This window comes from Seriola dumerili, unplaced genomic scaffold (assembly GCF_002260705.1).
Source record: "Seriola dumerili isolate Sdu_G_001 unplaced genomic scaffold, Sdu_1.0 BDQW01000191.1, whole genome shotgun sequence".
NCBI lineage: Eukaryota > Metazoa > Chordata > Actinopteri > Carangiformes > Carangidae > Seriola > Seriola dumerili.
This window is the reverse complement of record NW_019174446.1, coordinates 8,655,081-8,799,259: the sequence shown is the minus strand read 5'-3', so window position 1 is coordinate 8,799,259 and position 144,179 is coordinate 8,655,081. Positions and strand designations below refer to the sequence as shown.

The window sequence follows — 144,179 nt, the reverse complement described above, 5'->3', positions numbered from 1 at the left end:
ATGGATTCTGTGACCAGTGCTGTCCAAGTACAGCTTCATGAAGGTGAGCATTATGAAACGATTATGTACGCACCACTTTAATTTAACTGCGTTGCCAAAGAGGTTTACTAAGAATTTAATAGATTAGTTTACTACAAATATTGTTTTAATCTTGTATTTGCTGTTTGGGGCACAAAATGCTTCAATAAAAATAATGAATAGTTAGATGCTGTCATTGCCTGATAAATTCTCACAAATATTTAAAAAATAAAAATATTAAAATATTAAAAATATATACAAACAACCAAAATGTATAAAACCAAAAACAGAGCTGTGATTGTATGAAGTCTCATAGCAGATAGCAGTTTAGATGTTTCTGTACACAGGAATACAGCAGTTAAGTCAGTTAAACTGAACTTCAGCGAACAAACAGGTCTGTTATGTGTCTCACACTTGATATTGTGCACACTATGCTAAAAACATGAGGTGTGTGTATGTGTCCGCGTGTATATTTTTCCATTTTAGTTCAACTGTGTTATCGCTTTATCTGTTGACACAACATAATGTGCATGTGTGAGTCACTGAGTTGAGTCAGTGATTTCAAGCTGGTTTTACCTGTTACACGAAACCTGCTTCTCACCATCTGGAAGAGAAGGCTGCACAAAACAATAACAAAGACGGGTTCATGTCTATAGAATATCAAAGTGACAGTTTTTATTATTTAGGGCACAGGGGCTCTTCAGTAAACATTCTGATGTGTCTGTGTGATATCAAAACACAATTTCATACACATCTGCTTCTGCATTAGTGGCATACAACTTTAAAATGTGTTAGATATTTTATTTGGAATAGCAACAATAACTTGAAGAAAAAAAAATCAATCAAGGAAGTGTGATGCTTTCAGTTGTTATGGAGCATCACTCATAATTGTTAAGAGTTGTTTTAACCCTGTCATGATATGTTCAATGTTTTTAATGTCTTACTGTTTTTATTTTTATTCTTGACTTTGTGTGCAGCAGAAGAAGGACAAAAACATAACTTACAAAATCAGCATGTTGTCAAATTATTTTTAATTGATTACATTTTTCCATAGATCTGGAGACACATATTTGATACAGATTGTCTCATTTATTCATCATAAATGTTACAAATTGATCAAATTAAATGACAAAGAGGAGATTCTGAATAGATATGCTTGGTCTTCTGCAAAACAGAGCAAACAGCCACTTACCTGGTACACTGTGATTCTTGCCTTGTTGGGATACATTGGCTGTTAAGTGAAGGCAAATTGTATTCAAATCTAAATGGCTAAATATGAAAACCTGTTAGATTAGTATCTTTGTATTTTATGCTCTGTTGCTCAGCATTGCTTCTTCAATGCTCAGTCATTGAAGAAATCAGAAAATGACAGAGGGAACAAACTAAAATTATTATTTCATTTCTATAATTAAAATGATTTTTTTCAAATCTTGTCTTTGTAACGTTAACACATTCTGACCTGTTTAATATGTCAGACGTCACTTTATAGCTGAGGACCAAAGTGACTACATCATGGTATTAATCCATCATATTTTAATACAGCAGTCCCTTCCTTTCACACAGCAGATGTTGCTCTTTCACAAGAATCAGAAGACAGCAGAAGGAGATCTGTGAAGAATTGATTGAGGAGATTTTTTTTTCCCACTTTGTCTTTATTCTAAATAGTTTAAATATACTTCCTCTCATTTAGTCCGAAGAGCCTTGCCACTGTCTAACATTTCACATAATAGGAAAATCTCCTGTCACAAATCTGAGTAGGAGGAATGAATTGGGGGGGGGGGTACATGGGGGGAGTACACGAGTGAGATGGAAAAGAATATGATGAGGATTTAATACAGCACTTGACCACCTACCGAGAATAGAACCGTATCAAACACAGGGAGGAAATGCAGCTTAATGTGAAAGACGTGACATATGAAAGGGAAGAAAATTGTTGCCCTATTAGTGTAATGTTCAACAGTCAATTCAGCATAGATTTGATTCAAGAACATCACTGTGCCAAAGTTAACTCCCTGGGGTGTCAGTTACTCCTATAAACTCAAAATGTGACATCATGAATAACGCATAAGAAAGACAAGACTCAAGTCACTGATGACAAAACTGAGATTCATTTAGCGACTGTGCAGACTTTGAGAACACTTGTTTGACCTTTTGTATCCAAGAATGAAAAAAAAAAAAAAGGTAAATGAAATGCAAATTTTACAATCTGTAATGATGACATGCTGCCTCTTAAAGGTCTATTGAAACAAAAATGTTACATATTGACTGCACAAGTGCAAAACAATCTTTGATAGTTTTTAAATCTGGTAAGTGGCCTGACATTGATGCGTTTAGGATTTATTCACATTAAATCTCAAGGGGAGTGGATAAAGCTACCAGTATATCTCTCATTGAATCTACCTTTTGAATGGCTGAGTGCTTTTAGCTTGATGGAGCCAACAAGGAGCCACACTGAAAAAGCAAACAGTTTGAGACTCCATGTATGCTTTTGAATGCCTCTACTACTTCTACTTATTTACTTATTTACTTATTTTCTAAGATTGCGTTTTAAAGAAAAATACTTTTGGACCTTGAACTATTACCTAAAAAGATACAGTGCTGTCCAAGATAAAGTAATCTGACACACTGTATGGATCATGTTTTAAGCAAATCACTACTGCAAAGTGAACATCCTATCAGCTGAAAATGTCAGCTTTTCAGAGATGGGGGAGAAAAAATAAAGCCCGAACACTGACAATCATGCATTTTTGAAATGATAGAGCAGATTCTCAAAAGGCTGGGAAGAGATCTGCTATTCACTGTCATACAGAAAATGACTTTGTAAGGAACCATCTAGAGCTATAAGGTGAGGACACCAAAAAAAAAAAAAAAAAATTAGAAAGAAAGCACCAGAGCACCCTACTCACACCATTTCACAAATAGATGCCATTTAGGCTACTTTTAGGAGCGCAAAGCATGAGAGCATTCGCCATCTTCTACAAAGTCCTGCAGAGAATTTTTGGGCTGTAATTGACAGCTGGTATTGTCAGCCATGCACTCCATACAATGGTGACAAGCCCAACCACTGATAATGCACTATATCATGTTGAAGTAAGTCCTGTCATGAAGGTTTTCTTCCAAGTTTGCCAGGATTTTAGCGACATTTCCAAACCAGGCCTCAACAGGACACAAGATAAAAGTGAGAAGAACAGAGCGAGAAATGTAATTACATACAATAGTGGGGAATTTTGACACACAGACAGACAGCAAACACCACACACGCAAATGAATGTGATTCACTATAAGAGGCTTAAAGCAAAGGATGCACTGTGTAGTTGCCATTTACAAATAATAGACCTGTCATATGATGTGGGAAGACGGCAGTAAGGGAAGTGGGGGAAGCTATTGGTTCATTGGATGCATGTTTATGTAAAGGTCAACCTTATTATGTTGATATAGAAAGAGCACAGTGGCCTAAACAAGCTTGTCAACCAAGGCAAAGCAAGTATCTGTCAGGGTTACAGCGAGTGGAGGCAGAGTTAGTGATGATTTAGGCTTCCTCAGTGCTACAAAAAGGGGAAATGGCACTCCATTTATAAATTCACTTCATTTCTTGTTGGAAGATGTGGAGGCAGGGCAAAGTGTGTGCTGTCTTGGCCACAGAGAGCAATAATGAATGCCAGTGAAACACAGTAAAAGCTGTGCGGATGAATATAAAATTTATGCACGTATCTTTAATAGCTTTTTATTCCCCCTTAAAATCAATTACAGTATTGGGACACTAGGAAATTTCAGGACGTGCTAATAACTATTACTACTAATGATAATTAATAACACCATGTTAGCTTCTGAAAATGTATATTAATATAAATGCACACGTGGATAAGTAAAGTGTGTGTTTAATGTGTTGTCTCCATAAAATACTTGTGTACGTTAATGTTAACGTGTTGGTTTTGCAGTTGTAGTAACAGTTGTGTTTGCACTGCACTGTGTTTGCTTGTGTGTTGGTGTCAGCCACTGTATTCATCTTCTACTATTACACATGCCTTATAATGACATCACCCATAATACACTCACGACGATGGGGCATGTTCTATTCACTTCCATTGCTTTCTGTCATTTCCAGTGAATGTTATTTAAACAGTAATATGAGTATAGGTGAAACCAACTCCAGAGGTGTGTGGATGTGTTGTGTAGTCAGTGCTGAATGACCAGAATCAGAGAGAGAGTGGAGAGAGCATAGTATAATGCTGGCATCGTGGTTGCTTGTATAGACATTCACTCTCATGTCACTTCAATCAAGTCTTTAAAAACATGAAAAACAGCAATAATATCTCGATGATTTTGAAACAGCATTTTCTCAAGAAAGCTCTTCGTCTGAATGCTGCTGAAAGTTGGAAATAAGTGGCGCCACAAAGACGGACCCCCGCCCCCCACACCCCCCTTTATTTTAAGACTTTAAGGAAATGTAGGATTCTGATCAAGCTTATTCAAGAAGGTGAAAGCAGTGTAATTCTGTCTCATGAATAATTCATTTCCTCCCCCTCTCCACCCTTGATTTTCCCTGACAGGTGCCTCTGTGTCCTCTTCCATTACCCATGTCATTTCCTCTCCTTCAACTGCAATCCCCTCTCATGTCCTTAACACTGATCCCCGAGGACTGACATGCAAGTGGAGGGAAGGGATGGAGTGGAAAGGAGGAGGCAAGGAGGGAGAAGGAAATTGTGAGAAAGTGGGGTGAAAACTAGAAAAAAAAAGAAAAGACGGAGGAGAAGGAAAGGTTACAGTGGGCAGATATATCTTCTATACATGGATACATCAGTAGACTGACAGACAAGGCAGGCGGGAAGATAAATAAGCCATGTCTGAGTCAGAAAGCAAGTATGAAATGTTGCACTGGGACACAGTATAAAACCAATACAGCCAGATGGACAAATGCTGAGCCAGGCAGGCAATCACACTTGACTTGACCACCTTGCCAACTATACATTCAGCTACAAAAAGCTGTGAGAGCCAGCTTGTAAGCCACCAGCTTTGAGACAGACAGCTTTCCATCCATGAGGCAATCTGATAGATATGAAGCCTAGTGTCACCAGCCAGGCTCACAGACAGATAGACAGATAGAGCTGCTGCTGGCTTCAGTACTGTTCTTCCCCTCCAGTGACGCTAGATAACAGCATGCAGCTAGACAAAGTAATCCACCATAAAAATACTGTTAGAGCTACCCAGAGATAGATAAATGCTGACAGAGGAGGAGGAGAGGAAGGAGGAGAAAGATAAATGTGTGTGGGGAGGGGTTAGAGAGGTTGGTAGGACATGGAGGAAAGAGGGTTAAAGAATGGGATGCAGAGAGATAAAGGGAGGGGAGGACAAGTGGATGAGAGTGGAAGCAGTGGGAGATGAAGAGACAAAGGAAACGGAGCTTGTAGGAGAGGATGAGGAGCACGGGCGGAAAACAACACAAGTGTGAAAAGTGACTATCTTAAATGATTGTTTCTCTGCTTGTTTGTGTGCCACAGACTGGGTTTACACCTAAGGCAGCTGCATTCCCCCAGACATCCCAGACAATGGTTGATTAATGGTAGGAGATGTAGAGAAAAGCAGCAGAACAGCAGGCAAAAGGAGGAAGGGGATATGGGGAAAAAGAGGGGAGGTGGGGGCTGGGGGCTCGGGGGTGGGGTGAGTGGAATAGGAAGGATGCACAGAGTAAGTAATAGATCTCGGCTGAGGATCAGCTTTCTTTTCTGACCGTACTCTCCTCTGTTTGTCTTTGTTTCTGTATCTCATTCTCTCCTTTTCATCTTTCTTTCCTGCCATCTCATCCTCTCACTTACTGTATGTGCTGGCTCTGTCTCTCTCTCTCTCTCCCTCTCACTCTGTTTTTGACTCCAGACAGTGTTGAATGTAGGTCATCCTGTCTGGAAGCTCCTCTCCCTCTCCCTCTCCCTCTCTCTCTCTCCCTCTCCCTCTCTCGCCATTCATTTATTCCACAGTTCTCTGCCTCTCCTTCTCCTCCACTGGGGCTTTCTCTGGGCTGGGTGCCGGTTGCTGGACAGCTCGCCTGGCTGGATACCGCTGTACTGGATATGATTTATATTGCATATGGAGAGTGCAGAATCTGCACAATCACAAGGCCCGGCTGCATCTATATCCTGGATTGAGAGCGGGAGATTTCCATCGCTTTATCAGCAGTAACACGCAGGTGGAGACGGGAGCATAGCCAGAGCCCAAGGGGTCAGCTGCTGCAAGAGTGTTTTTAAAGCAGACCAAGGAGAACCCTTTGGCATCGCTCCTGCCTCCTCACTGTCCTCCAAAAAAAAAAAGAAAAAAAAAAAGACCCTTGGAACACTGCATGTTCGCTCACTTCCAAAATCCACCACATAGGTCCAAATTTCCTTCTCCTTCTTCCCACTTTTGTGGTTGTCTCTTTTTCTTGGCTGGCAAGTCGAGTTGTGAATATTCCCTCTGCAATGATGATACTCCGCATCTCTTTGAAACAACTTTCAGCACGAGGCAAGAAATCCGAAATCCCCGAAAACCTTCTCTTCGTTTCACAGCAGCTCTCCAGTAAAAAAACACGAAAAATGCAGTGCTGTCTAGCTTTTGCTCGCTCCTCGTCTCTTCCCCTCCAAAAAATATGGGAGCGGAGGAGAGAAGAGTGTGTGTGTGTGTGTGAGTGTGTGTCTGCTTCCCCTGCCTGCCGCAGTGCAGAGCGACTGGCTTGGAGAAGTGAGGGAGGCAAAACGCAGACTGTTGCTAACTCTGTGGTGGCAGACTGGCAGAAAGTGTTTGTGTGTGTGTGTGTGTGTGTGTGTGTGTGTGTAGCTGGCTGGCTAAAGTGTTGTAGTACAGCAATCAGCTGAGGCCATCAATCAATTATCAATCACTGTCAGCCACAGTCTTTCGTCATAACAAATAGCTGTGGGTATTTGTGGGAGGGTGAGTGGGTGTTTAAGTGGCTGTACACATTGCTGTCATCACCTCACAGACTACATGGACACCCCCCCCCAACACACACACGCACAGACACACTATAGCCACGAACACTTATCCTAACTATTTCGCTTCTGCACATGTGACATCTGTGAATTTTTCAGCTGTTCCAATATATTTAACTCCTTATTACCTTACTGCGTCTTAACTGTTCCCATTCCAGACCTCAGTTATTACAGTAGTGCAACCTGGAGTGTTTATTCTGTAGACTAGACCACGTCCTCATAGTATACTTTGGCCTGTAGACCTGTGTTTACCCTGTTCAACAGTGTCTCAGGGACAGATGTTTATTTCAGCAGATGCTTCTTTATTCCTTTTCACTGATAATTAATGATATGTGTGGCCATAACATGACCTTATTTAAAGAGTTATGGAACACATAATGGTGATGCTCAGTATATCAGAACAGTTCAAGTACACAGAGCCTCTGGAGATCTCTCTCTCTCTCTCTCTCTCTAAGGAACAGCTTCAACCATCTCTGCCTGCTTGCCTGTGTGAAATTACAGGAAATCACTGTGCCCTTTATTCTGGAGTGTCCAGCATGGAAGGACAGAGGGAAAGAAAGAAAGAGGATGAAGTCGTACACCTGCCATAAATACAAAGCCTATCATTTTCCTCTCACCTCCTTCCTCGTCCTCTCTCCTCCTCCTCTACCACTCTGTTCCTCAGCCCTTCTGAGGGAAGAGTGCCGACATGTTCCCCTTGTCTTTCAGCTCAGCTCCTTAGGTGGTGGTATTAGTTGGAGCTGCAGCAGAGCAAGGCTCGGCCCCCTTTGAGATGGGATTTCATTTTTGTATTAGTGCTGGTTGGTGATTACAATACCATCCGGAGTGAGTAATTTTCTACCTCATTCAGTGATATTTACAGCCCTTATTACCAACTGTTCTTCAGGGCACTCCTCATAATTTAAGTCAGAGCACCTTGTTTTTCAAATGTGTATCTGTGAGTTCTTGGCTCAAATAATTTTTTGCAGTTATTTATGTTGTACTGTATTTAAAAAGCATTTAGCTGTACGTTCACCGTGGCATAAAATGAGCTGTCAACAGCTGAGGTTAACAGTCACAAGTTACTGGTATAACCGAGTGTTGCCGATAGCTATTCCCATCTCATGTGAATAAAATGACTCTCTGTGCGAATTACAAGTAAGTAGTTGAACTACACCAAATGCACCTTTACTCTAAACAGGATTTGTATTAAATCTTTACCAGAAAACAGCAAATATTGTAACCATCCAAAAGCCGAGAACATGATGTCTACTGAGCAGCAGAGCATCCTGAAGGCTAAAAAACAGTGAGCGGTTGTGGTTGGTGGTTGGTGTGCATCCTCACTGAGTGAAAGTGAAAAACCGAGACTGTGTGTCTTGTCATTGTATTTGTCAAAAAGATCCAGTCTAGGTCAGGAAGTCAGTTAGGAAGGATCATCTACTGCAGCCACGCCTCGACCCTAAAAGCAGCAGCTTCCTCCACCCGAATGTTGTTTTCACTCTTTTGTTTCTCCCTGTGAAAGATCCACAAGCCGGTTTTCTTCTTCTTTGCCTCCTTCTGCCCAGTCACACCTCCTCCATCTTACTGTTGCTGTCATAATTTTTATTCCTACAGCTGTTCCAAGACCAGAAGCCTTTCCTCTTGATCTTTTTCTTCTTTTTTTTTTTTTTTTTTTTTTAAATTTCACCTCCAAAGGCTCATTTTGAAGTAATTTAAAATATGCTGTTGCAAATCAGATGACGCAACATACCTGAAGCTGATTTTTCTTTACGATCTGTATGATCAGTCTCCTCCTCATCCTTGTTCGCCTTCTGAATCTATTCCTCCTGTTTCATGAGCCACATCTCCTCCAGCTTCCTCATTACTTTATCCAGCTCCTGGGTTCTCCTCTTTCCAGGTCTGCTTCCCAACAAGCTCCTTCCTGAAGCTCTCCCCCACACCGTCACATTTGTTTTTCCGACGCATCTCGCTCTGATTCAGGGCTCCCTCCTTTACATTCAGCAGGGCCAAGGTCCGCAAATGCGCCTTTGTCCAAGCTTTTTAATGACCTGGATGATCTCCATCTCCATTTCTTTCACTATCTGTTCAAGCTGGCGAACCTTATTTTGCCACCTGTCATCCTCTTCCTTTAGCTTGGTGGCCCAGTCAACCTTGAAATCTTTAAGGTCTTTTTCAATGGCCGCTCTCATCCTATTGCTGTCCTCCTTCCAGGCAGCACTGATCTTATCGTTTTCCTCCATCAAAATGTGGCTGTACATATTCTCTGTGTCCAAATCTTTCAAAGCAGCTTTAAGACTGTCATTCTCTACCATCTGCACAGTGTTTTTCATAAAAAGGCGATTTCTTCTTCTCTCTGTTTAACTTTCCTCCTGACCTCTATCAAATTGTTCGTGGTTGTTGTTTAAAGCCCAACCTGTGCGTGTCCTGTTTCCCTGTAAGCTCTTGTTTTCTTTAACCAGTCATTCTTTCCTGCTTAGATCCTATCTGGAAAGGTTGCGCCTTCAGGGTTGTATTTACTCAGGTTGTCTTCATTGAGGGCAGTCTCATTTCCAAATTTCAGGACCTTTGGCATCGCTTTTTAGCGCACTGGTTACGGCTTTAGTGTCATTTTTCGACAAACAGGTGTTCTCTGTCGTCTGCTGACATATATGTGGCATCACAGTGAACTTCTCTGTATCAAACTGTCACAATATTTCCCTAACATTAGTCAATGTGCTTTTGTTGCCTAAAAACTCACCACAGACAGGATGCAGTGGGATGCGAACCATTGGTCTCTGGTGTGACAGTTTGTAAGCACTTTGTACGCCCATCATCCACCCCAACCACGCTCCAGCCACCACGCTGCCGTTAATAAATTAGCCCTTCATTCATTCTAAAGGGGGTACGCAGTGCGTTAAAAAGTGATGAGTATGTGATGAGTTGGGAGTGAGAATGTGTTGCTTCTTCAGTCAAATGGAGGCCTTGTGTACATGTACACATCTGAGGTGGGAAACTGGCTGCTTCATGCGTCACCAAACTGCAACCAAATATATGCACATGTACATGCAGTTTTTAGCTAAAATTACAGCCCCATCCATCCATTTGTTACAAATACAAAACTCAAACTGATGAACACAGGTGCTCACCTGTGCTACAACTGAAATTGACCATAAGAGCACATGAAAACATTCCTGCGGAGAGTAATGTTTTCGTTTAATGAAGCATTCAGGTGATATGGGAAAGAAGGTGCCGGCTGTGCTCTGATGCGGAAAGTCATCTTGTTTATGTAGCAATTTACAATTTATGTGTATTTAATGTATTTGTATTGCAAGTATAGCGATCACTTTTTATTTATGTGTATGAGAATAAATGTGTATATTCCAGTGTTTTCTCAGGGCAGAAGATGGGCAGACAGATGAATGGTGCTACACTGGAGTAAACAGAGGATGGTTACTGAGCGCAGTCCACCAACTTTGGCCTTCACCTTTCAGACTAATACAGACGTGATTTTCCAGGATATTAGTTTTCAAGCACTTCAGGCTTTTAGACATAAAACTGTTATTATTATGTGGAGAGAACTTTTGTGATCGTGTTTTTGTCCTTGTGACAATAAATTACATTTGCAGATGTACAGAGAAGGGTTTTGGCTTGCTGCTTGTGTTGTGTTTTTGTGTTGAGTGTGAGACAGTCACTGACGTAATGTTTTGCATTGCATTTTGCATTATATTTACAATATTACAATACTGTATTTTTCCCTTCTATTATCTGTTGATGAAGGTTGAGTTTCTGAATATTGCGCTCTGAGCAGCCCAGTTCCACCTACGTTCAGTGTTTTTAATCCAACAAAACTGGTCTGACACTATGGGACATTACTGAATTTAAAACACATCACTTCCTTTGCACCAATGGATCGTTCAGAACAGCATATTTTAAAGCTTTATAAACTGCACAGATGTTGAATCACTAGTACTATACTGGAAAGCAAAGTGGACTTTTTTACATGGAAGCCAAAACGAAAATAATTTCAACTCAAATTTGACTGATTCTACCGTGGAGCAAATGGTTGTGGAGAATGAAAAACAGAACAACATGAGAACGGAGGGTTAGCCACAGCAGTGTGAAATCACAGAGCTGAAGATGTGTCATTCACCTGATGAAGACTGAGGAAATGTAAACACAAGTGACAACCTCTTTAAAACTTCTCTGCCTGACTTAATCTTTCTGTCTGGCTCTCACTGCCCATCCCCCCCCACCCCCACCCCACCCCCACCCCTTTGTCACACACACATACATGTTGTCAGCCACATCCAGTGCCTGCCAGGTGTGAAGAGAGAGATGGCAGTCAGTAATTGGTGAGAAAGCACTTTGTCACTTCGCTGGATGGAGGATAGATTACATCCAATATGTTTCTAATACGATGGATGACAGAGGATAGAAATCATATTCACCCTTGTTATAGAAACCCAGAGGCAAACTCCAAAAGTGAAAAATGAAATGCAATGCCCTGTCTGACTGGCATTTTTAATATAATGTACGTAATGTACTAATTTAACAAAACTGCCCATTTTGGGATAATGGAAAAGAACCAATATATTTGTTAGAATGCCAAGCAACCACTCCCTACAAATTATGAACGATACTAATTTAATATTTTCTTGAAATCTGCATGACTGCTAGAGAAATCGCTTTTTATATACACTGCATAATATTTACAAGATACACACAAGTTCAGGTAGCCTAGTGCTAATTAGTAAAAACACAACAATCAGAAACCCTGTCACACCTTGTACATACTGTACATCCAACCTTAGAGTCTCATCACACCATCAGGAGTCCTCCGAAATGGCACCAAAGATTCTAGCAAAATGTCTTCTAAAGAGCTAGTTACAAAGCAACAGTAACTGATGCATACAGAGAACTTTAAACACAAATGTTGAGGTTGACCCTGTTGCTATGAATAACATTATGTTTCTCATTGTGTATATAGTGATTGGCTCACAGGTGACCAGTCTGTGTCAGTATATGTGAAAAAAACAAAAAAACATCAATACATAGGAGGGTGAAAAGTAAAAAGTTGCATAAAAGTAGATTAAGTAAATTTAAATAAATTTTGTTCATTTAAATATCCTATTAAAAATTAAATAATAATGTAAGAATTAAGCAAGAAATTGATTTGAATGAAAAAAAAAAAACTTCAAAATTAGGACCCAGTTTTAATGCTAAAAATGTTGGAGTTCTAACGTTTGTACTGATGTGCCCCTGAGAGTTTCTCCTAACTCATCCAATTAGAAACTGCTTTTAGTCTTAAGATGTTTTGTGAATATAGTCCCTGCCTTATTATTGTATCTTTGGCCATGGTGCAGAGGTGTTCTTTTTCTTTCTTTCTTTCTTTCTTTCTTTCTTTCTTTCTTTCTTTCTTTCTTTCTTTCCTTCCTTCCTTCCTTTTATTTCTTTCATTCTTTCTTCTATTGACCCTGACCCTGATATTGACAGACTGCACCATCAAGCCCCTGAAAGAGCAGAGCTCAACTTCCGTTATGTCAAAACCATATGTGTGTGTGTGTGTATGTGTGTGTGTGTGTGTGTCATCCACGCTCTGAAAGAGGTAGGGAATCTCAAGAGATATGAACAACACACACATGCTGTCGCCTCATCACCTGAGGTTCACTCCTGGGACACTTCCATGTGTGTCATCCATGCAGTCTGCCTGGGGTAGAAAGCGTCTCAAGAGAGGCATGACACACCCACACACACCAACACACACACACACACACACACGCGGCCTCCCAGGAGTAAAGGTTGGAGGTGACAAGGTGACACCATGTCTCTCTGATACCTGGTTTCTGTCAGAGCTCAGTGACAATTGGTCACCTCTGACTGGACATGGACACACACACACACACACACACACACACACACACACACACACACACACACAAGCATGCACAGTCATGCAGACTTGGCACATCTGCCCACTCACACACATATGAACATCAAATGTGCAGATGAACGCAGATATATGCGCACAAACATACATGCAGAGATATGCACACAGAGGCAGATACATCCCACTGTTCACACTCTCACTTCTGATTTAAGTCACTCTACAGCATCGCATGTCAGAGCAGTCATCTACTGTAATTACAGAGGACATAGTGTCTCGCATTGTGGAACTTTCCACATGAAGGTCAGATGCCAAATGTCATACTTGAATATACTTATGTCACATGAATTGTTGTTTGCTGTTAACTCTCAGAATGACAGCGAGCCTGTTCATTATGTTCCAGTGTCACTCTATTAGGATCAAAATATATTACTGAAATCTTAGTTATACATTCATTAGATTACGTTTGAGGAAATGTTAATGCAATTAGTAATAGACACAATATCAGTAACACGTATAAAAACTAATGCAATGCAGATATGACAAATCTGCAATGAATTACAAACCATTATAAAGCAAATACTGTTTTTGTTTTTTTTTACTTAATGAATAAAAGTATGCCTGAGAAAGTTGAAGTAAATTGGGGTAATTTCATGTTTCATTTCTTCTGGAGCAGAATCTTAAATGTTCTTGTGTGCATGTACTGTACATAGCTGCTGATATGCTGCACTGAATTCATCACTTTGCCACCCAGGTTCAATCTCTTTATATAGAGACAGAAATATTGATTATGGCTAAGTTATGCATTTCTCTAAAGCCAACAGTGTTGCTATGCAACAAGTACACTTTTGGGCAAAAGAAATGATGCTGCAAGAAATGAAAACTAATGGGAAAAAAAACACTTGTACATAATGTACAGACCCCCTGATGCTGAAACTTTGTTTCAAGCTTTTCGTAAAATAACATTAAGTATTCTGCAGTGCCTTTGCACATAGATGTATTCTGTCAAAGTACCAGCTCAATTCAGATGACATCATGTGAGCTCATAACTTGAAAATAAAGTGATATGACATGTATTGGTTTGTCACACATTTACCTGCTGAATGTGTGTGTGCGCATGTGTGTGTGTGTGTGTGTGTGTGTGTGTGTGTGTGTGTATTCCACTTAATCACTACCTTTCTAGTTTAGCCCTGCCCGTATTTGCTCTCCCCTACAGAAACAACCTTGAAATGCGACAGATGTTCAAATTCACCTTGCTGAACTTCACAAATCAAAGCTGGACCACTAATAATGAGCTCTTGTCAGTTGAGAAAGAGGAGGGATTCTGAGGGTAAAAGAAGTGCACACACACGCACTCACACACACACACACACACACACACGCACTCACACACACACACACCGCCAATCATTAACAGCTAAGCAAGGGGTCATACATTGCAGCTGCTCTTTCTGGATAAGATAAGACTTTGACTGCTGAGAGTGTGTCTATGTGTGTTTGTGTGTGTGTGTGTATTTATGTCTGCATCTTTGTCTGTATCTGTGCCTGAAAACACCTGTTCAAACAAAGCTTTAGAAATACGACTGAATAAATACATTTCATATATACAGTAACTAGCCATCTGTCTGTTATGGGGTTGTAAAAGACTGTGTGGTGAACATTGACTTTGATGACAGTAAAAATATAATAAATCAAAGTCATCAAAGCTTAATTGTATGTACTGTAGTTTAGTGATACATGCCGTGGGCCCTATTATCATACAGGTGCATGTTTTAATGAGGTAAAGTGTTTATTTTTCCCTTCCTGTGTCTGCACAGTGGGAGAAAAGGAGCAGTGGGGGGTAAGCCAATGGTCCATTGCAATTTCGGTGTCAGGGTTTTGCACGGTCTACCGCCAGGGTCACCAGTGTAGTACACACAGTGCACCTGTGGGTTTTTTCTCCACCTTTCCAAATTCACGAGCCCCTTTTATTCTTGTTTTGTCCGTATGTTTCAATTTCATACTGTTGTCAACCTATAACTGCAAAGAAGCCATTTTTCAAAATTTCAATCACGGCAGTCATGCCATGATGAAAGGCAGAATAAAGATTTTGGATTCTCACCAGCATGTCTAATCCACCACAGCTTTCATATATGACGTCCTTCTCTTTCTGCTGATTAAATCCCTTTACAGCCTCTGAATGAAGCAGGTATGTGGTCCATCTGCAGCCTCTAATTTGAGTGGCATGCATTGACAAAGTGTAATTATACACATCAGATCCACTGCTTATCTTGATTGACTCTTGTGCAACCAGCACCATGCTGTTGCACAATAACCATGCAGAGTTCTGCATGTGTGTGCACATCAAACTGGAAAGTTACTGCGTATCTTGGTATTCTGCACAGCACTGTCATGCAGTGAAAATGAATGCAGTGAAAGTAATCAGCAGTGTTAGAGACGATGACATCCTTGGGATGCATGGGGACATGGAGTTCATTCCGCTCCGTGAAAAACCCTGAAACAATTAAAACTTCTCTCGCCTCTTTACATTGCTTACACCCCTCAGGATGGTGAAATCCCACCAATCCCCTCCATGTATCATCAGCACCTCAACATTGGGTTACAAGGGGCAGCAGCTGCATGCGGCTAAGGTAGTGCCTGAAGCATCGCAGGCTTAATTGCAACAGAGGTCGACCTGTGGATGTAATGAACAACATGATGTGGTAGAGCAGAATCATAATTGTTAATATATAACTGCATAGCTTTTTTGATTCTACTTAAGGCTGTTGATTACACTGCCAGACTCCCCATTTAATTGACAAAACATTTCTCATTATATCACAAAATCATCATATTCTAAAAGCATTTATTAAACAGTGTATGTTATTGTCAATCTTTCCAGCATTTTCTTTTATTTCTATATGTTACTCATGTCTGGATAACCCTTTGTTTTTAGCATTGTCCTTTAACAAGTTGACTTGCTGAGGTCAACATCTTTTGTAATGGATCAGTTACTGTAGTTATGATTCAAAGTTTGAGCAGGCTGAACTCTAAACAGGGTTTGTGACAGCCGGTCAATATACGGCTCCATCAATATTTAATATGGGAAGAATTTAAGTTTTCATGAAACTGACTGGATGTACTCTGAGTGGGTGGCTGACCATATGGTGTCAGTGTTCTGAATAACAGATGACCTCAGATCAGATTTATGTTGAGTGGGAGATGGGGAGAGAAAAGAGAAGGAGATGGGGGTGCTTTGGCAAACACTGTTCATCTAACATTCATGCCAATAAAACAAACTGAGCTAAACTGAGCAGAGAGGGGGAGAGGGTTGAGGGACGGAAAGTAGAGGCAGAGAGCAGAGACCAGAGGAGGGAATGAGAGACGAGTGAGAGGAGCCAGCACAGACAGAGAGAGGAGGGAAGATGGTGAGAGAGAACAGAGAGAGAGTGAGGCTTCCTGCTACACTGGAGCCTGTGTAAAGATGGGACCAAGTTCCTCACCAAAATAAAAACTCACATACCGAGAGTTTGACACGCTCTCAAACCGAAACAAAACTCAATGTTTACTTGAAGAAAAACTGAAATTGCCATGGAAGCAGTGGAGAATGTCAGAGCATGTGGCAGCCTGAGGGGAAATCGTGTGGAGCAACACATGAAACTGCTCCTTAAACATTTGCCTCCTCTTTTAGATAATGACTTTATCTCTTTCCTTTGATAGTTGTCACAATTACCATTACATTCATTTATTAATCTACGTCTCATCTCATCATTCGTATTGTGTTTTAGTCATTGGTTTGAACCGACTCTTCCATTTGTGGTAGTTAGTTTCATGAGTAGTTTTTCATGTAGTAACTTAGTTGTACAGTTTAGTATATCACGTGTGTTGTCCTATATTTTGATACTTAACGTGGTAAACCTTGTACAGCATGCTTTGACAGGAGTGAACTCAATTATGGTCATTCTAATATAGCTAAATTGAATTTGGCAGAGCGCGAGCGAGGGAGAGAGAGTGCAAGAAAAGTAGTTTGTGAAGTGAAGTAAATGGGGAGGAGAAAGTAGAAGAGGTAGAGCGAGAGACAGAGAGAGTGAGAAAGAGAGAGTGAGGACAGACAAAGAGAGGGAGAAGGGTGGGTGGGTTTGGGTGAACGGATGGTGGGAGGGAGGGGGTGGGAGGGGAGGGGGTGAGTGAGAGAGAGAGAGAGAGAGAGAGAGAGAGAGAGAGAGACACCCAAAAGAACACCTGTTGAGATTAGGGTTGGCACGCGACCCACTCCAACTCGCGTGGCAGCTGCACCTCACTGGAACAATGGCAGTAAAAGAGAGAGACAGAGAAAGCGAGAGGAAAGTTTGAATGCACTACTTATCCTTTCAGGTCATGTGTGTGTGTGTGTGTGTGTGTGTGTGTGTGTGTGTGTGTGTGTGTGTGTGTGTGTGTGCGTGCGTGCGTGTGCGTGTATGTGTGTGCGCAGCATACTAATGTGTACACTGTTAGAGAGAGGGAGAGGGAGGGAGAGACAGAGAGAAAGAAAGAGACAGAGAAGTGTGGGCAGCCAAGAAAAAGACGTGTATTCAAGTTAACTATAAGCCAAAGTAGGTGAAAGGTCTTATTTATCTTTGGGTTGTAGAAAATAGAATAGCACAGAATAGAACAGAATAGAATAGAACAGAATAGAACAGAATAGAATAGAATAGAATAGGGGACACCTGCTTTCGGTACTGAATAAGGTGTTAGCTTCCAAAGCCTGCCAGCTGTCACTCCAGGTGCACTGAGATTCTAAGAGTTTGCTGGAGAGAAAAAGATGTACGACACTTGAAAGTTTCAGAGTGACTACAGGAGGGATTTACCGTGGGCCTGTGGTCAATATTACACACGTTATACTGACCTTGACACATTTCCACTGGGATGTTTTTGCTTTACATTTCTACAGTATCTTTTTTAAACCTTGGTGTGTGATTTACACAACTCTCTCCTGAAGTCTTAAGTCCTGCTTCAAGGCATAGCCACCTCTCTAAGCTTTAACACCATCCTGCGGTTCCTTATTAAAATGGCATTGAGGAGCGGTGTGAGTTTATGAGTTAACATTCTTATTTCCATTGCAGTTCTGCTCCATGAACACACAAATTGGAGCCCAATTACCCATTGCTTTACTTGGATGCACTGCAGATATGAGGCCATATTGAATATAATTGTACCCAGTGAAATGCATCCAGTAACGTTGGTGACTGTACTTTCATACTAATTTCCCAGTGGTAATCCAAGTCACCTCTGACTCTCCTTTCATTGAGCTACAGAACATCTGACCATCTCGCTCTCACCCTCTCTCTCTCTCTCTCTGTCTGTTATACACACACAGGGACCCACTTTCAATTTCATTTGCAATTCATTTTATATTTCGGCATTTTCATGTGCAGAAACGTGTTCTCTTGGAGGCTGAGATCATTACAGTGGTGACTGATTTCCAACTGTGCTGTTTTTCCCCAACTCTAAAACGCTTTATTCATTCAGTCATGGCATTCATACTTTAACACACACACACACACACACACACACACACACAGCACAACAATCGCTTAAATACCTCCCTATCGCACAGAGACATTATGTAATTCACCCCTGGTAACTATTCTGGATGCTCGGTCTGATCTCTGTTACCCTCCCTAAATTCTCTGCAGCACAGCCAGAGCTGAGTCCTCTCCGGCTCTGCGACGCCATCTAGCGACACTCCAACACCGCAGTGTAGCCCTTACTTACAGTGTCTGCTTGTACCCCCTGTCATTCCTCCTTTCATTTTTTTGTTACTCGTTGCTGATTTAAAAGCGAAATAAACTGCTTATTATTTCACTGTGGACGCCGGACGTTAGCATATAAAGATGTGTCCTTATTCTCAAAAGGTAGTAACAAATTAGACATAAGAATTTGTATAATTATGATAAATAGATAAATAGGCTGTGGTGAGGCAGAGAAAAAAATTAAGCAAAGTTTCATTGATAATAGAGATAATCTTTGTGTTGTTAATTCTGACCATCATATATTTTTGGTAAACAACTTACACCTTGTTTTGTGATAAATTGGGTAGTCTCCTCCGTGCAGCACCGTGCGTTTTTCTGTCTTAATTGTGTTACTCTACAAATTGCACTTGCTGTCAGTTTTGAGGTGTGCGGATGTGTGCTCATACAGGCGGTTGGCACACACACAGCCGCCTGATTCTCTGCTTCCCTCTCTTCTCTCTGTCTGGTGTGCCTGAGAGGGGTTGGTTCGAAGTGTGTTATGTGACAAAAGACCGCCCAACCCCGCCTCAGAGAGGGAGAGAGAGAGAGAGAGAGAGAGAGAGAGAGAGAGAGAGAGAGAGAGAAAGAGGGAGAGGTGAAAGCATATACAGCTTGGCTTAGAGCCGTTTCTCACACCATCCTAACGATCATGATGTGTCCAAGAGACATTTCCCTGTTTGTGACGCGCTCTGTAAGAGAGGCTCAACTGTTAGACATGGTCTAGTTCAGCAACGTGTCGATGATACATGACCTCGGTCAGCAACCACCTGTAGCCAAACAAGCGCCAGTTAAAACAGTTATCAATTATATTAATTATTAAAAGTCTCCTCTTTTCCGCCAGCAGCCCTAAAATAATAATAATAAAAAATAAAAAATATATAAAATAAAATAATAATAAAAAAAAAAATATATATATATATATATATATCAGTACATAATATCAACATCATAGTGCGTCTGCCTTAAAAAGTGGACCTTCAAAGTGAAGTGGTTTTACTCTCCATCACATCTTAGATTCATTGTAAACATTAGGTAATGCATAACTACATCTGCGCTGGTAAGTGTTCTGGTTCCAGATTCTCCCTCGTCAATAATATAGATGAACACCATTCATAACACCAAGGAGGTTAATATCACAGGAGTATATTTCTTTTACTCAGTATCATCCTGACAACACAGTGTTACAAACTTAGTGTTAAAGTTTCCATATGGTAAAGTATACTTAGGTTCCATATAGCTATATGTTAATGGTCTACACATGGGCTGGTGGTAACGCAGTAGAAAGGGGGGGGTCCATAACATAAGCCAGTGTCTCTTTAAAAAAAAATTGAAGTTTCTTGTTGTATTCTGGAATGAGGTCAGACACGAGGCTCCTCATTGCACGCGCTGATTATTATTAGATTCCATTTTTGGCCAATCAGCGCTGAAGGGGGCGTGTGTTTGGCTCAGAGGCAGGGTAGTGACAGCGTGCCATTGGTGGATTTTTATCGCCGTTGTATCTCGGGAAGGGATAAATGCAAGCAAGGGGGGCCGGGTCTGGAGGGCTGCTTGAAACTCGACTGCAGGTCTGCAGATGGAAGGCGGACAGTGTAACTCGCTCTAGGTTTCTTTTTTTCCTCCCCACCATGCATGACTTTTGTTTCTAGGAGAGGGGACAGAGTTGATGCAGAGAAAAGCACTTACTTTACACACTGTACTTGGGAGCCATTTGTAAGTGCCCGAGCGCACAGTGTGGCACTCAGTCTGCGCTCTGCAGCTGCATAGACTATGTTCAGTCACCACACGGCTGAATTGATTTTATAACACAGAAGGAAGAGACTGAGAGAGACTGATAACAGGGTACACAGTGGAGAGTGGGCTATACTGTCCGTGCTGTTTCAACACCTACAGAACCTGGAAATTAAACTTTTCTTTTTTTTTTTTTCTTTTTTTTTTTTACACATCCAGCCTTTTAAGGCTACTCTGGACTGAACTGTTGCCGAGTTTACTGCACATCTCAGGAGTGAATTATTTCTTGCGCCTTTTTCTACTGAGCTCAAACTGTGAAGAGGGGGAGAAAATAGCTGAGTTTGCTTTAAAGTGAATTGGAGGACCAAGGAGAGAGGGAGAGAAGGAGCAAGTACACCGCTCTCCCTCTGTGTGTAACTGGGCAGCATGGTGCAGAAAATGAGCCACACAGAGAGCACCGCCGAGGCGCTGTCCTTTTTCGCTGGGGATTCGAGCTCCGACTCCGGGGCGTGCATGGATCTGGACCCGGCCGCCTCGCCTCTTTCCCCGGGCTCCACAGCTTCTTCGACCGGGGACAAGCTGGGAGACAACCCGGCATGGTGTAAAACTCCAAGCGGCCACATCAAGAGACCCATGAACGCATTTATGGTGTGGTCACAGATAGAGAGGAGAAAGATCATGGAACAGTCTCCGGACATGCACAACGCTGAGATCTCCAAGAGGCTGGGCAAGCGGTGGAAGCTGCTCAGAGACAGCGACAAGATCCCCTTCATCAGAGAGGCGGAGCGGCTCAGACTCAAGCACATGGCGGACTATCCCGACTACAAGTACCGGCCGAGGAAGAAGGTAAAATCAAGCGCCTCTAAGCCTGGCAGTAATGGAGACAAGGGAGAGAAACTCAACAGTAGCTCTAACAACACCAGCACTAAGACATCCTCATCTTCGAGGAAGAATGGATCCAAATCACCCAGCAGCAGCAAACCCCACAAATCACTTTTCGGGAGCAGCAGCAGTAGCACCAAAGCATCACCGTTTGCCTCTGAGCACCCATCAGAGCACCATCACAACTCTCTCTACAAGTCGAAATCTGTCTCCTCAGCAGCCAAGCAGATACCGGATGGCAAGAAGCCCAAGCGGGTGTACGTCTTCGGGAGCAGCGCGGCCAGCTTGAGCGTCAGCCCCACGTCCTCCGTCGTAGTCCCGGCCAGCCCGACGCTCAGCAGCTCGGCGGACTCCAGCGATCCGCTCAGCCTGTACGAGGACTCGGCCAGCGGCAGGGAGGAGGGAGCCGAGTCCCCCAGCAGCAGCAGCAGCAGCAGCAGCAGCAGCCTGGGCGGGTCTTCGGAGCGCCACGGCGGGCACACATACAGCAGTCGGCGGGCTTCCTCGCCGACTCCCTCCGGCTCTCACTCCTCCGCCTCGTCCCACTCGTCCTCCTCCTCTTCCTCGGAGGATGAAGAGTTTGAGGACGACCTGCTCGACATTAACCCGAGCCCCAGCTTCGATAGCATGTCGCTGGGGAGCTTTGGCTCCTCGGTGCTGGACAGAGACTTGGATTTGAACTTTGAGTCCGGCTCCGGGGGCTCCCACTTCGAGTTCCCCGACTACTGCACGCCCGAAGTCAGCGAGATGATCTCCGGGGACTGGCTGGAGTCCACCATCTCCAACCTGGTGTTCACTTACTGAGTGAGCAAAGTGCAGACGACGACAGGTAATGTCCTGCGCGTAGAAATATGACCACAAACAAACAGGGGTTCCTGGTACAGTGGGTGTACTAATAGTTTGTGTTATAACTACACCAGACTAGTAAAGCCCCACTGAAACTACCCCCGTCCCTTCTCGTCCATAAAGGCAAACGATGCAAGTCCTTGGAAAGCTAAACTTTAAAGCGAATAACTTGCTTTTTGTACTTTTCTTTGGATGCGTGGACTGTGGGACTTGGTACAACCACGAAAGTGGAGGGAGTGCAAAACAAGGGGAGAAACGAGGAGAGACAGACAGGGTTTCTTGTGAAACGCTTCGTCCTGGACTGTTTTGAACTGAACAACTTAACTGTGATTGATTTGCACGTAATGCGGTCCGCCGTTCACTTAATCAATGTTGTTGCTGACTTTAAAAAAAAGGGACATTTCACAACTTTTTACCAATCGCCAAGTGAACTTCACCACTAAAAAGGTACAGAAATAGGACTGTCGTGCGACATTTTTATTGTGGTGTGTCACCGAAAGGAATTTTTAATGAAACCGAGGTGGGTTGATGTTTTTTAAAAGTCGAATATTTTCTCAAAAGCAAAAAACATGTTAAGCATGATAGCCTACTTTGTTCCTATCTTGTGCTGAGATTTCCTGTAAGACTGTCGAGCAGTTAAAAAAAAAACTAGTATTAGGATTATTTAAATGGATAGGTGGCGCTCGCTTCGGTTCTTCTCTTTAAAAAAAAAAAAAAAAAAAAAAAAAAAAAATGGACATTGAAATAATCACCAGCTGTTGTAATTTTTCAGACTTCAGGATTCAAACGCAACTTCAAATCTGTGCTGAACTTTATACACGTGTTCTCTACGATTCAGGACCAAAATTCTTTAATGTTGATTTCAGATGATAGTTATAGAAATCCTCACCGATTTTTTTTCATCCTCTGAGCTTTGTTTTGTACATGTATTCAGATGCCATTTTATATGGGATGTTGTATTTATATACTGGGCCAAGCGTTTTTGACTTGATCATTTTTTTAATTTCTTGTATACATGATCTAATCCTGTTTTTGTTTTTTTCTTACACGGTTGTTTGTCTGTATGTCTGTGTCTGTCACATTTCCTTCTCAGGCGAAGGGCTAGAGTTTTAAAAACACACAACTTTTGATTTCTTTTTATATTTAAATGTACACACTTTTTGGACACTTAAAAGAGAGGAAACAGTTTGATTATTTTCTCAGTGTATTTTTGTACAAATCTATATAGAAGATGGGGGAGTCAACAATCGGTGTGTGTAGCCTACTAATACAGCTGTATTGGATTTCCTAATTTTTAATACCCCGGCAGGCTGGTTTTCATGCTGCCTTCAAGTGCTCAAGGCTCGTACGTATGCTTTTTTGTTGCCTGTTCAAATGCTTTTGTAAGGACAGCCAGCAAAACAGACCTTATATCACTATGTTGCCTAATGTTTGATTTTAAAAAGTAAAGGCACCAACCTACTTTTTACTTAAGTGACCGAGCAGAGGAGATAATATGAATCAGGTATGTAATTGGTGTTTCAATCCACTAATTTGGCAAAGTTTGTTTGACTCTTACCAGCAATTACTGACAAGACCTCTTTGATGTCCAATGCCTGCACATCATGTGTTGTCAGCAGGGGCACGAGATACTCAACGACGCAGTTATGAGGATGCAATTACGATTTTCCCGACAGCACTTGAAGGCAGCACCAGCCTTTGTATCAGCCTACCTTCTACGTTTACAGTGCTAGTCTACAGGCTCCTTAAAGACACAGGAACGCATTATTTATAGAGGCTGTTCCTGTGGACCCTGTGGGTTTAACAGCGTCACTATCTTCAGCAGCCACTTGTTTTTTGTTGTTTTTTGTTTGTTTGTTTTTTTTTTTTTAGCATTTCCAGTCAGATATCTTGCCTATGACAACAAATGAGGAGATTGTAGCTTTAAATTTGACTTATTTCTTGATGTTTTCATTAATTGATGTCAAATTTGCCAATCAACCACTGGATTGAACAGGCTATCAATATAGCAAGCAAGCAACAAGGATGACAACATCAAGCATATTCAAATTTCTGACTTGAGTTCCGCAACACCTACTTGTACTGCGTTTCTCATTGTATTTGAATATATAATCTTTTCTACTTGTCGGCTAACTATTAGCTAATAATTGTTTTAGTATCTTTATGGCATGGTGAATAGCATTTGTATTTCAGATTCAGGTTATTAGCTGTTGTGTTTTTCAGAAAAAATGAAAAAATGAGGAAAAAACGATGAAACGTGAACTCGATCTTTGTATATTTGACTGTATCATAAAGCAAAAAGATTGTGTGTTTATGTATGTTGTTGCTATCGAGGACAGGCACTGTCTAGAACTGCTATCTTTTACACATCCTTACTTACATTTAAGGTGGTCAGTTCAGGACTCTTTTTTTATATATATATGAAAGCATTTTTAAATATATTAACTTTATTTTTCATCCATCCTGTGCAATATGCTGTGTAGAATTATCATTTATTGTCTCTAATCATGCCATAAACAAAGGGCCCACCCTTTTTTTGAGACTCAGAGAAAGGGGGGGGGACTCATGCCAGCTAAATTGTGTCCATTCACTGCCTGTCAGATTGTTGATATAAACTTGTGTACAGAACTTTTTCAAGGAAGGATAATAAATATCAGCTGGAACTGAAACTGAGACTCTTTTCTTGATTCTTGAACATTTTTTTTCTTTATCTCTCTTTGATAATCAGCAGTAAAAAGTGACACGTTTTCGTAGACCATATTAGATTCCATGAATAACAGCGAGATGGTTAAAATCAACTCCTAATTATCATTATCAGCTTTCTGCATTGATTATCATATCATTGATCTTTTGATAAAGATCTACAATGAGAGTAATAATGTAAATCAAGATCACACAGGCCCATCAAAGCTACTGACTCAGCTCACCACTGCACCGGCTTTTTTAGTTCGTAACTGTTTTTATGGCAACACATTATGCAGCTGGACATAAACAATGACAATTGATAGCAAACCTTACTATAAGGATCCCAAACTTGGTTAATATGGTCTAACCAACAACTATGGACTGCTTTTGGAAAATCCACTCTTAATTGTGTGGCAAGATAGTGAAACCCGAACAATAATCACCTGCATTTGGAGAGGGAATTAGAAGGATTGTGGGTACTGTGGTGTGAAATAAAAATGACAAGGCCGCATTTCCTATTCTTTAGTTAATAATAAGTTATTAAAATATTCCTTAGCAAACATTTCTATCAACAGAAATATGATTTGTTTTCACAATTAGTACATGAGTATTGTCCATGTCTGCATGTCCCTCTCATGACCTTTTTTTAAAAACAACACAGTGGACAATGATAGGAAATGATCCACAGATGGAAAGCTCATCACTGAGCTACTAAAAAAAAAACACACTTTTTCCCAGTTACAGCACAATAGGCAGCAGTGACTGACTTTGAGAGAGTTTTATGGCAGGCTCCCCTCTCTATAGACTTGGGATGGTCTTGACACTAAAGCCTTTGGGAAGCTTACAACACCAGTGTGGAGCCAAGAAATGCATTTATAAACAGCAGACTCAGAGAGAGCAAATCAATAAGATTATTTTAACCCTATAGCCATAAGGCTTAAGTCTACATCATGCATTCTAAATGTATCTTAGTATGAGAGTGTTGATATGAGGTCGAATGATTATATGGCCATATGACATGACCTAGCTCAGAAATAACTGGGTCTACAAAGCAACAGTAGACTTATTCTTTAAACTGTGCTGCACAGTTTTTTTCCCATCAGGAAGAAACCACATGAAAAAGCTTTATTTTGTCAGTTTTTTTTTTTACAGCCATGAAACATTGATTCGTGGCTTAGAGGGTTAAGAATCAAATGCATAATGCAAAGCCATTTTGATACTGCATGAAAAGAGCAAATAGTTTAGTGTCACTTGCAGTAAACAGACTACACAGGTTGTAACCCCACCAACAATGAAGCGCATTGATTAACCTATCCCTTGCTTTATATTTTGGTTTGAAGATGAGATGTGCATCCTGAGAGATCCCAACAAATTATTCATTTTTAAGTGGCACATGAATCATTCCAAGCGTAAAATGTCATAATAATTAACAATGTATGCATAGACAGATCAAAAAGACGGTGCAAATCGTCCACTGATAAGAAAGACACGTGCTGCATGCATCCCTCGTCACCCCCTGGATAGTCAATACTCATCATACTTATGGGCCACTCCTCAAAGTCTCATCTAAAGACAAGAATCCAGCAGGAACAGGTAATCAGTCCAATTACACAATTCACAGCAGGGGACTACTATTTACGCATGTACACGTTGGAAGCATATCCATTCACCTATAAGGACCATGAAGTGATGAAGGTGAGCCGTTTTACCACCTTCCCATGAATAAGAGCACTGATTCATTACGGATGTCCGTCTCGAGTAGCCTACTTGGGTTTGTCTTAACTGCCTAAAATGTTTTCCTGCTGAAGAATAAAATGTTGCCCATTTACATCATTAATACAAACTGCACATTCACCAGAGCCACCTTTAGTGTCTGAATGATAAGGGATAGCTGTGTTCAAGGTTGTTTTTGGCAGAATTCACAATTATCAGTTGAAAAGTAAAATCTTCCTGGTCGTCACCCCAGGCAAACTGATATTCTATTCTATTCTATTCTATTTTATTCTATTCTATTCTAGCCTGTTGTGCTGTATGCTGGCTGTCTGGTGTTCAGACAGTCATGATTTCCCTTCCCCCTCTCCCAGACAGACCCTTATTGTGGGGGAAGGGCTGGTTTAGTAGCAGTCAGCCAAGGGCCCTCCAGCATAGCTGACAAGCATGTCTATCTGTCTATAGTATGTGCATGTCTCAGTGTTTGTCTGCGTGTGTGCATGTGTGTGTGTGTGTGTGTGTGTGCTTGAAATCCTATGCATAAAATTAAACCACATGACATGGGTATGCCCACAGTAAGACCAGACACTGTATGTCTGCCTCATACATCAACAAATTTATCATAGAAAAAAAATGTTACTCCTTGTCTTCTGTCAGTTTCAGTTGTATAAAAGAACAAGCAAGTAATAGTGTAACATCCGATGATGTCACATCCTTAATTTTGATACTTTGAAGGAAGCTTCAGCATTCAGTGTGACATCCTCAAAACAATATCTTTACACTATTCTATTCTATTGCTAAATGGCTTTTCTTAAGTTGTGTGAAATTACAATAAAGGTACCACAGCTGTTATTATATGTGACTATGCAGAGCCATTATGTATGGTACAAACACCATTGCTTTTTAATGGTGTAATTGTATGCATAATTACTTTAAGATAGCAAGACATTAAGTATGTGCTTTTATAAAAATTTTAATCATTTCTACTGTTCTATATAAAATATGTAGCAAGACAGTTGAGGCAGTTCATTATTTTATGTATCTGTCACACTTGTGGGGGCAAATACCTGTTCAGTGCCATTTAAATGAGCATTCTTGGGCACGTCGAATTAGTTTACTTGTCAGTGTGTAATGAGTAGGTAAGTAGCAAGACATATACTATGTATTCTGCAGAAATGTCATGTCAAAATCAGGCTCACTTTATTCACTATATATAATATTGTGTACAGGAATTAGTCTTGGTGTGATAAGCTTTAATGCACAGTAGAGAAAAAATAAAGAAACAAAGCAGACTGTAAACTACACCTATAATTGTCTGCATCTTATACAGCACAGTCAACACTCAGTCATTACATTTGCAGGTGTAAAGGAAATACAGTGAGTGTGCACTAGTGCATTAACCCATAACTGATTTTATGACGCTGGTATGCGGTAACTTAGCCCTTACGGCATCACACACAATATGCAAATGTACACATTTTTATCAGAGCTTAATTGGCTGTGTGTAACGACTGACTTCGCATTGAATGTGAACACAGTCATATGCATTTTGTAATACCAGCTGTATTTCTTAACATCCAAATGATAAATATGTATCATGCGGGGAGATCATATCTTTAGTGTGTGGTATAATCTTGCAAATTTCCTAAGAGCTCCAGCCCTTCTCTCTCTCTCTCTCTCTCTCTCTCTCTCTCTCTCTCTCTCTCTCTCTCTCTCTGTGTGTGTGTGTGTGTGTTAAGCTCCTCTAAGCTGTATGTAGCCTGTTCAGTGTGCAGTCTCATGCGTGGCTCAGCTGACTCCTCAGTGGGAGAGATGCAGGCAGCAGCCAGGGCAGAGCAGAGCGGAGCAGAACAGGCTGACTGCTGGAGTCAGTGGCCCAGTAAAACCACAGCAGGGGGTATAAGAGCTCTGCCGGAGGGGGGTGAGAGAGGTATGACTGTATCTCTATGTCTGCCTGAACTGTATATGTAGCCGTTCTGGGAGGGTGGGGGTGGGGTGGGGTGCGGGTGGGGTGGGGTGGATGGGCTGGGGGGGGTAATGACTATTTCTCCCCTCTCTCTCTGTTTTATGCATTCTTTAAAAGGCTACTTCTCTATTTCTTTTCTTTTTTTTGTACTAACATCATGTCTTTGTGTTGTTTTCAGTTCAGACTGGTTTTCCTATGAGCGGTAGCATTCCTTGTTCATTATTTATCTCTATCTGTCTGGCATATGAATACAGGACACGGTGTTGGCGGTGGTGCCTGTTATCTTCAGTTTTTCTAGTCTGTACCTGACTGGGTCTGTCTGTATATGAGACATTCCCATAGGCTCGCATTCACACAAACAGAAACATCACGCAAACCAGGACACACAGAGAAGTTCCTGTTTGTCTGGTTTGTTTTCAGGACCCGGGTAGTGAGAGGGTGAGAGTGCTACTGTGTTTTGTGTACTCAGTCATGGGAACACAAGAACTACCCATCCATCTGGTGGAAGCAAGTGCAATATACCAGGCAGGGCCACACGTGCCTTACATTTTTAGAGAGGCTTGTGTGTCTAATGACTGGAATTGTATGTATTTGCATATACAGTATGTCTGCTGTGGTTGTTTGGGCAGAGGGATATTACAGTCAGAAGAAAGAAGTACACTCACAACTGGCAGAGGAGAAACAGTTATAGTATAGCTTCCTCTCTTCCTCTACTTGTCTCCCTTGTGCACCCCCCCCCCCACGCGTAAAATGTCACCACCACTGCCACCACTGAGCACCTTGTGTTACTTTCCCTGTTTTGTGTTACTTTCATATTTTGTCATAACTGCGATACATGTTGCTGAAAGGTACTGTGCAGTGCTCTGTCAGAAAAAAAAAATCACTGGTGGATATTCAAGACCGACAGGTGGTTTATCTCACTTAGACTAATACCTGAAGATCCTCGTCCATTGTCTTCAGTTTGAGCAGAGACTGGACTCATAATGAAAACAGTAACTAGAAAATCTGCATATGCATATGGATTATTACAATAAATATACATGTATATATAGTGGTATAATCAGATGAGGGCTGGTGAAATTAAGTATTTAAAAGATGGTTATGTTAATTACAAAAAATGAGCCCACTTCCATGTAAAAACATCAAAGATCTATAATAAGGCTATGAATCAGGAAGACAAATGAGCTGATTTTTCTTAACCTCACAGGCCTACATCGACTCCAAATGATGCGTTTCACTCAACAAGATCTCACCTTGCAGTCGCAGCGCTGCTTGGTGTCATTATTTATATTTACGTGTTACTGTGTGCATCACAAAACAATGAGACCTTTCTCTTTTGTCTCTTCCTTTGTTCCCCTGCTGCTGCTGCTGCTGTCCAGACACAATGGCAGTCTCAAGGCGGTGCATCCAGCAAAGTTTTTGTCAGCCAGCCCGTGTTATGTATACAAAAAAATATTGAGAAAAAAATATATATATAAGGAGAGAGAGAGAGAGAGAGAGAGAGAGAGAGAGAGAGAAAATAGTGTTTAGTGTGACAGTTTGAATTGTTTTTGTGGCGACTAGAATAAGAGAGTTCTCAAGAGGAAAAAGAACCTGCAAGATGCTGGCGGGTGGCAAACAAAGGCGTGAGTGAGTAAACAAATAGATGGCAGAAAAGTGCAATTTTACAATAATTCATTAAATAAAATGAATGAAAATAACATATTACAGATAGAAAGTATCATGTTATGAGAAAGTAAATAAACTGATTAAGTGAAGTTGGTGGGGCTAAATAAATAAATAAATTCCTACTCCAAACAATTAAGCACCGTGCTTCTTGTGAGTAATCACACATAAACTCGGACCGTCTATATTGTTGTGTGCATAGTTGTTTGACTTTGAGAGGGCGGGACTCTTTGGAGAGCGAAATGAACTAGGCGCGGCCAAAAGGAGCCCCATCCATCTATCACACGTGTAGACAAAGGGGGACTCCACAACACAAAGCTAGATGTGCCCTCTCAAACTTTTTCCACGACGCACGGCGACGCGCACACAGCTAAACCACCCCCCAGGTGAGTTGTCTCCGACCGGGATACTACCTTTCGCTTGCACCCTTGGAAGCGGTTTTCGAATCTATTTCCAGTCAAAAGTTGCTGCTGTAGTTGGTGCGTCAGCGCTCAAACTTGAGCACAAAGCAGGAGAGAAAGGGAGAGAGACTTAGAGAAACAGAGGCAGCGAGGAGAGAGAGAGAGAGGGAGAGAGAGAGAGAGAGCGAGAGGAGCGGTCCCCTTTTCCTTTGTCTGATGCGGGGCGCTTTGAGGAGAGAACTTGAGGGGATGCTCAGACACGCATCTTCATAACGCTCAATAATACTCAACCTATGATAGTTATTATGAATTGACAGTGGGCTTTAATGGAGGTGAGATGGAGTTTGTGCTGCTGTCGTGTTTTTGTCTCTTGGGGATGTTGCGACGCACAAGACAAAGCAGCTGCCTGTCAGAAGTTTGCGGAGAGAAGGACCTTTTTACGCATGCTGGACATAAAGACAAAGTGACAAGTATTAGTTCATAAATAGTTTGTAAATAGTTTTTTTCCCTCCGTGCAGTAGTTTTATGACAGCGGTGTTCGTGGTCTTGCGAAGTTGCCAGTCGCACTGAGGGAATTCAGAACAATGCAATCAGGTGTAAAGTCTCTAAGAAACAAAACAGTGACACAGAATTCAACTTGTTGCACGAATAAGCAGTAGAGTGCGGAGGCAAAGGGATGTGATGAGAGGAATACTAATTGGTTCGTTTCGAAAATCACTAAGAAACTTGTCATAGTTTATTGGAAACAGAGCAACAGGTATAAGTCGCTGCAGCTTCTTTGTTACAGTAAAGGCTCCTTTGTTCTCAGTCCATACAAAGAAAACCAGCAGAAACGAGCGCAAATCCGCAAGGAAAGAACTTTTTTGAGCGCTGGAAATGATTTTCACGGGATAAAAAATGTTTTGAATTAATTCGTTTAATCTCCAAAGTGTTGAATAAGCTTTTTTCCCCCTTTTTTTTCTTTTAAATATATAAAACACGCCGGACCATCTCAAGATAAATAGTTACTAAAGTGCGGATTATCAGACAGTTTTTGATTTTTTTTAATCAAGTGTCTAAAACATAATAGATGCAGTTTGTATGATTTTTAAAAACTTTCTTTATCATGTGAAGGTGTGGCCAAACAACTTGTTTGAATTTGCTGCATTCCATTGTACAGTGGCCCTACCCTAAACTTTTTATATGCACTTATAGGATTGATTTGTTTTATGAAACAAAATGAGTTTTGCTTTCTGTAAAAAAATATTTGCTTTTGAATATGTTTTTTCCAAGTTTTTCAACTAATTTCAAATTTATACAGCTCATGCTAACACATGTACTTTTGTACCTAAAGTGTTCGTTAGATATCAGTAATCATGAAAAGTATCATTTGTTTTTATTTTTTCTAAAATTATTTTGCTAATTTTAGTCAATGAGCACATTTGTTGCACTGACATAAAGTTTTAACTACACTGCTTTCAATCTTCTTTTTTTTTTCTTCTCATTTCTCTGGTATGTGTCCTTAGGTGGATTTTAACACCAGATTAACCAGCAAAGCGTTTTCTCCTGTGGGAGGTTAAGGAAATAAAAATATGTGGAAATCACATGGAAGATGTACAGAGTCACCTATCAAGCAGCTTTTAAGGCGAAGAGGAGGATTAAGAGACTGTGCAGTTTTCTTTTGGAGAAGGTGAAGACTCATCTCATAAGGATTTAAACTTCAGCAGCATCAGTGCCAGGCGGGATGCGTTTTAGGCACACTTGGAAATCTAAAACTCATGGAGACACTTTGAGGATTATAAAAAATGTGTAGTATGTCTCTCCACAAGACATGTCCCAGCCCAAAGTCACAGGGATAGCAGGATATTGCATTTCTGATCCTCCTCGGCCCTCAGCATGGGTAGGTAATATTACTTTGTACTGGGGATGTGGCACTTGTTCAACCACTTGTTTGTAGAGCCGGTAGGGATGGGCTGTCCAACCCCCAACACACACACACACACACACACACACACACACACACACACACACACACACACACACACACACACACTACCACCGCCATCGCAAAGAACACTTCCCATATTTCATTCATGTATCATATCCCTGTACTCTGAACAAATTGCCATAATTTATGTGGGATCAAAGTTGATTTAAGTTTAGGCAAAACTCAAGAAAAACTTCAGAAAAGTTTATTTTGAGCCTTATCTGTATTAAAATGAAGAAATAAATAAATAACTCAACTGATTTCTCCTCTAACCTGTGGTTGTTTGGACATCACCATCCAATGATGTGTTATTGTCATTCATGCCTATTGTAAAATGTCAGTCATTACACTCCACTGATGTTAATATAAGCAGTTTGGACAGTCATGTAGAATTTAAAAAAAAATAAAAATAAAAATAATAAATAGAGAGATTTTGCCACAGCTTGGAGGTTTTGTAAACAGACACCACAACATGCAGGGTTCAATTGACTTGCACTTGAACACATAGCTCGTACACTTGGACGACAAAAGTGCGTAAAGCTCCTCATGAACACGCCCAGCTTTCTGTTTGTGGCTTTACATGACCACTCGCCTGTTCAGTGCACATGTAGCGCAGCCTATTACGATTAACAAAGTGAATGTTCACAATTAATGATAGATCATTTCCATATTTATTGATAAGCCGCTACTTCATTAACTTTTATTTTTAATTAACGACAAGATTGCATGCATTTTCCTGACTGAGCAGATATCAGATGCAAATTCATTCATCGCATGCAAAGTTTCTGTTTCAGCAGACTTGACTTCAGTATCCAAGTGGAGTCTGTTCGGCCAAATGAATTTGTCCATAATCAGCTCTGTGTTGTGTTTGCTCTGAGATGTTCTGTGATGTCAAGCGCTCGATGATCCACTGTACTGCGGTTTATGTGAATTGCCATCTGAGCTGTAGTATCTTTTCTGCTCGCTTTGTGAGGTGCAGTTACAAAAATAATTCCTCAAACGCTTCTGTTCTGCTGACGGGACAGTACAGGAGGGAGGGCGTCTTAGAATTAAGAGGGTGCTTTTTCTATTGGCTTGTGATCATGCTGCAGTTAATGTAGGCAAGCCTGTTAAATCTTGGGAAAAAAAAAAAAAAATCTGCAGCCTGCCTTCTTAACCTGTAGTACTTTATATGTGAGAGTGAGGGAGAGGTGGAAAGGTAGACTCACTCCTTTCACTCTCTTTGCAGCCCCTTATCAATGATGTCATTGAGAGCCAATGAGAGCATGCAGTGGTACTTGTCAGCATCCAAGCTCCACCTCCAGCCTCTTTTGTGCATGGCAGCCCACATGGTCCTGCAGCATCACATTTTCACCATGCCGTGCCTCTGCTGCAGAGAGAGGCAGGGATACAGAGATGTTGCTCTCGGCTGTTGTGATGTTAATCCACCAAGTCTGCTCAGGAAAAAAAAAGAAGCTTGTTTATTACTGTGAGCATATGCATGGAGCGACTTGAGGAGTGAAGAGGGATGACATTTTTTTGTTTACATAACTGATTACAGTTCCAGAAAATAAATGGTATAAAAAGATCGCCTGTATGATGACTTTAATTCAGCTAAACATCAAACCGATCTGTGTTAATGTAACAATAATTTACGTGCACTTGTTACCACGAGAGCTTTAATGCTGAGTGGAAAAAAAACATTGACCTGCCACCTCCTGCTTCTGTGGAACAGACTCAGGTCGCAGCCTGGAAATCACTGGGATCAGTGGGAATGTGGGTCAGTCAACACTGTGACACAGGTGGGACAGATATAGGTCAATGGTAGCGTATGGGTGCTGATGAGTCATGCATCTACAATAAGCCGCAACAGAGGATGCAAGGAGGGGAGAGAGAGAGAGAGAGAGGGAGCAACGAGGGCTGTTCAGTTATTGAAATGTGGAGGGGGAGTGTGTGCAGTAACACGCGTGGATCCTAACCTTAATATCTGCTTAAGAAGCTCACTGTTGTACATGCAATTGTATAACATGGAACTGAATGATCTCTGCTCTGTAAAGCACACAGTTTACTCATTCCAATTGCAAGCATGGCAGCTTTATATAAGAATAATAGCTTGCAACTTTGTCCCGTTCGTTTAACGTTTTAAGTAGATCCGATGCTCTGCAGATCAACTTCTGTTTAAAACATATGAAGCATTGTACCTAATATTCACCTATGAGACTGTGGGTTATTATAAGAATGCGGATTCAGTCCAGTTCCCAGTTAATGAACTTGTGAGTAAAACAGAAACATCCGGTTTAGCATAACTAATCATTGTGACAGGCCCAGCACTGAGCTCTTAATAGGCATGGCACAGGCATGAGTTGTGCTACAATACAGTATGCTCCACTGTGTGTAGCTTAATTACATTGCTTATCTGTCACGCTATTATCAAGTACAGTACAGTTTTCATAACATTCGCCTTTTGGTGAACACTTTATGCGAGCATACTTTTTTTTTGTATAGATGTCCCAGTGGGACTTGAGCTTCTAAACCTAATCCACTGAGTTACAGGGGGACAACATTAGCACTGCAATCTGTGGCATCTTCCAGTTCTGAAGTCTCAATATCCCTCTAAGCTGGAACGCTCATTAAAATGGGCAATGGTTTCACACCATCTCTTTCTCTCTGCAGCATATGTGCAACTAAATCTGTGTCACTATAATCTTCCATCCATCTGTTTTTGCTATTACACTAATATAAAGTACTTCATTCTGTTTCTGGGGAAGACTAATGGGAACCATAAAGCATGCTGCTGTGTTGCAAAGCGGTCTACCTTAGGCTCAATGACACCAATTCTACAGATATTACTTTGTTTAAATTGTGCATCATTTTTTTTGTCCAGTTTTTAGTACTACTATGCACAAAGATGTTCATGAGCTGTACTGATGTTATGCAAAGTGCTTTAGACTAGAGCACAACATTAGGCCTAGAATAACTAATCACTAGTGTAAGCCTAATTCTGTCAGACATGCTGTGGTCAGCCTCAGGACAGCTATCAGATTTAGTTTTACCACTCATTGCATGTAGCTCGTGGGCACTGCAGCTTGTAGTCCCTCATAGAAATCACCACAATACATTTATGTGTACACTTTAGATCAGTTAAGGTCCAATCTGTTTTTGTGCAGCATTTTATACTTAACACAAAAAACACTGTTGACCCACCACTGTGTATGTTTACACAATGCTTCGCTGAGTTTGTGCTATTTTTTTTCCCCGCTCGGAAATGTAATGTCTGATGCACTGATACAAGTGCTGACAGATGGACAAATAAATGTCGAGCTGGATCTTCAAAGAGGAACAGCCGCCTCAAACAGATTTCGTACGTGTTATGTACTATGTGCCTTTACAAAAAAAAGGAGAGAGAGAGAGAGAGAGAGAGATTAAATTGGTGAAAATGAGCAAGTGGTGAAAAAGCTGCGGCAATCATTTTTGTTTAATTTTCCCTCCCAGCTGAAGCTGAGTCGATGCTCCCTTTGTGCGTATTAGTGAGTCATGCAGGCCACTACACTGTGGGTACAGTATAGTAAAATACAGTGCAGTAAAACATTAGGCCCACCATTACTAATTGTGACGACAGTCCTAATTCTCCAAGCTACAGGCATTCTGTGGTCATCCTGTTGCAAACTATCAGAGCTTAGTTTTACCGCTCGGCGCCTGTAGCTGCGAGATAAGTTAACGTGCTCTGCTGGCATGCTAATACATACCCGCACTGGGGGACAGGAATAAATTATTTCTTTATGACTGCGCATGAGGCAAAGCATTTGAAGGAGGGGAGGGAGAGATAGAGGGAGAACATAGGGAGATGAAGCAAGGGGTAGAGACATGGGGGTAAATGATGGGTAGGAAAGAAAAGGAGGAAAAGAGAGAAAGCAAGACAGGAGATCCAGCAAAACAGATTGAGGGGAAAGGGGGAAAAGAGCACGACAGAGAGATGAAAAGGACAAGAATAAGACAGATAGAAAGCTTTATAGTGCTCTTTATATCTGTCTCTAGCAATTCTCTCACCCTGGAGTAGTCATTTTATTCCTGACTGTGGCTGAGTTTATTCTTTACAGCCAATATGATGGATAACTGAAAGGCTTTTCCCAGATAGGTTGCATTTAAACCAATGAGCTCAAGAACAACACAAGGTTTGCTTTGGCAAATAATTACTATACAGATTTTTTTTTTTTTTTACTGCTTTGACCTGAAAACCAGTCAGCCTGCATACACTATCATATGACCTTTCGAGGGATTTTGGCCTAGTTTGAAATATCCAAATCACGCAATGAGAAATCGCTGGCGGATAATGTTTAAAAAATTGGTGTAATGAATGAAATCAGTGTAAAACACACTGGCTTTGCTTTTATTGCGATACAGAGACAACAATTATTAGCCGCTATCCTCTGAGGCAAAATAAAGACAGGACTTTGTGACGTAGATTGCTATTTAGCTAGTTTATCTTTGGGTTTAAATGTTAATGTCTTGTTGTGTGTTGCACTGTGTCTTTATGATTTTCTGCCTGCTGCACATTTTGCCTTGTGGGATTCTAGTGAAGTCAAAACCAAACTGCAGACAATAGCGTGACAAATCAATCAGAAAACACATAACTGTAAGCGCCAAATCAAAATTCACTGGATGAGAGATCACATGGCGTGTCGCGCAGCAGGTCTTAGCCGCCCCTGAAGATATTGCTTTCTGCTCCTCCCCTCGTCCCAGCCCAGGTATAGATATAGGGACACAATTTCCAATAACAGCTTTAGCCAGTTGGCTGTCTGTCTATTACAGGTCAACTTATTACCTCCATAAATGCACAGCATGTTGCTGTCTGGGGATGGACTGATAATCCCTCTAAAGACTGGGGTTTTATCAAAGCTAAATCTGCTCCTCACACAGACACACACGGGGACAGGCGTGCATCAGGAATGCCCACACGGGAACACACAGACACAGACACACATATGAAGACAGACTTGCCTGGTAGACAGACACACACACGTGTAAAGACTAGGATTTTATCACAGACAAATCTGTTATTGTCTGGTAGTTAGGAGATTATGAAGCAGTGATTTTATAGACACAAACACACACAACCATGTGTCATTAGAGGATGCACACTGGCTTGCATATTGAAGGCACAGTATCAGCTTTAATACTGTGACTGACTGTGGTTTAGTACTGATGATAAAGACGCAGTAGATCATTTTGGTGACAGTTTTTATCGCATGCACTTATTTTTGTTTTTTCATTACACTTCTAACATATCTTCTTTCACTCACAGCTGCTTCAGTATCGTGCCCTGTTTTTCATAATAACAGTTTATCGGTTCTATGGGTGGTACACTCCTCTTTGGACGATCACCATAATTGTTATCTTTGTCCAAGCTACGTATCTAATCCTATTTTGCATCTTCACTGTTAATGGAGGTGTATTCAAACATGATTTTTTTTAAACTACCTAACTACTCCAGCTGCTTTTAATGCTAGACAGCAACACAACCAGATTTTCTTCCACACCACCCTATTCCATCACTTTCCATTAGTGACATTGTTATCAACAGTCTCTGCACAAGATATACATAAATGATTTTGCCAAAATAGCAATTTGGTTCATGTGAGGCAAATGGTCCATAACAGCTATTTAGAACATTATCATACTTAAGCACCCACTAGCAGCCTTTTGCTGACCTTGAAGTTTAGAAGCATCCACATTTGAGAATTCATTGAGCCGGCTCAGAAACAAGACCAGTCATGGAATGTTGCAACTGCAAGGCCTGTTTATGTTTCTTTAGCCTGTAATGAATAGTTCTAGAGAAATCTGTAGTGGCTTTTTCCTGAACATCTGCCATGTTTACCTGTTTCATAATCACAAGCAAGGAGCAATGACCCCGTGAGTGGAGCACTGAGCCAGTTAAGTGTCAGAAGAGTTTATGTTATGTATGAGTGAAGGAGAGAGAAGTCAAAGTCATGTACTGGGTTGTATAGGCTAATTGAAATCACATCTGTCTAAGGCTAAATTGAGCCGTAGCCATGGCCAGACCAGAGCACAATCAGTGAAGAGAAGCCAGCCTTCAGCCCACGCTAAGTGAATGGTCAGACTGTGCTTTGTGCTGAGTGCTCAGTCTTACATGGGAGCACATGACCCGGCTGTGTAACTGCTCTTCTCCATACACATTCATCCCTCTGATCTTTTGTACCATGAACAGACATGTTCGAGCACACACTACTATACATCAAGCCTTCCAGAGTGAGAGATTTAGGACAGCAACCACACTTTTGGCAAAGTTTCCATCCTAACTCGAGGTATTGCCATTCATTTTTCCAGGAGGGGGCTCTTCTATCTATAAGTAAACAAATCTATAGTCATTCTGTGCCATCTTTTCACATTTCCCTCCATACAATTCTCTTGTCAGCGGGAAAAATAATGTTTCATTAGATATTAACCTGCCTTAAATGTCAATCACAACCCACTAAGTAAAGCCCCCGCCAGCCATAGTCTGGAAACTGAAAGGAGCATTAAAACCTGCAGTTTTGTTTGAAACTGGCAACAAGAACGCATAATGTTTTGACAGTAATTACTTAAAAAATATTTACTTTGCTAAACAGAAAAAAGATCACAGCAAAACAGCAAATATTTCATAAAGTGATGAAAGCACAATAGAATGTCTAAGAAACTATAGTGATGGGAAATCCATAAGGGAATGCAATAAATGAGCACAATTCCAATCCTGCCGACCTGGAAGTGTCACTTTAAAGTTTTCTCTCTCTCTTTTTTTAGATGATACAACACAATCTCATTTTTTTTTGTCTTTAATGACATGATGCAGAGTGAATTCCCTTTTCCTTTAACAGCTTGTGCTCTACTTGGAAACCTAAGATATAAAATATTAAATATAAAGCAGGTGTCCTGCTAGCATAATGCTAATCCACAGTAATGCAGCTATTTGAGAGTTTAGAGCTATTTCCATGGTGGTACTGGGATGACTTGTAATCTTATTCAGATATACCTGTCAGATTAGAGTTGTGTGGCATATCAGTAATAAACAGGAAGCATTTTGACTTGAATACCTAGAATAATATCTTTATGTATCTGTGTTTATGTGATGCTGTGTGCTATATGCTTGCTACAGAGCATGCAGGATAATCCAAAAATACAATCTTGTGTCATATCTTTTCTTTGCTGTGTAACACTTTGTCAGGACTGTGTGCTATGGTTGACTAGTGCTGAATCAGATCTGTCTTGATGGAGATCTCTTTGAGCTTAGCTGGATGTGGTGTGATAAATCAGATTATATCCTGTAACACTAGCTGAGATATCTGACTTTAAACGGCCCCAGTCCCTGCCTTTGTGGGTATAACACACCCTTTTCTTGCTTAGTTTATGCATGCGAACAATTTGGATTATTTTTTCTTTAATACCAAGATTACAGTGCGGGATGAAGATTTCTGCATCCTCAGATCACATGCAGACATTTAGTGATAGCAGCCTTACCCAACAACATGGGTAAGGGACCAGGATTTATTTGAATATGTTCATATATGTCTTCATTATACTTTTGTAGTTTTTAGTCTTCTTCTTGTCCAGTAAAAGGGTTATATACATACTCGGATATTTACAATATATCTGTGCTTTTATTGTGAAGGATTTGGTGGTATAACATAGGTAGCTTTAAAATGATCTCTTTAAGAGGCTAACCAAAACGAGAAATCAATTTGGCCTGTGTCTGCTTTCGTAAGAATATTGCATACGTCCTTAAGCATCTATCCATTCCTTCTTTTATCCATCTATCCAAATATTGGTTTCACATGACTGATGTACACACTGCTGACACCATGTTACACCAAATGCTGTGATAGCATGCTGCACGATGATTCAAAATTTATCAGTGATTACTTAATTTTTTTTTTTAATGGTCAGCATCACAGATCACTCACATCCGGGAATCTGTGTGTATCGTCATGCCATCTATAGCCTTGTGATGTAAAAAAAAGTTGGGTTTTCCTGGAGGCAGATTATGCCTCAGAGTATGAAAGCCTTCCTGTAAGAGTATCTGCACTGACACAATTTTCCAGTCCAGTGCGAGGCATAATCTGAGTGCCTGGAAATGGGATGAATAAACCCAAGTAAATGCCCCACTCTCAATAATGTAGCAGTTCCATGTAAAATACAGCCTCTTTGCTGGATACGTTTGGATACAAGCCCAATTCCTTATGAAACATTGCACCCCACACAACAGTTAAGTAGGAGCTTGCATTTATTATGAAAGCCTTTTAAAATAATGGGCACACTTATTTAAATAAATGTGTATATGTTAGCATGTGGCAGGCTAACTACATTGTTATTTTTCACCTGCAGTAATCCCTCCTAATGTGAGTTTGTGTGAGGTCAAAAAAAAAAAATCCAAATTGCAATTTAAAGCTAAGGCTTTTACAGACAATATAAAAGATGCAGTGAAGAATAAAGGCTGACATATTTCTTTTCAGGTCTTTTCATATGAGGTCAATGTGTAATCTCTGGTGGAAATGTGGCTGAATAAGGCCAAGTCATGCCCTACTCTTATTATTATGCATCTAATTACTATGCGTCAGCCGTTAGCTATTCTGTACTATGCAGGGTTGCCAGCACCAGATCACAAGGTCAAATTCATGGTACTTGTAAATGTCCTTGCTGAATAAAATTAGATTGTGCCTCAGATTGTGCGTACTGTATGTGTGGGTGAATTGCTGACAGTCGTAGGCACTGAAATTATCACATACACATACACATGCAGACACACAGACACATGCGCACACACACACACACACGCGCACGCAAACCCAGCCCACACACAGTGTTTGGCGTACAGCCTGTAGCAATGTTCACAACACCTCAACATTAAGCCACTGCTCTTATTAAGACTAACCATCCAGTACTGAATCACAGTGGACACAAATTTATTTTCAGACAAGGTCAAGGCTTCATCTTTGGCTGAGAAATGAGCTGAGTAAGCATGAGTCATGCTTTCAATTATGCATAGGCCTGTTAGCATGCACTCTCTGACTGACGGTCCAGTGTTAGCTTTCAGAGGCTAGACTTACACATGACCCTGTAATCTGTCGGCATGTTGTCCTTGCTCTTGGAAACCAGAAAAATGGTAACTTAACCTTCCAAAAACCGAACAGTCCCTAATAACAGGCAATCATAAATGATCTAAATCAATTATAACTAATCAACCCAATTCATGTCTTTGTAAATGGATTCTTTGCATGTAACCATCTGTGTCTGCCTAGTGTAACTGCTGTACCAGAAATATGTTACTTTCAGGCTAATATCTTGCTAACAGGACTCATTTGCTCTCTTTCCAAATCAAAGTGGCCCAATGTAAACACCTTAATTGGCCTAGAGGGAATTAAGAATGTTCACATGCAACTTAATTGTCCATTAATATGACTCATTTACTTTTATTCCAAATTGCCTGCCTTCACATCACCACCTCAGCCTGGAGGAACCTGACTGGCCTCGTTCTGGCTAAAATTAAATTCAGATTCATTTGAATATTCTTGCGCATACAAAGTTAATCCCTGTGCACCAGTCAGGCTACTTTTCAGTTGGTTTGGGTAGATAATCCACTTCCATCCCTAACAGCGTGCATATGTGTGAGCGTGCGAGTGTTTAATGTGCATCAGTGATTCTGGGTTCAGTTGTGAGCCTCTCTTTTCCCCGCTGTTTGTGTTTGTGTCTATGTGCCGCTGATGTTTGTATGCAGATAGACAGAGGCCGCTTTTGCAGCTACTTAGTAAGCTCTCTGATGTCCTCAGCTGTGTGTGGTAATGAGAGCTGCTGACACAGTGAACTGTGGCCACTCAGACCCGCAGATATTCAGTGTGTGTTTTGCTCGTTCTCTCAAACACTCTCTCTCTCTCTCTCTTTCACTCCCTCCATTTTTCTAATTAATTCCGTCTTTCTTCACCCTCTGCCTTTCCTTCCTCGACGCCTCTTTATCTCTTTCTCTGACTTAATTTTTCTGTCTGATTTTCTCTATCGCACAGACGCACAGTGAGATGCTGCTGTGCCACAATAGACAGTGAGAGCACTGAGCCAGCCTCCTCTTCAGTTCACCGCCAGTTCACTCGGCTCCACACTGACAGAAATGATGCTAGACAGAAATGCAAATTTGACAACGACAGCAACGGTGCCAGCCACAAATGTTAACATTACTCCTCAAAACTTCAGGTAGCAATTTGCGTTCACTTGAAAGGGTAACTCTAGACTTTTAGACAAGGGTCTGTATTATTCTCGTCTCAAAGGAACTCAGTATTTTAGTCTGTTAGACTGATAATATACTGTCACTTTGTGCTGATTCATCTGTCCCAGGTGTTCCAAATCTTCCAAAAATATTCTGTCAGACCTTGTGAGAGCGCAAAACATTGCATTTGATGACAATACCACACTAAGTGGCATCATCGCTTTTTCAAAACAGGGTGCATTCTGGGACATACAGTCTCAGCAGAAGTTAGAGCAGTCCCTTTGTAATGTCCTTGTAAAAACTTTATTAATCCAACAAAGTTGATGGTTTGCTGCAGTCATCTTTTACAGTGTGCACGGCTGGTAATCTGGTTGGCTGACAGGCTGGTTTACAGCCTGTTTCACAGTCCCAGAGAAAGAGAGTGTGGTGGAAAGACAAGTCGTCCTTGTCATGTGGAGTATTTTTTTTTTTTTTTTTTTGGACTGTGCCCTCAGACAAGCATGTAAGATTCCCTGCTGAGTTCTGCACTCTCCATCAGTATGTGTGTATGTCTCTCTCATCATCTCAAGCTCTGACTCATACTTGCGCTACCTTCTCTGTCACTTTTTCTCTTTTCCTCTCCCCTCTAGTCACACTTTGACTTTCTTCCCTCCTGACTCTCTCTGTATTTCTCTCTCTCTCTGTTTCATGCTGGTACGCATTGCTGTCTTTCAGTATTTGCACTTTAAGTTTCCTTTCGCCAATGCGGTCTGCCTGTCACAGCTGGGATGCCTGTCTGTCTTTTTCTCTCTTCCTCACTATTTCTCTTGATCTCTGGCTGCTTCTCTGGCTGCCTGCCTGTCTGTTTCTATTTCTCTCCCTCTGCATGTTTCTGGCAGTATCTCTTTGTCTGCCTCTTCCTCCCACTCTCCACCTCTCTCTGTCTGCATTATTGCATTTGAGTATTCATGTGCTCAAATGTATTCTTACCAGTGAGGGATTTAAAAAAAAAAAAAAAAAAGCCTGTCTCTCTCTCTTGTTACTTCCTTGTCTGAGCAGCTATAGTTCTTCATGTTGGTAATGGTTTGTTGATCAGCCCTACTTTTTGAAGCTGTGCACTGCCTCTGTCTCTCCCTGACTAAGTCACTGTCTCGTGAGAGTGACGTGTTCATCTGATCTCTGTGGGAGTTTGCTGCTTTAGAAGGTTTCACTCCTCAGATTACCTCTGACTTGCACTGGGAGGATGATGATTTATTACTTTTTGAGTGAGTTTTGGATTACTTTGCTCATTCCTTGGGTTACCACGCTTGTTTAACGGCACCAGTGATGCCACAGCAAGATTAAATCAGGATTCCAGAGTTGGGAAGGGTACTTTAATTGTTACGTAGTCCATAGCACATTGTAATTTTAAACACATAATTTTGCAAAGGCACAGTTTGCTGACTTTGACCTGGCTTTGTACACAAGAAATTGTCCTGCTGTTATTTCAACACTGTCTGCAATAAAATCTACTTACTCTTCAACATGTAAACATCTTTTCTAGTGTTGACTCAGCACTTTTTTTTGTCCCTCAGTGTCCATGTGTGTGATGTGTCTGTCTGTGCATCTGTGCTAGTGCATGTCTCTTTGTTTACATGTCTGTGTTTTTCTGTGCTTGTCGCATGTGTGTGTGAGTGTGTGTGTGTGTGTGTGTGCATAGAAAGTACATGCTTGCCTCTGTGTGTGTATATACAGTGTGTACAATTTCACCAATATACTTCTGAGTGCGTCTGTTTATATTAGGTTCCCTAGGCAACCCATCCAGGACATTTCCAATCGTTGACATGGAATTTCTTCTCAAAAATCTCAACCATTGGAGCCATTGTCTCAAGCTGGGGAGCCATAAAACTCAATTTCCCATGGAGGAGGGGTTGGGGGGCATTTTGAAGTCCAAATGTTCTTATCTCATGCACTATTAAGCGAAGCAGTGGGGTGTGTGGGTAACGTGGTTTAGAGTCCGTCTGTCACAGCCTCAGGGTACGTTGCTTCAAGTGCATACACAGACACACTTGCACGCACGCATGCGCACGCACACACACACACACACACACACACACACACACACACACACACACACACACACACAGACGTGTGCACACGTATCAATGTATGCATATGCATAAACACACATAAAAACAGACCCTGTAACACACATGCATAGACACACCTCTTTCTCTCATTCACCCATTAACACACACAAACATACACTCTGCCTCAGGGCTCTATAGCTCTAGTCCTATATGGCCTTGGTGCAGGTCAGAGGGGTTGACTGAGACTCTCACTTCATTAATCACAGCTTGGAAGCCAGCAGCTTTTTATGTATAGTTTTCCATATGCATTTACCCTTTATTCAACTTTGACTTGAGGGTAACGTATGGAGCTAAAGCTGCCTTTTAATTATTTAATTTGATCTAGGAGGTAATGTTATTGAGAGAATAGTACATATGTATGAACATGTGTTACCTAATATGTGACTGCACGCAGTGAGATTTAGTGCTACGTGAATGTTTCGGTCAGAATCAATAAGGATTTTGTTTTGTCTACCTTGCAAGTTATTCAACCTTATTGTTAAGCCTTTCTTAAGCATCCCTTGCAACTGCAGACCCATCAATATTAACATAAGGACATAAGACTAATCATATGTGGGAACATGAAAACAAGCATGCACTATAAGTTTAAGCACAATGACATAAACACTAACATAGAAACACACAAGAGTTATTGAAAGTGATGGATTGTAAACACTGCAGTGGCCAGTTGATGTGATGATCATGATAAAGAGCACTGGTTGGTTACGTCACAGTATGTGAGTCAGTGTGGACACCTGGCTGACACTATGCTGGGGGCAGAGAGCGACAGGACTCTGGTCTTAATTATTTGAAGAAGTCAGTTCATCAGTGTATCTGTGTGTGTCATGTTCATTGGTCATTAGGAGAGGAACAGGACAGCAGATAGAACGACGCCTGACACTTGGAACAGTGACTCATTTTGCTGAAATATTTAGACTTTTTTACACGCGCATTTCCATGAAAGCCCATAAGCACTTAATCTCCAGTGTAAGCTGCCCTCAGGGGGATTTGTATTTTGAGTCACTTTTCACTGCATATGTGTGAGAATGATTATAGATGATCTATAAGACGTATAAACAACAAAAATTGACAGCTTTAATTAGAGTTGTTTTGTTTTCATAAACTATGACACAAGACCCTCCGTGCTTCTTATATCAGGGTTCCAATCATCATCTTTCAATTTACTTCAATACCCCTTCAAGTGCATACTAAATGAAAGAAAGAAAAATAATGAATACACAGTTTGAACTTTGACGATGCTTTTCTCGGCTTCACAACTACAGTTTATACAGATGTAACACAATGGGACGGCAATCTCAGTCAGAGCATGCTGTGTTCATTCACAAGCGTGATTGTGGTTTGGCACGATCTGATTAAAGATATGAATGGTGTAAAAGCATTAACAGCACGTTAATAGTGGCTGCATTTACAAACACACACTGTCATCACCCACCTAAAAGCCTGCGAGAGGCTTTGGCAGAGCAGAGCTGAGCAGTGTGAGGTGATATGACAGTACCTGCAGTGAAACTGGTGTCACACTGAGCATTGTGTGTGTGTGTGTGTGTGTGTGTGTGTGTGTGTGTGTGTGTGTGTGTGTGTGTCTGTGTGTGTGTTTGCCCTTGACTGCTGGCACTCATACATGCTCAGACATGGGAAGGGGCTTTGATGGCGTGTGTGTGCATGGAAGGGAAAGAAAGAAAGAAAGAGAGAGAGGCGAGATTGTTGGACAAAAGTTTATCCCCTTTGAGTGCAACCCATTTTGCATAATTATATACTCACTCTTTCTCTCAAGTTCTCTGACATCATGCGCACACACACACACACACACACACACACACACACACACACACACACACACACACAGTGCATGATGTCAGTTGTAGCACGGGCACCAAGCTAACACCTCTCAGGAGCCGACTCTAGTTAGCCAACATCAGGTGTTTCTCTCAGATGGAAAGTTGTTGGTATGTAGACGTGTGTGTGTGTGTGTGTGTGTGTGGGTGTTTGCTTGTGACAGAGAGAGAAGGGAAAGAGGGAGGGATGTAGTATTTGTGTCTCTTTGTGTGCATGCCAGGAGAAGTGATGTTTGATGTGTGTGTGCATATGTGAGGGTGACAGTGGGTGAGGGGTGTATTTATGTCAGCACAATCAACATGGAAGCAAGGGAGGAAGGAAGTGAAGGATGTTTGAGCATATGTGAGTGTGCCTGTGTGTTTGCTGTGCGTGGGATTGTGTGTGTGTGTGCGTGCTTCTTTTCCATATGGACATAGTTTTTTAATCTAAACACTATGCTACCTGTGTGGTACAGATAAGTCAAGGTGACAAAAGGGCGTTCACACCGTATTAAGGGCCCCTTCGTGGTTAACACTAAACCACATTTCATCCACTTGGCAAGCCAGAGTAAAGTGGAAATGTTGTGTTACCTGCGGGGGTCATTCATCAGTTATTAAGCTTCCTCTTAAAGTGATTTTCTAGCCCTCTGAGCTCATCCAAAAAACTCCAGGCTCTAACCAACTAATCCTCAAAACTTAGAATCAATGTTTAAAAAAATTTTAATTTTAGTTTGTTTCCAGGATTGTCCAGGACTGTGTTTTTTGGACCGTCACACAAAACACTCACACACACTTCATGCTTTTGCTGAGTGAGTAACACAGAGAGTATGACAGACTGTGTGTGAAGTGCTAAGTGAGCAGAAGACTCTACGACAGCCCCTCTCTGCCTCTCTGCAGCGTTCGCCAACAGCATGCTGCCTTGGCAGAAGAACTGTCCTTTTTGCACAGCTAGTGGTACCACTGATCAAATGTGTTTGTGTGTCTGTCTGTCCGTGTGTGTGTGTGTATATGTGTGTGTCTGAGAGAGACCACTGCAGTTCCTACTGTGTATTTCTCAGTTTTTGTTCTGAACACCAAGTTGAATCTGAGGATTTGAGTGACTGCCTGCTCTGATAATGACAGAATAAGTGTGGTATTATTGCACTTGTGTGTTACTATCACCACTGCTTGTGTGTGTGTATTCATGCCTGCGTGTGCATTCAGGCAAAGACTATTTAAACTCATCCATCAGAGGTATGCGGACATCTTTCATACACAACACAACGCTTAGCCCCATCATTCAAACAGCGTGAAGAGGTGAGCAAAAACGTCTGACACACCGGTGAACCCTCATCAACAAAGCACTTTTGCAGCTGTGAGGAGGAGGAGGAGGAGGAGGAAGAGGAAGAGGAGGAGAGCAGAGAGGTGAAGAGTTGAAAGTGGCAATAGGGGTCTCTTCTAGTTGAAAGTTTACCTGGGAGAGAGCTTAGGATCAAGGCTTAGTCAGCTGGCACTCAGCTGACCTTAGTAAATACATAAATATAAAGTGAATATACAACACACATCCATTTCAAACTTGGGGCAGTTATAAACAAAGACGTCAGAGAGAAAGAGGGAGAGAGGTTGGAGTGGAAAAAGAGGAGGGCGGGAAGGGAGTGTTGGTTAAATGATGAGTCAGAGTAAATTACCTCTGCCTTGTAACCATCCCTTATCTCATGTTTTTTTTTCCCTCTTCCTTCCAGAGAAGCAGTAATAAATTCACTGGTAACCACAAGTGAAAAAGAAAGACTTGTGCATTTCAAACTGTGATCAAATTAGGCTTCATCCAAATTTTCCATCATGCAAACTAGAGGAATGAATGGACTTGTGTTTTATTCAAGAAGCAGTTTGCCCTCATTGTCAGAAAGGTGAGACAATGAGCCGGGATTGCTGCCTGTAATTGAATATGCATGATGCGAGTTATGCTCAGCTCTCACTGTGACTTTAATTAACCACCTTTCAGACTCATCACAATTTCGTAATAGTATCCCATGCTATTTTGATGACCCGACAAGCCTTACTGTTCAATTAATTAAGCCCCAAAGTTGCCATCGCAGCCAAATTTCAAGTGTAGGGATGTCCCGAGGCTGCTTATACCATGGAAATGTTTACCACAGCCTTCTAAATTTGGATGAGAAGGCCTAATTAGAAGTTTTATTTGGTTGCACAGCTTTGGCTGCGCCACTGAGTTTTTATCCAACCTTAAAGCACACCAGAGGGCTGTCTTGGTGTCTCAGCAGAATTAAGTGCATTCCATCACAAATGTTGACGCCGTTCACAGCCCTGAATGTTTTTCCTGCTGCTCTTCATTTCATGCTATGAAAATTTGTATAAGCATTTGAGGAAAGCAACCCCTTTTCTTTTTTTTCTTTTTTTTTTTTAAACACAGCACAGTTTCGGTAATGTGACCACTTTCACTGCAGAAGATGCTTAATGTCTATATCTATCCTTCAAAAAACACGTCTGTGAAATACCATAAGAATGATGTCTACGTGTCTTCTAACCTTCATTATGTGAAGTATTGGTCTCATGCGATGTTACTTTCCGCTTACAGTGTATCTGCATTGCCAAAAGCAAAGTGCAAAGTGAAGTTCAGCCCATTAAATGGATCCAACTTATCCTCGGGCCTCTTTTCAGGGTTTTATGAGGGTATATTTCACTGACTCACTGGCACAGCTGAGCAGGGAAATCCTTCTCTTCACGGTCTAGTTGGGATGACTGATGCAAATATGCTGCTGCTGAGTCCAGACACTGACACCATCATCACACTGACCCAGTTACAGAGAGAGGGAGAGAGGGAGAGAGAGAGAGAGAGAGAGAGAGAGAGAGAGAGAGAAATAGAGAGGGGGGGGGGGGTGTTCCAAGTCATTTGTGACTTACATTTATTTTTGTGACTCCACATGTTTTTAAGCAGTTTCCAAGGCCATTAAAGCTTTGATCTGTGCTCGGCAGCTCTCTGATGTGGGAAGGAGGAAGAGATATATTTCAGGTACTGAGTGACTGGACATTTTTCTGGACATGCAAGAAAGACAGAGAGCAGCTTCAGATGATTTGTGATACATATATATATGTTGTATATTTTCTGTGCAACCACACATGGTTTTCCGCTGTGCTGTATTTTCCTCGATGACACATACTGTAGCTGTTAGCTTCGCATGCAAGTTCTGAGCGGGCCATCTTTTTGCCATTGAAGCAGCTGTTAGCTTTGCAAAATAATTGCGATTCATCTTATTTTCAAAAAGTAAACATTGGGTATATTCTGCTCTTTTTTTTTGTGGAGGTTTTCAGGCTCCAGGTAACTGTTCTTTCTCCAACTCAACTAGTCCTCGTACCTAAACAACTGGCCATTTGGTAATTTTCCTTACCTTTATATATCATAATTTTTTTTAATCTGGCACTCTTGGTAGGACTACACTGTGACTGCCTTCCAAAACCACCCGTATGACTTATAAAAAACTAGTTTAGGGATAGACACTAAAGTTGACTGTCGGTAGGAAACAGAATGTGTCCTGTAGTCTTCGGTGTCTAAGCTATCCATCCTAATGCTTTTGCGGTGTTTCAACGAGTAACTTAACACCCCCTTTGGAAATCTTCTTTTTGCTGACCTCCAGTTGCACTCCAGGAACCCATGACATCAGTGTTGGGTGTGGTTACAGGGGCAACAAAGCACATGTCTGACGCTGAGCCACAGGCATCAGTGATGCTGGGTGTGGACAGAGAAGAAACAGGCCTGAAACTTTCAACCAGAGGGGTTGTTGAAACACGCGTTTAAAGCTATGGTGTAAAGTTACTCTTTAGTAACACCACACTATGTCTACCTTTGCTACTGAGAGTTGTTTGCCTGACTACAAGGGGGAACATGTCATGAAAAAAATCCCCAAAAACACGCACATATATATATATATATATATATATATGTATATGGCATGAAGGGGATCAGACTGTGGATGTTGCAGCTATGTGCTTTAACCACCAAGTCCCCCTTTCCAGCTTGTGATCTGAGCCAACTCCGTTCACTGGATGAAGATCATGAGATGTGGTTGAAAGCTCTGGAGGCTAATGAAGCGGAACTTTGAGATTAGAATATTATGTTAAACACGGGCCCCCTCTGTTGTCACTCTGATGTTCATTTCTGTGTGTGCATTGTGCAGCGATTCTAATTACATGATTATGAACATCTCTCAAAGGTACTAAAAGTCACGTGACCATCCCTCTCACCTGTTTAGGTTTAGGCTTCTACTGTTGTTGTTTGTATTCCATGTGAGCGATGCTGGCCTTACTGCTCGTTAACCTTTCCTAATACAACCTGCATGTATTAATAACGCTCAGCGGGAAAGGTCAATCGATGTATGTCTGAATGTGTGTGTGTGTGTGTTTGTGTAATTGTTTGTCAAAGGGAGTGCTTATGCAACCTATAAGTGGTTCAGTATAGGAGGTATATGGGCTTGTCAGTGAACTGGTGAGGGTAAATTGAATTTGCTCTTAATAATTAACCAGGACTGATGGTTTGATGTTGCGGAGCGCTTGTTTGTCCTGAGCTGGAGGCTAATGATGATGTGCAATCAAAGGTATTATATATCGTGATGTGTGTCTCTGCTAGATTAAAATACCCCTGCTCTGCCATTTGAGATTACAAGGGAAAAAAAAGAGCATTTTGAGCCAGTGGCCATTCATTACATAGATCTTTACTTGAAATTCAGTCATGATATTAAAAGGATTACAACACCTTAATGTGCAGAGAATCACCTTGGCCATGGACTTAATTGCTATACAGAGATAAATTATGTCATTGAGTTCAGTTTGACCTTAAGGGTTATTATAATGATTGTAAATGTATATACCTGACCTGAGTGACCAGGTTAGGGGGTTTGAATCGATTGCCTCATTGAGATGTTACATGCTGAGTCCAGGCTGACCTTTTTTGTGTGATAGTGCTCGGAAATGTAGATGAAAAAAAAAACATAAACGGACAAACTCATAGCACCTTTTTCGTGGTTGTGGAAAAGCTCCTTTATAGTGAAAGAAAATAAAAGTGCAAAATAAGATGATGGCCACAAAGTGGACTCAAATTCTAAAATTCAAAATTGTTCCTTATAATGTTCCTAATATTTATATTCACTTTACTCATTCGGCAGAAGCTTTTATCCAAAGTGACTTACAAGTGCGGCACAATATATTAAAGGACAAGTTCAATTTCTTTCATTTCTGCCTTTTTTTAGTCAATACAAAAACAGTAATGTAAAAGTGACAAGTTGTGGTTTAATGGGTAGCTTTATTTCTCTGCAAACAGCAGCCGGGTGCAGAAACCTCCTGGAGTTTTGTTGTCACTGTGAGTTTTCCAAGCTCAAGGCTCAAAGAAGTTGCAAGAATTAAATACCAAATAGTTACAGCACATACTCCCCGTGAAACCACAAAATGATCCTTTTTACATTTTTGTTCGTGTAAAGAATGAACATGCAGGCGGCTTCAGAGGCTTTAACAACAAAACGCAACTGTGGGTCGCAATAAGCTGCTTGCGCAGACGACCTATAAATTTTTTCTTTTTTTTTTTTTACAGGAGGCTGTCTCAACATGGTAGTGGTGTTTATCCTCTCATCGAATGGCAAGAAAGCAAAGAAGTGTATTTCATGCACACATTGGTGACATTAGAATGACATTAGGAAGGGACACTTCACAGCCAGTACGGACAGGAGGAGCACTTGCAGCGATCTCCTTCAATGTACACAAGTGTGGTGACTATTGCATTAGGATAGAGTTAAAACGTTTGAGTTCTGAACCTATCCTTTAAGAACAATGTTAAAAGTCAAGAGTTCCTGAAATGATTTGATTTGAGCTACACAGTGAAAAAGTCATGTGTTGTTGCATTTGTGTTTTCATGCTGTTTAGTTCTGTTTGTTCACATTGTCTAGGCACATGTGGACTAATAAACATGACACAAAGTCATAAGTGGCTTGTTTTGCGGTAACTTGTCATCTCTGGCGAGCGTTTGACAGTGTGGACAGTCAAAACACACCTGATGCCAGTCCTTGTAAATCCAGTGGAGCATGACTGTCTGCTATGGAGACCCAGAGGAGGCATGACTGAGAACACAGTTAGTAACATGATAACAAATAGCATCATGTAAGTGTCAGTCAAAACTGCAGCTTGCAGTTTTAAATATTCACACTTGCCCGGGTGCACCAAAATAAGTAAATAATTCAAAGGTCAAATGTGGTGTGAATACTTCTTTTGTGTTTGTTACAGCAAATTTGGTCCCCTGGGTGACAAAACGGATCAAAGAATCTCTGTGTTCAAGATGAAAATAGTAAACAGAGCAAGTGTTAAACAGTGTATTTGAGTGTCAGCCTGTACATGGTTCGACAGCCAGGCCTATGTGAATGATTCACTCAACCACATCCTCACTCTCAAGGCAACAGTGCCACCCAAAAACTCCCCACTTTCTCGCAGGTTAAAATACACCTGTTAACCACCCTGTTTGTTGTGCAGATCAGTGACTTTAACGTGTCGGAGCTTAGCAACCCGCATGCAAAGTTCAGCTTTCGTTTAATTGCAAGGCACCAAAGACCCAATTTTGGGTCCCACCCCATGTTTTAGGAAAACAGCCGACACAACCCATTGCAGATGAACATTTCATGTTTTCTCGGTGTGTGATTTCCAATCTGACTGAGGCCCGATAAAGCCGACATCGCTGTTACTCATTCCCTCAGATCCCCTGCCTCCGTCTCTCCTAATCAGATTTCTCTGGTTGGGTTATTTATCATCACCAGCTCTGACTGTGAGTGATGCTTGGCTAATGGGTTTAGCATTCAAATCTGCTGGCTTGATGCGACAGAATCCCAACAAGGGTTGTCATTCCTGTGGTGGCAGCGGCTTCAGAGTGGCGTAAATAAGAGGGAAATGACTGTTGAAATATGCATTCGTGGCATGGCTGTTTTTACATTTGGTTAGATTTGTATTGATTTTAAAGGTGTTCAAATGAAAAGGAGACAGAGAAGCAGAAGGTGTGGGGGGGGGGGGGGGGGGGAGAAAAAAAAAAAAAAAACTTGAATATTTCTGTGATGAAGATGTCCATTCATGCATTCATCTCTCCATGCATCCAAACTATTCACTCTTTTTTTGCCGACTTATTTCTCTTCAGGGGTGACAGGACAAAGACTGATCATGACTCACCACATGAGAGGCAGGAAATGAAGGAAAAAATGCAACAAAACAAAATACAAAGCAGAGGGGCTCTCTGACGGTGTGGTGAGCACATGCACACCAATGAGACGATGTGGCTCTGAATGACAGTTATGGTTATGACAATAATTATAAGTCATAAACCAACAGCTGTGAGAAACAGTGTCTTCCGTCTTTTTTTTCACGGCTGCATCTGTGCCGTGTGGTAACATCATGCGGTATCTGGTCGTCAGACAGGCTCTCCTGTCTTTTTGTTTTGTATAATCTGTGGTGATGACAGAAACTGTAAATTACAAGACAGCTGTTAGTCAGTCTTCATTTCATTCTTTCCTTCTATGATATGCAGTTGAGTGTCAGGTGTATCATTTTCTAATGTTTGATCTACGACCATGAATTAACTGAAGCAGAGATAATGAGACTGTGGGCATGTGTGTGCGTGTGTGTCAGACTCTTCAGTCTTCACTGCCCCGCCACCTGTTCCATGTAAATAGCTCCGTATGTGTGGATGAGAGGGTTTATGTGGCTCGTGGGTAACATTCGGGACACCTTCATCCTCTCATCGGTCATTAGTACCCCAGTTAGAAATACTGACATCACTTTTAACAGTTGCAGGAATAGAAGGAAGGAAGAGAATTAAAATGTTACACTGACATAAGGTCAATGTAAAGACGAGGAAACATTTTAAAGGGATAGTTGTGTGAGGTACTCATGAATGATCGTTGCATTACCCAAAGTAGAAAAAATGTAGTGCCAAAGGAAAGTGCTGTTTTTAAAGGGAAAATAAACCGCCAAAAACATTCTCCATGAAGCGTACATTTAAATAGATATTGGATTGTTTCGGTGGGCGTTTTTAAAAGTCTCTAAAACAGGTTTTTTCCCCCCCCACATCAAATAACCTGAACTATCCCTTTAACTTTTTCTTCCTGCTCCTTACTTTCTAAAGCGTGTAGAATTTGTCAATAGATTACTGATCAACTTCACCCATACAGGTATCACTTCAGACAGGTTTGGACGTGTATACCTGCTCTAAGGTTATGCAGTTCGGCTTGTTGTCGCTTGAGGTTGTTCCGGTATTCTGTTCACGCCTGTACACACTCACACATATGCACACACTCATCAACACCCACACATGTGGCACCAGTTGACCAGAATTTGCATCACTGTTAACAGTTTAGAAAAAAAAAAAAAATGGTGTTACAAGTAGGTCATAGCACATCTGTGTGATCTGATATGACTAAAGTTGGGCAACCTGCTAATCAGGTAGGTTTTGACAAGGTGTGAAGCACTTGGACTTGAACTGGAACAGTGATAGTATCATTGGGCATGTGACTGTGTGAGTGTGTGTGTGTGTGTGTGTTTGTTGTTTCTGGTGTAGACATGTCTCAGCTGATTTTATGATGATGTCTATTGACAAACCCTCAGAATGTGCATGTCTAGTCCTGGCTAGGGAGTAAAAAACCACTTGACTAACAGATTATAGTGGATAAGTGGGTTTCTTAGCAGACTTTCACTGCATTCTTCCCTCCTTTTCCTTTCACGAATTGTATCTTTCACTGTCTCATCATTTTACTTGCAGCATCTACTTTGCTGGATAGGTTTATTCTTCCCCCTCTTTTACCTTGAAAGTACATTCCCAACATTGTTTAATGTCAGTGAAATTTAATTACATTAAAACAATCAGACATTACTCTTCCTCTTCTAAATGTGTGTGTTATTAATCATGCCTAATACTGATGACATTTATTTGTCAAATGTGGGTCTGTATTTTCATCCTTCATATGGGTTGATGGGTTGACAAGCCCTTGTGTTCATGTATCATTTGATGAGTTAGTGGCAGTGTTTGTGTGTTTGTGTGTGTGTGTGTGTGTGTATGTGTGTTTGTTTGCACAAATGCTGTGTGTGTACGTTATGTGTCTCAGCATGACTTCAAGTCTCCCACTTAGCTTTGTAATTACCTTTTTCCAGCTATGACTGTTAATTGGAGTACGGGAAAATCACTGTTGTGCACTGACACGCACACGCACACGCACACGCACACGCACGCACACACACACACACAAACACACACACGCGCGCAATTGAACTGTCTGGGCTCTTAAGTGTTTTTAATTAAGTTCTACAGTGACACTTATTTGTATTTATCTGTTATGATTTTTTGTTTATTATTAGCTGATACTGATTCTTTGTGCCTATTGTAAACTCCAGAGAAAAGGGAGTGACACTTTGACAGCCCGTTCGTTCTGTTGTCTGCATGTTTGTTGTGAAAGTGCAAATACATTAAAGAGCATGTGAGAAATCTCATTGTTCATGCAGACGAACAGGAGGTAACACTCAATGGCTGTGAGGAAGTTTTTAATTGAATGTAGCAAATGGTAATTCATTTTCATTTTTACATCTTTTATTACAGAGTAAGTGGAAAGCAGTTGTCAACATTTGTCACAGGACTCAGGCGACTAAAATTTGATGTGACCTAATAACTTTTTACAGCTTGAAAAGTGACTGACTCTTAAACTATAATTAAGGACTTGACATTGACATATTTCATGTCAGTCTCACTTATGCATGAGAATTGCTTTGAGGCCTTTTGGTCAGCAAAGTACTTTCATTCAGTAAAACTGTCGAGCTGAACACAGGCAAGAAAAAGTGAAACAAGACTAAGTCAAAATCTAGAGTATGGCTGGACGGGGTCATCAGCTTCTGCTTCTCTACTCTCTGTGCTCACATATACAGTATTTCAATACAGCTGAATTCCAAATAAAGTTGTTCTCATTTACATGTTTTTTCTGTTTCTGTTGTCAGACAACGGAACAAGTGTGAAATAGTGACTGAAATGCGGCCCATTAAAACGACATGTTAACCAGCAGTTACTTCCAAGCTATTTCCAAGCTGCTGCTCTGCTGCTAAATTCCTGATTTTATAACCACGACATCATCTGACAAACAACTGTGCTGTGATTTCAGCTATATTTACCTGTAAAATGATCATTCACAGACAAAGTTAGAAGCTGATTCACATCAGCTGTGTGCGGTCAGCCTAGAGAGGTGTGCCTGTTGAGGGAAAGCCCAACCTCTTGCTGGCGGGGCAACACTGACAGCTCTCCTCTACTGAAAGTCACTTAATTTGTTCTTTGGTGCTTTCTTGAAAAGAAGTTGCTAAAGGCGTCTGAAAAGTAAATTAATCTAGAGACAAAGGTGCTAAATGGCAACGCTGCTTGTTCACACCAAATTATTTTGAAAGAGCAATGACCAATGAGAAAACTCCAACACTCGGAAGTAAACCGGTGGTGTAACTTCATCAGTCAGCGACATTCGCAGAAGCCCCGCAGTTGCCCTCCAGACAATCCATTTTTTAACACATTATGTATTTATTCTAGTTAATATTATCTATCAGATCATTGTCAGAATTTGCAATTCAATTTAGCATGTAACTGTGATTACACATTTAGTCATCACAGGTTAGGTGTTTGCTTTTACTTCAGATTAGTGAAGTAACCAGTCAGTAAAAATGGCTCAGTGAGCTGCATGCAATAGGATTTAGGACACACAGGGAAAGTGATAACTTGTACAAGCCATAGGTTTGTTTTACAGGTTAACATATATCTGAGCGTCAGTGAAACAGGTGAAACCTGTTTGGCAAATAGAGGTGAGTTGAATAAAACCAGCTTTTTGTTTGTAACGCTGCCAACAAATCCACAGTATCTGCCTCAAGTCACCACTCCACCTCACTGCGAATCTCTCTTTCCTCTGTCGGTCTCGCTTTTTTAATCTCTGAGTTCACTTCTCCCTTTGTGACTGTTCTCATCTCTCATCACTGTCTGTCTCCGTTTAAAGAAGTTCTTAAATGTGAAAAAACATTCAAGAAGTGAATGTACACGCGCAGAGTAATCAATCAGCACTACAAAGTTGCTAAACTGAGATTTATTTATATCAAAATGTCACAAGTTCTTACTTTAATATAGATTTTGACAGACTCACAGATGGATGTTCATCTACCCATTTCACAGTACAGACAGAGTGACAGAAAAAGGGGGACAGAAAGAGGAATATCAACTGACAAAAGCTATAAATCTCAGTTTTATTTCAATTAGAGTGTCACAGAAATGTCACTTTAGTATAATTTCTGACAGAACTAAACTCTCATGTGCATGACAGAGAAAAAAAGAAGGCAAGAAATGCAAAGACAGACATTTATTTATAGGGATGGCCACAGATTATTACTTGAAGCATGTGATTTGGTTTGGTCAACCGATTCCTATGGTAGACCCACATGTTCTTTAATTAACAGTCGTCTGTCTTTGCCACTCTGTCTGTCTCTGTCTGTTTTGCCAGTCTCTACCCAACTTCAGGGTTGTATTTATATATATATGTATGCATTTGTGTGTGTGTGTGTGTGTGTGTGTGTGTGTGTGTGTGTGTGTGTGTGTGTGCGTGCGGGTCTGTGAGAGAGAGAGAGAGAGAGAGAGAGAGAGAGAGAGAGGAGATATACACAAAGACAGAATGTGCGATTGTAGCCATGGTTGAGTCCATTCCTCATCTGTGTGTGTGTGTGTGTGTGTGTGTGTGTGTGTGTGTGTGTGTGTGTGTGTGTGTGTGTGTGTGAGAGAGAGAGAGAGAGAGAGAGAGAGAGAGAGAGAGAGAGAGAGTGAGTGAGTGAGTGTATGTCACTGTGAGTGTAATTTTGTGACAAGAAAGCTACAGATTATTGCACATGAAATGTTATTCATACAAAGCAGCTCTAGCGTGACTATCCCCCTGCTACAGCACTCAACAGCCTATTGGAGAAACACAACAGAACAAATCTCAGTGAAAATAACAGTCTGCAAATCTCACAGGGGAGATTCTCTCTCACCTCTCTTCATTTCTGCTTTTTTTTTTTTTCCAAGGGAGGTGCTTGTTGTAGGTGACAATTGAAGTGTTTTTTTTTAATTAACAGAAAGATTCTACATGTTTGTGTGTGGGGCTGGGTTACGGCGCCGTACAAGTCTGTTGTCTTACTAGAAACCCTTATGTGGAGAAAAAAAACAAACAAAAAAAGACACGTGTGAAAAAATGTGTGTAAAAAGTTATGGAGTGGAGTGATTTAAGACTGATGAATGAAAAGCTGTAGTCCTAGAATCTGCTCACAAGTAAAAGATATCATCTGCATAAACTCTCTTTAGTTTTGCTACTCAGCTAGTTGATTATAGTTATTGGGCAGATCATGCAGGCGTCTGTATCTGTTGGTGAAGCTGATGGCTTCTTAGTTAAGTTACACTGTATAGACAAACACGAACAGATCAACCCACATGGGCACTAAACAGAACAGCACGGTCACTCAGACACCCATCTCCCTCCTTTCCCATGATCACCCTCCTACACACTTTGCATGTCATGATTTTTCTAACTTAACTGTCAACTCCATTCTCCTTAAATATGCAAGTCAAAGTCTGCCCATCAATAATATAAATCTATGAAAATGCAGCTGATATTTGATTGTAGTCTCTGCTGCACAAGCAATCCTGTGCTCCACCCAGTAATGTCACTGAAGTGCCACATAATCAAACATTTTCCACGCAGCGTTTGGAGTACACAGAAGCACACTGCATGCGACTCACTAATCGTAACACCTTCATTTAATATGGATCTCGGATGATGCAGATCTCTGTTTATGTTAGGCCCACTGTTCCTCCTCCACCTGTGTTTTCTGAGCTTGTGATCACATTAGATCCTGAGTCAGATGATGGTCCAGAGGTAGCATGTGTAGCTGATGTGCTTCTTGCTTTAAGTGGCTTTGACAATACACCTCGGTTAATTATGACAAGGACACTTTAAGTGTCTGGATGTCCTGTGACTTAAAGGCATAAGGAAAAATGGGCAGAGTTCAATAACCTAATGTGTGGCACCACCACATTTTTGTGTGCAATCAAATTCTTTTGCTAGAGTCTGAGTAAAAAAAAAAAAAAAAAAGGGTTGAACGGGACCCGACTTGACTTTTTTCAAAAACACATTCCAAAAGTGCAGGAAAGATTTGAGATGATAAACAGCTGTAATTTCATTTCAGTGAGGAAACACACATAAACAAGCAGTCCTCGTTCTCAGTTCGTCACGATTCATTTCTCGTTCCTCCCTCTCTTGCATTGTTCCTCATTTTGGCTCTCCCCTCTCCTTGTATCATCCTCTCATCCTGGCTCCTTCCGTTTTTCTGCTTCTATCCACTTGTCTCGTTTCTGAGCTGGATCTTGTTATTTTTCCTCGTTTTGCTTTTTTTTCCTTTACATCTCCTCTTTTTTTCCTAGTTGGTCTCTGTGATTTCTTCCCTCTGCTGTTCTGGTTTTGTCTATGTAATCTCTGTGATCTCTATGTGAGTTGTTTATAACTCCTAAATGTGCCACTTCCCTACCCTGACTCATTTTCCCTGAGTAACAGTGCAGAGAGAAATGTATTCATTTTCATGGCACACTTTTATTTCCCTCTAGATTATTTTTTTATGGCAGTTCGGCTTTGTCAGATTTTACATGTAGAGAAGTGATAGGTAAGATGGGAAATGGTTTTCTCTGTATTTTCCCTGTGGTGAAGGAAGTTTTAAAGCTGTGGTTACATATCGTTTACTGTTTTCTCATACTCTGCCGTGGGGAAAATGTTCTTAGATTTTATAATCGAACAAAAGAAATCGCTTTTTTGTGTATAGATAAATTGAATAAATATGTTATTGGATGTTGGACGTAAGTAAGCTCCTTGTCTCGTAGCAGCTCAAAACAAATGTAAAGCACAACCTTACACGGCTCATTGCTTGGCTACTATTCTGGTAAAAGACAAATTCTTTTTAATACATAAGATTTAAATGTTATTTTTTCTCTCAGAAAAGTCCTTGAACAGTAGCTAAACAAGCGGTGGTTGCTAAGCAACATCGAGTGTTAACTTTTGGGTTGGCATGTTAATTTTAAAGCCATACCAATGTGGTTATATCTGTGTATTTGTACATTTGAAACCTCCATCTGTCATTCCAAACTGCAGGATGCAAGCTGTTTTATAACCGTGATTATTTCCATAGTGGTGTTTACAGTTGTGGAGGTGGTGGCTTAGTCTTGCTAAAATGAATACAGGGCAAGCATTCCAACACATAGGAACAAGGCGTTTCAAGCCCCATAATTGCACGGATGAAGATTAAAAGGATTTGTCAAATTCAGATTACCTTTAGAAGTGTTAGAAATGTTGCTCAGTGGCAGCCTTACATTGCTCAGAGCATACAAGGGAAACGTCTTTACTGTATAGAAATGAACCATATTTCAGTCTAACACCATGGCCTTGTGTTTGAAAGGAGAAGACAGAATAGACAGCTGGAGGAATGGCCTCTGTAGTCTGCTTTTGATGCTTATGATGCTTTCGACTTTTTAACCCCAACTTTCATTGGATGGAGGAGTCCCACATTCTGTCCGTCTCCCTTTCTCATTCGCTCTCCTCCGTGGCTGTCACGTACGCCAAACCCCTCCCCACCTCTCTTTCTCTGTCTCATTACCTCTCTTCGACCCCCCTCCACACACACACACACACACACACACACACACACTCACGCATAAACACACGCACAAACACACTTGCACAATGCCTTTCTCTTCTTTCTCAGTGCCTGCGGTAATTTTCAGTTGGTGATTGAACTGACTCTGGAGCTTGTGTGTGTGTATGTGTATGTGTGTGTGTGTGTGTGTGTGTGTGTGTGTGTGTGTGTGTGTGTGTGTGTGTGTGTGTTTGAAACAGGAGGAGTGGGAAAGAGAGCAAGATCCAGTGAAGAGGACAAGGCAATAGAGAGAAACAGGATGATGGAGTTGAATGAGAGAGCCGTGAAGAGTGAGAAAGATGCGATGGAGAAAGAGAGGGAGAATTGTACAGCTAGATATTGCCTTGATGTTGGTACTGCCCTACTGACCTTCCATCTACCTGGTATTTCTATATCCCTCACCACCTCTTTTCTGCACCTCTGTCTCACTGAACTTCTTTCCCCCGTGAGCTCTGTATCAGAATAACCCGAACCAATTAGTCTTTTACAATGCCATGCTCCATTTAGCATTGTTGCCTAATTACTTTAAGATGTTGCTCAAGTCCACATGTTTGGCAGCGAAAAATGCACGCCGAGTTTCATAAATGTAGAACTTTTGGAAAGCCTCTCTCTCTTTGTCTCCCCCAGTCTCTCTGAATATATCAATCTTTCTCTTGATACCTCAGCTGTCTGGTATCACCCCCTTCCTCTGCTTATATTCCTCTCTTCTACCATGTAATTTGAGTGGGAACACAGTGAAAAAATCCCCCGGTAGTCTGACCCACCGTTGAACCTTTGCTTGCTCTGACAGATCGCTGCAACACAAGCCTTTCATTTCATCTGCGAAAAAGGCTCTCTCTCTCTCTCCCCCCCATTTTTTTTTTTTTTTTTTTAAATGTGTTGTGTCTTTCACTGCAAATGGACAGCAGTAAAAAGATCAAGTCCAGTGCCATTAACGTGTGTGCGATGTGTGTGCTTTGTGTGTGTTTGTCCACCTTGGTGCCATTGATGTATATGATGATTGTGCGTCTGCATGGGGCCCATTTGTGAGATAAGGGTAGCTATAGCAGAGATAAAGGGCGCGCAGAAAGAGGCTTTGTTTTGGCCAGACGTGGCGAGAGGTGTCACAGACAGTTATAATGATTCATTTGGTCACACTTTAAACACCTCTTACTGTGAAAGTACAGCCTGAAACACACTGCCCATGCTATCCGTATGAGCGTATGTATTCTAACACTTGAGAGCAGTTACACAAAAAGCACAAAAAAGAAGAACCTGATAGGAGAACTTGATAAAAACAATGCCTCAAGCAACTTCAATGTTAAGAAATTATAGTTTTGTTTAGTTGACACTCCGGAGTTTTGTGTGTTGTTCACAGACACACAAATATGGTCGAACCCACGACCGTTTGGTTATAGGACTGGTTTACACTGGTCATTGCATTCATGTATTAACAACAGCATCCTGTAGATCCCTGCAGATCCTAAAAGTTATTTTCATAATCACATATAAATTTGTCTTAGGTTGAGGAAGTATAGAGGTAAATTTACTTTGAATAAATGTAAATACAGTTTTCACTTTAGGAAACAGAAAATCATTTATTTATTTTTATTTTTTTATTAGTTCCAGTATTTAGAAAAAACATTGAGAAGACAGCAGTTTTAATTATCATGTACAGCGAGCTGTAGTGGATTGAGGGAAACCTACGTATATGAAATGAAATACCTACAAACAGCCTGAAACCAAACTTAAATCTACCAGCCGTCTACCTCAAGTACTTTCTTTTAACATTACTGTGAATTACTTGGTAAACAAACATGTTTTTAATCATAATTATTATCACTTGGTGTGAAATGCAGTAAAAGGGCATGGTGAAGCATTTCCATTATTTGTGATGATAAGTCCCATTATAAATCCTTGTCAGGCCAGTGTGAACATAACAGTCCTTTTGTTGTGGACAAAATGAAAGGTTATGGTGATTGAGAGAGAAATTAAAGGTTATAAATGAAATTGAGTATTTCCTGCATGAGGACATTTCGGAGATTGAGATTGTAATCATTACTGTTGTGGCTGACAAAGAGTAAAATGGGCACGGGGGTCTATTGTCTAGCCTAAATGAAAAAGTAAGGACTTGACATTGCAAAGGTTAGACTTATGGCAAGAGTGAAGGAAGCAAAGAAAGAGGGGGGTGGGGGTGGGGGGGTGGATAGAGATAGATGGATGGGATGAATGACGGTGGAGGGGGAGGAGATGATGGAGAGATGTAAAGGGTAATGGGGGGGGGGTAGAGGGAACAGGGAGGGAGAGGTGTAGAGAGGTAGTGAGCTGGTTGGCAGGAAGAAAAAGCTGGCCAGGTGGATTTGAGAGGTCTCAGGAAGGTCATTCATTTGACACGGATGACTGGCCTGTCCACTGGGTCTCCCTGTCTCCATGCAAAGTAGCGTCTCTCAAGATGAAGCTCCAGCAAGACAACCCCCCCCCTTCTAACACTCTCCTCCCACCTTGTCCTTCCTCCCTTTCTCCTGTCATCTTTTCCTCATCCCCTCCTCTTCTCTCACTGAATCCCTCCTTCTGTCTCTCTCTTTCACACCAAAACGAACAATAGGGAACAAAAATGTGTTGATAATGTTACACTGAGCAAAGTAACTGCCTTTACCTAGCGAGAAGTAAGTCATCTACTGGAGGAAAGGATTTTATGTTTCACATTATGAAAAATAGGGGCTTCTACGGTCTTTGCAATGTGTGTGGTGTAAAAGGCAGTTCAGCCCTGTCTCTCTGTGTGTCCAGACGGTTTGTATCAAGTTTTTCTCAGTTTATAGTTTCTAAAGAGATCACTCTCACTTCTCCTCTCCTGTCACTGAAGGGTGTTGTAATGTTAGGAGTTCGGTAATTCTTTTTTCTATGTGGGAATAGCAAATGCTGGACCTTCTGTTCGGCTTGTATTGTTTGAGATTGTTCTTTTTCTTCCAAAATATATTTCAAAATAGCTGACTGAAGTTTTTTGTACTATTCTTAAGAATTCTATCGAAAATGCTGTTTGGTCTGCAAGCTTTTTTTCTTTTTTCTTTTTATCCTTTAGGGTCTTTACAGCTTTCATTTCTAGTTGTTTGTTTGGGAAATCTAGTGGGTTCTGATGATGTTTATCTGTGTTTTGAAGCTCTTTTAGTTTTGTGCTGGTTTTCTCTGGTGTCTGTGTCATTGTTTACAGGTGTTTCAGTGTTTGAAGGGATTAATCCATATATCTACATCTTGGATCACTGGCTGCTCTGAAGATGTGTAGCAGAGGGAGTTCCAGTGAGACCGCAAGGAGCAGAGGGTGTTTGGAATCTTCAGCCAGACTCAGCTGTTTATAGATATTGAGTCGTTCCTTCTTGTTGTCTGATGATACACTTGTAGCATCTGGGAGCATTACAGCATGTGAGATGAAATAATTTATCTGCTGGATTTGTTTTTGGAAAGTTTTGTGAACAGGCCTTTCTCATTGCAGACATCTTAACTTGTCAAACACAGGTGTGCCCAATAACATTCATATATGCTTTAATAATGCAGTAAATGGAGGTGTGTCAGACCCATGACTGATGTTATTAGTTACACCTGTGCTTTTCCTGCAATAACACATTTGCTGTAAAAATTACAAGACTTGGTCAAAACCTAGTATATTACTGGACCTCGTTGTATTCGCATCCTGTCCAGTGTCAGCTGGTTTCAGCCCTTTATCTGTTTGCCTCTGTGCTCCCATATAAAGTATTTTAATACAACTGAATTCCCCATAAAGCTGTTCTCATTCACTCTCTCCTTTTTCTATTTCTGTTGTCAGACAAAGGAAGTATGAAATAGAGACTGAAATGCGGCACATTAAGACGACATGTTAACCAGCAGTCACTTCTAAGCCGTTTCTGATCACCGAACACATGAGTTAAAGACAACGGCTGCGCTGTGATTTCATCTATATTTACTTGTAAAATGATCACTCACAGAGAAAGTTAGAAGAACCATTCACAGCAGCTGTCGTGCAGTCAGTAAAGAGAAGTGTGTCTGTGGAGGGAAAACCTGACTGAACTTCTACTGAAAGTCGCTGGATTTGTTGTTAGGTGCTTTCTTGAGATGAAGTCGCTGAAGGAGTCTGAAAAGTCAGTTTATCTACTGACAAAAGGCCCTAAATTGGCAACACTGCTTGTTTGCGCCAGTTCATTTTGAAAGAGCGACGACCAATGGGGAAACTCCAACACTCAGTCGGCCAATCAATAGTGTAACTTCATCACTCAGTCAGTCAGCGACATTCACATTTACAGGACTGGCCCCATTTTGAAGGTCCAGCAAAAAAAAAAGGTCTGCTATCTGTGTCTGCTGTGTTCAGTGCTGCCAGGATATCTTTGGAGAGTGAATATATCATTAACAGTATCCAGATACAGGCAGACATTTTGTATAGCCTTGTTTTCTTCAAAATGTTTAACTTCTACCATAATTTCTATCCCTTTATCAACCTGTTGCTGTCTCCCCAACCATGCACTAATATTCAGAATTACAATGGAAGTCAAGATAAGAGAAGGCGAGAAATGTTAGGAAAGGAACGGGGTGTAATTAAAGGAACAGGAGGAGAGGAGGTGAACACAAAGTGGATGAAGCAGAATTAAAAGACAAGGGAAGAGGGGTGGAATGAGGACTCAAGGGACAATGGAGAAAGGAGAGAAACGAGGAATGATAGAGGAGACATCAGGGAAACAGGTGAGGAAAATAGCAATAAGAGGAAGAAGACAGTGGTGCAAGTTAGTTGAATCCTGAAATACGAGTTTGTCACATGGTATAGTGGGTGGACTGAGTGTACCTCCAGGTCTTTGATGAGAAAAACACTGGGGAGAAGAGGAAGACTACAAAAACAGTGGACAGGAAGTAGGGACGAACGTTAGCTGTTGTATCATGTAACAGATGGGTATAATGATCCTATGTCAGAGTACGCTGGTCTTTAAAGTTTTGAGAATGGATAACACTTTGGCCTTCTTGGGGTACTGTGAGTACTGTGAGATTGGATATATTTGTGTGTGTATTTTAATGTTTTTAGCGAACTGCACATCTGACATGCACTGAACCTTTAACCTCTAGCAGTGCAAATCCTTGGCTCAGGACCTAAATCGCTTGGCAGGCTACTCAGGAAACAGCAACTGTGTGTGTGTGTGTGTGTGTGTGTGTGTGTGTGTGTGTAATTGCTAGGTGTGTGGGAGAGGTGCGTATACTTTATGTTGGTTTGGTCTGAGTTGGGTTTTTGCCTTAAAAAAATGGAAAAATCTTCCAAAACAAGCAGCTGAGCAAGGACATGTTCAAAAATATTAATAGGTCAACATTTGAATTTATAACTTACTTCTTATTTTGAGCCTTTTAGTCAAAGCAAAGAGACAGCTGCTTAGACGGGATGCTCTTCTGGGACGCTTGTCTCTTGAGCATCTAATAAATACTGATACATGTCTGCAGTGTGTGTCGGTCAAAGCTATTACAAAATTTCTGATAAATGCAGTTTTGAGAAAGGCAACATTTGCATTCTGTTTTTGCTGTCACTTCACTACATCTGCATCGCTTCTGTTCCCCTTATACTGGGCCTCAGGCTCATTAAAACATGTCAGTATATGTCATTTGTCATGTGGAGAATCATTTAAATCTATGAGTGGGTTCATGTTTTGGCTCGGAAAACCAGTCTGTTTATTTTCCGAGACGTTAAGCAGTCCCAGAGAAATGCCTCACTGATTAGGGTTTTGAGCAGGTAATCTGTAATAGATTACTTTCCAGAGGTAATCCTCCTAGCCTTGTTCACACTATAAATGCTTTTATGAGCCTCAGGCCTTGTACAGTATAAGTCTTTCATCTATAAGGCTTTCAGCTGTGTTAGCTCTGCCAATAAGACATGCTGTTTAAGACTTGGCAGCTAGTCTGCAGCCTCGACAATAAATGGTTTGCAGCTGACTTTTACGCACAGTGGCTTTCAAACTTTTCAAAATGATTTTTGTTGCAGCCAAAACTGATTTAGTGGGGGAAGGTTACTGACCTCTAATCCAACAACATGTCAGTCACCCTGCCCCCTGTCTACAACTCCAGAGCTTAGGCGATCTTTACTAGTTTTAACACTGCATGTAACTTTGGATGGAAAGTTTTCCAAAGTAATTAATGCACCCATATTTAGCCTCTCATGCCACCTTTGAAAACTGACAGGCTTTCCAACTTTAAGTCTTGGTCTTGGACTGGGAGTAGATACAGACTTTTCAAAGGCAGCAGCGAGAGAGTTTCGTTTGGTCGAGATATCAAAAAGCTATTTAATTAATAAAATAGTCATATGGATTTCCTTTACTTTCAAAAACTGAGCCGTAAATTACCACATGTCAAGACGTCGGTGAGTTGACTGTGAAATCAAAGTATTTGAAAACACTGCAACTTAATGTTACAGAGACAGATGTGAGTGGTGAGTGCCTGTGTGTGTGTGAGTTTGTGTGTGTGTGTGTCACAAAGCAGTGGTGAAAGCTGCTACAGGAGACATTCCTTTCTACCTGACATAGCTCACTACCCACACAAACACACGCACACAAACACACACACACACACACACACACACACACACACACACACACACACACACCAACAGACACACCTTGTGTTTTAACAAGATAGGCCTGCTGTGCTTGTTCTCTGTAAAATTGACAACTAATATATATCAGGAAGGGAAGTTATAATAAAGATAATAGAGATTACTGTGAATGTGTGTCTATGTTTGGGGGGTGAGGGTGGTGGTGGTGGTGGTGGTGGTGGGGGGTATCAGGGAGGCTGCAGTTTAATTATTTACAGCTGAGCAACTGAAACTCCTCTCTCTCTCTCTCTTTCTCTCTCCCTCTACCCTATAATCCAGTTAGGCTATAAACACAGTTAAAGTTTCCATCTCTTTCTCTCTCGCTCTCTCTCTCTCTCTCTCTCTCTCTCTCTCTCTCCCTCTCGTCCTGGGTGGCCAAACTGTGTGTGAGTGTGTTTGCACATGTCTGTTTGCATGTGTGTGTGTTTGCCTGTATGTTGTTTTGTTTTTGTTTGTCAGTTTGTGTGTCTGTGGATGAATGTCTATAAGTGTGTGTAGTTTTGCGGCTACACTGAGACGACCCCCCCTCCCCCCGGCGGCCCCAGATTGTGCTCATTTTTAGCTTATGAGATTTGATCATGTTTGTCTAAACGGAAATACACGCACGATGTTTGCTGTAATGTGAAGACTGTCCTCACTGGCTCATCCCCCTACAGTGCCAAGTAGTTGGGGGGTCTTTAAACTGCTGATACAGAATGATTGGTTCAAAAGCTTTGATAGAAAACATGTTTAAGTGTAATGGAGTCAAATACAGGGATTAGACACATTAGAGGGCCATGTGTCGCTGTGACCTTTATGCCACACCTGTAGAAAAGCCTATAAGAAAGACTAGCTTTTGGGTAAACTCCAAAATTCACAGACTTGCATTCACATTGTAAGGCTCCTTTCAAACAAGTCTGATGTTTGAACATGTTGTAACAGTTATAATATGATGCTCTATTGATCCCTGTGGGCATGTTGTGTTTTTATTGAGGTCAGAGGTCAAGCTTGGCTACAGAATAACACTACTGCAGTGAGGATAGGAAGAGGGTGACCCAATATAACCCTTCATTGCCTTTTGCTGTTCAACATTATCTCTGCATGGCTAATAAATAATTGGGATTGAGTTTTGTTATTGCTCTCACGCTGTGTGTTATTTATTCAAGCCTGTGATTAAATCCACCTTCCTTGGCCCACTTCCAATAATAATAATAATAATAATAATAAAAATAATAATAATAATAATGATGATGATGATGCCACAGACATGGAATCCGGCAAAGTTGCTGAGCTGAAACTCAACTCAGAAAAAAGAGAAAAAGAAAAGCTCATATCACCCCATTGTTGATCACAACCAGCAACAAAGGTGACCTGCAGTGTCACATTTGATTTAATGTAATTTCGATTTTTATTGCTTGTCTTAGTTACATTTTGCTGCCTATCACTATGACGATGAACATGCAAAAACACCTAGTGCATGGTAGACCCCTCTCTAAATGGTGATTTTGCCATCATTTAGGTTAGAGTGGACCTCTAAGGTGCTGTAGCCTACACGATAAAAAGTTTCTGCTACCATTTTTGCATGTTACACGTTTGTCTGTTTGAGTGACAATGCTTTCACCATTGGATGACAGTTACTGTATTTACCAGTTACAGCTGAGCCACAGTGAGCACAGTTGTTCAGTTGTTGGAGTAAGAATCTTTGATATTTGCCTAAACCAGAGCCCAGAAAAACAGCGTGGCTGTGAAGTTTTATGGTGTCTCTGGGTTGTCAACTTTGCTCACTTTGAATAAAAACAGTGCAGGGAGCCTGTGTGTGTGTGTGTGTGTGTGTGTGTGTGTGTGTGTGTGTGTGTGTGTGTGTGTGTGTGTGTGTGCGAGAGTGTGTGTGTGTGTGTGTGTGTGTGTGTGTATGTGTGTGCGTGCATGCAAATAGTGGGTGTACCCTGTCCCCTCAGTCTTTTACCTTGTTGTTTTTGTATGTCATGCCCACTTTGCCCAGGAATTCTGGGTTGAAATTGGTCACAGGTGGGCAGCTCTTTGAAAACCGAAGCCATTTAGGTTGAGGAAAAGGAAAAAAGAGGAGAGAGAGCTTAAACATAAATATTTTTAATAGCTATGTTGCAGACCCTATGAGTTGGTTTGTGCACAGGTTTGCTGTTTGCTTTCATTAATGCCCATATAATGTGAAACTCTGAAGGTCAGCGAGCAGATGGGGTGAAGGTGGAATAAAAGAGAGGAAGAGAGGCAGCGGGACAGTATGAGAAGTTGCTGACACCCCTCTTTAGCTGTGCAGTATATAGAGTCTCTATATGATGTGTGGGTGGCCTAAAACACTTTTGCGAGAGACAGGAGGGTAGTTTGAGCCTGATCTGTGGAAAGTTAAATCAGCCAATCCTCTCAAGTCTTACATCAACATCAGCATGTTATTGATGTGCTCTATTTTAAGGTGAGAGCTTTGAGAGTCACCCTCTCTCTCTGAGTATCTCTCTCTCTCTCTCTCTCTCTCTCTGTATGCTTTGAGCATTCCTCTCACTGCACAACTATGTGAAAAAATAAGCTGCCTTGGCTAACTTTCCCTAAAGTTAATGATTTAGAAGAGGTGTTGGCAGACTAAATTATCACCTTCTGAAAGGACCCATTGAGATCCCATATGTGAACCACACATATCTGCAGCAAAGCTGAACTCAGCCAAGAAAGATTGAGCCTTGCCCCACCCAAATCCAGAAAAAGTCTGTTCAACACTGTAATGAACCGTGGCTGTTTGGCTCTTTGTCAAACCTTAAAGAAAAAAAAAAAACTGAATAAAATATGGGTCATGGCCCATTTTAAGCCCTGGAACACAATTAAGGGAACACTGTATGCAGAGGTGTGTTAAGCTGTTTTGCTAAGAGAAGCAGATTATATTAGATCAAAAATATGCCTGAGTGATAAAAGCTAAAGTAATGCAAAGACACCGTTTTCCAAGTGATGAATAGCTGAAAGACTCCCTTTCAAGGTGTCACTTCCTTAAGCACTTTTTTTCTGCTAGGGTGGATTCAGGTGTGTGCAGGTTAACCATGCAAACCTTAAATCACTTAGCTGATGTATTAGATGGTTCGACTTCTGAGGTTTTCCCCACATCCACCTCTTTTGCCAATCCTCCCGTATGAAAATCATGAGATGAAAAATCCCTTAGATGAAAGAGCAGAAAGTGAGCCAGTGTAATATGACAACTAAATTGACGGCATTGGACAGACTAAGCTGACTCTTCTGAAGGTCTAATGAAAGGTTTCTTTGAGAGGCCATGTCAGCAGGTGAATGGAGGTGAAATATGTAGGCTCCCTCCTCCTCTCTCCCTTTCCCCACCTGCCTTGTGCTCTCCTATCTCTTTCTCCCTCTTTCCCTGGGCTGAAAAGAAAGCCTGTCTTTGCTTTCATAGTCATAGTTATTATTGGTTCTAGAGGTGGTCTGAGGCTTGTGCATATGTGACACTCATCAGAGCTCTTATGCACTATCTATCTATCTATCTATCTATCTATCTATCTATCTATCTATCTATCTATCTATCTATCTATCTATCTATCTATCTAGTCTGTGTGAGTGTGTGTCTGCGCTAACAGAGGGAGTTATTCCACTACATCTACCAGCTACCTTTGATGGTCCTTCTTGATTTATAGCAACATTAAAAGGCTGTTGCCGGCGTTTGCATTTTTATTTTATGTTTCCTCTTCCGTGCATGAAGAGACACTGTGACTTATTAGTGCGACAGATTCTGCAGAGGACAGTGTTTTGATGTGTGTGGAGGGCCAGGTGGGTGTGTAGGGGGCGGATCAGTGAGACTGCAGCCTGTGCAACACGCATTTCAATGATTAGATTTCAAATGTAACATCATACCTTTCCTGGAAAGTTCTCTGCTTTTGAAAAAAATGGTTTTCCCTGAATTAAAAAGTGCTTGGGTGAGCAAAAATTATGCACTTTTTTTTTTTTTTTTTTTTTTTTTTTTTTTAAATAGCAAAACCTACTGTAATTTACTCATGATCCATTTTGATGCTCCTGGACATATTGAGCAGAACACAGAGGCAATGGAATGAACTCACCTGTATACACATTAATGACAGCTGCTAAGAAAAAAAACCTCTGCTACGCATCACTGGTTTGATTGGCTTTGACAATTCTGTTAGACATCTTGTGAAAACATGCAATAAATCAAATTACATTCTTGTCCAAGGACACATGTTTTTACATCCTATATAATGTTTATTTCCGTGTGTCTGGATGAAAAACCACTGTTGACTGTTCAAACTGCAGCTGAAGACAAAAATGGAATCTGACACCACCTTGCATCAGGCCCCTGAGCTAGTGACAGACAATATGTTGTTCTAATATGCTAATTTTGTATTAAGGATTCAGTGAAAATGAGTGTGTGAGATGATCACACCATTAAAAGTTAGCATTAGCAATGTAGTATGTTAATCAGGCCAGATGGGACCATTCTGTTTGTGTAAATCAACTCCCTCTACTTCTTTGTCATAAGACCTTGAAAGATAATCCCTGACAGGCCTTTGAAAATGTTTTTGTTACAAATACACAGTATTTGTTTGATATATATTAGCTCAAAATTTTATACTGAAGTATTCAACTTACTAGAAAAAAAAAAGAAAAAAAAATTCACCCTCAGATACCCTCAGTATGAACATTGCTCTGTGATGTGGAGCACATTCCAGGAGTTGATATATGATTAAATGCTGTTATTTACTTGTTTGATGGATCCACTTCCCCGAACCTTACTTGCGTGTGCATGGTCATAAGAATGCACTGTTACTGTAACTGCCAGTCCCCATAGTGGCCATTACTTTAATGAAATCTCATAACCCTAATACCCAAAAGGTATTTGCTTACTATTTCCTTCCATCTCTTGTAAGCCATATTTCACTAGCCAAAAGAGTTAAGTGTATGGTAACAGCTATAACTCTGTAATTATGAAGACCTCCTCATTATGGAGGTTTAAAATTTAAACAAAAATAATAAAACAGATATAAAATAATATAACAGCTGTCTGCACTATAAACTAACAGGAAACTCCCCCTTTCAAATCCATTATTTTTTATCCCTTGACTACTGTCATTGTCCAACAACAGTAAACAAGCTGTCTCAAAAAAGAAAAAAAAAAATTGTATCCCTCTTTGGCCAAAATCAGTATTAGTTTTCCACCACTGTCCCCAGGCATGTTCTGGCTCTCTGGCTCCATAATCCAGGGTATATTCTAAGATCCTTAACCCAGCAACAAGCTTTGTTTTTGGGCTTTAGTCCAGCTCTGCTCTTGGGAGGTCCAACAGCTCCTCCAAACCCCCTCTAGTCGTTTTTTTGGCGTGAAGGGTTTTTATTTTCAATCATGCTGTCCCAATCCCCAGGACAATTAGAGGTCGTCACAGAGCAGTTTATAGAAAGTGCAGAGCAACAGAATGTTGTTTTGGAAAGTTGTAATGGTCCCTCGTGTGAGTGAATAGGCTTGGAACAGCAAAATTAAAAGAAAAGACTTGTACAATGCAGAAGCAGAAATAGGTTGCTTATCTTTTAATAATTTTAACTACTAAAAATGTTGTTTATCCAAATCACTCAAGAGTCAAGGTTGCCCAAGAAAATTAAATGCACTGCATAGACATTCATTGATATTCCTTACCAGATCTTATTCAAACTCTTAAATGTGAATAGAATATATTTCCTTCTTTCCATCGCTCATTACGTGGATTCCATCCACAAGTAACATTGGAGATCTGAGGCTTGGGCACACACAGGTTGTACAGTTTCACACACCACTAATAAATCTTTACCACCTGTCGCATTTATGCTTCCAGTATAGAATGTTTGCTGGGAAAACAGCTAATTTTATTTCCTCATGTCATAATCCATCTTCCAACATCATGTAAATGTGCATCTGAAAGTAAACTGTTCCTCTGCACTGCAACCCTTGCAACAAATTCCTGTGTGGCCAACACTTTTACACTGAATATTTCAAGTTAAGAGAAAAAAAAAACAATGAATCTAACCCTATCAAATGAAAATCAGCCAGTGTTGCTTAGAAGCCATTTACCAAATTTATTAAGCACCAGACTGTGATGCTTAAAATAACCATGGTGCACTTGTTCACCTCTAATCTACCCCTGCCTCCTGCAGCCAAACCAAACACTGCTCGCTCGCTCGCTCTCTCTCTCTCTCTCTCTCTCTCAGCCATTATCTTGTCAGCATGAGCTCATAGTCTGATCCAAGCCCAGTGATGTCATTTCCTTCATAAACAAGTCCAACTTCCTCTCGAGGGCCCATATCAGCTGATCTTATCCTGTGAGTGCCGCAGTGGGACTTGAGTTCATTTCAGAGGGCCACTCCCCCTCCCCCAGCCAAACCCAGCATTCATTTACAGCTGCATGAGTGAGTCAGATGTTATCCAAAAAAAAGTCAACTTTAGTTACTCCGACTCAGATCACAGATTAATTGAGGGAGAGAATTTGACTTTTCACTGGGATTTTGGTGACGTATAGACTTTGGTTTGTACAGCAGTGTGGATCAAATGTGTAACCACAACGTATGCTTATGCTGAAAAACTCATGCTGATGCTGAAAAAAAAGTATGTGGAATTCAACACCTTCGGTAAAAGACCCTGCACTGCTGCAGATGTGTTCAAGTGGAGTTTGCAGTTGTGTAAATCAGCAAGGTAAAGGGAATGGCTACAGTATGAGATGTCTTTTTGGAGATTTTATGGAGTGAGGCACAGCTGTATCCTGTCTGCATCAACATGGGCTGGGTGACTGTATTCAGCCAAGGTAATCACAACCTAGATGAGCATTAAAGCTGCTGGTTGCTGGTGGGGTGGGGGGCTGTTTTCTTTGCCAAACCCCCTCCCCTCCTCTCTCCGTTTCTCAGGGAGGGTTGATATGGGTTAGGAGTTTAAAACTTCTACACACCCATATGTTTTAACAGTTCTCCACCACATGTGTTATCAGCTGAGCCATGAATGTGGGAAAGCCCCGCAGGCAGAATGACATCATGCCCCGTGTAAAACTAGATATAGTTTTAACACACAGGGGTGTAACTGGGAAAATGTAGGAAATGGGAGAGATTGTTGAAAACAACTGAAACCAGTGAAAACAAACCAAGATAAAGATGCCCACTAAGTGTCAGAGTATGAGTCTCAGCTTTGGCTTCTCTGTGCACTGTTCAGAAAGGTTCAAAACTACACTACATTTGTTGGTGTGATGTACTGGAGACCAAAGGCAGGGTGAAAACCCCAATATCTGGACCAGACTGTGTTAAATTTTAATTCCAGGAAGAGCTTTGAAGCTCTCATGCTTGCAACAGTAGCAACCTTTACAATATGAAAGTAATGTTGACATTCTGGCCTATATTGATGTGTTTTACTACGACATGGCTGAAGAAATTGATTTTTAGCTTCAAACTGATTTTTACATGCACTAGCCCTTTAAAAGCTCTGGCGAAGTCAGCTGTTCAGTGCAGAGATGTTTTAACAGTTAAAGCGCCTCTGCATGTGTTATCAGTTTAGCCATAATGAGCAAGAAGCCCAGTGGCAGAGTGACATAATTTATAGTTTAGTACTAACACATCGGGGTGGAACTGGAAAATAACAGGGAATCTTTAGAAATAAGTGAACCTTAAGAACGATTGAAAACAATGGAAATAATGATGGCTGCAGTTTTTTCCGAGAGCAGGGGATGATGATACACTGTAATTCACTCACATTAGAAACTCGAGCATGTTGAAGTAATTGCTTTTGACAAGAAGACAAACAGCGAGCGCAGTGTCTCATCATTGCTGAGTAGGGCAATAGAGGATGGACTGCCTCTTCAGAACTGGAGCCCGCAGTTTAGACTTCACAAAAGATTGTGGCTTTGATTCAGAAAAGGCACTGCTGTTGCCTGATTTATTTTTGAGTAACACCTTGTCACAAGAGGCGTGTTTTAGCCGATGATGTAAAAACTGGCATCAAACGCAATCACTTTCCAAACTGTTGCCTAATATCTTTAACATTGGTCTGTATTGTAGGTGTTATCTGATGATAACACCTAATGCGTGAGGTTAACATGAGCCAATATTACTGTATTTACATTGCCAGAGCAAAAATGAGTTATAATGAAAAGCAAAAGCTTAATAGTGTAATGGTATGTTAATATATGTGTGGGACCTTATTACATGATCAACTTACTAAATATTTTACCCATTCAGATTACTTTTTTTTTTTTTTCACAATTTGAGAGTGTTTAAAAATATTAGAAATTTGATAGTGGGGTATAATTTTCTGGTGAACACTGTAAGACAATGACATCATGTAATAATTCAAAGTAAACTCAATTTCCCCTCCAATTTATGGTACATTAATGATATTAATATTAATAGGCACATTAATGAGGACATTAAGAGTCGTGGTGCCTCCTCAACTCAACAAGGGTTTTTTTTTTTTATTAAAAGAAGTAAATCAGCTGGTTCCTCCTCCACAGCACTACCAATGGAGAAGTGGTAAACCGTTCATGCTGTTAAACTGAAAGCGAAAAGGCTTTGGGGAAGATTACATCATCACTGCCGTCACCACCATGACCACTGCTCTGACCAGCACCACCATCACCACCATCATCATCATCATAATCATCATCATCATCATCATCATCATCATCTCCCGAAGCTCAGCGCACTCGCATAATAACTCTGAGATTTTAAGCCCTGCTGGAAACATGACATCATTCTTTTTTTTTTTCCCCCCCTCTTTCTATAACTCTCCAGTGTATGACTGACAGAGCTGAAGAGCGGGGAAGTAGTTTTGTAAATGATGTGATGTGTTGGCGTCTTTGCAGGAATTGTCAGCTGCTTTGCTGTCTACATCTCACAGAAAAGGCCCTGTAGGAAAGTTGACATCATTCTCATGCTGCAGAACAATAACTGGCATCCCTAATCCTCTGACATAAAATTGACATATGTGTGGAAGAGGGGAAACGTATGACAACAATGGAAATCGTTGGCCCTTCTGCAGGAATCGTCAGCTGTTTGGCGTTCTGGAAATAAATGGAGGGGATTGAAGTGTTTTAGCAGAGCAACAGACTTGCCAGAGACATGGTCCATGAACTGTGACTGGGAGGGTTCAAACCTTCCTCATGAAATGCTGTCACACGTGTGATGCTCCAAGCGTATCCACACTGCGATGCCTAAAATCGTTTAATAACACTCTAGAGTGCGACTTCAGTCTGCCCTCTGGCTAAATGACATAATTCCCAGACAGTGGGAGCGCAGTGTAAAACTTGAAACTGATATAAAAATGAGGAAATGAAAAGTTAAAAAAAAAAAAGAAAAAAGAATATCCCACACACTGGCCTTGCTCAGCATCACAATTTATAGATCATCTTAATGTTTTGGTCTCAGTGACACTTTCCAACGCTCCTGCATTTAAGACGTGTATGCGCGAATATCTTCATCGAGAAATGAGACGGTTGAAAGTGTTTTCAATAACCACAATGGAGTGCTCAAGGTTAAAAACTTAAAACCCATCATGTTTAGATCTGAAAATAGAGCACTAAGCCAAAAGTGCTACAGGCAAAATGAATTAAATCCTTCTGGCTGGGTAAATGCTACCTGACTTAGAAAGCTGTGTGTAGAACTCTGGTGAATTAGCACCCTGAAAGTGACAGCCTGGTGGGAAATGATGACCACAGCGTGTGTGTGTGTGTGAATTTGTGGTAGATGATGTGCCACAGTAAAAAAATGCAAAATGCCACAAATGCCAGAGACACACTCATACACACACATATACACACATATACACATAGACACTCACACACACGCACACACACACGCACACACACACACACACACACACAGCTACAGCAATGGGGGTGTGCGTCCGCAGAGAGCTGACAGCTAGGTGATGTCATCCTGCTTAAATCGAGCTCTAGCAATATGCATCAGTTAATGCGCCAGACTGTAGTGTGTGTAAGAAGTGTGTACACAAAGTCATATATACAGTATAGAATGTACTGAACACGTGTCAGAGTGTGCGTGTGTTTGTGTGTATTTATCTTGCTCATGTGTCAGTGTTTGAGTCATCTTTACTCACTCACACACTGTATTAGGCTAATTGCTCGTTTCACTCTCTTCCTGAGAGCAGTTCCTCTAATGACCTTTCGATGCTGACTCTAAAAGAATTCTCATGGTACTGAAGGATTGCTGCTTCTGACTTGATAAAGGCACATCACATGGTCTCAGCAGCAATTTTTTTATCTTCTAATGTCAGTGTTGGTGGAGATTTGAAAAAAAAATATTACATACATACATACATATTTTATATTAGATATGACAGCTTAAAGAGAGTTGGGTTGGAAGCTTGATTGACAAGGAGTATCAGTGCATCACTCTTAGCTGAGCTGCTTTCTGCTTACTAGTCACTCCAATTAGGCCCCCACACAATTTCAGCAAATTTATTTCATGTTATTTACTCTACAAACACTTTGGGACTGGATCAGAGCTCGAAATATTGAGTTTGACTCATAGCTGTTAGCTTTATGAGTTGGCATGTTTGAGAAAGTGCCTGAATCTTGATCGACATGTCCTGATCATGAGGATGATGAGCTCCATACACGTCCCCGTCCATGTCCTTGGCATCATTTTTGTTCCTGATCTACTTTTTTTAATACATTTCTCCACAGTATACCATTACATTACACACGATACAATATCTGTCTCTGTGTATGTCAGGCACGTACAGTCCAGTGTGGCCGCATTTATATTCATTTGAATCAACATGTCACAAACGTACTGTGTGGTATTGTTTAACGGGGTCATCTGAGGTTGTCACATGATCAGGAAGAAGGATGAGTAACTCCTTTCATTGTTGGGACCACAAGATTTTGGTAACTCAATATAAGAGCCTGTGGGCATTAACAATCTGAATCACTGATATAAAATGAATCACAGAACAGAGAACCATAGTAATGAGAGCAGAGCTTGGCATACCAGTAGGATACAGAGCGCTCTGCGGTTGACTCAGCCCTCTAAGGGGTGATGGCATCACTGTCTGAATAATGAAAATCTGAAGCCCCCAAGTGCTCAGTATACCTTACACTCTCTCAGGCACAATGCAGCTTGGTCTCTGACTCACGTGAGTCATTCTGATGTCTATAGAGGAAACACTGTGTGTTGTGTTTAAATCAATGAGGAAGGGCGAATAACAGCTGAATCATTAGGGTTATACAAACCATGTGACTCATTTGCTTAAGTCCATAGAGCAGCTTCTGTATATCAGATCCTAAAGCATGATCTTACAGTCAGGTCTCATAGTGTGACAGTTTTGTAATTAGTCCGTAAATTAGTGTGTCCCTAAATAATGAGGGAGAATAAAGGATCCAGGATCCATGTGACCAAATGCAGCATGTGTTAGTGTAATAGCATGTCTGGTGCTTTGAGCTGTAGCTCTTTCATAGGGATGTGAGAGTATTTTATGACAAAGCCTTAGGCCACTGTCTTAAAGATGATGAAAATCCGATCATTAAGTGTTGACAAAAGGAGCTACCTTGACATCCATGGAGCAACATGGTTATTGGGAGAGTGTTTGAATCGGATGATGGATGTAAATCAAACTCCAGCATGTGACTGCAGGGCCTCTATCTGATTTGAAGGTCACCTGAAGCTCTCACCTTGGAGTCCCTCTTTGTGGGACACACACACACACACATACACACATCACACATACATACACACACACCACACACACACCCACACACACACACACACACACACACACACACACACACACACACACACACACACACACACACACACACACACACGTCTTCCTTCCTGTGGTATGACAGTGCATCCTTGTTTATCCAGTTATCATAAAAATACAATCAGCCACAAGTCAACACTGAATGACTCCAAACAAGCTGGATTATTGTTCTAATTAAGCTTTAATAAGCCCTTATTAAACGGCCGCAGGCCTCGTTAGGCGGTTCATTAAGTCATTTCATCCTTTTATTCCTTCATTAAGTCTCTTTTCTTCTCTCCTTTCTTCTCAGGGAGTGTGGGAGTGGTGAGGTCTGGGAGATCACGACCTTAATTCTCTCCAAGACAGACAGTTTAATTAACACTGGAGGAATCCTCCCTGGCTCTAGACCTCTACAATGGGAATGTTCAGGGGAATTGGATTGCCAAGGTAAGGCACTAAGCTAATGTGTTTTTTACTGGCAATATACACTAATAACCTTTTTAAATTACAGCTACTGAGCTCCGTATGTTTATGATGTAATTAGATGGTAATATTGGATGTATAAAAATACATACAAAAATTATGAATATACATGTGATTTAGCAGTGTTTTATAGAAATGCCTGATAATGAGCAATGCTGGTGTAATTTAATGTTAGCATATGTTTTTTTTTGTTTTTTTTTGCCAGACCACACGATAAGAAATGAGGAGCAAAGGAAATGTATAAATACTGTATATACTATAAACTATTAAATACAACTGACAGGACGGACATTCCAACACAGGGTTACCTCTGTCCGTATAGCCCCTTCATTATGCATACAACTTCGAGCAGTTTTCCCACAGTCGACACTGACATTTTAGATGCAACAGTTCTCTGAGAGTTCATAATGGTACTATCGGTTCATTTGTGTGCGGGGTGCTTACAGTTAGAAACGGGAAATGTTGACATAGAAATTTCATAAACCCACAAAAACCAGGTCTGAATGTGAAAGTAAAGAGGATGGAACATTTACCACAGTTTGAGAGCACCCTCAATTAGCTAACCAGCAAAACTTTCTGTATGTTTGACAGATAATCATTGACTGTTTTCACATGCAAAGTTAATGTTGAAAGTGGGAGACAAGTTTAAGCCTTATGCTGTTTTGGTGGCATTTTGTCAGTCTGCTTCATCAACTTTCCCCTCAATGTCTTGTCATCTTTAAACAGAACCTACATCAGTTTGAGGATGTAACATGGTGTAAAAATACATTTCAGGGGCTTGTGGAACACATGGTTGTCATGCATTTTGTGACAAATATTTACTGAAAAGTTGGATTTATTTGCTGCTCAAAAAGAATAACTGAAACTGGTAGACAGCATCAAGACCTTATGGGACCTGCTTTTTGTCCCCATAAGCAAGGCAAGTCTGCATGATGTAACTGTGTAAACAGATTTAGGTCCCCACAACATGAGTAATATATATACCTCACGCACACACACACCCACACACACATGCGCGCAATCAGACCCACACACCAAAAAAACTCTTTTTTTAAGATTACAAGTTGAAACACTAAAGTCTTCCCTTTGAGCAGTGCAATACAAAATGTTCACCCTAAAGCTCAAAAGCTAAAGATTACAGTTTGCAACACCTGCATGTTTTAGTGTCTTCTTCTACTGTGTGTGTGTGTGTGTGTGTGTGTGTGTGTGGGTGGGGGGGGGGGGGGGGGGGGGGGGGGGGGGGGGGGGGGATTTCCAGCTCTGTGTGGAATATTCAGAGGTGAACCTCACATGAACAGACCTTCTTCTCTTTTCATGTGCCAATAAACAGCACCTGAAAGACTGTTTGCAGTTAGCAGTGAGGAAAGTTATACCCCAGGGGATCTTAAGGGACAGATGTCTTGCAGCATAATACAGTTTCTTATTGCATAAAGATCAGTGTGAATTAAATGTTGCTGTATGAACATGGAGAGGTACAAAAGCAAGTGAATGCATAAACCAGAGATGTGGAGGTCTTAGCTATGCTGGTTGTCAGTGGGTGCAGGTGTGTATGTAGACAGACTGATAAAATACTGAAACAGTAAGACATGGAGACTGGGCAAAATTTAGCCATCTATTTTGACTGAAGATGGAGATGTGTGTGTGTGTGTGTGTGTGTGTGTGTGTGTGTGTGTGTGACAGAGTGAGAGAGAGAAATAAAAGATAATGCCTGTTAGTGTGTGTGTGTGTGTGTGTGTGTGTGTGTTCGCACATGAGCATGCGTTTGCATGTTTATTAGCTGTTTGGATCCCGCTGAGGTGACAGATGTTCATAACAGAGATGAGACACAGTGTCCAAATAATCCACTAGTGTGTGTGTGTGTGTGTGTGTGTGTGTGTGTGTGTGTGTGTGTGTGTGTGTGTGTGTGTGTGTGTGTGTGTGTGTGAGAGGGGGAGTAGTCTTCCCCATGGAAGTCAGAAAAGCTGTCCTTCACCTGTCTGTGCTATTTTCATGGCATTGTGTGTGTGTGTGTGTGTGTGTGTTGACATGATTTAGTGCAGGCAGGTAAGACTTCCACCTTCAGCCATGAAGTGATTGAGTTTCCTGAAGCTTGAGCAGATGTCCAAACCCCAGGATTCTCCCTCTGCCGCCTTCTATCTTCTCTTCCTGTCTTTGTTGTTTTGGATTTCTTACAGCTTCTATTTCACTTTTATATTCTTCCTGTTCTCCCTGTCTCACACTTTTGTCTCACAAACTGCTGCAGTGGATCATTTATTTCAATTGCCTTTTGGCCAGTTTGGAGAAGAACACACACACACACACACCCACGCACACACACACACACACACACACACACACACACACACACACACACCAACAAACACACCTACTGAACATGCATATACAGTACATTCATATACAGAAAGACACACCACAGACTGTTGATGTTGACTGAGTATGCAGATAAACATGCACCCACGCACAGTCACACAAGGAAGTGCTGGTTTGGACGTTATGCAAAATTTAAGCTCGTGTAAAGGAAGATACATGAAAAACACACACACGTACACGCAAACTGTTATATATCAAGTGATTAGTTACACAATTATAACCATGAGTTCCATCAAAAAGCAGAAGCTCTCGCTGTTTGTACCTTTGTGTAGGGAGAAATGAAACTTGTGAAACTCTAGAAAATGTGCAGTTGAAGCCAGATATGTGTTTAGATGTTTTACATTTTGTTGCCTCATTTGAAAAACACAACCAGAATGATCAGCACTATGTGTTTTGTATTGGTAAAAATCTGTAATTATTTCATGTTTGATTGGGGAAATGAACTCTTACAGCTGGTTTTTGATGTACTGAGTAAATGTTTGCTGCACTGACAAAAATGATAATTACTCAAAAAGAAAAAGAAAAATGACATCACATGATTATAGTGGGTACTTTGATATAATCCAATTAAGTGTAAACCTGGAAATTAGGGGGTGAAGCTTTGGCCAAATGCTGGACCCACATGATCCTGGTCTGAAACTTCATCTGCTGAGCAAGTCAAGCCTTAGCTGTGTGTTTTAATTGGCTGTAATTGTTGCTGTAGTCTACTCAATGAAAGCAATCAAAGGCAAGCAATTACAAGACCTTGGTCACCAGCCCTAGGGGCAGAACTTTAGACTGGGAAACATGCGTGTACATGTGCACACACAAATATACAAACTGACACACAGACACACACACTTGCATACAGGCAGTCACCCACACATTTCCTGTGTGTTTCATGTAAGACAGTCTTTTCTTCTTTTTCTTCAGTTTGGAGAGGAAGTGCGGGTCTAATGACTTTTCCTATGCGTCACAAACGCTACAGTACATGTGGGAGGCAGACAGAAGCACTGCACGTGTGTGCATGTGAGAACCTTTATGCATATATGTATGAGCTTGCGAAGGGCTCGACACATGCAGGTTTTGTTATGCATTTGTTAGAGGCTTCACGCGTATTTACGAGTTTGTGTTTTTGAGAAACGTCTCGACGTATTTGTGTTTGTGAGAGAAAGTTATGCATGTGTGTTTTTTTTTTTCACAGGAAATGTGCACACTTTGCTACTGTTTAGCACTTTTGGTGTGTTTCTGAAAAACAAGTTTGTCTCTGAGGAGTTTTACACATGTGCTTGTTTCACTTTGTGCATTTGATGTGACCATGTGCGCCTGTGAGGAACTTCTGTATGCACTTGTAATGAAGTGAGACCATACAGTTCTGTATGTGTGCACAGTTTGTTTTTGTTCAGTTCTTGTAAACACTGCTGCCTCTGAGACCTCACGCTGTTTGTAAAACTTACTGTTTTGCAGTTTTCTGTACTCGCACTTCTATATCGATCGTAATCAATATTTTATGTCTGAAGGGAATTAGTGTGTGCCAGGCTAAAATTTCAGCTATAATTTGTTGTAGTAATGTATCATATATTTATGACGGTTGCCGCCGATACTTCTCCTGGCTTTTGCAGCAGTATCCCATAGCATTATGTTTAAGCTTTGAAGGAGAATTCCACCCCAAAATCAAAATGAGTTGTCAAAGAAAGTTTTTTTTTGTTTGTTTTTTTTTTTTATATAATAAAAGTTTGATGAACATTTGTCTCACAAAGAATACAAGTGATGTAAAGAAAATACCATACTATTCGCTGCTTCCACTCCTCTGCACTAGATCTACAGTATGAATACGAATACTGAATCCTGATTTCAATAATTGTTTTTACAAATACAAATAGCAAATTTCTTGTTTTTAATATATCTTTTGTATATTTTATATATTACATCATTTGAGAGGTCATCTGAACTGTAGTGAGAGTTAAAGACATTATGGCAGTTTTATAATAAAACAAATTTCCTGTGGTTTCACTTGTCAATCTCGTCCAACTTAACGAACCAAGACTTATTACCATACCTCCGGTTTAAACATAATATCAGTCAATTGATAAATAATGTAGCTTTATTCCATTCATGCAACCAAAACTGCTTCTGCTCAGTCACCCTTGGGATCAAATATCTCAAGCAATGTTTAACAACCAGGTGTCCTGCTCTAAACTACATCTCCAAAAGACTGAATAATTCTTCATGGGTTACCGGAATGAGACAAGGTTAGCTAATCCCACACTGCTTGGTTCGCCGAACTACAGCTGCAGTGAGCTTTAGCAGTTCATGTGGGGCCACAGAGAAATGTTGTGCTCAAAGCGTGTATCCATTCAAAGACCAAGGCTGGTGCTTAGCTATGAGCAAGTGACTACTGAAACATTATTTTAGGTGAAATGAAAAACATAATCAAAAACAGTCTTTTGATTGGATCCAAGGCCTTTGCTGAACTCTTCCTCCGAACTCATCACTCCCCCTCTCTACCTTTGCTCCTTGGTGCCAGCTCCATCATTTCCCTCACTATGTCTTTGAACACCTACTCTCCCTTTTATTCCTTATCTTTCTCCCTCTCTCTCATGTCTTTCCTCCTGTCCATTCCTCACCCTCTCCTTGCCCTTCCATCACTCTTTCCTTCCTCCTTTCATTCCCTACTCCCAGCCTCCATCAGCAACTGTGGATCTCCACTCTCTCTGCTCCACGTCTCACTTCTGCATGCATTTCTCTCTCATTGTCTTCTCTGTGTCTCGCTGTCTTTTTCACATCAAACTTCTTTCAACTTTAAATATACTTTATTGGCTTTATTTTTTCATTTTATTTTTCCCCTGTGTTTGCCTGAAACTTGACGCTATATACAAAGTGTTTATAATGTTCAATGACTGACATGTTTCCATATAAGATCAATCAGATATCGCTATGACCAACAACCACCTCACTAGAAATAAATAATAATAAAAACAAACAAACAACCAAACAATTCCATCTACAACCAAGCAAGTTAAATGAATATCAAATGAAATAAACGGCACACAAAATCAACACATAGCTACAACCCCTATATTCACTGACACGCCCACCATGTACACACCTGCTCTGGTGCCACGCTGAATGCTATTTCGACAAACAACACAGTGATGCAACCAACCAAGGTTTCATTCAAACACTTAGACACCTACTATCATAGGCTTACTCACCAGTACAGATGTTTGTCCCTCAGAAGAATGGTGTTTCTCCTTGAGGCCGAGTGCTTGAGGAATTCATCACCAACTGCATCCAGATTTAAACTCCTGGAGACGTTCTGGTGTTTATCTTGTGTCCAGTCGTATGTTATCCAGGGAAATGTGTTTTTCCATGTCGGCTGGTAGGTGTGCCCGCAGCTTTTTTTTTTTAAGGTCTGCCTCGCTGTAGGTGTCGATCAAGCCTGAAAAATGAAGCCAAAACGGAAGTGTCAAAAACTGCAGTTCCCTGAAGGGCCACTTGAGGCTGGCTCCAAAAGCAAGTCAATCCCCATAGACTCCTATGTTAAAATGCCAAAATTTTTAAAATTATACTCAGGCTAAAAGTTGTGTATAATTGAGGGCGTGGCCGCTTTGAGTGACAGGTGTGTGATGCTTGCCATAAAACCGGCATGCACCAAGGTCTCGGCTCCACACACGCCGCACCTCTTTGCCTATTTTTGCTATGGGTGACGTCACAGGGGCGACGTCCATCTTCAAATACAGTGTATGGTGGCGATTGGCTAGCGTTGCCGGAGCAGTCCAGTGTCACTTAAGTCACTTTAGAGCCTCCCATTCTACTGCTGTCCTTTTGAAATGTAATGAACTTTTCAAATTGATTAAAATGGTCAATTGCAGCACATGTCTTGTTATCTTACAGCCTTAGTTTCAAACTCAAAAAGTTGCAGAGCTTCGGATTGCTCAACTGTTGACTGCGTGGCCTGAAGCCAGTAAGGTCAAGATGGTGCAAGGTGCAAGATGATGTTTTTATCAAAGCAGCCGAGCGGTAAAAGTGAATAATCTGTCCATGTAACTGAGGGAGTGGAGCTGCAAAGCATTGTGGGATTAGCTAACCTCATGTCACTCCCAGGAAGAATTATTCAGTCTTCTGGAGATGTTGTTTAGAGCAGGATACTCACAAATTAGTTTAATAACAAAGAAAAGAAGATGATCATAGGTAAATGACAGTAAATCATAAGCAGAATCAGTGTCTGTACTGTAATCTCATCTCTCACGCTGTAAATGAGATAAAATGAGGATAAATCACTTATCCTACTGAAAAATCATAGACCATAGACTATTCTTTACAATACACTTTAGGGACTCTAAATATACGAAATGAGATTTGAATTCTTTTTAAAGGAACAGATAGCTTCATAGTTAAAATACAGAAACTACATAGTGGATATCGATCTTCTCATCTAAGTCTCAGTGAGACAGTGAATAAGTTTATTTCCCAAGATGTCAAATTATTCCTTTAATATTTCATTTCATCATGTTTCAGTTTCGCTGACCATGCACAAGTTACAATGTGTCTGCTTCAGCCATAACTTTAATGACACACTTCGCTAAAATGAGTTCTCCATCAAGTATTTTATGGGATTTTTGTTTTATGTGGTGCCTAATTCCATGACTCCAGCAAAAAGGATAACATATGGTTTTACTGATTTTTGAATACTGAATCAGTTTTGTAATTTAATGGAGCAGCAATTTAATGGAGGGGATGTCTTGGGTTTTGCCTCTTCACCAGGGACATGCACAGAGAGTTCATCTCTCTCTCTCTCTCCCTCCCACTCCCCTCCCTCTCTCTCTTCAGCTCTCTTCAAACTCCCTTTCTCTCAGCTCCACATCATCAGCAGTGGGACTACTGTTGCAGTTGAGTTGAGTTCGGCTGAGGTCAGACAGGCAGTGTGTGCTGCCCCGAGGAGATACAGACTGGCTACCAACCAGATAAGCTGGAAGGAGATGTCCTGTCTCTCTCTGATTTTTTTTTTTTAGAGCTTGTTGCTTCCACTGAGCATTAGAGGCTGAGAAGAGCTCTTGGGAAACCAAGTCTAACCATTAGAGGAAATAATAATAACAATAATAATAATAATAAATGAAATGCTGTCTGTCTCTCATTTCACTATCACTCCTTCTCAGCCTCCCTCACATCCTCTCCATCTCATTTCCCATGTGCACACACGCACATGCTCACACACAGATTTGAATGATTTATTTATGTCAGCATAAATTACAGCAATAATCTCTGGTGTACTGAATGAGAATCAGATACTGGTTCAGTTGGTGTTTTAGCAGTGATGTTTTGTGGTGCCTTGTTGCCAGCTAATTTTTGATCGCCGTGTGTCTGTGTCTGAGTGTGTGAGCGTGTGTTTGTTTAAACTCACTTGGCTTTCCCTGACAAGTTTGATCTGGGTAAACAAGGAGCCGGCCAAATAACTGTGAAGTGAGAGGGGTGGGGGAGTGAGGGGGGTGGTGGTGGAGAGAGAAACAGGGTCAGAAAGTGTATGAAGCAGTGAGAAAGGCAGAGGCAAACGCTTACTCAGGCTAAACCCTGAAGTCATGGGCAGGAAGCTGATATTTTCCCAGACTTACTGGGGGGAGGAGGGGAGGGGGGGGGGGNNNNGGGGGGGGGTCTGATACGACAATTGTAGCTTCCTCTGAGGGGCTAATAATACAACAGAGCCATTGTGCAATGCGTCGTTTCCCCTCGCCTGATTTAGCAAGAGAGAAGGCGTTTGCATGCAATCTCTCCACTCCCAATGTGGCTGGGTGGAGTTTTTTTTTTTTTTTTACTGCCATCAGATTGGATTGTTAGACCACGTAGTAATAATGCGCTATTATAGTCTGAGATGAACGTGAATATACAGGTAGCAGTGCTCTGGTAGCTGGTAGCCACTCTACACAATTTCATGCGTCTATCTTGCTCTGGTACTTTTTTTCTTTCCTTTTTTTTCTCAAATCATTTCTTGTTAGGTGGAGCAGCTTGGCAGACATACCTAATAAGAAAGACTTTGAGGGTTGAAAAACTGTTACACATGCAAGTAAACTGATAGCCAGTGTTGATAGTACAAATACAAAGTTTAGTACAAATACAAAGCAGAAAGCATGTAAAAAGCAATATTTGATTATGGCTGCATTTACAGACACAGAGCCATAAATACACACACATTGGATGAATTCACTTAGACATAGTCAAGGCCTGTTTAAGTGAAGTGTTTTGAATAGAACACATTCGACATGTCACAAAATGGATATAGAGTTGCTTAACTACAGATTAAAATTCGCAGAGGATTACGGATATGGAACGACCGATGGACCGTTTGTGTTTATTTGCCCTAAACAGCACATGTATCAGCTGTACACAGACATTAGCTTGTATGCTAGCGAGTGACATGCGCACTTGACCCTGTGTGTGGCCGTGTGCCAGGGACTATATTGGTTCTCAGCTCAGCCCCTGCCTGTACTCAGAGGTCATCAGAAACCTGAAATTGCACGGGTGTGTCTTCGCATCAGTTCTGGCGCCTGATCTCGTTTTGCCTTTTGTCTTTAAATGCACTCGCACGGCCCCTAAAAATCACTCCGCTTTCTGTGAGACTGCGCCTGCGAGACCCCAAAACGACCGTTGTAGGAGCAGATATGTGTGTTTGCTCTCATGTTGGTAGGAGCATGCAGTCAGAGTCATTATCACCACTGGAAATTTCATATCACTATACTGTTTTATTACAATTATTAATCATGCATTGTTTCCCAAAAAACTGCATGTGCCCAGATCTGATTAGCAAACTACACTTAACTTTATGTATTGTGTATAGATGGTTTCATTTTGATAACAGGAACACAAACAATGCTACTCTGAAATCTGATATTCTAACATGTGGATTGTATCTATTGCTATTCCCCCTCCCCAAAAAAAAAGAAAAAAGAAAAAAGAAAACATTGGTTAGTAAACAGCTGAGAAACTGTAATTGCATTTTTTTAGATTAAAAAGATCCATAAGGGCAATATGTGTCTTCTTCGTCCCATGGGATGGGGCTGAGTTTTATTAGATACTGAGTTGCAGGCAGGTGCGGCATTGGAAACAGTCCCACACAGACCTCTCACCAAGGCTGATTGTGAGATGATATTACTTGTTAAGATGGATGTTTTTTGTAGTGTACTTGACACAGCCTTATAAAAAATATAAATGATCTTGCAAATGAAATATCAACCCTACCGCTGCCTCCACATTCACCTATGCTCTACCTATATTGCATCAAACACGTAGACTTTTATACAGTGCACTGCTGAATTTTTAAACACACAAACCTTCACTTATTATGCACCTTTGGTGGACACACAAATGATCAATGGTGGGCTGAGAGATTAGATGATAATATAAAACCACATGGAAAGCATTACTCTTACATGAGCTGGGGTGGGGGGGTGGGGGGTGTAGATTTTATGACCCAGACAGCAACAACATTAATGAGACAGATCACTGTGTATCCCAGCTCACCCTTGATCATCCCCACAGGCAAAGCAAACTCAGCCTGTCTTGCCAGGTGGACCAGTTTGTCTCTCTGTGTTTGTGTGTGTCTGTGTGTGACTGTAGCCTTGCATGGATCCTTATCTGTTCATCTGGCTTCTGGCCTGCCTCACTGTTTGTCTCCATGTTTGGCTAACCATGCATCTTTCACTTTATCAGTAAGTCTATCAATTGGTGTGTGTATATTGGTGTGTGTATGTGTGTGTGTGTGTGTGTGTGTCCATGGGTGAAATGACCACTGGGTTTCCTGCTGTGCTGACCACATGCTCCTCTCCATTCTCTTTTCCTCTGGTCCTCCTTTTAACCCCACCTGGCTGCTCTACCTTGACCACCCATGTTGTTCTGTCTGGCCTGGCTTTTTGTATTATGCTGAATGGTAACATTATTTAGGCTTTTCCATCCTTGGGGCATTTGGGGCCCCATGTTGGGTCCCTCCAGATAAAAGTGGTACTCCATGAAATGAAATCCCACTGAGAACACAAAACAAATGTAAAGTGGCCTACAGGACTTTTTCATACAGATACATTTTGCTGCCTTCTATGGTCTTTTCTGGAATCTCAGCATTAGCCGAATAAGATCTGGGACCCGCAGCATAACCAGGGATATGCACATTCACTGAACAGATAAGGCAATGAACCCCACCTACAGAGAGACACATGATACTGACTGAAAAGAAAGGAAACAATGTCACGTACTAACTGACAAACATCAGCGCACAATCACCACGATCTCAAAGAAATCCTGCAGCTTAAAAGTGTCAGGTTTTCAATGCTTGGGACAGATGTGATCTGGAGGTTAGAGAAGTGGGACGGAAAGGTCACTTGTTCAAATCCTTGCCTCAACATCCATGAGCCATGGACCTAACCCCCAGCTGCCTACTGCTTCTGTGTGTGTGTGTGTGTGTGTGTGTGTGTGTGTGTGTGTGTGTGTGTGCGTGCACTCACTACTCGTGGATGGGTTTAAATAATGCAGAGATCGAATTCCCTGTGTGTGTAAACATACTTGCATACAAACAAGTAACTTAACTTAAGAAAAGGCACCAACACCCTCAATAACATCAGAAACTACCACATAATCCTAGCAACTCTCTGTCCACCTGATTTCAACTGCGCTCTCCTTCCATACTCACATTCTCCAGCAGTCAGAGACAATAAACATCTCATGTGTTTTGGCTAGAGCGTGTGAGTGCAAATACTTGACCTGTAGGCCATATGGTCGGTGAGAGTCTAGGGGAAGTGTGTGTCTGTGTGTATAACCTTACCTGTCTGAATGCATGACATTGTTTGTGAACATGTGCCGTTAGTGTGATTAAGTGTGCAGATATACCCATTTGTCTTTGAGTGTGTGTGTGTGTACTTCTGTCCATGTCTTCTCATTAAGGCACTAATTACCTGTGTGTGGACTTAAAAGGACAGGAGTTTTTAGTCCAGAGACAGGAGGTGAATTGGCTTGTCCTGGTCTAGACTGATGTGGATGATTACAAGGTGTGCCACACTGACATGAAGTGAAAAACAGAGGATTTGGCACAGGGAGTATGTTTTTGTTTTACCTGCTTCCTTCCTCTGTTTTAACAGTTTACAAAGGATGCCAGAAAAAGAGGGCTAAGCTGTGCTAATGCTTGTGGCAAAAATATCAAGGCCAAAAGTTTGCACTTTGTGTGATCCAATTACATTATGGCATCTTTAAGAGTTGCTTTTTGCTGATCGAATTATTAGTATTCCCTTAAAATGTGCCCATGAATTCTTGTGGGCATGTTACTGATATTAAGTCCATTCACAACAATTGAAATAAGTGCTTGCACCTCTCTGCCCTGCTGTAAACATTCACTTGTGCCCTCTTTAAACTTTCTTCCAGTCTCTATTTAAAGGGCAGACGCTAGTAAAACTACCCAGCAGTCTGCTCTCGCTCTCTCTCTCTGTAAACCCAGCCAGCTGTCTGCCCTCCACTTCTGACCTTGTTTTGATGAACACGGTTGTATGTGTGAGTGAGTGCATGCATGTGTGTGTGCATACATGTCAGTGGGCTTTCAGTGCGACCCTTGGCCTTTTGTGACTGACAGGCTAAATCTAGCCACCCTGCCTCTCTCTCTTGCTCTCGCCTCCTTTTCTCCCCTCTGTTTCCTGACTGATAGCCTGTCAGTGGGACAAGCTTTCAGGCTGGCACATTATGTGTGTGTGTGTGTGTGTGTGTGTGTGTGTGTGTGTGTGAGTGTGTGAGCGCCACTGAGACAGGCAGGGAATGAGAGTATGTTCAAGTGTGTGTTTGTGTATAAGTGAAGGTGTGTTCACAAGCTTAAGGAGGTCACAGAGGAAGACAGAGTCCAGACATCTCAAAAATAACAACCCATATAGTCGTGAAACCGCGCGTTTGATTACGTGTGTGTTGTGTTTGTGTGTGCGTGTGCATGTGCATGTGCGCGTGTCATTGGAAAGAGTATCTGGTAATTATTTAGTCAGGCTTTGACCTTCGACCCTCTCCTTTGACCTCCCACATCCTGTTCAACCTGGCAGAAGATGGACACACATTCATACATATGTGTGTGTGTGTCCACACACACACAGACACAGACACACAGAGACACACACACAGACACACACACACTCAGTCCCACACACTCTTGGGTTTAGAGGGTTTGAGTTTGTGTAGGCTGGAAGTAAATTCAGAGGTTTAGTGATTTTCACTAACGCGAGTAGTTTAAGGAAGAAAAACACGAATGGACGATCGAGGAATGTGCACAAAATTGATCTAACATGTTTCAGAGATAATAACACGCACAGCTGACATTCAGCTTTATTACAGCCCATATTTCAATAGCTATCCCTTGTATCCCTGTCTGTATTTATACCATTTTATCAACAGGAGCAAAAGATCGTTTACTCTAAAGAATGAGACAGACAGAGGAGAAAAAAATGTGTAATGGCAGGAAAGAAGCAGGCGATCCGCACGCAATGTGGGAAACCGATAATGAAGCAGCCTGTTATTTAAAGGTTTTTTAAGATTACAGTAACATAACTATTTATCGATCACTGCATAAACCACTCTTTTTTCCTTTTATCTTTTTTTTTTTTTATTCAATAAAATCACCCCAAACAATACAAAGAATCACCTTGGAAACCAAGGTTCCTTTCCTGCCAATAAAATGAAGGAGAAGAAAAGCAGCAGGAGTAGCTCTGGGCTCTTTCCCTGCTGGATAACATTACTTTGTTCTTTTGTGATAACATCTACTCAGAACCTTACATTAGCCTTAATTATGTCTGTCTAGGCTGTGCGCATTCATGCGTATGGGGTATTACCATTCATATGTGGTGTATACACTTTTCTATGTTGTGCATCCATATGCTTATTTGTCCATTTGTGGTATGTAAAATACCTTTATGTGTAAGACAAGGAAATGTAATTGTTAGTTTCTTTTTTTATGGCACATTAATGACTGTCAATTACTTCTTATCTCATCTCCTAGCTACATTCTTTCCAGTGTGTTCACCAACTCCATGACCCCTGGCTGTGCAGCTATAGCCACGGATGAAGAAGAAACAATGCAGGCAGAAATTTAGTGCATGTCGCGTCTTATCATTTTTAGGGTTAGGAGCGAATATATGAAAAGTATAAGTGGTTAATCTGGGTTAATGTTACGTTTTTGCTTGGATTGGAGTTTTGATATATTCCACCAGCTCCTCTGTAAGCTTCATGGTTACACTGCTGTATCTGTATCAAATATCATCACATAAAAGGAATGCATTGGCACATGATGCCATTTATTTCACCAGTCCTCCCAAGTTATCAAACATTACAACACACGCGAATGAAACAGAATGCAGCAGTATAGAAAACAACATAAAAATAATAATAAAAAACAAAAAAACAGCAGAGAAGTGGAACTCAATAAAATCACTTGAAAGCTCAGAATCAGTTACGGTCAGGCCCGAGTTTAGCTGGAGGGGGAAACTTTGTTTTTAATTGCTGGGGCTGGGTGAATGGGTTGACTTGGTGCTGGGGTGAGATATTTGTTTGGGCAGTGTGTGTTAGTGCGAGGGTGCGGGTGTGTTCGTGTGTGGATGTTAACGGATGTCTGTGTATATAAGCCAAACAGTCCCTTTGCTTAATTCCAGGATGAACTTGGGACTTCCTCCCCTTTCAAGTCTTCTTTTCAGCCCAGACTGACACAAGACGTTCTTAAATGAGTCACCTCTCAGGCAGTTCTCCCTTACTGAGATTGTTATTGTTCTTATAACATGTTTCTATATTAAGCAGCGTATTCACCAAGTACACTACAAGATATTTCAACAATGGTTTGGAAACTAATTAAAGCACCTATATATACTGTAAGCATCTTTAAAATGATTCTGATGGCATGAGGTTAGGTTTATAAACATATTAAACATCTGAGTGTTGGTTTTATGTCAGTGTTCCAGGGTTGGATCTTTGAGAGGAGAGGTTTGGTGTGTTTGCTGATACAGCAAACAAAAGTTGCCTGAGTGAGAAATGTTTAAATCCTAATCATTAGGGGCTTTCATATCATCTTGGCAACATACTGTAAGTCATTCATTAGTTTTTATATTACTCAGTTTTGCTGAGTAACTACTTGTCACTGTTCCCATGTCAGTTTACTCATCAGAGAGCGCTGTGGTATGTCTTTATGTTGAGTACACTGTATGCCGCCCACATGAGATGTTCTCTAAGTTCCCAAAGGCGTTAAATTGTCAAGGCTGCAGATGTGTACTTGTTCAATGTCACCTCACAGCAGACCTGACTCTGGTGACTTTTCACCTCTGAGAGAGTGAACTTCGACCTTTTGAGAAATGACCCCTGATCTTAACAGGTCCTAATGGTGCAGAGAGGACTGGTGGTGACAGGAGACAGATGGAAACTGACATACATGTAAAGGCTGACACACATGTGCTGGTGCACAGACACTGAGACACACTAATAAAGTGGATAGTGTCTGCAGGTCTGAGGAGTGACAGGAGAACCATGGAGGGACATCAACACACACACACACACGCATGCGCACGCACACACACACACACACACACACACACACACACACACACACACACACACACAGACCTCGGCTTACACAGGAAACTGCTGAGACATGCAGGTCATGTCTGCTTCCATGTTTATGGACCCAGCAGACATACAAAGGCAGACAAGCAGACACAAACTCACTATGTGCAACCAATTTTCTTTGTTTTATACTCTGTTGGACAAAGTTTTGGCTAAGGCAACACTGTCTGTTTGATAAAGTAGCGGCTGGTTGTGTCTGGCCACAACTACAGGTCAACTTGACTTTGTTTTATTACTGCTGTTTGAGAACATGCATGCAAGTCTGCACAAACTCCTGACGAACATGCATGAATACTGCACATGCATAAAGCTTACCTACAGTAAATGAGTTTTCTGAAGGTTAAACTGGACACAAACTTATTTGTTTTGGCCTCAGGGGGCTTCCTTCTCCTAAAATAATGAGCCTCGTAGTTTACCCTTTACTAAACCTCCCCAGAAGACCACAGATGGCCTTTCAATTACCAAGCTAAAACATGCAGAATGGCAATGCATGGCATTATCAATGAACATGCAAGAGGGACCACATTCCACACACACACTCACACACACAAGCACATATGCAGACAAATACACAAGTGTATGGCATACACACGCACACACACACACACACACACAGACATGCAAACATGTATGAACACATATATGTGAGCGCACATACACACACACACACACACACCCACACACACACACACATATACACAGAGCCAGATTACTTTGCTTATTTGCTTAGCAAGCAATCTTTGTTGGGGGTCACCACCACTCACCCCTGCACTGCACCAATCTATAAAGCCAGCCCTCTGGGACCCAGTCAAGCCAAGGTATTTGTAGAGTGATCTGAAGTTAGTTTCTGTGCTGCTGCTGACGTGTTCACATCGTACCGGAGACTTCAGATTTAAGATGAATGCGGCGTGCAGCAATGAAAGACTTACTGTCAAATTTTCGATTCTGAAACAAGTCATCCATCAGGCCATTTCTTCTCTGATTCTGCCATGATAACTCATCTGCACTCATTATGTCTACTGACAGAAGACCCTAGCCACATTCAAGAGAACTGACCTTTTACTGATTAACAATTGCCAGTGGAGGGTGGAAAGTGAAAAAGTGGAGAGTTAAAGTACTAGAAGTTTTCACACTGAAAATCACATTATAAAGTTTGCTTTTGAAGTCAACTTCAGTATTTCTGAACACAAAAACATGTCTTCTTTTAGCGGCACTGTAATATGAGGAACCATTAAACATTAGAGTACACATGAGCCTTAATTGCCTTAGAAAAGACTCCAGTCAGAGGCATAAAATCTTCATCTAACAGGTTCTGCATGCAATACAGCACAAAGCACTTTTATAAGTTTGCCTCTTATTGACCCATTCTCACACACACACACACACACACACACACACACACACACACACACACACCAACAAGCTACTTTGCAAGGTGCTGATCTGACTACAGTGTGTTCAGTGGTCAGGCCAAAGGACACATCGACATATGGACAGGAAGAACCAAGAATCGAACTGCTGACCCTGTGATTAGTGGCCGACACACGCTACCTGCCGAGTCTCGGTCGCCCCCGTGTTCAACTGAAATTAAAAGTCAGTAATTGGATGTTTCATGTGTCAAATGGCAACTTCTGGAACATTTTCTATTTCAAAGTGCTACAACCTCTGACATGGTGTATGCTATAAAGTCTCGGCACAGAGCACTGGAGCAGTTTATTGTGGCTGATGTGTCTGTTTTTGTCATCATTTGTTAGGTGAGTTGACCGACAGCTGAATTTCCCAACATGTAGTGGACTGCTTCAACACAAACTAAAAGTTATATGGCCAAGGAAATATAAAACTTTACATGCAAGATTTTGGCTCATTTTCAAGCTGAAAATAACATATGTGCACTTGCTTATACAATATTTATAGAATACATGATGATAGACAGAAAAACCACTCCTGATGAGGAACCTCTGTAATCTTTACATCAGTGTGACAGTTAAATGTTACTTTTGGATGCTTTTAGTGTGAAATGTTTGCTTTAACTTGTCTTTTTTCAAACAGGGTCATCCTGTGACATGATGAGATGAGAAAGTTGTGAAAAGCTGTATGTATGCAAGTCCCACTGTTTAGGAATATATAATTCTCTATTGATATGCTAAGAAGACATTTGGGATTGGGGTTTTAAAGGCAGATATCCACCAGGGAGTTGTGGGCTCGCTGAGGGTAGCTGCATAATCAGCTCCACCATCAGCTAACTGATGTTCTGCATAATAGAGATGGGATTTCTGGGTCAGTGTGTGTGTGTGTGTGTGTGTGTGTGTGTGTGTGTGTGTGTGTGTGTGTGTGTGAGTGCGACTGTGGTGGTGGGGGTTTGTCCTTTTATCTGCATAGATGTGTGCATGTCTGCATGTGTCCTATCTGCATGTGTATGCATGTGTGGAGTCTATGTCTGTATGTTTATCTCAGTGTGTGCATGTGTGTGTGTGTGTGCATGTGTGTGTCAGGGGCACTGACCTCTTTCCCCACAGGGAGGACAGTCCCTGTCTCATTAGGGAAGAGAGATTGAGAGTGAGACAGAGAGACAGACGGACAGGAAGTGAGAGAAAGAACAAAAAAAAAAAAGAAAAGAAGAGCAGAAGATGGGGACAGAGAAAGAAAGAGAGCAGCAGGAGAAGGAAGGGATAGAATGTATTAAGGGGTCAAAGTTCACTCATCCATTACCACAATGAGCAGGAAGGGCCATGGCAAAGGAGGTCATGATGTTTTCTGATTCACACACACACTCACACTCTCTCACACACACACACACACACACACACACACACACACACACACATTTCCCGCTTCCCTCCATGAGGTGTATGTCACAATATAGACTTGACTGTGGTTTAATTGAATCAAGACACAGTGTGTGGGTGTTTGAGGTTTAGGAAACAGGGGAAGAAGGGATGTGGGGGTGGATGGTAGAAGAGTGTGTGAATGTGCATGTGTGTGTGTGTGTTTATATAGACAGAAAATCTGATTGTCAGTTTCCATGTGTGCACAAGTGCAGCTTGTGTGCGTATAGAAACGTGTGGGTTTTATATACATGTGAGTTAGGGATTACTCAGACCTCTAGAGTCTTGATCCAGCCTGCGCGCCTGGTGACAGACGGCAGGTTAAAATTTCTTTCAATGAATGAGGTAAAATGAGGTATAGCTCCTTTTCTTTTTTTCTCTCCCAGACAAAGCAAGGTTTATTTGAGAACAGAGAGGAGGGAGGAGGGAAGAAACTCCAACAGCAGCTATAAGTCAGAGCAACTCAAAGGATAGAATCTGGCTCTATTTGTTGTAAATATCATATTATAGTCATTAAAGGATATTAAAGTTACACTCTGTAGGAGAAAAAAAATGATTGGGGTTGAGAGAGAGACAGGGGTTGAGTGATTGAGAATAAGTGCATGTCATGATAATCCTGGGAAAAAAAAAAGAAAAGAATAGCACTGAAGTACAAAGCAACCACAACAGAAGCCCTAAACCTCAACAAAACCCACCACCTTATGATCACAGAGCAGTGTGGTTTCTCTGGCAGGAGTTTCCTATACTTATTATAGTCATAATCTAAACTCCTCCTGTGTTCATGTTACTGCACTTATGTCTACACATGCCTCATAGATCAGCTTCTTTAACCATTTGTGGGAGTGATGTGACTCAGACTTCCTGAGTATCCCAGCGGGTCAGTGTTCATACTGTCACAAGGCTTTCAGAGATCCCCTCATAGTCCCGTTTCCCTGTCTGAGCTTAGATTGCTGAGCTCGAGACATTTACGCCGCCTATTTGAATGGCTGCATTCAGATGTGTCGTCAGACCCCTGCAAATGTTATTCATGGTCGTTGTATTGCCTGTTAGAAAGTGAGAGATGGATGGGTTTAGGATGAGAGAAAGATTGATGGATATAGAGAGAAGAAAATGCAGAGAAACAGCCGAAGGGAAACGGAGCGTTGGACCGAGAAACAGACAGACAGCAAGGACAGAGATATATAGAGAGAGAGAGAGGGAGAGAGAGAAAAAAGAGAAGGATAGAATGAAAGAAACCACAACAGAAGCCCAAAGCCCACTAAGTCCCCTTCTCCTTATGATGCTGGGGTGTGGTGTGGTGCGGATCTGGCACAACTTCCTACAGTACAACCCCTCTCTAAGCATCTCATCTATACACCCAGTCAGACAAAGTCACAGCTAACCACATCACAACGTTTGTGCATGTGTGTGTGTGTGTGTGTGTGGTTAGCTCAGCTGCTCCCAGGCTCACAGAAAGCATACGCTGCCTGAGCGTGTCAGATCTGTCTCTTGATCTCATCTGTCTTTTTATTGCCTAATCCCTGTCTCTCTTCTCGTTCCTCTCTTCCTCCTCATGTACCCCTGCTTCTGCCCTTCATCTTCTCCCTTCTCCCTTCACCACCAACACCCCTCTCCATATTTCTCCTTAAGGTTTTTTATGTAAACTTAGTTGCTCTGGCAACGTAAGATTTTTTTTTTCCCCATCAATGCTAATAAAGGTGGGCCCATTCCCTGCCCTCCAACATACCCTTTTTCATTCCTCAGGTTTGATATCTCAGCAGCAGACTGAACCTCTCACAGTGTTTCCCTTCGCTATAGATGAGTTTCAGATAGTAGCCAACACACCATATGGGTCATTCATGCACTATCCCAGTGGCTTGAGAGTGAGACGATGGTTTGCTCATGAATGTTTCATTCTGGTTTACATAAGAGTGGCTCAGCTCTTTGGTAGCACACATGAACATATGATTACAAAACCCTTTCTGTTCCACTCGCCCCTTTTCTTTTCTGTCAGTATGTCAGTTTCTTGTACGTTCTCTGTCCCTTTAAATTTGCCTCGCCCTCGCTTTCTGTCTCATTTCATGAAAATAACGTCCTGCAATTGAGACATATCACCATCACGCTGAACCCTCAACATTTTTTTTTTTTTTCAATTTCAACTTGGGACATGTTTCATTTGAGTTGTTGATGCATCCGCAGAAGGAAATAGTAGGTAAAGGAAAATAAAGACAGTGGGAATAATAATGGTAAGAAAATAATTAACTACATATGTATAGTAAATTTAAATATAGCATAGCTAGAAAGCACTCAGAGTTCATAGCTCCAACAAAGCAGCACAACCTTTAAATTTGTTATCTTCATAATAGAAATTTCTAAATCTGCATCAAAGCAGAAACAGTGATAAATACTGAAGAATTGCTAAACCCTCATAAAAGAAAATACTCTCTCTCTGTGTCACCTTAAAGTATAAATCTATACTGTGTACAGCAGTAAGGCCGCTCAGTAGGTGCATAGACGATTTGTCTTCTATCTGTCTTGCCTAGAGGCAGCAGGAGACAAACTGCCTTGCCATAGTTCTATGTTCCCGAGATAGAACAGGAGGCTTTTCGTTGTCTGGCAAGGTCGTGAAACCTGGAGAAACTTTTTCAAAACTTTGGTCATATTTTGTTTTCCTACTGTCTGTGAAATGCACATAGAAGATACTGTATATGTGTTTCATTTCTCCATCCTGTGTCATGAGGAGAACTTGCATACTGCTGAGTCAACCTTTCTCACTCCTGCTGTTGTGCTGTAGGTCTCTGTAGGCCTGTGAACATGAGGTGAGGGCTCATTTTACCATCAGCCTTTTCATGTTTTTGTCCACAATGACTAAAGCAGATATTAATTTTGCCCTCCTGGAGGGCAGCTAGGAGCTCCCTCGTGTCAGTCTGTCTGACATTTAATTAACATCTTGATCAACTTACTGGGTTCAAAGTTTCAACTCTCCTGCCTCGAACGAGTCCTTGCCATTAATGAAATAAACTACCTGAGTCTTTTGACTCAAGGCCAGATTTACACACATGAAAGCACAGCTCAAATTTCATTCAATTTGCGCACGCAATCTGCCTGTAATTAGCGTCTGATTTACTGAGGCAACAGATAATTACACAATCAGTGACTGGGCCTGCCTTCTAGGCGCATTCTGTGAGTGAAGGAGAATCAACTTTTCTGCTGCATCATCAGCAGCTCCAGTTCACATCAAATCATTTCTCTGTCACAGTCATAAAACTCCCACTTTATCCTGAGGTGTCCTTTATCGACAGACACAAATCCAAACACAATCTGTCACTTAATGCAAACACGCTATGGACGGGGCAGTGTGTCTGCTTTAATTGTAATTACACTGAACGAGTACTCCCATCAGTTGTGGTCCAACACCAGCTCCAAAAGCTGCCATTACATTTTAGCTGCAGTGCTAAGTAAAGACACCCCTACGTCTGAGTCAGGTCCTCTTTGCCATTGAGCCAAGTCCCTCACACCACCCATAAACGTGAAAATAGTTAATGTGTTTCCATGCTGTTCAAATGCCTATTTCTGCACCAGTTGTGGTCCTAACCTCGGTTCCATCTCAATCTTCAAACATAGCCTCCAATACAGTACATATGAGTCAGGTTCTTTTAGCCATTTATAAACATAGTGCTGAGCAGACAGTCACCCACAAATGTCTGAGTATGTCTCCACACATAGAGCAGGGGCTCCAGACCTCTCTTTAACCTACCACTGAATACATTTTCATGACCCCAGGTCATTCAAAGATATCAGGAGCTGTATGAGAGAAGTAATAATCATCATCTCCTTTATCTTCTCTCTCTTTAATGCCATCTCACATCTCACTCTCTTGTCTCTTCATCACTCAGTGTGTCTGACTTACTCTCTGTCTAGGTGTTTGCAGTGGTGATAACTGTTTATGAGTCAGGCCTTCTGGAATGTTTCGTTGAGATTTTCTCTCTTTCTCTCTCCCACTCGCTGTCAGGTCCTCTCGGCCATTTAGTAGACTGTGAAGCTGACAGACGATGCCCATGAATGATAAATGATGACTGGAGGTCTGTCTGGTGCCAACAGAATGCATAATACAGCATAGATACAGCGATTCCAGTCCTTCCCACCAGAAACAGGGTGCAGTTACTGTATCGCATCTCTGGCAGATCTGCCCTCGGCAGAAAGGTGTGACTGCTTCAAGTGGATGGGATGCATCTGTTCCTACATACACTATGTCGGTGCGTTTCGCAGAGTGGGTGAAAGAAGACATGTATACAGCACATAGACATGCTTGCACTCCTACAAGTCTGTGTTTGTATGTGTTTCTGTTTCCGATTGGGTTGTTGGCACAGTTATACCCAGACTGCACCAGCATGTTTCTGTGCACATGTCTGCATGCAGGCACGCACTGCAGCTGCCTGTAAGTACTATAGATGTCTGTGTGCCAGTGCCAAAACATGTACAGTTATGCTGGTGTGTCTGTGCGTGTGTGTGTGTGTGTGCGTGCATGCGTGTGTGTGTGTGTGTGTGTGGGCGTGCGCACGTGTGCATGTCTGTCTGTCTGTGTGTTCCTAGTATGTAGGTCACCAATATATTTCCTGATGAGGTCTAGTCCTCTGGAGAACTCTACAGATATGAGGGCCTAAATTAGACACTATTATCTGTGTGTGTGCGTGTGCGAGTGTGTTTGTGTTTTTAGCGAGAGAGAGAGAGAGAGAGAGAGAACTAGACACCATTATCAGACATAATGGCTTATACACATGTATGCTCATTTTTGTGCACATGCATGCTCCTACATTATAAGTATGTTTGTCCATCTATGTGTGTAGGTGTTAATGTGCACGCTATTTCCAACATAATGTATTTCATGTATGTGTGTTTGTGTATGTGTGTGTAAAAATGACACATCGGCTTCATCTGACAGGCTTGTTGCCTGTTACCACTGACCTAGGCCTGTAAACCTCAGCCCTCAGTTTTAACAACTGTTGGCTCAGAAAGCCTGTCCATATTGCTGTTGCCGAGCCAAGCGGCTAATAAGCCTCAAGCACCACTCAAAGAGAACTATTCGCAGCAGTGGCCATGTGTTAAGGTGTTACCAAATGTAGAAAACACATATAACAGCCATAAGAAGTGTGTTTGTGGCATGAAGGGTGGAAAAAGCTGATTTCATAGTGTGTGAAATGCATTTAATTCCAGTGTTTTTCTTGCTTAAAATAGAATTAAGATGGGTTTTCTGGGCAGCTGAATGTTTTAACAGGCAGGTTTTTTGGACTTTGTCAATCAAACATGCTCACACATGATTTCATGCATAGCTGTTATACTTTTATATGGCTACCATTGAAGAACCAAGGGCAAAGATAATGAGGTTTCTTCTAGGCATATAGAATTACGCATTTTGTGTCACTTCCTTGATAAAATTTTTTTTTTTTTTAAATGTGGCTTTCAGCATAGCTCCTGATCTAGGACAGTTTGTTGAAACATTACATGTAATCCCCCTTCATTTCAGGATGTCTACATTTTCAGCCAGCCTACTGTCTGTAAGTCACAGGGACAATACCACATGCAGTCTATCTGTCAAACCAATTCGGAATTTTGCTAGAGCTCAGCCCAAAAGTTATATTCAACCCGAGAGAGATGAATAGGAGTGAGAATGTCTACCTTTGAAAAGCTTCATGCTTTGACCAAATCATATGCTGTCACTCCTAAGCTTTAGAAGGCCTGCACTTTTCATCAAAGCCCTTGATGGCTACCTTTCACAGCACTGTCGAATACAACCTCAAAAGCTTCCCTCCCTCCTTTCCTCCCTTCCCCTCCCAAATCTCTTTCTTCTCCCCTCCGATGTCGACTGCCCCTCTTCCCTGCCTTTCCTTCCCCCTCCCTCAATCCTTCCATTCCCCTTGTCCTTAATCCCTCCATCCCTCCCTCCCTTCCCTTCCCTCCTCAATCAAACCGTCAAATCCCTTCAGGTTTTTTTTCCCTCTCTGTGTATGTGACTTCAGTACTGTCAAGGTAGATGAAACAAGAGGAAATCAGATTCATTACAGTCATAACCTGCCATGATAATAATCCACTACTATTCTTCCCATGTGGCGGTAGGCCGATGTTACTGGCCTTTTTGGGGTTTATTTGCATATTTGTTTCCCCTTTGTTTCTTTTGATGATTTATTTACTGCAGAGTGAAATGACAGCAGAGATCACCGATGATTGCTGTCGCGGGCGGATGGGTGCCTTTCTCCCCCTTTATAATTATTCCCTTTTTTCCTGATTTTCAATCAAGTTTTCCACTCATGTTCCACGCTGACAAGAGAACGAAAAGCAGATAGAAAAAAAAAAAAACACACGTACATTTTAGCATGGCTAGTGGAACCTTTGCACTGTCTAGCGGGAACGTGGCTTCCTTTGTTGTCGTAATGATTACAGAGTAGGAAAAAGCAGGAAAAGAGAGGAGGAGAAGGGAGAGAGTAGAGATCAAATGGAAAAACACTGTAAACACAAAATGTGCTGGGAGGGCCACCTCACACACCTCCTACACACAGGACAGGAGAGTGAAAACGCACACACACACTCACACACACACACACACACACACACACACACACATCCTGCTTTTCGTCATTCAACCAATATAAAGACTTGATGAGCTAATGATAGTAATTGAACAGTGCAGTTTTTGATCTCTTTGAGTTAAGTTTGAACACAAAGTCAAGATGAACTTCCGGGAGCTTAACAAAGATGTATTTGCACACAAAACAATGTCTTAAGAGTTGTAATCACTGTGAGTTGTGTCCACATAAGGGCCTTGATTGCAAGACTCAGAAACTGTATTCCCAGCCTGTACCAGGGATCTACCACATGTACACACACAGTCATACACACACACTCATACACACACAACATACTGCCACCCTGTCCCTGTATTGCCCTATCCAGGAATAACAATGCATAATTCATGTCCTGAAGTCTCGTCTGCAGACAAAAGTCAGCGTTTGCATTTATTATTTATTGAAAACAGCGCACATGATGAATCCTTTAACAAACAGAGCTTCCAGTAAGCACTGCACCTATTTCTTCTTCTCTTGCTGTTTGTGTTTTGGCATAGATTTAAGTGGGCTCATTAGCAGCAATGAGGATGTAAGGAGAGGAGAGGAATGGCAGGGGAGGAAGAGAAAGACAGAGACAGAGAGAGACAGAGAGAGGGAAAGGCGGAGTGAGAGAGGAAATGAGGCCAAAGGATAAAGGAAGAATTTTTGTAAAGGTATGAATTAATGAGAGACTTGTACATCGCAAGCTAATTAATTTAACAATGAAATGCTGTAGGGAAAAGTTATACATTTTAGGACTTCATCACATTGATACAGTAAAAAGTTTACTATTGCTACCCAATGGGTATTTGAAATGACTTAATTGCATTGCAGAAGCTGGAGGTAATGGATTTGTGTCAATGTGTAATATTCTAATCTCTTTTTATGCGCGTTGCAGTGCAGCTACAGCAGTGCTGCACTTGAGTGGAATTAGCACAAGAAAAGTCACTTGCACACATAGAGACACGCATACACACACTGTCCACTGTCACAGTTACACTTGTTGTGTGGACAGCTTGCCATGAGGATGGGAGGCAATTTATTCTCTGAGTGAAGGGAGCATTTGCTATCCTATGCTAATGCAGTTATCATTTATTCCAGAGTACTTGCATTTTTTTTCTTCTTCTACTCCACCCTCTTCACCATCCATCACTCATCTAAGGCATGAGGTATTATCTTTGCGGAACATTTTATATTCAGTCTCCCCCTAGATGGGTGGAAGCACACATACTGTATACACACACACACACACACACACACACACACACACACACACACACACACACACACACACACACACACACGCAGTCATTTTTGTTAAATCAAAAAAATCAAATCTGGTCTAGCAAAGGTTGAATAATTGATGTGTTATGTTAAAAAAAGGAATGAAATAATCATAGCTTGTTGGATGTTGGAGAAACATCAAACCCAGAGTTGGAGCTTGGCAGACTGGGCTGAGCAGGGTAAGGGCCTTATGTATTTGGGACGGCTGCCCTGTGAAATAATAATGAATAGCAAAGAGTTAGGGGATTAGGAGATTTTTGTTCTGCACTGTACCTGACACTTTGCATGTGCCCACCCATGTTTTTTTTACAGAATGACCAGAGTACATCTATCCTGCATTAATACAGTAAGATTTTCTAAAAATAGTTTGGTTTGGTGGGCTGGGGAAATATTCCAGCAGGCCAGCAAAAAATGGATAAATGACTGCAGGAGAAAATGACACCGGGATCACAAGAAGTGCTGATATAAGGGGAAGATGTTGGTGCCACTCCACAAGAAATGTATCTCAGGGAAGCAACAACAGCTTAGAAAGCAAGTAGGACTTTTTAAGGAGCTATTTGTAAGTTTTGCTGATGCTACATAGCCATCATTAACAGCTGTTTGTTTACCAGTTGAGAAGAAATGTTGCGAGTTCATCATCAAACTTAATTCCTTTACTTGTCAAGAGCTGCCTCCGGCTGTGGAAAGCGACCCTCTTGTTTTGCTTCTATTTCTATCACTTCTTTTCTTGTACTGCAGTTAGCACGCTAACCAGCTACCCTCAGCCTGGTCAGACTGTCACACTTTTTGATACCGAGTCACTGCAGCGTCCAGTCTTCCTTGAAGAAGTGAGAGGGCGCATTAGAACCTCTTGTTTTGTAACAATGGCTGAAGCTTGTGCAAAGACTGGTAAGTAAACAGGTCTTAATGCTAACATTAGCTATGAAGCAATAGCAAAACTTACAAATAGCTCCTTTAATATCGGCAAAATGTTACATTTCTAAATTAAAAAGTCATTTAATTTAGTTTTTTTCCCAGAGCACAAAGAGTTGAATAACTGTAGTTTTGTCTATCAACAAAAACCACCTCATCATCAGAATAGTACCAATAAAGTAATAAAAATGTGCATAGTATTAACTTTTAAAAGCATATTACTTGGCACATTATTTGGTGCTTCACTAAGTTATAAGCCCATGGAACAATATTTGCTGGTTTGCCACTGTAGACTAGTGGGTCTCGTTTTCATGGCAATAAAAGTCAGCCATGAGTACATATTGTACATCTCTTTATAGATTCATGGCCACATACACACTCACACAAACATCACTATGCATCGTCGCTTCAAATGAAGATAAACTGTTTTTATGTTTAGAACCACCTTTTCAGATTGTCCCCATTTGGGATTCAACAACAGTGCGTGATGAATACATTCATTCCAAGCTCCGGTGAGGGCTGTGCAGCCGTGCATCTCTGACCAATATCTTTTCATGATTATACGAAGGCTGTGCGGTATAGATTTTCCCATACAGCAGCAGAGGGATATAAATGTTTTTTATTATTACTGTTTAAATTTCCCATTCGCCATCTGCATTTTTGCCCACAAGTTCCAATTTGTGTTTAGCAAATGATCTCAGGGAATGAGATGCAGCGGGGTCAAGAGGTGCATTTGCTCACCCTGTCACTATGAGGGTTGGAATTAGGATTTTATAGATACTTAGAGATACTGTACATACAAATAAGGAATGCAGTATGAGCAACATGATGAGTTGCTGGAGAGGGGATGAAGAGGGAGGGTGAATGACTAAAAGTGTTCTGTAACCTGAATTAGTTTGAAAGAAAAAGCCTGATTTTGAGTTATTGTTTTTAGAATGAAAAAGATAATGTGGAGAAGAAGCTTATTTAAGGTGCTCATCTCAATAAGGCCTGTGAATAAATGAGTATGTGAGTGGCAAAGAGACAAAATGTGAGATAGGTTGTCTATAGTTACTGATTCGCTCAGGGATGACATATGAAATATGGTCAGCATGCATCAAGTTTTACTAAATACTGACATTTTGTCCCCACGTCTGTTTATTCCATCCCAACTCTAACCTCCATGCGATTTCTGAGCCCTCTGACTAGAAAGAGTGTTCGACTCAGGGGGCTTATTTTATTAATTCACTGTTTCCTCTGTTACAGGCCCCCTTCTTTGTAGTCCACATTGCGAGAAGACCACCTCACAGGGATTTTCCCCTTCACCAGGTAACCACAAAGGAAGAAAAGAAGCACATTATCCACATGTACACCATACCCCAGAACACACACTCTCTCTCACACACACACACACACACTCTGTGCTATACAATGCTGACCACCAGCACAGCAGGAAACACACACGCGCACACACAGACCCTGCATATTATCTTTATGAGGTGTTATACACCAGTGACCACCAACACAGGGTCTCACTGTTCTCTAATCCACACTCAAGCTGAAAAGACTGCTCCATGCAATGGAGGGATTACACTGTCGGATTAATAGGAGTTTTAATTTGAGTCATTGTAAGAGCCCTCGATAATAAGAATAGGTGCAGGAAAGAATACCACTGCTTCTATATGATATTGTTAAATATGTTACAACTGTACATTTCAGCTACTGCCTGTGCAGCAATGACACGGACTCTCCATGTGTGTGTCTGTGTCAGTTTTAATTTTGATGAGCACACAGCTTTATAAGACTATGAAACCTACAGTTAGAATTAAAAGTACTACAGTACAGCCACAAATTATCACTCATGAACATTCCTAACTCAAGTAAACAAATATGGCAGACTAGCCCCTCAAATACCCAATATTTAGTACATCATGATGTTAATTTCCTAGCCCTGTTACTATCATATGACTGCTGCTACATCGAAATGAAGACTTACACAAATGTTGTTAGAACCAGCATGGAAGTAGTTAAAATAACTATTTGTACTTAAAAATAGTTAATCAAACTTCATTCATTTACCTGCAAGGGAGCTGTCTCCAGCAGTGGAAAGCAACCCTTTAGCTTTGCTTCCATTTCTATCACTTCTTTTCTTCTACTGAAGTACACTTGCTAACCAGCTAGCCCAGGCCCGGTTGGCTGTCTTGTCACTTTCCAATACCGAGTCACTGTAGCGTCCAGTCTGCTCTGCAGAAGTAGCAGTGCTCAGAGGGTGTATTACCTCTTGTCTTGTAAACACAATGATTGCTGTAGCTCTTGGCAATACTGGCAAGTAAACAGCTGTTAATGCTAATGTTGGATACATAGCAATAGCAAAACTTGCACATAGATCCTTTATAGCCAAATGACAATATTATTTGCCTTTTGCTATGCACTTAATCCCCTGGAAATAGTATGTGTGCACAGGCACACACAAGCGGACACAATTGTGTGCTACATAAACATGGTCAAAACAGAGAGAGAAAGGAAGGGAAGAGGCCAACTGACAGGCAGAAAAAAAAAACAAAAAAAAAACAAGAGTCTGGCCCAAAGAACATTTGCAGCAGAGTGAAGAAAGCTTGATGAATGGATGGATGACTGGATAGAAGGAGGGAGTGGAAAGGGGAGCTGTTTACCATTCTTAAAGGCAACAATAAAACCATGGATTTAAGCATAAACAAGGGTAAACAAAAGCAGGCTTACAGAATAACACTGTATTTTTCCTACAGTCATTCTTTTCTTGTCTCTTTCTTCTCTTTCCTCATCCTACCAGAAACGTGACAGCTGTTCTGATTACATCTGCTTCTTTGTGTTACAAAGTATAGCAGGAGCTGAATTAAGGGGAAAAAAAAGAAGAATTATATGTTAATTAAATCAACTTGGATTAATCACATTTTGCAAAAAGGCCAGTGTGGTGCTTTATGATTTCATCTCCCTGGGAAAGAGAATACAACAGAGAAACAACCAAACCCTAAAATCTCAGAGGTCGCTGATCCATTTTACTTAATAGAACCTTATTAAAACTTGCCCTTCAAAGCTGGGATAGCATTTTTGACACTGCTGGTTGGAATTTAAATCAATCCTTTGCGTCACAAATAAAATTGAAAACTCAGCAGACGTCTTAAACAACACAGAAGGATCTGAATATTGATTATTTTACCCCTCTGTGCAGGTTTGGAAATGATTTGGATTCCATCACTGGCAAAAAATGACAACACCTGTATCATTCTGCGTTTGGCTTCACACCTTTCTCATTTTGTTCAAATAGACCACCACTCCTGAATTCCACGTAGGCTACAAGCTTACATTCATCCTCTGGATGCTAAGCAAACAAATCCAAATCTTACACAGCTGCACAGAATGCTTATTTGCTTTATCTTTAAGTTTGCATGAAATAAAATCAATGTGTACATATGATAGATTTTCCATACAACTGCGTATCTCTGACTCTGACTTTCCTGGGTTTGCTTTAAAACAAGGCAACTGCTGAGTTACTGCTTCCAAAGGCGAACCTGTGAATAACAACCTCCATCAATGTAATTACTGCGCAGCACAAACAAATATAAGGCATGAAAAGTAAATTCAACTTTAAGAAATTATAAATGGTAATTTTGGATTTTTAGAGGACTTTTTCTTCTTCTTGACATCCCACTCTTTTATATATATGGGCATCATTATTTATTTCATCATTATTTCTTTTAGTATTATGCCTGTAGTTGTCTTGTTGACAGCTACCAGCCTCACAGGAAGCAATTACCATCACCACATTGAAAGCCCTGTTTACAGCTTTTTATTCAGTTTTTTTTAATAAGCTGCATGCATCATGCTATGCTGATATTGTTATTATTATACAAGATATTACTACACGGATTTCTGAGCCAGTTATAACTGTTACAAAAGCATAACAGACAAGGGAGAAATTTCTTTGCTTAAGAAAAGTAAGGGTAAGGTTGACACTTGATTAACATTGAATATTATTGTTAGTCAGTTAATACTTATAATAATGAGAGACTGGCACTGCCATGAAGTCAAGGCTGAATCTGTCTCTTTCTTTTTTTTTTTTTAACCTGCTTTCATGTGTATTATAGTTAACCAAAGCTGAACAAACCTCTGCTATACCCACTGTACATAACAAAGGTATTATCAACATGCTCCTTGCTGCTTGACCAAGCTACAACAGACTTGCTCACTTCAGGTGCAACTTTGATAGAAAGCAAATGGACAAATTCATCTTTAGGTAAAATGAAGACAGGATAAAACCAGTTAAAATTGCAGACTGAGAAATTCCCAGCTTGACACAAATAATAAACGTAGATATTGTTATAAAACTACAATATCTTTGCTGGAATGACAACTATTTTTAAATGTTCTTTTTTTCCTGACTATACATGCTAACAAGCAACAGCACTGCAAGAAAATGTGAGGGGCAAAATGCACTAGAGTAGCCTTTTTTTTTTTTTTCCCTCATGCAGAGGTGTACATTTGAATATAGCTGCTAAAATTGTAATGTTTTAAGCACTAAATTGGGATGTGCTTCAGGATCGGCAAATTGGGACATCCTCGTTGATATGGAGATGCTTTTGGCATGGAAAATGGCACGCCTCATGTATTATGCTAAAAAAATACACATTTGAAAGAAAAGTCTGATGCTGTAAGCAGGAAATTGGGGTAAATTGGCACATTCTTCCAGCTTTACATTAATTTGTGCTTGTGCTATTGTCAGGGCATTGCGGGGTGACAGACAGATGGGTGAGGGCTGACACATGTTTTTGGAGGAGTTTAAAATTCAAATGCTCCTCATGTGTGAATACAGACACCTGGGGTAATCAACTGGCTGTGTGTGTGTGGTGTGAGTGGCATGCAAGGCTGTGTTTACCCAGAAGCCTCTCTGTCCCTGCCCGTCTTGTTGTCAGGGTGTCTCCCTTGCTATCTGGTGTCAGGTACACTGTCATGTTTGCTGACTGATTAAGAATCATGCCGGTAGAAAAAAAAAAAAAAAAAATTATCAAAAGAGGTTGAAATTATGGAGGCGAGGTATTTATTTGTGTTTGTGCTCCTGGTATGGCTGATCTGAGAGCTATTAAAAATTCATTCATTGGTAATACCCTCCCACTCGTCCTTCTCCATCTCCCTTCCCCTCTCTCCCTCTGTAGCGCGCTCATTTTCTCAATGGTATCTCTGTCTCTTTGTGTCAGTTCACTTCATTTCATTGGCATGGGGTGTGATTCACTGTCTCTATCTCTCTTTGTTCAGTTTGTCTCTCCTTTCAGTCTGTGCCTCCATCCCTCTCTCGCCTCTCTCTTCAAAAAATCTGGCATGAAATCGAGACAGGAGAGCGCCCGCTGCTTTTCTGACACACTCTTCCTTTCTTAAATCAAAACCAACTGAGGCGAAATCAGGTTATTACCTTAGCTGTGTTCCTTCTTTCTCCCTCTCACCCGATCTTCCATTTTTGCTCAAGGTCTATGAAATTCTACACTTTGAAAGGAAACAGAGGGCAGCCGGTCAGTCAGACGAACGGGTGTGAGCTGGATTTGAAAGGGGGATTTGCTGCATAAATAAAGCAGAGAAAAAATAAAATAAATTCTGAAGTGTGAGATGGACATCCGACAGGGTTTCTATCTGTGTGACTATATGCGCGTGTTTGTGTGCATATATGCTTGCCTCTCAGCCTCCCTTCAAACTTTATGCTTCATGCCCCTCTCACACACACACACACACACACACACACACACACACACACACCCACACACACCCACAGTCCCATTATGTGGGGTGGTGTTGACTGTCTAGCCTAGTTTGTTTTGGTCAGATATTTGTGATTTTTTTTTCTGCATCCTTTCATCTGAGGAGAGAAATAAGCATCGACCGCAACGTTTGCCCGTATGTGATCTCAGAAAGAGGGAGCTATACATATGGTCTGCAAGTGAAACAACTTTCGTACCGCAGGGTAGAGAGGGAATAAGTGGAGAAGTGGACTGGCAGGGAATGAGGGAGGGTAAGAAGAGAAATGTTTGATAAACAAACCCAAATAAACTTCAAATAACTTCTCTAAGAGAGAGGGAGGGAGGGAGGGAGCGAGCCGGGGAGGAAGAGAGGGATGATGAAAGAGGTAGCGGCAAATAGGACCCAACTTTCAGGAAAGGTGAGAGAGCTGGATGTAGGGATAGAAAGAGAGTGGTGATTTTTATAGATAGCAAGCTTCAAAAACTCTGCACTAAAATGATAGATGGATGGAAAAGGATGAAAGAAGTTATAATGAATAGGACAGGCTAAAGAGTTGAAGGAGAGCAGTCCAAAAAAAAAAAAAAAAAAAAAAGCAAGGACGGTCAGTAAACAGCATGGCACAGAGTCAAGCACACGTAAATAACCACCGCTAAAGACGGATGGTAAAGATGGAGGAATGGTCGTATCAGTGATGGATGATCAGCGATGATGACGGATGTATGAGTGTTTGGAGGGAGGGAGAGTTGTAAACAAGTCTGAATAACCTCGTAAGACAGGCAAAACAACGGGAGGAAGGATGAATGGTAGGTTGATATGCAAAGGATAGAGGAAAGTGAGCAAAAGTAACCTTCTTCCGTAACCTTGACGAGGGAAGGGTAGAGGAAACGTGAAAGAAAACAACCCTCAACAACTTAAGATAATGAAATTAAGAGAGTGGAAGGAAAGATGGAGGTCGCAGAGGCAGAATAAAGAGAGGATGATAAAGAAATTTACTAAGATTAGAAGGAACTGTTCACTAAAAAGAATATTTACAGTGACGCTCTTGTATGTTTTTTTCTGTCAAGAGTCGCTCTCAAAGTAAGAATAAGAATGACTCAGAGCTGCAGGAGGGATGTCAGGGTGTTTACTTCTGTTTGTGTGCCTGTCTCACAAGGCCCATGTGACAGGGTCAGACTGACACTTTTGTGTGTCTTTGTCCTGCCAGCGACAGCTCCACAACACTGTCACAAGACTTGCAGCCCTACATAACAGACCTAATGAGCACACTTGACCACTTGTCCGCAGGAAAACCAAGGAAAGGAAGCAGGCGAGTGCAGATGTAAGATGTTTAACAGCAGATTGAAGTAGCCTCTAAAATGTGACTATAATTCAGTCACTTGAAATTATATTTGGAGTCTAGCATTCGCGTGCTGTGGGGAAGCTCCTTTCTAGTCCAATTCACCTGATATGCCTTTGCAATGGAGGAAAGTGACCTGATTCAAAGCTGCACAAACATATGGGGAAAAAAATGTACAATGTAAAAAATGTCATGCATTTTTGCTTTGAAGGACAGTGCTAACCACTGCACCGCTGTGTTTTCCACAGGTGTGGCTCAATTCAGGTTTGTTATTGTAAAGTCACTTTTAGCCGCTTAGATTCCAAGACCATGTTACATTAAACTGCAGTGTGTGTGTGTGTGTGTGTGTGTACTGTATTATGTGGTTGTAACATATGTATTCACGTCAATCAGAATTAAATACAGATTTCCCACTGTTTAATTGCCCGTCCTTTGCTGACGTTCCACTCTCACCTTGAAATGACACTTTTTAACTATTTCTAAAACTGTTTGAGAATATTTATTTTACATATGTGATTTCAAACCTGAACAAATCTTAGTCTGGGATTGATGAATGAAACTTTCCACTCATGACCTCCATTCCCTCATGGCGAGGACTAAACAAGGCTTAGCTGTATTCATGCCAGCGGCCCATCCTCTCTCACCTGTGCAAATTACCGTGTGTAAACAGACTGGATCACACAAGCTTCATGTGGTTAGCCTCTTCCCTAGCTGGGACAGGGTCTACTCAAGAGAAATAAGCCATTTCCTGTTCACTGAGGGAAAGATATGCCCCACTGTAACTTACTGTAATACTTTCCAGGTGGTGTGGCGGATTTTATCTCATTGGAGAAAGTACAGTACTCAGGAAACGCGCTCATTAATTTAGAGTTAAATGCGTGCTTTAATTTCTTTAAAACATGTAAACTGTACACAGTTTTCATAATAGAATTTTACATATATTCTATAAAAACAAAACATCTAGTTATGCTAATTCTACTAGCTGCAATAATTTCAAATACTTCCAGATGGTTCCAGATGTAGCAGGGGATGTGGTGCTTATATGTAAAACATTTATGAATGTAATTTAACTGTGTTAATATAATATGGCTCATGTGGTAATTATATGTCACACTCAGCATAAAGTAATATTCAACTTAACTCAAGCTTTTTTATTTCCTTTGCACCTGTTCTGTTGTTTATATAAAATACTTTTCATACACATGCATAAAAAAAAGAAACTATTGGTAAAAGCATTGTTTGAGTTGAAAGCATGCAGCACTTAAGCTGAGGAATGTTTTATTTTAGCACTTTTGTTGCATCTCTCAGATAAAATACTTGATATATCTGCACTGATCCAGCCACTTCTTCAGATCAGCAAGATCTGGAAAGCTGGAAGCGGTCTGATTTCGGTGGCAAACACAGCAGAGAAGCTGCTTTACTTGAAGTTACCAAAGATCCTCTTTCAACAGCATAGATGTAAGTGAATACTTGTTTATCAGACTGATCATCTTGGAGATCATGCAAGAAAAGACACTACTCTTAATTGGTTTATATCATATCTCTGAAAAACATATAGTTCCCTGTCACTTTGTCACATAATTTGATGTCTTTTTAATGAACGATATTGCAAACTCGGGCAAAATCCTGAATGCTGCTGATGGGATCTAATCTCCATGACAGCTTATTTTGCAGGCTGACTCCTCCTGATCTTCTTCAGTGATATGCATGATGCTCAGCATAAATGTTCCATCACACAAGTTACAAATACACTGATAGGGCGGTTTAAAAATATATGCATCTTGTTTTTTTTTGATAATAAGTATTGCATTGATTATATACAATCAAATATTTAACACACACTTAAATATTTAAAAAGTATCAAGATTTAAAGTGTATGACTTAGTAAGATCATAAATACACAATGTACTTGAGCTTCAATATATTATGTGATATGTGTCGGTGCTTCGGATGGATCATTTATAAATCCTATAAACTTTTTAACTGGTTTTGTAGAAGTGGTCTCACAAGGTCATCTCAAACACTGCTCTAATTTCCAAGCCTGACCTTGTATGTGCAGGTGTGCATGTGTGTGGGTAGTTTGTGTGTGTGTTTGTGTGTGTGCGTGTGTGATAATGAAGCATTCCTGCCAGAGTAGAGGCATGTCCTGGCTAATCCACAGGCCAAAGCACACAGGCAGTTAAGTTTCCATGACCTCAACTTCATGCTGTTTAAACATGCACACACATACAGACACACACACACACTTGTGTACGTACACAACATTGTTTCTTCCTCTTGCTATTACCCTATGTTCTCTCTCCCTTCCTGCTGTCTTTCATCTCTTCCTCTCACCGCTGCTTCTTCTCACTGAATTGCAACATTTTGTCAATTACCATTTAGCTCATTGCTAACCCACAGAGGAGCGGCGTACTGTGTTCTGTAATAGCAAAGGAGTTCTGTCATCTTCAGAACAATTACGTCAATTAGCTCACATTTAAATGGTTTCCAGAGAGGAGCACCTTGGCTAATAACGGTCCAATGAAGGGACAAGCAACCAATTAATCTCACTCTTAATTGCTCAGCAGGTACAGTCAGTCAGTCATAATCTCCCTCCTTTCCACTCGCCGCCTTCGTTCTTGCTTTCAGCACGCATTCCACACTCAGTGGTCTGATTCACCACCTGTCAATCAAATACAACCTCCCCCCCAGAGAGATGGAGGTGCATACCAGTGTGTTGACATCATGTCCATGCCGCAAGTCAGCACATTTGGCTTCTAACATAACACTAAAAAAAAAACTGTGTTGACTAGAAAATCGCTTTATGGAGAGGAAATGATAAAAGACAGACGGAGAGAGAGAGAGATAAATAAACGAATGGGACAGAAACTTTGCAGAAACTACTTAAGTTCTAATGGGATTCATTTACACCAAGTGCCAACAACAGTGATCCATAATCAAAAACTGACACTCATTGCCTTTTCATTTAAAAGCTGAATGCATGCTTGCAGCTTAGATCAATTAACACAGAGACAAACATTAGCTCACTGTTGCAGGGTGTATGCTGTAGAGTGATAATAGATTGCTGGATCACTGTGCGATGCAGCCAAGAGCCTGTCTGTGAACTAACAAGTTTCACAAGATCAAATGTTATGATATGTGTCATGTGAGATTTACAATGTGCTCCTTACAACACATGCTGTAGAGTGAAGCTGAACAGTCAGCATTATGTAGCATTTGCTACAAAAAAAAAAGAAAAAGAAAAAAAAAAAATCAATCCAGTGCTAATCCAAAAACCATTACATTTGTGACCTGCAACAGCAGTGATGAGGTCTATAATTCATTCCCATTACTTTAAAGTCCAGCATTCTCCATAGTTGACATATGCAGCCTTTTTTTAAACTATGCGTTTCATGAGCTTTAAAGTCTCTTTTGTTGTTGCTGATGTAGCCCACAATAGTTAAAAATCCAATTTACAGTATGGAGACAGTTTTCAGGGATAGAGAGAAGCTTATGAAGAAATAACTGGCAAAGAAATATGCGAGTCTGGGTTGTATCATAAAGTAGGAGAAGCTGCTCAGCACTCAGAGAAAGTGGGGTATTATAGATAGAATGCAGACGCACTGTCAAAAGGCTTTCCCTGCATGTAGTCAATAGACTGTCGTTCTCAATGAGGCTTACAGTAGACATCCAAACTTAAAGTGCAACCAGCAGAATGTGTTGTTTAAGTCTAAATTTTGTCTTTGATTCTTACCAGAGCCAAATTTATCACTGGACACATTTAAAATTGGTTCCTGTTTCAGTGTTATTAATACTGGTACTTATATTGGCAAGAATTACTCACTGGAAGTATTGTTTTCTTTAATAGTACCATCAGAGATAACATATGTAAACTTGTGCAGCTGCACCTTGAATTCTCACTTCCTGAATTTTCCAACCCGCCCTAACCCCATCGCTGAGTGATGTCTCAGACACAAGCATGCCAACTGCCACACAATCAAAACTATATGTATCGACACTGAAAACTTGACATTAATCATTCCTACCCCTCTTGAAATCAGCCAGTGGGACACGTCTGTTGTCTGTGTGTGTCATTTCCTGTAAGACTATGGAGTGCTCACAGTGTACTGAATGTTACCATATACAGTCATTGTTTTATTCTACGTTATGTCTTCTACAGCTTAGACTGGGAACCCCCCAAGCATTGCTCATCACATACATCTGTTAGCTTTCTATTTACAGTTGTTCCACTAATTCAGATAAATAACTTTACTTGTTAAACAATGGGTTTTTAATGGGACTCACACATCCCTACATTTAATTGTAAACAGTTGTATCCTTTAAACTTTCTCAAGACACTGGCATTCATTCATATCCTCACAAAATCCAACATATCAATGAACAAAAAAACAAACGATTTAATTTTCTTTAAATAGCAAAATTTACCTTGATAAAAGTTTTAGGTAGGATTATGCTACATCAAGTAGAGAATGGTACAAAACATGAGAGGGAGAGGAGAAAGATGCAATGTGACACATATTCTCAGTCATGAGTTGAAATCCACAGCTTCATGATTTCACTATGTGCCTTATGTGGCAGCATAACACAACACACGATGTGAAATATTGTATGAAAATATTGTTTTCCTTCAGTTGCTGTTTAATTGTTCCTCACCCGATCTGCTCATTCCCCTTTTTCATTCTGGTTCCCACCACTAATTAGGAATGGGATTTAACTGCAGATGACTTTAGTGCGGGATCAGAACACACCCAGCCATTATAAAAAACCCAGGGACCCATAATGTGGTGTGGGCTTGGCCACTAAAACCATGGGGTGGAGAGACGGGAGGGGAGGGGAGAGCTGGTGACTGTTTCTCTCGGTTGCTCTTTGAATTGTTGGTTGTGGCCTTTTCTCGCCTTTGGCCTGTCATGAGAGGTTTCTCTGTCCCCATTTTGAAATTGTTTGCTGTTTGTTTTCTCTGCTCTTCGGCTCCCCAGCTCTGTGTTGCTCTCTTGTCCCCTAGTCTTACCTCTTTCTTTACCTTCCATGCTCTCTCACACTCTTTCTCTCTCTCCCTCCCACACTCTCTCGCCACAGTAAGACCTAATATGAACTTTTGACAGGAGCTGGGATCTTTGTTTTATTGCCAGTGTTACTGAGAATGCCCTCATAAATCTAATGCTGTAATGCCTTTGAAACGTCTTCTAGGTCTTGCAATCAAACATGCACACACATACAGACACACACACAGACACACACACACAGACACACACACACACACACACAGACACACAAGCAATTTCTTTCTCACTTTCTCTCACTTTCTCTCACTATCCTTCACGTACACCCGAACACATGCACAATCGCACATACAGATGTGATGTGTGAGAATGAGGGCTTTGAGGTTGTTTGCGCTCGCATCAGACACAGCAGCTCTAGTGTTTGTTTGCAATTTCCACTGGCTCCGGTCCACTCCACCAAACCCATGGGAATTTGTGGATCAGCATCTTCTCAAAAAGCTCCTGGGCGTCGGAGTGTATAACTGAACACAGAGAGAGAGTGAGTGCAATGAGTGCAGCGAGGTCGTTATTTTTATGTGGTATTTCTTATGTATTCTGTATGCCATAGTTTATAGTGGAGGGTGACGGGGGGAAAATAGGAGAGCAAGACTAGTGGTGACATAATTTACGAGGCAGTCTGAAAAATCTTTTCAGAATGTATTAAATTCTGTTATATGGGATGGTGTTTTGTGAATCTTTATGTATCGTCTTTCTTATTATACATTTATGCATATTTATTTTTCTGTTTGCAATCATTTTTTTATACCAACTTGAGCAGAAGTAAATAATATATTACATTAGTACAGTGAGATTAATCCTGCAGAAAGTTTGACACTTCACATGAAGTAGGGCTCTTCATTTTATTGCCATGCATTTAATCAACCTAAACACACACAAAAAATATATATAAACCCAAACACTCAAACATAGTGAGCTGCACTCATATGTAATTGTTGTTACATATGAGCAAACACGCTCATATTGGTTTTACTCTCTGTATGAGTTCAGCTCTGGTGTTAATATTCCGAATCCTGCCTGCGGGGATATTTGTAATCAGCATATGAAGCTACAGTATATACACTGAATACCTTATTAATGTTATCTTTTTTTGACCCCCTTTAGTTTTTTAAAAAAGTGCAATGTACAAGGGTTTATAGTAGACGTCACCACTTATTTACACAGCAGAGAGCAGCTCACTTTCACGCTCACTATGGTGTGGGCAAAGTGTGAAACATTTTGGTGAAGAAACAGCAATATGGTGACACCACAGCATTTAAAAAAAAAAAAAAAAGTGATAACAGGTGGAGTTTTTAAGGTCAGTGTCTCATGCACCTCCTGCCCACCGCACTGCACAAGCACCTACAGTAGAAAACGCTATATGATATATGTCCTTGGCCTAAAACGGAAGATTACGGGTGCCTGGGGATTTTAAAGAAATAAATGAACAAACATATAAAAGGCTGTAAAGGTAAAGTGAGAGGAACCTTTAAGGAGACCTATAAAGTCCTTTCATTATGTTTAAAGCTCATCGACAACCTGTTCAAAGAGGATGTAAAATCACGCCGTCATCGTGTGGCAAAGGTTTAGTTGTCATTCAAAACCTGAGAGCAGAAACCTGAAGCTGCCCATATGTAGCTGGAGAGTAACAACGCGTATGTAAACACGGTTGATCTCTCTTCCAGGTGTGGCCGAACGAGAGTCAGAGGGGGGAAATCACCTGGTCTAGACAGGACTGTCGGGGCAAGTGTTACATTCTCTCTTTGTTGTCTATTACAGTATACAATACCTGTCTGTCTTTGCATATCTCTCTGTTTCCATCTCTCTACGTCTCTGCAGGCCAGATTTTTTTCTCTCTCTCTCTTGTTGTCTGTGTCTCCATCTCTCTCTGTGTCTGTGCTCCTACAGCTGATTACATGAATAATTTACTGCATGTAAATCCTCAGCAGCTGCTCGCTGTTTGCTGTTTTGCCCTCCTTGTTCCTCTCTCTTTTCTCTTTCAGGTTAACATGGGATGATTTTTCTCAACCTTGTCACCCCCTACCCCTCCTCTCTCTCTCTCGGTCTCTCTCTCTCTCTTCCTGTTTCTGTGCCTGGGGTTAAGCTCGCTCTCTCTCTTTTTTGTCTCTACTCTTTCTCTCTAATTACACACCTCTCAGTTGCAGCCCTGTGTCTTCCCATGGATTTGTCTTTCTTTATGTAAGGACTGGCTGAATTACATTTTTTTTTTTTTCTGTAATGTGGGAATTTGAACTCAGAAGTCCACGGTTGTTTGTTTGTGTGTATTTGTGTGTGGATGTATCTCTTTCTCTGTGTATGTGTAGAAGGCTGCTATGTACACTTTCAGACCTTTACAGTGAAGTCACTTATCTAGCAGCTGTGCCTTATATGTACAACTGGGATGATGATTTTACTGACACTCCAAGCTTCAAATGATTTTAAAAGGATCTCAAACTGTGCTGTCAAATTACTTTTTTTTTCTCTCTCCCTTCAATCAAGTCCCGAGGTTGGACTATATTTTTTTCATGTACACGTGAAGTAATTCCATGTTCAAAAGAAAGAAAAAAAAAAATTGTGGTTCCACACAAAATAGCATGAGGCTAATTCAAGAGAAAAAAAAAAGAGAGACAACGAAAAGAAAGCATTACCTTTGGCTCTGTTAAATAATTTCTTTTTCCCTATTCAGTTTCCATTGTTCAAAGCCAGGGCCGATCTCTCCAATATTACTGCTAATCTAACGTCAAGGGATTGCAGTCATGTTAAAGCACTTTTTAATTGTGATAAGGAATATGCTTTCATGCTTAAACCCTTCTCCTCTGTTCATCTGGACAGAACCCATAAATATTGAGGCCTTTTTTTCATTGGCAATTAAAATTAGAATTGGTCACATTTTTCACTGTCAGCCATTTCCTTTGCACACAAAGACATGTGTGGGCCACATACACACACACACACACACACACACACACACACACACACACACACACACACACACACACACACACACACACACACACACACACACACACATGCAGACACACATACACCCATGTTTTTGCCAAAGTTAGTAACACAACAGCTTTGTGTGACGTCCTTTGGACATTAAAACCTCTGCAAAACTAAAAGCGCTCAAAGGCTTTTCCAGCTTTGTTAGTCTGGCAGGGCTGATGATTCACCACGGGCTTCCCTGTTGTTCCTATGACACATGAGATGCAGGCAGCGCCGTATTGTCCAGAGATAACACAATAAGATGATTCTTGAGTGAATCACTTGTACTCCAGTGCTTTTGACACCGAACATTCTTGAGACTTTGATATGCGCACAATATTTTTAGGCAGCGAAGCAGAAACGTGTGATTCTGTTGTGACTAAATCAATCTGGATGACAGAACATCGTACGGAACAAGAGTGGCATGAAAATGTACTATTGGTTGCAGTTGCTGGGTAAATTGCCCATCTCTTTTGCCTCAAAATGATCCTCTCATGTTGTCCTAGACTCTAAGCTTTGAGAATCAGTGCAACATTTTCTCCATAAATGAAAGAAACAGGGAAAAAGAAGAAAAGAAGACTGATAAAAAAGAAGCAATTGCGTACACTGCCAAATCTACAGTCACATGAGAAGATTGATATCAGTTTCATCTCTGCGAGTCCAGATAGATCCAGCATGTATTTAGTCTTCTATATCTCAAAGACAAGCAAGAACAAAGTGTTGGCCTAGCTCTTTCAAAAGTGATTAAATACACTTTCCAGCAATTCCAAAGCTGATTAATTTTCACTTCACAAAATGTGTCCAAGCGACATTGAGTTGAGAGTGAATAGTTCCTGAGCCTGGAGAATGAACCGATATCGCCAATGCAGCTCTGAGCAAAATGTGTGCAACTTCGCTCATCAACTCATCTTCAGACTAACAGTCAGTTATGATGTGACAGCCATGTTTGACAAGACCATTAGGACCATCATTTAACTGCAAATTAAGTCTCCTGTGTTGTCAGTCATACGTTAATTATCCTGTCATGAGTGACATGTGCATAAGGCTAAGCGATTGGTCAGTGGATTCCCCCTTTTAATGGCTCATCAATTCAACAGAAAAAAATAAAAACTCTTCCAGTGACATACAGTGATAGTGACACGGCAATCAGACTGACAGCGCTACACTTCATTGCAGTAGCTCTCACACTTTGCACTGCAGTCAGTCAGGACTTTAGGGAAAGACTGCAAATTGTTCAAACTGAGTTTCTCACTGACAACACTTGGGGATGGGATTTGATTCTAAGTTTGGAGAACACACTATTAGCGACGAGTGAAGGAATAGAAGAAGCTCGACTTCGGTTCGTTCCCCCTCACCTCGACTCACTACAGCGTGCCTTTCAGCGCTGTGGCCAGTCTGGGTATTGAGTTTTGGCTGACATGGCTGGGTTGGCTCACTGCTTGTTTAGCAGTCTGAGCCAAGCATACAGTATGCATGTGTGGCTGCGTGTGTGTGTGTGTGTGTGTGTGTGTGTGTGTGTGTGTGTGTGTGTGTGTTTATGTGCATGCTTGCCTGTGCTTGTCTATCTCCAGGATTTGTGCGCATGTGTGTGAACGCATGACTGTATGCGCCCCTATGTGTTGGCATGACCTGATTGTGTGCCGACAGTATATATCCTCACGCGCAGTGCACGACGGCTGTGAACCTTGGTGGGGTGTTTTTTTTTTTTTTTTTTTTTGTGTGGTTGTTGTGCACTGTGGCCTCATTACCCAGGTGTTTACCCCAACCACAGGAAGCGCTTGTCAGTGACGACTGTCTGCCGGCAAACATCGCCCGAGGGAAAGAAAGACAGGGATGGAGGAAGAGAGAGAGAGAGAGAGAGAGGGAGGGAGGGAGGGAGACAGAGGAAGGGGGAATCATAGAAACACATCTATCTATCTATCTATCTATCTATATATCTATCTATTCATCGGCACATCCATGTGTCTCTGTGTGTGCTTCTTTGTCCAAACTGTGTGTGTGTGTGTGTGTGTGTGTGTATGTCTGTGCCAGTCAAACCCTCATTGGCAGGTCACTGGGTTCCTCCACTCCTTCACCAGTGGAGGGAGGGAGCAGAGGAGGGGAGAGGAGACGAGAGGAGAGGAGACATACAAGCTGTTGACAGGGATTTATGAGCTGATAGTGTCAGACTGCAAGCACAACAACAGCCTCCCTGTCTCTGCCTGTCTGCTCATAGGGAGAGAGAGAGAGACAGAGACTGACAGAAAGAATGGGGGGGGGGGGGGAGAAAGTGAGGCAGCAAAATGAGTTGAAAAAGAAATAGCACAACAAGGGAGTGGAAAATGGAAGGTAGAGGAAGACAGTGACTGAGGGGAAGAGGCAGGAAAGGGATGTAATTTAATTTGTTTAGGTTTTTTTTTTTCTCTCTCCTTTCTCCTGTTACAATGCCTCTTTTTTTTCCCTTCACACCCCCTTCTTCTTCTCTTCTCTCCCTCGACATCATCTTTGTATGAGTTGACTTGGTTGTTGTGTTGATTGGTGGCTGCTTTTGTTTTTGCTTGTTTGGACTCATGTGAGTAAGAAACCATGTGTTCGTGTTTTCGGTATAAATCAAAGGCTTTTGTTGGTCTTGCGTGACCATAGACACGATGACAGGGTTTGTACAGAGGTGACCATTCACACACATATTCTGGACACTAAAATTTCCTCCACCGTATTGTTGTGTCGGATTAACAAGGCTGAGAAGGCTGAGGATTATACATGATAAGACTATGAACTGACAATGAACTGAGGACAGTTGTTCATTTGAACCACTCTATAAGAATAAACAGACTACTGATAAAAATTTTAGCACATTGGACAATTGTTCTTTGTGCCAGTGTGTGTGTGTGTGTGTGTGTGTGTGTGTGTGTGTGTGTTCAGATTTGTCATGGTGAGTCACGACTGTAGTGTTCACTGTTAGATGACACACACTGATATAGTTAGACGTTCTGACATATGAGAGACGCAGTCTGGTGGGTAATTTTGTCTAACTGCTGTTCTAAGCATAATCCATAAAATCCGTCTCTATTTAACTTCGATGACTTCTACATTATATCCTCTTTTACGAGCCCACTTAGTCACACGTTTGTTATGTTGTAGTTGTAGCTATATAGTTTTTATAAGCTTGTTTTTTTTTATATATAATTGAACTGTTTCCTCAGTTGACTAAGAGTTTTCAGATACAAGTTAATTTTGCCATTATAAGTTCAGTTCTTGCGAATAGAACCACTTTTCTTCCCTGGCATTAAGTATTTTTGTAACTATATATATACTGTATATATGGTTATTTGTATTTAGGTTCACTTACAATTTACTCAGCCACTGTTCTCAGATTCAAAAACATACTGTACTTATAGCCTCTGTGAAGAGACAATGACTTTCATGTTTGGATTTTGTATAACGGTGCCTAAAATACCATACCCTGTTAAATGTTACAATTGCAATAATAATAGTGATCATGATGTACAGTCTGCCAGACTGACATGTTGGGAGACAGACAGCCTGACAGTGCAAAGCACAGATACCCCCGGGGATAATATAGACTGCAAGTGATTTATATGTCAGTTCCCTAGTGTTAAAGAGTGATGATTTATGAGGCTTTTTTTTTCATTTCGCATAGGCAGTCAGATTCAGACGCAGGCTTTAGTTTACACTCTCCAAAACGCTGAGTAACAATCCCATGTTGGGTTTCCCAGAATAGTGATGTCATTATGTCATTCAGGATTCCTGTCTATAGATAATGGTCAGATACTTTTGTTCAGCGCAATGCAAGGGAATGTGCACTAATTGTTATTTGTACAGTAAAGGCAACATGTGGGACCCTAAACTGCAGATCCCCTACAGGACAAGTTGCCCCCTTTTGAAAGTTTTTAGGTCTAATGAAACCATCATTGTTTTGTAGTGCAATATATCAAAGATATGTTGTCAAGACTTCTTCAGTTTCACATTTTCTAATGCTGACTGCAAGTGAAACATTAGGCAATGAAATTTAGCAATGTGTGTTATTCCATTACTAACTTCTATTAACTTCTATCACTCACTGTGTACAGTGAAATAGGCAAATGTGGCCCATGCCCAACACCGGGCCAAAGCTAGCTCCCTTCCTGCTAACTCAAACCAAGCAAACTCAAAAAGTAGAGGCAGTTGTATATGGGAACATGTGGGCCATATCTGGCTCGCATTTGGGCTTCCTGTTATGAAAACAACCCTGACTGCACTTCAGCTGTCTGCTTGATGAGCATGTGACGGTCACACAGGAGCTGATCGTGTTCCTATGACGCATACAGTATATTATCACAGGTGCACCCACACACTCCATCAGCAGTGAAATGCTCAACATATTTCAGTGAAAGATTACAGTTGATTTTGTTTTTCCTTGTGAAGTTTGTACAACTTTTATTCTGTGGGGTTTTTTCAAAAAACCTGAATGTGTTTATGTATTCACATTTGTACATGTGTGCTCTCTTTCTGTGTGTATTTGTGTTTGTGTGTGTGTGTGTGTGTGTGTGTGTGTGTGCGCGTGTGTGTGTATGACGCAGATCTGGGTGGTAACCTGCATGAAAATGGAGAAGGAAAATGAAGAGCTCGGTGGAAAAATGACTAAAGGGAAGGGAGAACATTTGCCTTTCTTGAGTATGTTTAACTGTTAAATTATGTCTTTTTGTCACATATACTGGATCATCTAATGACTGTCATCTCCACTCTCAACTCCTTCAACTGCAACTCAAGTATTCAACTTTCTGTCTGTGGCAACATCTGCTGGCTTTGGAGTCTAATTGATGAGTTTAGATTATGCAGTCACCAAGGGTTCTCAGGTGTGACTTTTCACAGGATATCACTGACTGTAAAGAAGTTAAAGAAGAAAATCATCATGCACAGGTGCTATTTTGTATGTGTTATACAGTGAAAATCACGACAACTCTCGCTGAAAGTTTTGTTTATATTTTTCAAAGGAATGATGTGAGTTTGTATGAAGTTCTGTATTAATGAACTCTACATTAATTGTATATTCAGGACCACTATCATTTTTCTGTTTATTTACTTTTAATCTACGATGATGTACAGTGCTCCTCTTTACAGGTGTTTTCCTAATGGTTTTCCTGTATGTACACTTGAGAACGCACGTGCTGAGAACAATGCATGCATCTGAGGAATCGTACTGTTACAAAGCTTTGACAAGCCAAGTACAATAACATATTCATGTATGTGCACAGTATCTGTTAAGAAATAATGATCACAATTTGGTCACAGGGGAACAAAGACAACATTAAGGACATGTCCTCATACAATATGTAAAGCTCTGTGGAGAAATATGCCCAGACCGTAGTGCCCTCATGTAAAAATATATGTACAGCGTTTCACTTTCATCACAGTAGCATAGATTATTAATGACTATTGTAAAGAATCGTGGTAATGTAATATTGAATAAAGAATTTTATTCAAAGCATCTTATCATAGATTCAATGGTGTTTTAAATGATAAAATAATGACTTCTTAAGCGTCCTTTTACAATACGTTTGTGGTTTACTTAAATCCTTTATCGTCACAAGTCCAATTTTACCTGGAATGGTGGAAACCACCTTTGAGCAGTAATAATAGGTGAAGCTTTCTTACCATCTTGTTAATCATCGACAATTATCTGGTTTCCTTATTTATTCCTATTAAAAAATCACAGATTTTCATGTCAAAAGTCACAATTTGCAACATCTTACTGGCCATATGTGTTCTTACACCAGTTACATAGCGCCCAAAGCCCAAACAAGTAAGAAAAAACAAGACTAAAACTCATACAGCTTTTGCACTATATGTAATGCTAACATCAGCATGCTTACCTACTCATAACGACATGTTAACAATGTTCACCATCTTCGTTTAGCGTGTTAGCATGCCTACAGTAGCTAATTAGCACTGAACACAAATTACAGCTCAGGCTGATCGGAATGCCATTAGTTTGGTCTTAAACCAAAGTACCGGACAAATCAAACCTCTGACCTGATGGTGGCATTAGATGAAAAGTCAGGGGATCACCAAAGTCACTAGGTGGGAACCGGGAGCCATGAGATATTTCAGTCTGGAGCAATGTGGTAGATTGACCCACTGACAATGCCATCCCTTGAGCCACACTGCTTCCATGGCTAATTAAAAGCTTTAAATGTTTGGACCAGTCATGTGTAATTTGTCATGGAAGAAAACCCGGAAAAAAATGTTTTCTTTATGTAAGAAAACACATTTTCAGCCAGTGAACATCTAAATTACCAGAACTGGGTTAGCCCTATCACACCCATGCAGGGAGAGGCCTCTCTATCTGCCTCCTTCCATCTTTGGCTGTGGTTACTAACCCTAGCTAAAGTGCCCAGATATGGGCCCCCTATGTTTTCCATGGACAGTTTATCACACTTCCTTTCCCTCTGCTCTGGGCCCCCAGTCAGTCTACCAGACAGGAAAATCAAAGACACCGGGACATACCATTATAGCGCAAATGGAAGGCTATATTACACTGTAGAGCATGCTGATGATATATAACCTAAAAGTCTCACAAGTAAATACAAAACAGGAAGGAGGTCTGAGCTGAGGCTTCCTCTAACAACCCTCACGAGTGAACATAAACGTTTGCATTACACATTGGATTGATTGAAGTGAGTGAAAATGATCCTATACATATTGAATGGTGTGGAACTGAATGGTAGGTAAATTGATTTTACTTGAATGTCCATGAATGTTATTTCATAGGAAATGAATGGCGTTGAACTTTATCAAATAAAGTGTTTAATAAATCCTTCAGGATTCCATTGATTCCACTGGCATTGTATAGTATGGATCTAAATGCCATGTAAGATGATTTCATTTCTTGGCCAGTTTGTTATACTTTGTGTCCGTGGTTGGCGGCGTCACAGCCATTCCATCAGAAACTGTGAAACAGGGTACAGAGCAAAAATACACCAACCACCTCTGCCTTCAGCTCTGTCCAACAACTGGCCTTATTTCTGCAAGCTCCTATCTTCATCCATCTAAATCATGAATTGTGTTTGAAATATTTAAGACAAAAATAGGACCATCAGTTTTTGTGACTGAATAAAGAGCAAGATATGCCAGTATGGCAGCTGTAATATGAACGTGGACTTTGATATAAAGAATATCAACTTGTACTGCTGTTCCTGACTTGTTAATGACTTTTCGTAAAGTAAGTACCTTAAGTAGGGCAAACTATAAGTTATAGAAATATTCCTATATTCCTATAACTTTCTATTCTGTAGTAAAAGCCCCATTTCTTATTTATCTTCTATGTAAGGACATATTAAATCTGAGATCCAGTTCTAATAAGTGTTTTTTTCTGTTATGAAAAACATAATCACCACTGGAGCGCACCTTTCATTTTTGGTAGAACATCATGCTGCTGCTCTTCACCTTCCATTTCCCCCCGCTGCTTTTTCCCTTTTTCCCCGACAGGCTCTGTGCTGTGGCCTGGGGCCTCTCAAGCCATTAGACAGAAAGCAAGGCTTCTGGTTCTTATTTTTCTACTTTCTGGAGGAGGTCGTTTGATTAATGACGCCAGTTTCACGGCTCTACAAGTATTTTACCTCAAATTTGAAAGCTTCATGAGATGTGTAAAAGGCGTGTTTGCGAGGTTAAATAAAAACCTCAGTTTAAAAAAAAAACCATGTTACCTTCATTTCTTTTGCTCAGCTAGGGTTCAGACACATACATAGAAGTGGGAAGCAGTGATGAGCAAAGACAGATTTTAAGGAACAATTAAGGAGGAATTATTGTCATCATGGCTGCACAGACACCCGTTACCCCTCTCGTTTAGTAATTGGACTTTTGAAACAATTACACGGTGAAATGTCACTGCACACACGTTATATTCTACTCCTATGACAGCAATGGCTCCTATTTTGTTTTCCCTGCTATGTACCTCAGCCAGGATGTGTATGAGCCTGCCAGCCGTTAACCCCACAGAGGAAGTGTGCAGGAAATGAGATCAGCCTTAAAGAGAGGTAACGCCTGAGCCTGAGCCACTGACACCAGACCAATAACTGTCACTCACTGCACCTGATAGTGAGATACTAAAAATGTAGCAGATAACAGGAAGGTCAGAACAGAGTAGGAACAGAACAGACAAATGCAGTACAGCACTAGAGCACTAAAGAGAGGCGCACGGGATGGGAACGCAGGGTGGGATGGCATATGAAAACAAGGTAAAGAAAAAGAACAGAGTATCTTAAAATAGAATAGACAACACAGAAATCTAACATGGCACAGGAGAACAGTGAAACGACAAGACAGAGGAAAATTCACAGCCACAACTCTCACCATCACTCTGTCTCAAAGACAGTTTCTGTTGGAACAACTGTCAAAGAGTTAAAAATATCTGAAAAGGGGTGGAGGTTGAATTCTGGCACCATATATGTAACTGTAACAGTTTGAGGTACACATTTTCCTTTGTGCTGCCGTAGAATAGAATAGAATAGAATACAATAGAATAGAATAGAAACACACAATCTAGACCAAAGCATTGCAGACAAGACCAGACTAGAACAAAACAGCCCAGTGCTGTGCAGAAGAAAGAGCGCTCAGTACAGCATAGGATGTGAGACATGATTAAAGACAATACAAAAACAGCACCACCCAAACTAACTATCAGACAAATTCTGTTTGAGAAAAAAAAAAAAAAAAAAAAAATTTCAATAGCTAAAAATATCCGCAGGGTTGGGCCTAATTTAGTGGCTGTGTATGTGAATCTGTCACTATGCCCTGCACACATTCTCTTTACCATGATGAAAGACAAAGTCGGTAACCACTGAAGAAACCAGGCCTGACAGCAGCGGGTGCGTGTGGGGATGCATGTTATGTATGTTGTGCATACAGTAGTATATAGGCTATGTGTCTCAGCATACTCACAAGCAGCTGATTTTTTTTCCCTTTCTGTAAGATTGAAAAAGAAGGCACGTTTTTACGTTTTTTTTTTTTTTTCATTTATTGAGACAGGAGGCAGGGAGAATGATGAAACATTTACAGTGCCAGCTATCACCTACACCTAAGAACAAGTAACTTTTTGATAAAATTCACAGATACAAACACAACACTTGTTTTTGAGGCACAACACACAACTGCAGTAGGCAGGAAATTTACTTGTTATATTGGGTTTATTTGCTGTGACTGTTTTGTGTTGGTGTAAACTCTTGAGTGAATTTTACTAGATATGTTTTTAGACATCAGAGCGGATTCAGATAAACCTACACCGCATGCTGCAGTCCACCGACACTGCTCCCGTAGGCAAATACATCATGGATATTGCAGTTGTCAATCACATTTTCACTTATTCTGCCGTCTTGGCTCAGCTACTGGGTCACTTGAACTGCTCACTCGTGATCTGGCTGCTTGACATGTTAAGAGACACATTCGCTTATGCTATCGCAGCAAATGTAGAAATGTTTCTGCGTCTGCGGAGCTGACTTTTTGTCAACAGACAATATCCCCTGAACTATGGGCTTAACATGAAATGTTGACTTATCATGCCCGAAAAATATAATTAATGTATGATGGTGTTAAAGTCTTTGTATCACATTATGTGATTCAGTGAATGACTGATGAAATGAGTAAATATATGAACAAATAAATGAATAAGTAATGAAAGGATTAATCATTTAATTAGTTCAACAAACCAAGCGAGTGTCAGAGACCGACAATGCTCGAAAGCCTCATCACCATATCTGCATAATCAGACTTGGGCACAAAGTGTTTTCTGCCAGTTTTGACCATATTTTTAAATACATTTTATATTATATCATATTATATTTTTTCAGGTGGTGCATCAAAGTTACATTTTATTTTTTACTTAAAAAAAAAAAACTACTGAATTACTCATTACTAAATTATAAGAATATTTTTTTTTTTTCCTTCGAAGAATCTATAAAAATCAATCATATGTGATACAATGTGTGTCGGTGGCTCTGAATCTTGCTAAATAATGTTCAGATACATATACATTCATTTTGCACAGCTATGTTTCACATTAAATGTGAGACCTAAATGCCATTTACTCTGCACACTCTGCCGTTTCATTTGTTCTCGGAAACAAGGGCAAACTAATTTAGCAAAAACACAGTTGGCTGGCTGATGCAACACAGTGAAATTTGAGGAGCATTCATGCACAATAAACCACTTCTGTCAGACCACCTATTGAGCTGTGTGTGTGCCTGTGAGTGTTTGCGCATGTGTACAAATCAATGTCAGTATTTTTGTGTACTGTACACGTGTGGGTGTCTGTGTGTGTACCTGCCACTGATGTACATGCGAAATAGATGCTTCCTCTGTTGTTCACTCCTACAGCGCAGCCCGAAGGCAATTTTCATCACTACCTCTGTGCTGTTGCAGGTATCTATTGTGGCTCATTGCTACCATAATGCTGAAATCTTTGGCTTGGAGAGTTAAGATCCTGTAAATCACTCCACTTAGCTGAAGCCGTGTAATTCAAAGTCAAGCCCAAATTCAGCCTGTGCGGTTTAGTGGCACTGCTGTGGCTCGGTTTTCACTGTTTCTAAGTGAAAAGCTCCACCGCTATTAGATGATTGCAGTGCTTTTTGGGGATTTTGGCCCATTGGTCACCCAGTGTGTGACAAGAAGATTGGCATCGAAATCACCTCTCTGTTTCCAAGAGATTGCTTTGTCCACTGTGCACAATAACGAGAACAGTGAATAAAATAGCAATTTTATCAGCACTGTTGAAATGCCCATCTGGGTGTTCTCTCTGTATTCATCTGCCTCGCCTCCTAATGGAACAGAACTGAAAACATGAGAGTCTGCTGTTGGTATAAAGCAGATAAAAGGACTAAAACACTGTTGCATATTTATCACCTGATCAATATTACAAGAACATAGCAGGTGAAAGCATTTCTCCAGATGCAATTATTACAAGATGCTTTGGGGGGAAAAAAAAAAAAAAAAAAGTAAAGCCAAATGAATGAAATGTAATGCAAATGTTATTGTGACATCAAATGAAGCTGTCACTGTTTTGTGCTTTATTAAGTTGAAGTCAATTAGAAAATTAGACTAAACAACTATATACCAAAGGTCCAGCACATCAGCCCTTTGACCTTTGACCCCGTGTCTGCTATCCTCTGAGCTTCCTCCAGCTCCAGATGCACCATCCTGAATCTGCACCCCTAAGAGTTAGCCTGCTCCTCCCGTGAGAATGGAAAGTCTGTTTGGAAGTTGTTGTTGTATTGTGTGTGAGTAAGTCGTCTAACTCCCATGAGTTAATTTGGCATCTGCCTTCTATCAATAAGCAATAAGCAATAAGCAATACACATCTGATCATAGCAAGTCAGATTTCCTATGCTCAAATATTATTTCACAAACACATGCAATTGTTTGTTGTAGTAATATGATGATTTTTCACTTGGTTCGATACAGTTAGACCGCAGAAAAAAGCAAAAAAAAAAAAAAAAAAAGCACATAAAGCACATTAATACCTTGAGCTGTTGGTTGCAGCTTTTTGGCTGCAGCTGTACTGAATCAATAGTCCATAACCCACTTTGAGCTGTTCCTGGACATCTCTGAGCTGTTTCTGAGCCTCCAAACAGCCTGGCGATTGGCTTGGCTCAGTTGAATCTTCATCTCATTCATGTCTTTCTCTGTCTTCTTCTTGATCCTCACAGCATCGTTCCTGCTTCTCACCACAGAGTTCAGGATGTTCTGCATGGAGTGAGTTGCCCCTTTGGCTATTCCTCTTGATTTGTTCCATCTCCTCATCCCTCTCTGCCAACTTCCTGTCAGCCTCTCAGCCTTGACCTCCATGTTCAGCTCAAGCTGAACACCGAGAATCTTTGGACTCCTCATGCTCACGGGTATCCTTATCACAGAACTTTGAATATTGCAGCCTAATTCAATAAATCAATCTGAAGAAATGCATAAGGGAGGTGATGCCATACATGCAGTTCAAATGTTCGGATTCATGGCTTTTAAAAAAAAAAAAAAAAAAAAAAAAAAAAATTTTCCAAATACAAAGAGTTCTTGAAGCTACTTTTGGTTAGTTTGCAGTTCAACCTTCGAAGGTGCCTTGTTTGTCCTCTTGAGCTTATTAAAGGCTTCTCCATTCTCACCAATCTGTTCAGTGATTTTAACTTAGGAAGAACATACAAGCCTCTAGTTTGGTGTGATCATCAAACACGGTGATGTGTATGATTTTTGTTGTAGATTGTGCTCCAGTCCTTATGTAACTGTGTTATGAATATTCCACTGATGCTGTTTGACTGGTGCATTCGCATATGTGACATCAACAACCAAACAAATTTCCTCTCTATTATTTGGAGAGCCTCTCGCCCGAATGAAAAGACTGAGTTGGCAAAATAAAATTAAAAGACAGTCCTTGTGATATTAGACTGAAAGCATATGAGATAAATACCATAAAATCGATGTATTAGATAAAATAAACTACTGGATTATTTAATAATTAAAATAGTATGAAGTGTTAAAGTCACTGTAAAGCCACTAAAACCTAATTCTGCCAAATGACACTCTGAACAGTCTGACACCTGGAGTTATGATGTTAGTTGTATTTTCCACTGACATAATGTTTGTCTCTAACACATAAACTGAACTACCAGACTATAAAATAAACTTTTCAAGGATAGCTTTTTTTTTTTCTAATTTTCTTTCTGTCATGGATGGATGCCATCTAAATAATAGAGGGTAAGCTATTTGATTTGTGGGTTACTAATGGTGAGTAAAATAACCCTTTTCAGTCCTTCTGTATTAAATACGCATCTCCTTATCACAGCGGACAGACTCAAATGCATGTAAATATGATTTGTTTTGTCCAAAAGCTGATACATCCTGATACTGACCTGGAACTTTACTGGTTCATGATATCAGTAGCTTGTATGCCTGGACTGTTGTTTTTCCATATATCGATCTGACCTGATGTTACACAGTAACCAAAACACGGTATAAATCTAGGAACCAAAATTTGAAATTGAATCAGTTCGCTTAGAGGGTGATATAAGAATTGAATTCAAGTGTGTTGTATTCGCAGCTACATGCTTCGTGTACTGTACGCTGTGGGTTTTTTCTTCTCCCCTCTTCAGGGTGTCTAATTGACCTACAGTCTCCTCATAGGAGTTCTTCATCTTAAAGAGCTCGGTACTCACAGATCTGGCCTCCGGCTGGCCAGCCTCCAGCTCAGCTTGGCCCTCTTCATACGTGTGCTTCCAATCTGCTAGAACGTGGTGTTATAAATATACCAGTGAAAAGTGAGTAATGACAGGATAGCTCTTGGAAAGGAGTGGAGATCAAGATGGAAGCCCAGATTGGAGCCCAAGACACTGTATACACAGCGTATGTGTTCGTCTGCTGAACAAGCAGCTGCCTGTTGGTACAGCGTTTTAGTAAGAGAGTAATTTCCGTTGTTAATATATCTGATATATTCTAATTGAAATATTATATTATTTCAGGATCTGTGTATGTATATATGAAGTACAGTTTGAATAATATTTATATACATTTCTGGAAGTACAATGGTGGACCCCCCACTATGCTTAACAGCAGATTAAAACTATCTTTTTTTCCAGCTTGAAATTTGATGACTTTTCCTAGAGTGAACCCAACATTAAAAAAAAGGGAAACATCGCTCTTGTTCATATTTCCATGAAAGTACAAAGATTGTCTGAGGGTCATATCTGACTCGCCAGGTCTAAAATCATTTACACACCAAAAAAACCACAAAGCCTCACGTGTCATATGAAGCATCTCCCCTCCATGACCCCACACATATGGCTTAAGTTCAAAGACAAAATAAAAACCATTTCAGACAAAAATAAACATTTCTTGAAAGCACTGCAGAAAGGTGCTGCAGATGATAGTACCCCCCCCCCCATCTCTCCTTGCTGGAGCCATGAGTGTATGTTTCAGTGACCAACAGGTTGTACACCTAAATTTTTTTATTTTATATTTTTTTATAGATGTCCTGGAGGAACAAGAGAACAGTGATTTATAGGAGGGGGAGGGTGTCTGAGCAAGAATATAGGGAAGAATACAACCCAGAGCATGATGCATCATCCTCAGATGAAGAAGAAATCCCCTGAGCTGAAAGAGGGACATTTTTGTCATAGAACCGGAAAATAACATCCTTGTCACCATTAGACCAACAGGGAAGGATGGCAGCAAAAAATGTCATAAGGATGACGCCAGAGCCTGCTAGACATGCAGTTTCCCATGCCCAGGACATCGCCGCAACATTCAACATCAGCCATCGAACAAATCATCCCGGGAGATGACAACTTTGGAGGGTCTCCATAAACATGGAGACAAATGGAAAAAGATGGAAGAGAATGAGCCGCGTGCCTAAACAGCTCAGCTAATCTTAGTGTGTGTACAGGTCCCAAGGCGAGGCTCTGGGATGCAGAGACTGAAAGGGCGATTTTCTGTGCCACAGGGAAGCCGACCAGCAGAGGCCTGGAGAAGAACCAAAGCGTCCGGTTGGATGATCCAATCCATTAGCTATACTGCATATCCTTTGAGGGTCGCACGGGGGCCGGAGCCAATCCCAGCTGACATAAAAACACCACACAGAACCGTCTAGCTCTGAGGCGACTGTGCTGACCACTGCCCGGGCACTACCATGTAAACCATTTTGTTGCAGCCTGTGACAATTTCTTCAACTCTTATAATCTCAGCCAGCAGCTCGTGAAGAGGAGGATCACCATGGTTTGCTCAGTCAGAAAGACCAAGCCTGAGCCCCCTCCTGCACCACTCACAGAGGAGGAACAGATGCCTCCAGCCATCATCCTGGACTACAGCCACAACAAAGCAGGTATGGACAACCTGGACAAGGTGATTGGAACTTGCAGCTGCAGGAGGACAACTGCGCACTAGCTCCTAGTCATGTTCCATAACATCCGGTGTCTGCAAACAATGCCAAAGTTTTATGGAATAAGATCAACCCGACCCAGATGCCTGACAAGCGGAGTAAGAAGAGGGTGCTCCCGGAGCAGCCCCCGGCCCCGCCCCGCCCCGCCCTCTGAAAGGACTGTAATACAAATACTATGTGCTGCATAGCTGAGATGACACACATTTGAAAAATCCACACACAACACACACACACACACACACACACACACACACACACACACACACACACACACACACACACACACTTACACATCGTCCTATATGTGCTAATTAAAGCTGATTGATTAATTTTCTTCACTTGTTTTGGAACTATTATTTAATTCTTATTTACTGTTGTTATTCACAGACCTTGTGGGTGGGGCAATGGTTCGATGGGAGAAGTATTGTGTAGTTGAATTCCTCATCGTGCAGTAAGGGTACATCACTATGTTTCCAAAAAAAGTTCAATGTTATTGTTTCTCTTCAATACAATGCATTCAAAACTACTTGTGTCCGCTGATTAAATGCAGTTTTTCTGCACTGTGAAGCGGGAAAACCCAGATATTCACAGTTTGTTTCTTCATGCAAAATAGATCTGAGGTTTAAAATTCAATTAAGCTGCTTTATTCTAGGGGTTTAGTGAAGGCGGGTCATTTTTGACCCTTCGGACAAGGAGGGTATACAGAATGGTAAAACTGCACGAGGGTTAATTAAAGTCTTCTCTTTGACTAATTAACTGTGTCTCAGTTTTTTTTTCTTTCTGTTTTAGTCCTTTCTTTTTTTTTTCTTTTTTTTTTTTAATAAATGTCTTTAATTCAAACATACTTAATTTCATCAATATCCTTAGATAGCGACAGCTATCTCATTAATGTTCCACTGATTTGTGTCAAGGTAAGGAGCCACACCATTGCCTTTCTCCACATCAATCATTAGATCTGATATGAGATGATGTGTCATGTAATGCCATGAGGCGTGGCTCCTTTAAGAATAGCCGTGTGGCTGAAGCAGGAAAGGTTAACACATTCCATATCATGTCATGAAGGATCACTGGAAGTTGTGACTGTGCTGGGTTTTCTTTAAGCGCTTTGGAATGATGTAATAATGAATTGACCCACACTTGGACTGAGCCTGCTTGCTTAACTTTATGTTGTCGTGATGCATTGCAGCATCAGTCAACATGTCACCAGCTCCAAATATTAATGGCAGTCTGAATTTCACAGGAAAAAAAGTGTACTGTTTACTGTTGGAGCTCATTCTTTGGTACATTCTCTGTGATTCTCTATTCGATGTGTTTGGACAGTGACACACTGTTTGATGTTTTAATTACCTTGCATATGAAATGACAGTAGTTATTTAATTGTTCACTCCATATGGCTGAATATAACCTTTAATTAAAGCTGCCAGGCTTTTACCTCATAATTACTGTGTCATTTCATATTCAGTAAAGTAATAACAGTAGGGAGTCAAAACATCAAACAATGTGTCACAGCCTAAATCCGTCTGGAGCTCGGCAAATTACTTTCCATTGACTTACATCTGTGGCAATGAACTCTTCAGTGTCATTAATGCACTTGACAGTTATTTCACCCTGGATGATCACCCGATTCTCATAAAGGTTAGAGAGCTGCTGCAGGAAAACTAGAGTTTTTAGGACAGTACATGAGGAAATACACATACACTTCCTCCATCTTTTAACCCTTCAGTGTAAATAGAGACACATTTGTAAGCAAGTAAAAGGAGAGAATGACAGAATATGGAATCCCACTGAATGATAAAGATATGCATACACATATGTATAGTTTTAAGCACTGAATGGAAATCTTTTTCACACGTGCTCAAAATCATTCAACATACATTTAAGTATTACTCATGGCTCATGCTTTTGAATATATGCCATTTAAACCACTTTGTTCAGCCTCTAGTTTGACGGTGATGCACTGACACAAGCAGCTGGTAATGCTTCAGTCTAAGTTCAGGTAAATGTGATTTGTTTTAATTTAGAGGGCTGATTATTTATTTCTCTACTGAACTGAAACTTCATTGTTAGCTGAAAAGGTTCGATGATTCATAGGCATCTGAAGCAGCTCATTATTTATTTATTTATTTATTATTAGCCTCTCCTTTCTAGTCCCTCATTGCCGTCTGTTGCCAAAACCACTGCTCTGTGTCAACAACTGTACTGCTGATAACATTTAACACTGTGGAGTAGAGGCCGCCCTGTTAATACCTTGTCAGCATAGTGATATATTGAAAGAAGGTTCCGAATTAGAGGAGCTAATTTTGTGTACAACTGCATACCATGTGTAGCTATTAACACGTCTTTTTTTAAGGTTGCAGAGCGCAGAGGCATTCTGGTGTTTTTTTACGGCGTGGTCACGTACTACATTCGTCTGACAGTAGGGTTTCTATATCGAGCCCGTTATTGTTAATATTAACTCATCAAAGATTTCAAGTTCATTTTGCAAGTGGTGGACTCTGCTGCCTTCTAGCCTTCAGTCCCTGAAATGGTTGCAAGGCACTCAATAACACTGTGTTGACGAGTCTTCCCAGCACCAGACACTGGATGTGTGACAGACAGAGCTCAGCAATTGTTCCAAAATGCGTGGCCTGTTCCAAGAGGCAGGTTTACTGAGATATGCCGATAAAGTAAAATGTAGAAACCCCTCACATCTGGAACATGAACAGATGTGAAAAGCCCTCTTCCTGGATTGACTCAATAAAAGTACCAGAAAAACTCGCTTCTTGGAACATGTTCTCGATGGCAGCCTGTAAAAATTATCCACTGACCAGACTAGCCGGACCTGAGAGGACCTGGTTGATCCACAGCCAACAGGCACTCTGGCTAGAATTTCCTCCTTAATTTAACTAAAAAGGCCAATTTTGGAGTTGAAAAATATACTTGAATGCAAGTGCTGCTGTTATAAAAGTTCTGGGCTTCATGTCAGAATTGGGTCATTATCATCCATTAGATGAAATCAAGCACAAATAAAAAAGGAGGTCAGGTTTTCTGTAGCCCTACAAAGTCTATAGTCTTCTTGAAGATCGCATTTCTATTCAAAGAATAGGCCTCCCAAAACAACAGGTGATTGCACAGAAATAGTTTTAAATAGGGATTACCAACAAATAAACAAACCCAGTGAACCGTGTTCACTGAAATACGCCATGTTGATGCCACATTAGCACATGCAGCAACATATTATACTAAAAATGTTTTTTAGTAGATGCTACATCTAAATGCCACACAATTAGCAGTGGACGTGATTAGTGAAGCACTCAGTATAGCCATCATCATCATCGTTGTCGTCATTGGCTCAGATTTCACACCACATGAACGTACACTTGACAAAAAGCAGATTTTAATTCAAATTTCACTATTTCGTTGCCGTTTCATTCCTCCATCGATATATACTGAAGGGAATGACACTTTGTGAAAGAGAAAAAGATCGGAACAAATAGTGCAGATAACCTCAGGCAAAGCACAGGGCAACTATCCAAAGGATAAAAGAAAAAATATTATGGGAACATATTATCACTGTTGTCCATCTAATATTCTAGATGTCACCTCTGTATTGCAGCGTTCAGAGACGCATGCATTTCCTGTCTGTTATCTAAGTGAACCAAGAAGAATATGTGGCAAAAGACACAGGACAAAACCCATCTCACTCACACACACACACACACACACACACACACACACACTTCACTTGCTTGCATGTTCCCATAAACACACACAGGGTGCCAGGAAATAACCAAACCCCAAATAATACTGTAATTGTTCCTGCTGTCTCAGATGCTCTCTCCCTGTCTGTCTCTCATAATAAAAGCCTGTTTGACAGGCCAGCACAGTATATGTGCAGCACAGGAGGGAGTCTTCTATTGCTGCCGAACACGAAATTGTATTACTGAAGGCTGCACCCAGCGCAGTGCCTTCTTATTCCTCCCCCTGTGTCTGTCCTTATATTAGAAATGTTTTCAGTCGCCAATAAAAGCATAATGCGGTCTTATACATGCTGCATTTGCAAGTGAATTGCGGTGCCCCATATTGCCTCTGATGGTAATCAGAAAAACATCGTGCTATGAGAGAAAGAATAGCCGGTCCAATATCGAGTGTGATTGTGCTGAATGTTATCTGATGGCGATGTTGGAAATAGAAGCATACTGTATGTAAACTGAATGCCACACTGCTCGGCCATATGGGTACCAATAAGATACAGGCATATGAAACGGCAGGAACAAATTATTCTTAAATTATAGTCACAGCACCGCTTCCATGTGAAACCATAAGTAAATGGGACAAGCATATGGTGCGGAATAACTGAAGAGTGTGTTATGTGGGAAATGCAGTTAAATTGTTTATGAAGGAATGTGTGTGGCACCCTTTGTGTTGTCAGTGAACAGCATATCAATTCTATTCCTCTGTCTCATTTGTGTCATCTCATTTTCATCCCAATCAAGCCGCCATTTCACATTTCATTCTTATCTCTCTGCTGCCTCAGCCTATTATTATTTCCCCTGTTTGTGTTTCTCAGCGTCTCCTACTCTCTTTATATTTCACTCTTGATCTCTCTCTGTGTGATTTCTTTTCTTTCCTATACAGTATCTCTGTTTCATCTACTGTTCTCTTGCCCCCCCACCCACCCATACAGTATATTTTGATTCCATTTTGCACAAGCCATGTTTGGAAAAAAAAAAAAAAAAACGAAGGCAGGATCTCAGTTAATGCACCTCTCAAATTACTCCTGTGCACGCTTATTCCCAAAATCCAAAACAAATTCTGCAACATTACTCGCTCTTCACCCTTTGCTGGGATCTTTTTAGCACCTCCCTGACAGCTCAAATACTGACAGTCAGGTGACAGGTGTATATACTGCTGGCTGACTAAAATAACAGCAAACATAGAGCAGTAGGAAGATAGAAGAGGGCAGAGCTAGAAGAAAGGAGACAGGAGTGAAAAAACAAAGAAGCAAGAATAGAGAGGGAGAATGAGAGGAAAGAGAAAATGCATCAGAACGAGACGCAAAGGAGCGAAGAAAGTAATAAGCGCAAAGGGAAAGGAGATGGAAAACAGAGGGAAACTGGTAAAATGGTGGACAAAATCAACATGCTTGTCAATGAATACTTTATTTAGCTTCTTAACAACCTCCAAATCCACACTGTAACTGTGGGACAGTGAAGATTTTTCGCTTTTTATGTGCATCTCTAAAATGTAATGGGAGCTCACACAGAGTAAAAACAAGTCCCTGCTAGGAAAACTAATCTGACATATATCATCTGTTTATTTGACCAAATAATTCTGCATTTTAGCAACTCCATGAAAGGAATATGAGGGGAAACAGATGACAGCACATGCAGCGAAGGATTGTATTGCAATAAACTAAAACATTTGTTGCATAAGGGACTAAAAGGACAAAATGTGAAAGCGAAGAGCAACACAGGGAGACGATAAAAATAAATGATCGCGTGTGTGAGAGAGAGAGAGAGAGTTAGGGCAGACAGAGCACTAAAGCCTGCGGGGGAAGCCGACGAGAATGAGAATTTGTGACTGGTCCTCACAGATACTTCCGACCGAACCCAACGCACACTCCCTTCCTCTGTTTCCTGCTCCCTCCTTCTTCTCACATCTGCACTGACCCAGTAAACTTAGCAGTGAACCTGAATGCTTGCTTGTGATTGGTTGCCCATGTGCCAGTCAGTCATGTGACCACCCCCCCACCCCCAAACACACAAACACTCGCACACATACACCGTCTCTTTCAGCCCCACCTCCTAAGATGAAGATGCAGTTTTCTGCAAAAAATCGAAGGTCGTTTTGCTTTTGATGTGAGAACTCCTCTCCTCTCCTCTCCCACTGCATCTTCAATGGTCAACCCAGTGATGGGGTGTGAAAGTAGGATGTCATAATTCAAACTACTACACGGTGAGCTGTAAAAACATAAAAATAACACCTAACTGAACATGAGCCTCTCTTTTTCTCTTTTAACGCTGTAAAAAAATAGCACTGCCATTGGATGAAGCTGGCGTACCCTCTCCCTCTTTTGCCTCCTCTAACAGACTCTCCTTTTTAAACTTTTTCAGTTCAGACTTGTTTGCAGGAGTAATTTGATATTTTGGGAACTCATTATGATCATTATTATTATTCTTATTAATTTATTGGTAAATGTTACTAGTTAATGTAGCATAAAGACTGGAAACAAGGGGAAGCAGTGTAGCAGAGCCAACCTGCCCTGTCATGGGAAGCAGATCTGTTTTTACTGCTGCAACACGTCAGTTCAGCAGCGACTGGACACACAGCCAGCTCAACTCCACTTTCTCACAGCTCTCTCTCTCTCTCTCTCTCTCTCTCTCTCTCTCTCTCTCTCTCTCTCTCTCTCTCTCCTCTCTCTCTCTCTTCTCTCTCTCTCTCTCTTCTCTCTCTCTCTCTCTCTCTCTCTCTCTCTCTCTCTCTCTCTCCTGTTTTCCCATGCTGTCATGTCCACAGCTGCAGCAGACCTGGGAACTCTCTCTTCTCTCCTGGCCTGGCCCTGGCCTGGCCTGCAGTGGAAGGTGCTCTGGTTCAGTCTCTGTTGTGTAACAGTAATATTGTAATACAGATGGGGCTACACTACTCTGTTTAAACCATTTTACCTTTGTCCATTTTCCACCTCACCATTCCAGCTGAAAACACAACCATCCATCTAGATTTCTTCCCATGTTGCTGATGCATCTCTGACTTAACAGTCTCCCCTCTGCCTGTCCTTATCTTCATCCATACTGCACATCAGCTCCTTGTTATCTATTCTTACTTTACGTGAGACCTCAATGAAAAGGCGGCTCTTATCTCTGCAAAAACTGCTTTGCAAGCAACTTATTGACCTGGTAATAATACTTGATTCTTAATACAGCTGGCTTTGTTTCAGAGCCTTATACAACACAGTAATAGCCACTGCTAGAGGACATTTTTATGGGCTTGTTTTTAGTTCAGATGCTATCTTTCTTTATTTTCCTGTACTTTTCAGCAGTTAAACTGTGGCGCAACATAACTGATCTGAATCTGGTAAATGAGGCTTGCAGCTCCAGCTGCTGACAAAGCATGACAGAGAGGTCCTGTGTTGGAGCCCCAGGAAAATAAGGAGTGGACATTGTCGCCACATCATCATTAAAAGCACAGATCTACGACTATGATACATGTGCTGTGCTGCATGGTTTCCCCAGTCTGAAATAATAAATGATTCCTCCAGATTATTAGATATTGTCATGGTACGTCAGGGCTAGCAGTTGTGATGTGACGCGAGCTTAGTTTTTTTCCAGCAGAACGAGTTTTACAGTTGATGTCATAGACTATATATGGTTAAGGCTTTTTTTTTCTGAAGTGTTGATTAGCTTCTTGTCTGCAAATGGCAATTTTTTTTCTCCTAATGTTCCATGGCAATCTCTTGCAGCTACCGTACAATGTTGATTCTCTTTACTTGTAAATAAATTCTCTGAAGCACATGTGGACGCATGTAATGCTAAACTACCCATTACAAAACGGAG

The 144,179-nt window shown here is 41.0% G+C and overlaps 1 protein-coding gene and 1 long non-coding RNA gene across 3 annotated transcripts; both read left to right on the top strand.

Moving 5' to 3' along the window:
- The first annotated feature begins 20,046 nt into the window (after nucleotides 1–20,046).
- sox4 (SRY-box 4) lies at nucleotides 20,047–24,712 on the top strand. The gene has a single exon (XM_022753460.1). The coding sequence runs from the start codon at nucleotides 20,742–20,744 to the stop codon at nucleotides 21,999–22,001; it is 1,260 nt and encodes a 419-aa protein (XP_022609181.1). The 5' UTR covers nucleotides 20,047–20,741; the 3' UTR covers nucleotides 22,002–24,712.
- Nucleotides 24,713–30,393: 5,681 nt separating this feature from the next.
- Nucleotides 30,394–127,185, top strand: LOC111227778. 2 transcript variants are annotated; one of them, XR_002665357.1, is made up of 4 exons: nucleotides 30,394–30,455; nucleotides 79,926–80,062; nucleotides 107,904–107,966; nucleotides 126,320–127,185. It is a non-coding gene; the product is annotated as an uncharacterized LOC111227778 (long non-coding RNA). The 2 variants fall into 2 exon arrangements; XR_002665358.1 differs by lacking the exon at nucleotides 30,394–30,455 and adding an exon at nucleotides 31,986–32,349.
- The last annotated feature ends 16,994 nt before the right edge of the window (nucleotides 127,186–144,179 follow it).

What these genes read in the sequence shown, in the direction of transcription:
- sox4 (XM_022753460.1), top strand. Translation starts at nt 20,742, where the DNA reads ATGGTGCAGAAAATGAGCCACACAGAGAGCACCGCCGAGGCGCTGTCC.